The sequence below is a fragment of the Rhipicephalus sanguineus genome, chromosome 1 (assembly GCF_013339695.2).
Source record: "Rhipicephalus sanguineus isolate Rsan-2018 chromosome 1, BIME_Rsan_1.4, whole genome shotgun sequence".
Lineage (NCBI taxonomy): Eukaryota > Metazoa > Arthropoda > Arachnida > Ixodida > Ixodidae > Rhipicephalus > Rhipicephalus sanguineus.
In genome coordinates, this window is record NC_051176.1 from 44,537,139 (window position 1) to 44,681,317 (window position 144,179).

A 144,179-nucleotide genomic window follows, 5' to 3' on the forward strand; every position below is an offset into this window, starting at 1 on the left:
GACTCAGGCTCCCCAAATTTTGCTTTAGCGGACTCACTCGGACCAGACTCACAAAACTTTTCCTCTACTGAGCTCACTCGGACTCAGACTCGCGAAAACTTTCGGCAACCGGACTCACCCGAGTCCACACTCACAAAAATTTTCCTCAACCAGACTCACTCGGGGTTAGGCTCACCAAAATTCTGCTCAGGCGGACTCACTTGGACTCAGACTCAGCAAAATATAACTCAGCGGGACTCACTGGGACCCAGACACACCAAAATTTCCATCAACCGGACTAACTCGGACCCAGACTCACCACTGTTTTCCTTAAGCGTTCTTACTTTGACTCCGACTCACCAAACGTTTCTCAACCAGATGTACTCGGACAAAAAAAACAGCAATATTTGATTTGGCCGGGCTAAAACATTGAATATCAAAGGAACGCCATAAACAGCTGATCTATAGAATAACAAGCACCGGGCAATGCAGATTTCGAGATGCTACCGTTGCGCCAGAACATACAGCCTAGCAGTAGAGCGAGCAAGTTGGGCGCGGCAGTGCATTTTAACGCTATAGCGTTAAAGAGCTCGTTCCGCAGAAATTCAAGTGTCGGCGTCGCTGCTTGTGAGCAAAAAATCATCATCCTTGACCGAAGATTCTAGAAAGACGCAAATAAAAAAAATTCAAAAACCATAGGTTCGAATGAGAATCGAACCCAGGCCGTCTGCGTGGCAAGCAGGCGTTCTAACACTGACACAGAGCCACTGCATTTTTTTTTTCGAATGAGAATCGAACCAAGGCCATCTGCGTGGCAAGCAGGCGTTCTAACACAGAGCCACTCCATTTTTTACAGCGAAAGCTGTTATGAGATCACAACAAGGGCCCTTTTTGGCGCCGCCGCCGGTGTCCGTAACCACTCTCGCTCGAAATAAGAAAAAAAAAACGAAATAAGAAAAAACTTCCAGGATTGAACCAGGTTCGAACCTGGGCCCTCTGCGTGAGAGCCCAGTATTCTACCTCTGATCCATGCAGGTTTTTTTTTTATAACTCTCTGATCCATGCCGGTGCTTGAAACTGCTTTGCAAAAAGACACTATACAGGCTTCATGTCGGGAAGGAACCACATTTACATATGCAATGTAGCGTGGTAAAAGAGTAAAATAACAACCAAACGTCAAACATTGCGAATTCTGTAACCAGGCGTCACACAATGCGAACTGCGCAACGAGTGGGTTGTTGAATGCTTCCAACCCATTACAAAGGGCTCTGCCATAATTCTTCATCGTCATCAGCCACAGCATCAACAAAGTGCACATAATGCCTTACATGTGTTCAGCAGGTACCAGGGTTCTCCGCAGAATGACGAAAAATTGCATACTGGCTGCTTCCCTACTTCACAAAAATTATGATGATTTATAGCGTAGTGGGTTTCTCGCAAGTGCACTTCAATTGGTTCCCAAGGAACCCCATAAGGCTCCCATGATCCATTTCCTCAGGGTCTCATAAAGTTAATTCCCTCTCTCTATCTCTTTCTCACGGTAGCTTATGTTATAAAACGTGGGTGGGAGAGTGACATATCGACCGGGCGTCACGCAATGCGAATTAAGTAACTAGTGGGTCCTTTAAAGCTTCCAACCCATTACAAAAGGCCTAGTCATATATCTTTATCGTCATCAGCCGTCGCATCAAGAAACTGTTCATAACGCCTTACAGATGGTACCTCGCTTCTCCACAGAATGAGGAGTAATGTCGTGGTGGGTGCTTCCAGCGGCTACAGCGCGCGATGTAGCCTCTTTCCTGCTCTGCCGGTTCATGCTGGGCCGCAGTCCACCCCAGGAGCTGCTCAGCGATCGAGGCCGCGTCTTCCTGTCGGAAGTCGTCGAAGCCATCCTCAAAGAGTGCAACATGATTCACCGCAAAACTACTCCTTACCACCCGCAGACGAATTGGCTCACGGAACGCTTTAACCGCACGCTCGGTGAAGCTCTCGATGTACGTCGCCGCCGATCACACAAATTGGGATTCCATTCTACCTTTCGTCACCTACGCCTAAAATACCGCCCCTCAAAGCACCACTGGTTTCTCACCATTTTTCTTATTGTACGGCAGGCACCCGTCACACACAATCGACACAATCCTTCCATACAAGCCGGATCGATCTGAGTGTGCGCCTATTTCTGCCACAGCCAGACTTGCTGAGGAGTGTCGCGAGCTTGCCAAGGCCTTCACTACGCATGACCAAGAGCGGCAGAAGAGCATTCGCGGTGACACCAACACTTATGCACCCACATTCCTACCTGGAGCGCTCGTATGGCTCTCGGTCCCTACCACTGCAACTGGCCTCTCTTCCGAACTACTGCCCAAACACGAAGGCCCCTACCGTGTCGTGGAACGCACATCCCCGGTCAACTACCTGATTGAACCGTGGAGCGTCAACGTGGAGCGTCTCAAGCCCTACCATGACCCGCTCATAGTGACCAGCTGTTAGGTCGCCAGGCGGCTCCCTTTTCGTACCCGGGGTAATTGTAGAGAAGCATTGGAAAGTTGTAATGGACCGTCCTCTCGAGCGCCTTCTAGTAGGTCGCCTTCTTCGCTTCTTCTAGGATAGCACGCCCCTCGTGCTCGTGCTTGTGCGAGTCTGCGCTCCGTCGTGACTGTCGTCATTGTGCATCGTCGCCATCAATCCCGCCGTCAATAAACGCCTTTACTGTATATTGTTACGGACTCGTAAACGAGGTTAAATAGAGGTTTATTTACAGGGGATGGACGGCGAATGCGTGCCGGGACTGCGCGTCGTTCTTCTCTTCCTCACGCCTGTATTGTTGTCGCTGCTGCTGCTTCACTGGAGTGGACCCACTGTAACATTTTCCCTCTCGCAGACGAAGCCCTCCGGGCGAGTAGTCAGCGAGGTAGTCGCTGAGTGAACGGCTTTAGACGGGCTACATGCGTGACTTCGGTCTTTGATGACCGTCTTCCACTGGCATTGAGGCGTGCAATTCTATAATTCACTTCACTAAGACGCTCAGTCACGACAAACGGTCCAACATAGTCCGCGAGTAGTTTTGGCACATTCCACGTTTACGTACAGGAGTCCATAACCACACTAAGTCGCCAGGCTGGTAAGTTACTTCCCGGTGTCTGCTATCGTATCGCGATTTCGGCCGTTCTTGTGAAGCCAGAGTACGCAGTCGAGCGAGTCGCCAAGCCTCCTCCGCCCGGTAAAGGGTTTCCGCGATACAAGCGTCGTCATGACTACAGCAAGGAAATATAGTATCCAAGGTGTACCTCGCTGGACGAGCGTAAAGAAGGAAAAACGGGCTGCATCCAGTGGTCTCGTGTTGCGCGGTGTTATAGGCGTATGTGACGAACGGAAGCACTTCGTCCCAGTTCTTGTGGTCCGAGCGAACGTACATAGATATCATGTTCACAAGTGTTCTATTTGTACGCTCAGTCAAGCCATTGGTCTGGGGCGACAAGGCGTTGAATGTCGCAGGTTGGAGGCACACAGACGTAGAAGTTCTTCAACCACATCGGCCGTGAACTGACGGCCACGGTCACTAATTATAACACGAGGGGGGCCATGCCGAAGTAATATGCAATGCAGCATGAACTGCGACACTTCGCCAGCAGTTGCAGAGGGTAGTGCTGCCGTCTCGCAGAACCGAGTCAGGTAGTCGGCGCATACAATGATCCAGCGGTTGCCTTTGGATGAACGTGGAAACGGTCCGATCAGGTCGATGCCTACTTGTTCGAAAGGTGAGCTGGGAAGTGCTACGGGCTTTAGGCAACCGGAGGGAGCGCTGGTAGGTCTTTTGTGACTCTGACACTCAGCGCAACTGGCTACGTATGTCTCCGTTGTCTTGCGCATTTGAGGCCAGTAAAATCTTTCTTTGGCACGATGGAGTGTCCGCATGGATCCTAAATGACCTGCAGTTGGGTCATCGTGCACGACACGTAAGACAGAAGAGCGAAGGGCTTCTGGCACCACCAGAAGGTAGCGTGCACCTGTCGCGGAGAAATTCTTCTTATAAAGTACCCCATCCAAGACACAAAAACGACCTGCTGATGAGTCTTTCGCGGCATAGAAAAGAGGCTCTAGTGTCGGATCCTCACTTTGCTGTCTCGCGAAGGTTGCGACGTCTGGGAAATCTCGGCGTACGGTTGCGATAACGTGGTCGAAGCTATCTGCATCACATTCCATTGTAGGGAGAGGCATCGTGGAAAGACAGTCAGCGTCAGCATCTCGTCGCCCGCTCTTGTATGACACAGTGAAGTTGTACCCTTGCAGACGCAGAGCCCATCGTACAAGGCGTCCTGAAGGATCCCGAAGATTGATGAGCCAGCACAGAGAGTGATGGTCCGTGACGATCGTAAACTGACGCCCGTACAGATATGACCGAAACCGCTGAAGAGCGAAAATAACAGCGAGGCATTCTTGTTCAGTTACCGTGTAGTTGCGCTCGGGTTTGCTTAATGAACGACTTGCGTAGGCGATGACGTGTTCCCTATTATCCAAGCGTTGGACCAGCACAGCACCAAGACCGACGCCACTCGCACTGTGTGAACCTTTGTTGGCGCGGTAGGATTGAAGTGTCGGAGTATCGGCTGTGACGTCAGCAAGAACTTCAGCTGCCGAAGTGAAGCTGAACACTCGGGCGTCCACTCGAATGGGGCATTCTTGTGCAGGAGGCTTGTCAAGGAATACGCGACGTCAGCAAAACGAGGAATGAATCGCCTTAAGTAGAAGCATAGCCCCAAGAAGGTGCGGACTTCTTTGACAGACTGAGGTGGCTCAAATGCTTCAAAAGCCTCTGTGTTTACAGGGCCGGGCCTGACGCCGTCTTTGTCCACGAGATGTCCCAGCACCAAGGATTGCCGTCGCCCGCTGGCATTTCTTGGAGTTGGGCACAAGAGAAGCCTTTTGTATGCAGATGAGCACAATGCCTAGACGCTTGTTGTGCTCGTCAAATGTGCGTCCAAAGATAATAACATCATCGAGATAGCACATGCACATCTCCCATTTCAAACCCCGGAGAATGGCATCCATGAATCGTTCGAAGGTGGCGGGCGCGTTGCACAAGCGGAATGGCATAACGTTGAATTCAAAAAGCCCATCGGGTGTTACGAACGCCGTTTTCTCTTTATCCTCGGTATGCATCGGGATTTGCCAATAGCCAGATCTCAAGTCGACGGAAGAAAAGTAAGAAGCCGAATGAAGACAGTCCAACGCATCGTCTATACGCGGAAGCGGGTAGACATCTTTCTTATTAATGGCACTGAGCCAACGGTAATCGACACAAAATCGCCAACTTCCGTCCTTTTTGACGAGAATGACAGGTGCGGCCCAAGGGCTCGCAGACTCCTGAAGTACTCCTTTTTGCAGCATTTCTTCAACTTACTCGCTAATTATCTTGCGTACCGTCGGTGATACCCGGTACGCCTTCTGTCGTATAGGGTTCGTTGATCCGGTGTTGATACGATGGCGTATTCGAGACGCTGGAATAGAGGATGCCTTATCGTTTTGCGAGAAGTCGAAGACTTGCGAGTGCTTGGATAAAATGGCCAGTAACTTGTGGCGCTCACTCGTGCTAAGAGACTTGCTTACCATCTGTAGTAGTTTCGAATCCGAGGGGCCCGAATGGAAGGATTCGTCTTAGCAGCCTCGAGTACAGCCAGTAAAGCCGGTGTTTCTTCTGTGAAGAGTGCGAGCTTCATGCCAGAAGGTAGAAATATGGGCTGGGCCGTGTAATTCATCGTCCATAATCCAGAGCGTCCGTCAACTACCGACACCAAGCAATGTGGCACCAGCACGTTCTTTTCACAGGCTGAGTGGAGAGTTTCTGTTGCAGCGTCAAATGTAGTAGGAGCTGTACCGGAGCAAATTACCGGAACACACACGGTACACCACGCTGGAACAACGACATCCTGGGCAACACAAAAGACACTTTCTCGACGCGGCGAGTTCTCCACAAGTCCTGTCATAACCTCGGGATGTACCGAAAGCTCCCCACTTCAACAGTCAACAGTAGCACCACACTTCCGCAAGAAATCTATGCCTAAGATAACGTCGTGCGTAGATCGAGGAATTACGGTGAATTCAGTGGTAAATACTGTGCCACACAGACATACATCTGCAGTACAAACACCGACCGGGCACAGTGTGTCACCACTAACACTACAAAACCTCGACATCTTGTTCTACAAAAACATAACTTTTTTCCCAGTAAAGCTTTAAAACTAAGGCTCATCACGGAAATTGTTGCCCCAGTGTCTACGAGAGCCATAGTAGAAACATTGTCAACACACACGTGAACTTTGTTTTTCAGCATTAAGGCTGACGGAGGTATATCGGTTGGCAGCGCACAGTATCCAGCGACCTCACCCCCATCGGCCGCACTGCCTAGTTTTCCGGTGGTGGTGATGGAAGGCGACGCCGCGGCGATGGCGATCGCGGAGCACGTGAAGCAGGCGGTGGCGTTAATCTGCGGTCGGAAGCTGGTGACGAGTTCTGGAAGCTGCCTTGGCGAAGTCGACGACTGGAAGTTTGACGCGTTGGCCATGACGTTGAAAAGGGTCGATCGTTAGACTGGTAGGACACTGGTGAAGGCACTTCTCGGAATTGCCGCCGACGGTCACAAAATCTGGAGATGTGGCCTGGGACGCCGCAACTGTAGCACACACGAGGAGGCCGAAACGTGCGGTGCAGCTCGAACCTTTCATTTCCGTCAGCTGGCATGGGATATCTGTCCTGATCGTTGTAATATCTATATCCCATTGTCGTCGAGTAAGTAGTGTGGAACCGCTGCGTCGGATAGGTGTTCTCTCGCTGCTCCTCGTTGGTGAAGCGAGGTCGGTTTGCCGACTCGGGACGAATCACAGCTCGGTAATTGTCCATGTTCGCGGCTTTAATAGATGGTGGTGATGAGACTGGAGGTAGTCCGGGCTCGGTGCCTCGGGAGTCATCACGGCCGCAACGACCCATTTCGTGGCATTGGAGCAGCTCTTCCCGTACTATCTGTCGTATTGTCGACGACAGGTCGGACAGCGGGCTAGCATCGACGCTGGCTACTGTGGGCACATTAGCCAAACGGCCAAATTTCGGCGCTATACGACGCATTTTGAGTGCTTCGAACGTCCGGCAGTGCTTCATGACGTCGGTAACAGATGACAGGTGCTCTTTGGCAATCAAGAACTGGTACACATCTTCCGCTATGCCTTTAAGAAGATGACCGACTTTATCTTCTTCGGACATACTGGGGTTCACCAGTTTACAAAGCTTTAAAATCTCTTCAATGTACATAGTACAAGTCTCGCCAGGGAGCTGAGCCCTTCTTCGCTTCTTCTTCGTGATGGAGTCCCCGAAGCACTTCTTTAATTCCTCGACAAACGTTTCCCATGTCGTCAACGTATCCTCGTGGTTGTCGTACCACAGGAGGGCAGTGTTGGTGAGCGAAAGCACGACATGTGACAGCTGACCGGCGGAGTCCCAGCCGTTCAGTTTGTTCACCCGCTTGTACTGCTTCAGCCACTCGTCCACGTCCTCCTCGCCAGTCCCGCCAAAGCTGGCTGGCTCCTTGTAGAGATGAGAATAAGCCATCGTCCTCGGAACTTCGGTTTCACGAGGCATGTCTCCTGTTGAGGGTGGTGGTAGTCCCGCAAGGTGACGACTCCGACGAGGGCCAAGGTGTGGTAATTCCGTTGTTAGGTACTCAGGTTACCCCGCTCCTCCACCACTCTGTTACGGACTCGTAAACGAGGTTAAATAGAGGTTTATTTACAGGGGATGGACGGCGAATGCGTGCCGGTACTGCGCGTCGTTCTTCTCTTCCTCACGCCTCTATTGTTGTCGCTGCTGCTGCTTCACTGGATTGGACCCACTGTAACAATATATATATATATATATATATATATATATATATATATATATATATATATATATATATATATATATATATATATATATATATATATATATATAATCCTATTGAGTCCCGGCTATGGAGAATTGTCCAATATACTGGACAAATCGTTCTCGTCTGCTTCAGCAGACGAAAACGAGTACTCGTACTCCAGCACCCACTATTTGCCGTTGAAAACAATTTTTTTAGTTTTTTCAACGTCTACTAGCGCTCTCTCAACATCATCGAAAATAACCAACCGATCCAACTATGGTGGCTGTAAGCCTTGCAATAAACCCCGTTGCAAGGTCTGCCCACACATGACAAGTTCACATTCCGTAACTAGTAGCGCCGCAAACTTTTCTCTGAGAATCAACGGAGACTTTGCTTGCGACAGCGCAAATGCTATCTACGTGCTTGAGTGCTCCACGTGCCGCAAGCAATACATCGGTCAAACCGAAACGTCATTCAGATTACCTTTTAACAACCACAGAGCCCACGCTTCTAACCTACCTCATCTTCCTCTGTCAAAGCATGTCCAGACCCCAGGCCACTCCTTCGAAAAAATCAAGGCCACAATACTACAGTCTGGATTTGAAACTCATTGTAACCGAGAAGTTCGCGAATCTTATTAACAAATTCAACTGTCTTGACTCCGGCATACACGAAAGCATCGGACGCGTTGCCTTTCTTTCAGTGTAACAAAGTTAATCTTGCTGATGCGCTAACCTCACCCCCCAGCCAATACACACAAACACACACACACCTTTTTGTATATTTGTATTTGCAGAGCTTTTCTTTCACATACTGCATTGAAATTGTCTGCTCCATTCGTAGTATAGCGACCAAAGTGACTGTTTAAATGTTGTGTACTCATCTTTTAGTATCCTAATGTGTGCCAAACACGTGCGCATATTTGTTTCGCCACGCATATTGCCCTAATCTCTCGTGTTTTTCTGTCACAGCTTAATGAGTGTTGCTTTGCTTGTAATATTCCCCGTGCGATTGGGAATATTACAAGCTTGTTTGTACTTTGAGATACAGCACTATCTTGTCACTGGAGGTGGCATATCAAAATATATTGTCACTACGGTTTCTTTTGAGACTTCTGGCGTTTTTCTTGTAATCACCATTCTGACTGATACCGCGATTTCAATGGTTTCTCGTACGTGCATCCTCTTGTTTTCCTATACGTACCGGACCCACTGAACTTTCCCACTGAATATACACGACAGTGGGTTCTGGAAAGGTCACGACGAAGAGCATCACATGGAAGTTCCCCAAAAAACCCGTACCCGCTGTGTTATTGGGCGATTTCCAAATCAAATATCTTCACCAGTATTTTGACCCGCTCGTCGATGGGACACCGGCGTTCGTCACTCAGAGCGGCTCCCTGATCAACGGCATTCATTCGTTGCTGGACTTCGTCCCACAATCAACGGAAACCCTGATTCTTCATGTGGGCACAAATGATTTGACATCGTTCTCAGGAAGAGTTGCTTTCGAAAGATACAGGGGTGGGCTCGGTGTCATCGCCAGCAACCGTCCGGATATAAAGCGGATATATGCAAGCCTAATTTTGCCGAAAACCACGAATCGGCGTCGAGGCCACTGGAACCCACCATTGGTACGTCACTGCAACAAGGAAGCAGGGCACTTCAACCGCCTTCTTCGTGGTTTTTGCCGAAGATCGAGACTTGTATTCTATCTGGACCACCAGTTCGAATGGCTACCTCTCAGTCGTGTTCTAGCAGCCAAATTTTGAGGGTGTCGCGCTGCTAGCATGCCATATTAGACAACTATGCTTCCGCAACCCCAAACATATTGGGTCGTCTATATGACTGACGGTGCGCCTAGTGTGTTGTCTCATGGCACATCCACTACAAGCGGCCCTACCGGTAGAACTTCTATTGTACAGCCCCCAAAGGTGCCCCACTATGCAGCAATGCCGAACAGCCGAGCAAGCTTGAAGCCTTCATCCGACCAAGACACATCATCCGACCAGCCACGACGAACTGTGGCGGGCCATTCAGCTCCCGCATCAACCAATAGAAAGACCCCGACGCCTCACTCTAGGTACAACCTAGGAAGACACCGCAGTGCTCCTGCCAATTGAACGAACTGACTAGGAACCACTAGGTGCGGTAAGAGTGCCTACCTTAATGCATCTCACTATTTTATGAAAATCCGAAAAGTTTTCGAAAAGCGCACTCGCTCTGAATTGCACGCCTCTACTATGAAAAGGTATGTCGTTAATTCCACTGCGCCTAAAGGCAACCCCAAACATATGGCCTTGTCTTCAAACCTGCGGTATCTGAAATCTCGAGTGCATATTTGGCAAGGTGGAATGACACGCTAGCACGAGCTTCTGTTGAATTAACCAATATTGTTTCAAATCATTATGAATGGTCTGTGAAAGTTCTTGCTAACAAGTAAAAACAACTGCGTGCTACCCATGTCCTTAGCAGCGAATAAAGCAGCGAGCTTCATTTGTTCCAGCAGAAAAAGCTGAGTGAACTTAACTGTATCCAGCGGAGGAAAATGGCTCGGGATAACATACCAGTCGCTTTTCATTCCTAATTATACGGAAGCCTTGCTTCTGCATGTCCTCAAACGGAAACTCCTACCACACCAATAACGAATATAGTGAATTTATCAAGTTATCAATAACCCTTTGAAGAATCCAAGGTTTTGTCGCTAGGACTAAACTTTTGTTCCGCAACTGGAGGCTACAATGAATTTCAGCTCATTGCCGATGTTCATTACTTCGAAAGAAACATGCGATTGCGCGAGTACTTTTTCAACCGGTAATCAAGTGAACAATTCAGTTCCATGCTACGGACTGGTAAACACTGGATTCCGCCTACGCAACGGGATAAATGCCTTGACTTATACATACGAGATGTACAGCAGGATACACTCAAAGCGTATAAAACGCGTTCGCCATTCCGCCACAACCTCAGCTTCAAAGAGGCTCAGGCTACTGAAGCATTGGCAAGCCGCATCGACACAGTAACTAAGCCGGCAGATAAAGGTGGTGTAGTGATGGTAATGGATGCCTACAGCTACATTCATGAAGCTCAGAGGCGACTTGATGACACCACATACTACAGGCGCCTTAACAATGACCCGACAGAACACTTCAAATGTGTTGTCAGTGATGTGGCAGAGCTTGTGAAAGAAAACAAAATAGCTCAATCTGCATTACGTGCGCTGGTTCCCCTGAGCCCGGTGGCGGGTAGGTTCTATACCCCGCCTAAAATTGATAAAGAAAACAATCCCGGTAGACCGATTGTGTCTGGAATAGGTACGGTGACTGAGAACCTCTCATGCTACGTCGATTGCATTATATGTTCAATTCCCGGCACAGTTCTTTCGTACATTAAAGACACGAATCATTTTTTAAACGATATCAATGATTTAGATATTCCTGATGGGTCTTTTCTGGTGATACTTGATGTTTGCTCCCTCTACACTAATATTCCCGTTTTGATGGTATCCATGCTGTTGTGCACGCGTACAACGAGTCTGATCTCGACAAAACAATTGACTCCTCCACACTGGCTACGCTCCTCAAATTAATTCTTGAACTAAACAACTTCGAGTTCAACGGACAAAATTATGTTCAGGTTAGCGGCACTTCTATTGGTACCAGGATTGGCCCTAATTACGCAAATATCTTTATGGGCCTCCTAGAAAGCGAGTTTCTTGCGCGCCGCGATTTGAAGCCTTTTTACTACAAACGCTTTATCGACGATATATTTTCAATATGGCATCATGGCGAATCCCAGCTTCTTTCTTTCATCGAAGATTTTAATAATGCCCATTCAAATATATCGTTTTCGCATTCGTACTAGGCCATTAGTGTTAATTTTCTTGACTTCACAGTAACATTGGACGAACAGAAACTGACGGCCAAGCTGTACAGGACACCAATCGATAGACATCAGTATTTCATTTTCAAAGTAGTCACACAAAACACTGCAAAACGAGTATTCCATATACTCAGGCCATGCGCTTTAAACGCATCTGTTCTGACAGCAATGAATTCATTTGCAACTGCGAACACCTTCGAGGTGTACTAACCAGACAAAGATACCCCGCACGAATCATTGACGACGCCCTCAAAAATGCTGACAACATCGACCGCAAGGATTTGCTTACGAGTAACAAACAATCAGCAAGGTCTTCCCGTAACAATGCGAATCTCGTCCCAACGCACTCAGCATCGGCTCCTAAGGTGGCCAACATTATCAAGAAACACCACAATATCTTGATCCGAAGTGCCCGCCTGAAATACTTTTTTACGGAACCAGTGTATCGCCGAATCTACGTGATACCCTAACATCATCGAAAATAAATAACCGATCCAACTATGGCGGCTGCAAACATTGCAATAAACCCCGCTGCAAGGTCCGCCCACACATGACAAGCTCACATTCCGTAACTAGCAGCGCCTCAAACTTTTCTGTGAGAATCAACGGAGACTACAGCGCAAATGTTATCTACGTGCTTGAGTGCTCACCGAAACGTCATTCAGAACAACCACAGAGCCCACGCTTCTAACCTACCTCATCTTCCCCTGTCAAAGCATGTCCAGATGCCATGTCACTCCTTTGAAAAAATCAAGGCCACAATACTACAGTCTGGATTTAAACTCATCATGACCGAGAAGTTCGCGAATGTTACCTCATTAACAGATTCAACTGTCTTGACTCCGGCATACACGAAAGCATCGGACGCGTTGCCTTTCTTTCTGTGTAACAAAGTTAATCATGCTGATGCGCTAACATCACCCCCCCCCCCCCAGCCACTACACACACACACCTTTTTGTATATTTGTATTTGCAGCGCTTTTCTTTCACATACTGCATTGAAACTGTTTGCTCCATTGGTAGTATAGCGACCAAAGCGACTGTTTAAGTGTTGTGTACTCATCTTTTAGTATCTTAATGTGTGCGTAACACGTGCGCATGGTATTTCTTTCGCCACGCATATTGCCCTAATCTCTCGTGTTTCTCTGTCAGAGCTTAACCAGTGTTTCTTTGATTGTAATATTTCCCGTGCGATGGCTTCTTGTTTGTACTTTGAGTTACAGAACTTTCTTGTCACTCGAGGTGGCATGTCAAAATATATTTTCACTACGGTTTGTTTTGAGACGTCTGGCGTTTTTCTTGTAATCACCATTCCGACTGATACCGCGATTTCAATGGACCTTAAAAGCGGCATATGCCTTGTATATTTTTCATTCTCCGACGAAGGCCGTGCCACGGCCGAAACATAAGACAAATATTGCTTCTGTCGTACGCGCACCCTCTTGTTTGTATATATATATATATATATATATATATATATATATATATATATATATATATATATATATATATATATATATATATATATATATATATATATATACCAAGCCAGTGAGATGGCCATGAGAGCGCCCGGACGCTGGCGGCTAGAAAGATATAGAAACGGTCGGAGGTGTATTTGTCGGGGGCGCAAGGGGAGCGCTGGCCCCCCACTCTCCGAAGTCGGAGAGGGGAGGGGTTAAGCCCCCCCCCTCCCTAACTTTTGGGAGGGGTAACTGTGAGCAGCCCACTGGCAGACCAAAAACTGAGGCGAAGTTTTCTTTTGGCACAACTCCCACGTAATTGCATAATGGATTTTTATAACGTATACCCAGCTTCTGCAGTCCTCGGTTCCCCAACCAGGACGCGCGGTAGGTTCTTTGTGGCGCGAGCCGCCTATGCGACGCTTTCACGCCTTGCACTGTAGCAGTACGGAGGAGGCTACCGCTTACAAGATGCTCTGTGATGTCAGTCTATTCCGCCGTGTTCTCATACCATTCCGCCTGACGACAAATATTTTAAAAGCATATGAACGTGCGCTTGTTGGTACATGATCATAGTAGAAAACTGCGTAATACAACGATGACGAGTCCCCTTTGCCCTTCCTTGTCTTCGTTGTATTGCGCAGATTTCTACTATGGTCAAACTACATCACGGGCGACGCAAGCGCGGGCAGGAACGAGGAAGCTTTATGTTGATCGTAGCTCAATTCCTCTTACTCTTTACCGGAAATTCGTTTTTTTTTCTTTAAAAACATGCAGCATTTCCTGCTCTATCTCCTTAGCTGCCGGGAGTAGCTGAGCATGCAGAACTGTTAAGCGTTTTATTTAGGCCGAGCTAAATTGGAACACCGGGGATAAAATTTTGCCAGCAGCTCCCAAATCTCCTTCGCCTGACTTATGATGTTGTGGCTTGCAACGACCACGGCGGCTGCCGTCAAGGCGTTAAATAAACGCCTTTCGGGAAACACGAGTTCAAAGAACGATGTCACATGCGGGCACGAGCAGTGCAACATTGGTATAATAACCGAGAAAACATTTATTATGTTCAAATAAATGCGTTCGTCCCAGATACTGTGACTAGCCGTTGCCGAAATGATCGCCGGTAAGCCATCTTTCATTCGGAACGAGACGCTGTGCAACTAATCTGTCTTGGTGTTGGCCGGCATATTAGTTCGCTACTTACTGCCTACACGTAATTTTGGCGACGTGAATTTTCGCAGTTTTATGAAACCACGTGACAGGCACGCGATTTAAAGCAGAAAACAACATTTTCTGACCAATTGCAAAGGACTAATGGGAAAAAGATGCAGTATCAGAAACAACTCAATGTTGCACCATATAACTAATCTTATATCGGTATGCATTACTGATCTTGTATGTCATGGGGCGTTCTCGCGCCTTTCGCTGCATGGAATTATGCACAGGCGCTGCTTAGACGACCCAGAAGATTTCGGCCATTCATAAACAGTTAACGACCGATCCGAACAAAAACATTATTTTATTGTTATACCAGCCCGAATCTCGTCCAACCAAGTCTGAACTTCTGCCGCTCGCGCAGGCATACTTACCGAGAGGGGGAGGGGCAAGGGCACTCTTGCTCTCATTCGCCCCGTTGCGAAATATAGGTGGCCAAAGTATGACACCGAAAATATACACAGTTAAGCCTTGATATAACGAACTTCATTTTAACGAAGTTCTAGATATAACGAAGTATTTCGCCTGTCACAACTTCATATCTATAAAACACCGTGCATTTTGAAACTCAATGCAACAAAGCGTGTTTATCCGTAAATTGAATATATCGAAGTTTCAGTACTACCGCAGGGGAAAACCAAGGCGATAAATTGAAACTTCAGCTTGGGCCAACGGTAACATGGACTAATGATTCTGATTTCCCCCTTGCTTTTCTGCGATTTACGACCGCATCCCTTGTTTTCATGGCATGCGATGGCTTTCCTTCATCCATTCAGCTTTATATTATTAAGCGTTTCGCGTGAAATAATTTGGTTTATCTGAACACCATCCTCAGTAAAGGTGGGTGCCGACGGATGCGGACAATGTGCAATAAAACACCATGCTGGTACTTGTATCTTTATTCTTTTGCCGCCTGCAATAAACTGGCTTTGCATGATTGAGGTGAAACAATTCAAAATTCAGCTAATAGAACAACACACTTTCGTTAAAGGTAAGAAATGAAGAGAAGCTTTCGAATTCATCTCGGGTTTCAATACGATCAGCTTCTATTTACATGGGACACAAAATTTCCAGCTGGTTCTGGCGAAGCCGTAGACTGCAGAACCTGTCATACGCTGTCGCGTAAATTGTAGTTGGTGTGGTGCCCACGAAAAAGAGAATTCTGCACCTTTTGTCTACCGGCTTCTGAAAGCGCTGGGCTCAGCTGCCATGAGCCTAAGTGTGAGTGCCCTCAAGCGCCGAGCTTCATAGGCGACACTGCGGCTCCCAAGCCCAGCAGGAGTAGGCCTAATATCCGTGGCCGACGGCAGCGTGCGACCGTGCTGCTCGCATTGTGCAAGGAACCTTAGTAGGTCATAGAGGACAGCGTCCCTGACGAGAACCACCTGCTTGGCTAGGTTCTCGAGTAGAGCCAACAGGCAGCGCTTCGCATAGTACCACGTGTCGGCGCCGAGCTTGCTGGCGTGCGGCTCGAAGCTCTTGATGACTCGCGATATGCCGAAATCGTAGTTGCCCTTGGCGCAGTAAAGCGTGCCGATCACGAGGTTCACGATGCATAGATGAAACATCTTCTCGCCAGGCTGGTCGTAGGCGAGTTGCTCCTCGCGCTGCTCGACGCGTCGCATGAGCTGCTCTGCTTGCTCATTTTGGCCGGTCATAATGTACGCGACGCACAGGTTTGCGAGCAGGGCGGGGCTGAGTCGCAGGAGGTCGCGGTCCTGCTCGCGCTCCACCAAGGGCTCGTAGAACGCCACGGCCTCGTGGAATTTGCCTTCCTGGACGAACAGAACGTGGCCTACGTTCAGTCGCCAGCAGTCCTCTTCGCTGCAAAGCTCCACCGAGCGCCGGAAGAGACGCTCAACGAGAGGGTAATCGTGGGCCTCCCACGGGATGCGTGCCTGCAGAAAAAAAATTGGAGTGAGGCTGTAGAAGCGAGGAAGGAGAAAGGCACATGGATGGCGCTCATGTGCACGTCCAGCAAGAAAAAAAAATCACTAGAAAAACGGCCGGCGATGAGACTGGCCGAGAGATTTCTTTTATTGCCCTTTACGTGTCATATACACCACAATGTCCCTGCAAGCTTGAAAGTACGGAGATCCAGATCTTACTAAAGGCGTTGATACTGTGTCACATCTGAACATAATCGGTGGAATGTGGACAAGGTAATGTCATGTATACGACCGTTTTTCGTTGACACTTCGAATTCAGATATAAAATGATTAATTTTTTTTAGTGGCAAGAGCACCGAGTGACACTCTTGCTTCTCGTCCAAGCATATCCAGTCGAACACTTACTCACGCTTTATAGAAAATTCAAAAAAGTCTTCTAAGAAATAGAAATAGACGGTTCTGGTTCATGATAAGATTTATATTGGATACATATGAAATCGGAACATAACATTACTTGCAGAAAGCTTTAGTGCAGAAAGCTTTCGGGGGGATCGACTGAGAACAAAAGGAGATGGCTTTCGCCTTCGTTTCGCCTTAGGCAAACGCATGAGGGACCGTGGGACAGTAGTCGTTACGAATCACTTATTCCTGGAAAAGGCTCAAGGTGCTCTTTGCTCAGTTTTTCACAGATGTACAGACGTCGACCTAGTAAAAGGTAGATCTAGCGCAACAGAAATGTGCTCTAAATTTAGCTTGCTAACACTGGCGTAACGTATTGGAAAAAAAGCCGCACCTCCCCGAAGGGGATCGTGAGAAAATGCGAATGCGCTTGGGTGCACCCGATGAGTGTGCGATGAATTAATGAAGAGAGACGAGAGTGTGCACGTAGAGGCGTAATGCTCGAGTTGCATTGTGTTACACTTCGTCCTAGTGGTATCGTTGCCGCGAGAGATTCGACTTCACCGACTTCCATCGCTATCAAGACACCAAAGCGCGCGCTCCCTGCATGATATATATAGGTCCGAGCGCGGCGAGGAGGAGCGCCCGAGCTCTCTCTCCGCCGAGTGAGCTCCGCGATGCGAGCGCCCTCACCGGGTATACCCCTCCTCTCCCTTACCCTCCGCTGCTCCGCGATGCGAGCGCCACCACACGCCCGCGCACTCCTCCTCTCCTTAGCCTCCGCCGCTCACCACCTGCTCCGGTTGCTAGGCGCGGCGCAGCTGTTGCTAGCGGCGAGGAGGAACGCGCGCGGAGAAATAACACCTGTGCGCACGCCGGCCAGGGACGCAGGACAACCCCCGACTAAGAAATGCATTCGCATTTAAAAGCAAAAAGCTGTCTTGATATGTTTATTTTCTTGGGGAAAACCCACAAGAGTGATCTGCCGTCTCAGGTGCTGTAGGGCTTTGTGCAGAGGGATTCGTTTCAAAAGATGCTCGCTTTGTATGAGCACGATAAAATAAAACAGCTGTTTATTGACGACATGTTTTCGGCGAACAATTGCCTTGAAGTTAGCGATTTTTCAAAGACAGCTAATGTTTCGAATTTAAATCATTCTCGATTGACAATAAAGACTTGTATTATTTCCTGCCCCACAAAACATTGCTACAGTGCGTAATGACAAATATTGAAACTTTTGGAGAAATACAATTTTAAGGAAAAGCAATTATCAGTGCAAGAGCATTGTTTTACTGATTGCCTATGCCTCCCTTCCACGTTCGTTGAGTAGAACGCAGGGGTATTTTCGCAAAGGAAGGGAGTGTGCATGTAGCTCCCTGCATCGCACCCTTATAAAGAGACTTGTTTTTGGAAAGAACAGATAACATTTTTAATTAAAAGTAATCTGACACGCGTGTTCAAAGAACCTTCGGATATACTGATTAATCACGTCGTACTGGAAAGAACATGAGCTACCGCAAGCACACTAGCCACGTAAGCGCTTACCACCCTTGAGACCAGCCTTTCTGCTTTAACCCTGACTCGCGATATTGAAAAAAGCTCCCTCCGGGACCTGAATGTCTTGTGTTAGCTTGCCGGCCATGTATGTTCGCGGTAGAAATCCCACGCACACAAAACCCTGCTACCGTACGCGTCATCTCAAGATGGCTATCCTTCGCAAGTGTTTCTCGAAGGCCTTCAAAAATCATGTGCATGGTCGTACACCATGACTTGACACCAGCTTCAAGAATGAGGTAGCTCGCTGATGGCATCATCTGTTGGTGACCAAAAAAGCAGGCATGATTCATTGGCAAGCGCCTGCACCGCCGCAGAACGACGGCCATGCGATCGCGTGTGCCGCACCGTACAGATCTCCGCCTTTAGGGCTAGCGGAATCAACATGCAGCCGTCGCAAAGACGCCTAGGTCTGTCAAAGGATGCATATGCGCTTCAGCTGGCAAGTTGCGATTTCATGCGCAAGCTGTACAAGAGGCGCTGAAACACAAAATGTTGCTGTTGATAGTTGGCCACCAAACATAGCTGCTTGCTGTTTCCGATCAGCTTGGTGCAACTCGTCCGAAATTAATGTGCGGAAATTTTCCGCACGTTCATTTCGCAAGGACATTCCCAGCACATTTCGCAAGTGCGTTCCTAGCGTGATGCATTTCCGATGTTTGAGCGTTTCTAAGTCTTCACTGAAAGAACAGTTTGATCTGATTCGCAACACGACGCGGCAAGCCTGTAGGCAAATGATGGATCAATGTTCGCAAGATGGTATCACGTGATGTTTCGAGAGGAACATGATTGCTCTTGATCGGCGTAGGCCATAAAAACATTCTTCCTGCTCTTCCATAGTCGGCTTTGTTAGCAGATGGCCAGACAAGCACATTAATAATTGTGAAACATGAAACAAGGTGCTGCGCAAAGTAAACAAGGACAGGAAGTGAACGAAGACGGGAGTTTCTTCTACAGTACGTTTCTTCTACAGCGGGCCCTTCCTTTTGTGTTCAATCAACAAACTGTCAAGTGTCATCTATAGTGAGTGCGATTGTTGCTGCGACCTGCCGTGCAAGATTTTTTGGTTTTTGCATGAAAAGAAATCTACTGCCAACAGAGATCATCACTCTGTTTGGTCATGTTTTGCCTTCGGTTGGCCATGTGAAGCGCATCTGTAGAATCCTGAAATCTGAGCTTTGGCGACAAATTCGGCTGTTGAACGACTGGTTACGGGTGCTTGCCTACCAAACAGTCCCCGAGTGGATTGGTCAACAGAAGCTGCGGTCTCATCGGCAACAGATAGCCCAAACGGTGGAGTTCTGGTGGAAGTGTGTTCTACTACGCCTACCCAAAGATAAACGACGAGGGAGGCCTCATGGTGGTGGCCTTTTTGTTTTAGGCGACACTGAACTTCCAGCCAACATAAGTGACATCCTGAAGAAAGGCCCAAAGTATGCTTTGCAGCCTAAGGTAACGGCGCATGAATTGCTGTCGTTGAATCGACAAGTAGCGAGGAAGGCGAGTAACGACGACCGCGAAAGGTGTCTCCTGGATGGTGTCGACTGCTTGTTGCGAACTGCTAACCGGACCCAGGTTCGCGTAGGTGGGGGATCGGTGGGGTTGCAGAAGGACGTGAGAGCGGTTGTCTCGTACTTCAAACAGAATGAGCTCATGCTTTTGCAAGCGGACAAGGTGGGAGGCTTCGCCGTTCTTCCGGCTGGGATGTTTCACGAGAAGGCCACTCAAGCTGTCTCCAAGAACTTTGTACCGAGGAAAGTGAAAACTACCAAGGTAAAAACTCGAGCTCTAGAACTGTGCAAAGATTTGACATTAGAGAGACTGTCACGTGCTGTTAAGAACTGCAAGAGTAATAGCCTAGAACTGTTCTTTTCTGTTAAAACGCATAAAGTTGACAAGCCCTTAAGGTGCATAGTTAGCGAAAGGGGTACCGGGCAACGGGAAATCAGCACCTTCCTTATGAAGTGCTTGAAGTCATTAAGGATTGAAGATCCTTTCATGATTAAGAACTCGGGAGAAGTGGTCACGTTCTTAAAAGATTGGTCTTCTGTTGGTTACGCTGTCTCATTTGATATTCAGAACTTGTTCTTTTCTATTCCCCATCAAGCCCTGTTTTGTGCGCTTAGATCATGTATCGAAAGTAATGGTGTCGTACAGTTCCAGAACACCAGCGGTCTGACCCTGGATAATTTTTTGTTACTTCTGGAATTTTACCTTGATTCAACATATGTTACTTTTGGCAACCAGGTTTTTGTTCAACGGGATGGCATATGTATTGGGTCATGCGTGGCGCCTGTACTAGCTGATATTTTCTTGGCCAGTGTTGATCGTGATTTGGTGTGCTCTTCGGACCAGGGTATAGTGCTAAAAGTTTTTAGATATGTAGATGACTACCTGATACTTTTTAAAGAACAACTTGGTTTGACTCACGCTAATTCAGTGCAAGATATTTTAGCGATCTTTGAACGACACGGGAGAGGTTTAACCTTCACCTTCGAACTACCGGACGAGAATAGAATTCAGTTTTTAGATATTAACCTATCTGTGACACCAGATAACACATGCCGGATGTGCTCACCGTGAGCCAGAAAAGACCTGTTATTGTACGATTCTACGCATTCCAAGACAGTTAAACGGGTCATTGGCATGTTTTGTTTGAAGGGAGCCTTGGAAAAGTCATGTGTTCACCTGGTACATGACAGCCTTAACATTCAGATTGCCAGGTTGATGAATGCTGGTTACCCTACGGCAGTCGTGGTTGCTGTGGCGGAGAAGCTGCTCCAGAGGTACGAGGCTAGTGCGATTCAGGGTTGTCAAAGTCGTGAAAAAATGCGACCGGCAGTTGTCCCCTATATCCATATAGGGTGTCACATAACCTGAAGAATGTTGCCAATCGTCATGGTGTGCCGGTGGTGTTTTCTGCCCCATGCAAACTGGCGTCACTATGCCCCCGCATCGCCTCTGGAAATAGAAGCGTGCAAGCTTGCACTAAACTAAAAGCCACGCCACTCAGTTCGTCGAGTGCTCGACGGGGGTTGTATATGAAATCCCTCTGGCGTGCGGGAAAGTATACATCGGCCAAACGGGCCGGTGTATAAATGAACGACTAAGGGAGCACCAGCTTTCGATAAAGAACGAACAAGGCTCTAATTTGCCTATTCACTGCAGCGCATGCCCGTCGGCTGCCTGTGGCAAACCGTGCCAGCCTTTGCTGGCAACAACAAAAATCTTGAGGCGTAGTCAGAACCAGTTGGCACGTGAGCTTGCCGAGGCTTTCTTCATCAAGAAAAAAAGAGACATTTGCGTCAGTGATACCTCTATAACATTGTACGGTAATGAAAGCAGGTTCCTCGCATGCGCATAGATGATTTTGCGGTTTGTGTCGTATAAATGTGCGTTTTGTTGTTCAATAAAATTCAGTCGCGAGTCTGCGCCCGTCTTCGTTCACTTCCTTGTCCTTGTTTACTTTGCGCAGCACCTTGTTTCATGATGTACGATCGACTCGCCCAGCAACATGCATTATTGCATATTAATAATTGGCGGGGTTTAACGTCCCAAAACAACGATGTGATTATGAGAGGCGCCGTAGTGGAGGGCTCCGGAAATTTGGACCACCTGGGGTTCTTTAACGTGCACCTAAATCTAACACACGGGCCTGAAGCATTTTCGCCTCCGTCTAAAATGTGGCCGCCGTGGCCGCGATTACCGTTATTACCGCCATTGTTACCGTAATTACAGCCATCCTGTAATAACGGTAACAAAGGCCCATCACTCCCAGCCATCACACAATATTGGCACCGCCATCCTGTAAGGACGGTAACAAAGACCCATCACTCCCAGCCATCATACAATATTGGCACCGCCATCCCGTAAGGACGGTAACAAAGGACGGTAACAGCTTTATTAGCGGCGAGCACTCAAATCACTTCATGTGACTTCCGCCGCGCAGCGCATTTTCGTGTTTGCTAGACGAATGCTTGGATCGCAGCTTTTTTGTATTCGCGCTACAGCGATGAGCTGTGCAAGACTGCGGTATCGCCCGCGGAATCTCAAAATGAGCGATCAGTTATGTTTGCAGTCTGACCGCTTCACGCAACCAGACGCGTTCACTTCATATAAATGTTGTCGGTGTTCGGGAGGACGCAGATGCCGCGCGACGCCATGTTTTGTTCAGGAAGTTAACGTCCCTCTCTTCCCGAAAGTGGGGTAGCGGGGTAGCGGTTGGTCATAAAACACTTGTCACTTGACGGTTGCTACGCCCACGAGGGTTCAACAGCGGTGCCATACTTTCGAAGCGTTTAGGAAGTGGGGAGGAAGTGTGGGTGATGACGGGACCTCAAAAGCTGTGCACGTGTTTCGGCCTCTTCTGGCCGGCAACTATTCTTTGTTAGACGGCCGGCAGTTCCTTCGCCTCGTTCGGGCTCCCGGTATCGGCGGTCGCACGCCCTTGTGCTATCAGACGGGAACCATCGTTAAAAAACGGACTCGGCTACCGAGACAGGATGCGATTCAACAGCGAAGCCACTGAGAAAGCAGCTGCCCTGTGCTTCTTCGGACCTGAGTGTTTGACTCTTGACGAGCCATCTGCGGATGAACGCCGATATGTTCTCGCAACGCACAAAATTTTCGATTGATTTTTTTGTGTGTATCGCGCTCAGCAGGTCGTTTTTTACTTCATCGCATGTTACTTTCCGCATTCTCGTTTATTCGCATGCACAAACTCATGTTAGGTTACGCAGTCAATGGAAAACGGCGGTATGATATTGACATAGCCAACGAAAAGGCTAGCAAGAGCCGGAGTTACACGCTAGAAAAGGTAACGATGGCACAGCCAACGAAAATACGGGAAAATATTGGAGCTGCCAATACTTATACAATATACTAGATGACACGCACGACGCACAATATTGGCTAGACCCATGTTTGCAAACATTGACCCATCATTGATTTTTAATATCAGACCAAACCACATTTAGGTGTAGCAAAACGCCAAAAGCAAACATAAAACCAATACTTCTGCCAATGTTTGCCAACCTTAGGCCAATATCGGTCCGCGTTGACATTTAGTGCAAGAAGTCTCGCTAGCGTCTTCCGTGTTGCACCTGATGTATGAAACAGAGCTTTAGGCGCAGAGGGCCACCACTGGAGACATTCCCGTTTAGTGTTGCTTCCAAGGCATTAGACTCGTAAGACCCATAAAAAAGGAAGCTCATACAAAGATTCAATAAAATGAATCGAAGCCTAATTTCAATGTTTAGCGAATACGTATGCATGCTAGAGAGACTTATGCTATCTGTGTATTTCAGATACTTTACAAAATAAATGCGATAAAGAAAGTTGTCAAAGGAAACACTCTTCACCGACTCAAACATGCCACAGAGCCGAATCCGCAAGCGCTTTAGAGTTTCTCATGATTTTGAGCACTGTGTACAAAGAGCGTTGTCGTGCGGTACACTCACCTGAGCCATAAGGGCTGGCAGGAACCTCTCCCGTAGCACGGCCTCGCACTGTGCTTGTGGTGCGCCCTGTTGTCGCATCTGTCGTAGCCGGTCAGCCTGCCTGGCGGCCAAGGCCTCGAGCTTGGCGTACGCTTCCTCCGGCGCCGTCTGCTGGGCGAGAAGGGCCTCCAGAAACTCGTACAGGAATGGCGGCAGCAGTCTGCAAGACGAGGTGCCACGCGCCCGCTATGAAACAATACCACTGTTTCGTTTTGCAATATTAAAAAAATGTACATATTACCGAATATTACTATACTCCCTAATGCGAAATATCAGAGCAGCTGTACGCATCCTTTCATTTGGCATATATTGAGGCAAGGACTTTGATAATCGTAACAATCATTATTAAAGAATTTGAGAGAGGCACGTATGCACGTACACTTTGACCACACTTTATTTTTAGTTCTTGTTTTTGAAATGTTTCTTTTATTTTGTCCATATTTATTAATGTTTCGTTTTTGCCAATTTTATTATTATTATTTTATTTTTATTTCCTGCTTCAGCAATGCGTACTGTAGTTACATACAAAGCTTTATTTTTACTTTTAAATTTTTATTTCTTGTCTGTTTCTATTTCTTGTTTATTTTTATTTATTTATATTTTTTGTTTCGTCGGCGGCGTAGCTTTCAGAGCAATCTAGCCGCGCTTCGGCAAAATAAGAAAAGCATCGCGTGCGCGGCGAGAGCCAACAAAGGAGCACGCTCTTTGGTTGGCCTTCGCCGCCTAAGAGCCTAAAAGCTGCGCTCTAAAACCCTCGCGTTGAAGTACCCAAATCAAAACGTATGTGCACATAAGCATAAATGTAGCATGGAGCTTTAGAAGTTAATTATGAGCGTTCAAAGCAAGGAGCGAAACGTGATCGCGCGCACCCATTTCAGCTTACAGTCGCCGTGCCTCCTCCAGCTTTATTCATGAGCGCAGAAAACAAACAGAAAAATAAAGAAAATATTGTGATGTAAAAATACTGGTACATGGTACATAAACGGTGTCGGTATTGTCCTAGCATATCTGAAGTATTAAGATCAGTTGTGTTCGTATTTGACAGTGCAGTCAACAGTTCCGTATATGTCAGCTAGGGAGAATACCGAACAATTATGCTTTTACTGTATTTAACACCGACATCATTATTTTTCAGAACACTGCTTCGCAAATGCATGCAAGCATGTTTATTGTCAGAACCTTAAATGTGGCTATCGGGACACAGTGAATTTATCCGTATCGCATCAAACCAGCAAAATTTGTTCCTTTTTTTCTTGGTCATTTCCGTGTCTCAAGGTGCCACGAGAATCTCGGTAGTGGCATACACATCTATAGTGACATTTTTGATGACATCTCCTGCCATGACGTTTTAGAAAATGGAACCAATAAATAAAACAGATGCAGCGAAAGACTAACTGCGAGTCGGTGCACCGCAGCTTATTCTCCAGCACTCTTGAAGTGTAAGTTGCGCGTGTGCTTAGCGCTCGGTTCTCTGAAAGACGCCACCATCTGCGCAGCATTTTACTCGGGAAGTTTAGACACAATGTCGCCAAGTATGTATTGCAGCCACTATGTATGGCACAATGCGGGTCTTATAATATCGACAGTACTAACGATTACGTCGTTCCCCCCTTACGAGTTTGATAGTTAATAAACTATGAAAACGAGTTCAGTATGCGGCAGAACTTTTTATAGGGCTAAAAAATTCGCGTGCGTGCAAAGCACTGGTTTAGCGACCATCACGATCACGGCTAGAGGCGCGTGTGACGAAGCAACACGAGTAGAAGTTTTACCGTTCGCGAACATCACATCGTCTCCTGCTTGTCTTATTGTGTACTGCGGTTTCCTCACATACATATAGCGTGCCCAGCGCAAACGGTCCTGCAAGTGCAAGCTTAATTCCACATGAAAGCACTTGGAAAATATGTGGGAAAATGTTGGCATTCTTCTCCGCCTGCAGAGCGCACTTGTCCTTGGCTGCTGTATACGAAGTGAAAACGATGACAGCTAGTGACACTGAAAGACGCTGCAGCTTTTTTGTTGAGGCTTACGCTTCTCGGGATTTGATCAGTGCAAGTACTGTCGGCCGCGCGTGGCGGAGCGACGGAAAACTACATTCCTGCGCCACCTATTGCCCCACGGCATGGTGCTGAGGCTATCGGCCGTGGCCTTCGCGCTGAGCTCCGCCAACGCACGGTTGCCGGAACTAATAGCGGAGGCGCGGCCGATAGCCTCAACGCCAAGCTGTGTGACGGTAGGTGGCACAACAATGCAGTTTCCCGTCACTCCACCACGCTCTGCAGATCCCGCAAACTTTTACGACAGACAGTACATTAAAAAAACTTTAAGCAAACAAGAATTCCGAAAATATATCTTGTTTGCGTTTCCCGCTGCGCAAACCTAAACGGTCATAACTGAAGTGCGGATTCGTAAGCGCAAAAGATTATTCAGCCTTTTGACAGTTTCACGAGTGGTGTATACGCTCCTCTAAAACAGAAACGACAGCTCGTTCCTAGTTTCTTCCACTAATTTGAAACCAGTTCCCTTTACAAGTTCCTTTAATGGGAAGGGAACGTGCTTTCGTTACACCCAGAACAATGGAACCCGTCGTTACATTAACGTTACATTTCATTTTATTAAAATATAGTGTAGGATAATACTGAGGCGAAATGAAGCGAGCAAGCTAATGTTCACAGTGAACTCCGTATATTATACCACTATTAACATCGCCAGCATCAGAATATTTCGAGGTAAAGTGTCTAAAGAAACGCTCCTAGAAGAATTTTTTTTACAGAGCGCTGGACATACTTCAGACATTATTAACTGCGACTTTCGTGCTCGCCTATTACAACTGCAACACATGTGGATCTTTCGACATCGGTCTCGATATGCGCACTCGGGATGCTGTGCAGCTTATGTTCAAATAGAAAGTTCCTCACATGAACCAATATAATTGCATTTTTTGTACACGGAACCGCACTGAAAGGAACAAAACACATTCGTCTAATGAGTACTATTTGATATTGCATTAAGAGTGGAAGATAATGTAAGGTTACATATTCTAAACTTAGTAAAGTCCCTTGTTTGAACACATTAAGAGTTATATGTCGATGTTGGTGTCCTACATAGAAAACTGTTTTCCCGCCAGCACTTCGTTGGCACTCTTGAAGAACCGTTGCATGGAAGCGGTTGAGGGTACTACCGCTTTATACAAGAGTATATGTGGCCCAAGGTCGCCGGGCCGAAGGCAGGTTCAGCGGGCATAACAAGTATGCATCGCCGAATGTTTGCGTGCTGTTTATTGCATAACCGAGACGTTTCCAGTGCGACGGCTGTCGAACTGAAATGGGCCGCCAGCCGTGGACATAACTCGCATGTTTGCAATGTATAAAATACAAATCAGTGATAAATAGGCAGCATTAGACAAGTATACAAAGTTATAATGAACACCGTAATCACAACACATAAAACACTGTTAAAGAAAGGTACAGTGATTTTTTATGACACAAAATCTTGTCCGAGAGATTAACATAAAAGAAATTAAAAGTAAAGAAAGCATATAAATAAAGAAGCACATATGATGAGCATTTTACACAAGTACTGATAGTTGCTGGTAATCGTGTTTCTTTAAGGAATGTGATATGCTTCTCTGTTTCATGTGCAATGGTATGTTATTCCAAAATTTTATGTCACTGAATTCAATTAATATTTCGCCATATGCATTTCTTGTCGATGGCATAATAAACTTACCAAAGGTTTTGTTACGCGTTACTCAGGCTGCTCTACGTAATATATCAAATAGATGATTGTTACCTACTATACTATTTACATGTTTTACCATGTTTATTTCACGTAAAAAATCGAACGGAAGTATGCGTAATTTCAAAAAATTGGCTTCATAGCGCTTACTAGCGCTGTGAATCGCTCGAGTGCTACGCACACCATTCTGTGCATTGCAGGCGTCGCGAACCAAGCGAAATGCCAACAGCCCCGTTGCGACAAGCGAAGCCAGCCGCAGTGCACCTGCCAGCCCTGCATACGGAAAAGCTCCGACCGAGGGGCCAGCGCGCGTGACCGAGGCAGAAAGCGAGGCTGCAGGCCAGTGACTTGCGATATCGACAGACTCCGCGTTTGCTCTCTTTCGTCCTCTGTCGCTCTACTGGTTACGCCGTTGCCAGCCAATGGCGACGCCGCTCAACGCAGGAATGGGCGCCTAAGAGCTGCACTCTAAAATGCTGCTTTCTACTGTCTTCGAGTTCTGGACATTGTAACAGCATATGAAGAACCGTAAGTGGCTTACCCCATATATCACAGCTGGGTGCGTCAGCGCCGGTCAAGAGGTAATAATAATAATAATATCTGGGGTTTAACGTCCCAAAACCACGATATGATTATTAGAGACGCCGTAGCGGAGGGCTCCGGAAATTTCGACCACCTGGGGTTCTTTAACGTGCACCTAAATCTAAGTACACGGGCCTCAAACATTTTCGCCTCCATCGAAAATCCAGCCGCCGCGGCCGGGATTCGATCCCGCGACCTCGGTCAAGAGGTGTGCACGTGTACTGTGTGTGTGTCCTATTCGAAGTCGACAGAGTGTTACATCTGCACGACATATGTTTGATGTGGGTGGTCACTTACCGAGGTCTAGCTTGATCCCGTGTAATTTATTTTGTATGTGTCGGTCCCATAATGCCTGCCAGTAAGCCCTGAGCTTTTTCTCAAAAGGGGCCTGAAGTACATTGGAGACAGCTGTGCATGATGCGGCAGCATTTGCATGGGCCTATGCGGCAAGCACGCGAGCCAGTGCGTTGCCCTCGATATCACGATGCCCCGGCACCCAGCATTTTACAACATGCTATTTGACCGAGTATATGGTGCACAGGAGTGAGAACAGCGACACAATGACAGAACTTTTTTTTATTTTTTGAGGGTTTTTAAAGCTCTCACCACGCTTAAGGAATCCGCATATATCACTGCATTTCTTATTTTCATTTTGTTAATATGTTTTACTGCCACCAGAACTGGGTAGGCCTCTGCTGTTAGTATGCTTGTGTTAGGGTGCACAGTACCAGAGTGCTAATAGGATTGTCTGACGACTGCGTAGGACACGCCCGCATGGGATTTTGACGCACCCCTAAACAATTCTGCGCAAGAGCATTTTTGCTGCATTTCACGGAAGTACATCTGCGTGTGCAGGGAGGGGGGTCATGCTTTGTGACATGTACAAGAGGTGAAAAAATCCGTAAACAGGGGGTGGGTGCTCGAGCCAACGTTTCGACAAGTGGACTTGTCTTCTTCAAGGCTGAAACGTATAACCGTTCCAGCCATGTACAAGAGGTGTATCACAATCTATAACGTGCCATTCCCATGGCAGGGCCTGTAAATTAGGAGTCATTAAGCGGTGTTCGAGCAGAGGGCATCTGCTTCTTCAGCCAGTGCTCGTGCACGCAGCAAAAAGCGTTCTTTCATCGAGGGTCGGTGGTGAAAGAGCTGAGAACTGGACAGGTCATTTACGGCGCGACTTTCGGTATAATGAGTGCTTGCATACACTTTCAGGAAATACTTAAAATTAGGGGTGTGCGAATATTCGAAATTTCGAATATTTTTTTAATAGTGTTGCTATTCGATTCGATTCACACTGTAATTTTACTATTCGAACAGTTCGAACTTCAAAAAGACAAATACAGTCAACTTCCGATTGAAAGTTACCCCTTCAAATTTTTAATTTGCTTCACCTCGTTACATTCTCGTATTGTGGCAAAGCTGCCTTTCAAGTTCTGTTAAGGTCGAACTTAGCGAAGAGTCTACGTCCGACTGGAAGTGGTCCCTAGATTTTCAATATGCTTCATCTCATTACAACCCCGTATTGCGGCAAAGCTGCCTTTCAAGCTCCGCTATGGTAGCAAATGTATTAGCTCAAGAAAACGCTGGTTCCAACATGGAGATGAAAGATGTGGCAGAGGTGGGGGCTCAATTAATGCTGTTTTCAACCTAAAATTTGGGCAGGAAGTCCGAAAAATCGAACGCCGAAGCTTTTTAGCACCAAAATTTCAGATGTTCCTATATATCGACGTCTACGAGGCAGATTTGGAACTCCGGACATGAAGGGAGCACACTCTTTTCCGCCACATCAGTTGGGCTTCCACAGAAGTTGAAAGAGATGGAGAGGCTGAGGAAATGGCATCTTTGCTTATCACGTGTAAACTGCTGTCGGCAACACTTTCGTTGCGCCAAATCATCATCATCATCATCATCATCATCTGCTTCGTCATTCATCATCGTCATTCATCAACCTAGCGAAAAGAAACATTTTCATGTTGCTATCGCATAAGGATATGCCTAGGAATCCTCTCCAACTTTTTTTTCTGCAATTTCGCTTCGAACTATTGGAAAAATATTCTAGAAATATTCGAAAAATATTTCATTCGATTTGCACTCCCACTTCAATATTCGAATTCGCTTCGCACCCAAAATTTTGCTATTCGCACAGCTCTACTAAAAATATAAGTATGACCTCTGTAAATGTAGCGACCACTCGTCTGATTCCACGCAGAGCCTTTCTACAGGGCTCGTCTAGAAGGCGCCAGTGGCTAGGCGGATGCACAAATGGTGAATCGGATCAAGCATTTTCAGCGCACTGGGTGCGGCAGAGTGATGCACCACACTGTCATAGTCCAAACATGTCCTGAAAAGACTCTTGTACAGGTCCATTAAGCACTTCCTATCGCTACCCGTGTTGTGTGTGACAGTATCTTTAGGATATCTATTGTTTTTAGGCACTTAGCTTTAAGGTACTTGATATCGCGGGTGAAGCTCATTTTGTAAACAAGGATGATGCGTACACTTATATTCTTTGTTGATCTGTATGTGTTGTCCATCAAGTGTAAGCTCAGGACCTAGTACAAAGATTTTCTAATAAATAACAAACGAGCTTTTAAGGAGGTTTAAGGAGGTCGCTCACAGATTAATAGGTTGGCTGATTTAAATCTTATTGGAACGTCATCAACGTATACAGAGTAAAACATTGCGGGAGGAATCAACGTGCGAGAGTTGATTTTCACATTCAAGAGGGTGCAAATAAGCACGCCCCCTTGCGGCACACCAGTTTCTTGAGTGAACGGTTTTGACAAAGCATTTCCCAGCCTAATGCGAAACGTGCGATAGACAAATAACTTATCTATTGTTTTGAACATCCCACCATGTTCACCCAACGTGGACAAGTCTTTGAGGATTCCTAATGACCATGTTGTGTCATAGGTTTTCTCGAGGTCGTGAAATACGGAAAAACTGTTTATGGATAAAGGCATCATTCCCTCGACGCAAACAAGGGGGTCCAGTGTTGACCGACCCTCCATGAAACCACACTGAAGTGGGTCTAGGAGCTTGTTGCTTTCGCGAAAACAGAGCTTACAGAAGCAGCTTGTCAGTGCTATTGGCCTGACATGTATTAGAATGACATGACATGTATTAGAATGATAACGGCTTCTTTCCAAGACGTTGAAATGTACCCAGATGCCCACATGGTGCTGTGAAGGGACAGAAGTGCATTTAGTGCTTCAGGGTGTAGGTTCTTGAGCATCTCATACATGATGTGATCACCGCCGGGTGCTGAGTTGTTACAAGAACTCAGAGCGGCCTTGAGTTCTTCTACATTAAACGGACGGTTGTCAGGTCGATTTCTAATAAACTTTCGTTCAAAGCGTTCCCACTCTTCGCGTTTCTTAAACTTCAGGAAGTTGGCTTATAATGGGATGCGCTAGAAATATGTTGAACGTGTTCACCCGGAAAGTTTGCCTAGTCTTCCATGTTATTGCCTTCAGTATTTACTAAGAGCAGTGGTTGTGTTTCCTGGCCGTTTAATTTGTTCAGGCTACTCCACACCTTACTCTCATCCGTATAAGTGCTCATGTTAGATATATACTTTTCGACACGCTCGCCTGCCCTGCGACTTGGCTTTCTTGACATTAACAAGGTTCTCAGATGTTGGATGGTCACGAAGTAGTCCCCAAGCTTTATTCTGTTTTTTCCTTGCTTCCCTACATTCTTCATTCCACTAAGGTATACGGTGTTTTCTGACTTGTCCGTTATTTAGTTTAATATGTTTTTCAGCAACGTCAGTCATAAAATGTGTTGCTGCGTCTTCTATGCTAAAGGAAGCAATGTCATCCCACTGTAAATATGTATGTTATTGGAACAGCTCTCAGTTGGATAACTTGATTTTTCCAACGGACAAGCAGCGACCAATTGTCTCGTTTCGTTTAACCTATTACCACATGGAAGTGATCACATCCGTATGGGTTCTTAATAACCCACCAGTCAAGATACAAAACTAGAGTACTGCATGAGATGCTTTAGTGGATAGATGATCATGTTTGGTGCGTAGCATTGAAGTATGCTTGTTTGTTTTTGTTCAGCGGACATACACCAGTGGAGAATAGGAAATTCTCCACTGGAAATAGAGTGTTATGTGCATTTAGGTCTCTGACTAGTAAACAAGCTTTGGGAAGCTCATGAATTTGATTTTGGAATTCAGTTTTCACAAGTCTATAACCCGGAGGAACGTATACTAAAGTGACAGTGATTAGCTTCTTAAAAAGCACCGCTTGAACAGCAATAGCTTCCAGATGAGTTCTCAGATGGAGTTGCTTGCATGCAACACTATCAACTATAATTGCCACAACGCCGGACGAAGTGACTGTGCCGTCACGATCCCTGCAGAGTATACCATATTTTCTGAGGAAGTTAGTGTGTGTAGGTCAAAGGTGTGTTTCTTGAACACACATCACTTTTGGACTGGATTTATGCAGGAGCTCTGCAATCTCATCTGGACTGTGCAGAAGACCTCTGACGTTCCATTGTAATACCTGTGTATACATCTTGAGTGGTATGTTAGTGTTGTGTGTTTACAGAGACCTCATGTTGCGTAGCTCTTTCCAGGCTTCGTAACAGGAATTTTTTTTATTTCTGAAGCGGTCGACAGAGTCACGCCGCTCCTTTAGCGCGTTCTGCGCCACCTCTCTCAAACTTGTGTCAATCGCTTCTTGTGGGGCCCCGATGTACGTTCGTCAAAGAGGCTTCGCCTGAGGGGGCAGAGCCTTTGGACCCACCTGCCCAGAGGTTGGTGGGTCCTTCTTGAGAAATAGTGATGCAGCACTGTCTGCAGCCACTGAGGGGGCAGTTGGCTTCACTGCCAGTAATAATAATAATATCTGGGGTTTAACGTCCCAAAACCATGATATGATTATGAGAGACGCCGTAGTGGAGGGCTCCGGAAATTTCCACCACCTGGGGTTCATTAACGTGCACCTAAAGCTAAGTACACGGGCCTCAAACATTTACGCCTCCACCGAAAATGCAGCCGCCGCGGCCGGGATTCGATCCCGCGACCTTCGGGTCAGCAGTCAAGCGCCATAACCACTAGACCCGTGGCGGGGTTTCACTGCCAGCTTACTACGTGTGGGCTGGACAGCCGCCGGGAGCCGTTGTGACGAATTTGTAAGCATATACTCTCTACCGCTTTTATAGAGATGCTTTTATTGATGGGCTTTTATAGATGTGTCAAAGGACATCATATCTATGTTGATGTCGCCCATAATTAAAAGCTTATAGCTAGGGGAAAACTTGAAGAGTAGAGTCTCCAAGAAAGACAAAAAAAGTCACAGTTTCGCCGCAAGGGCGAAGCAATAAATGCGATAGCAAGAAACTAATGCTATACGAAGTGAGGCTCGCCAATGGATACTGTCAGTTTGAACAGCGCTCCTGTTGCAAAGGCGGCCGAAGCAGCGAAGGAAACTAGCGTGCTTCAAGTGTCGAGCTGTGACACTTGATAGTTCGCGCTCATCTTCTGTTTGTTCGTTTAGCGGCGTCCCTTGAGCTCGAGTGACTTTCGTACGCTCCGTAACATGAGCGCGGACATCGCGGTGAAACCTTGAAACATCCCTCTTCCCCTCACCACGAGAAAACCGCGCGAGCAGACAGCGGAAGGGCAAGGTTCTCCCTGCCCAAATATAAGAATAAGCGAGCGAGCGAGCCGACGACTTTTAAAAGCGCCCGTCGCGCTCCTAGCGCTATCTCGCTGGTAATGAAGAAACGCTTATAAGCTCCTGCCGTCTCTGAGTCCGTCCAGCGGTAAAGGGTGTGTATATAACGCTCGCCGTTAGCTACGTGCAGGACCTGCGTTTCGTGGCGTAGTGGTTAGCGCCACTCGCTGCGGAGCAAGGTCCCTGGTTCGATTCCGCGCTTCGGAAGCATTTTTCTGAATTATTTTTTGGGGCTTATATATATATATATATATATATATATATATATATATATATATATATATATATATATATATATATATACCTACTTATACATATACGGTGCATGACGGTAGCGACGGCAAAATCCAGCCGAGACTGTCCATATAATTGCTATCGCAATAATAAATGACTTTTACTTCCCATGGCTGGTCTATATATGAAAGCAGTAATTGTTTTTTCAATTACCAGTACTAGGCATTGAACATCATCGTTAATAACACAATACTCTTCTAGTACCGCGTGAGAAAATGTTTCCTTCAAATAAATAGCAACTTCGCCCCCTTCTTATTAACCCAACATAAATGTTCTGAATTATATCCTGGTAGGAGAGGCAATTTATCATTTTTAGTTATTCATGTCTCCGAGCATAACACCACATCGAAGTTAACAGATAATGACTCTAGAAACAGAGTAATGTCATCTACCTTCATTCTTATACTTCATGCATTCATATGTAACGCGGCAAATTATTTATCAGAACTGGAAAATCTCAAATTGAAATCAGTGGCGGTAGCTTAATTGGGATTGTTATTTGAAACGTGATGCATTATGACTAAACTGAGTCACTGAACATCCTGCTCTGATATGGTAAATATCTTTCTGATCTGAAATGCGGACTACAGGCGAGTCCTCATTCGTGCGTGCAAACACCCGTCCACTAAGTCTATATGTATTATGTATTTCCACGTAGCCTCTTTTTTTCGTTTACAGTGGCTGAGAGCAATGCCTTATTGCGCTTGGTAAGGTACCCGTTTACGTAGATTAGCCTTCGTTCCCGCTGAGCCACCATAGGGGTGTCTAGCCTTTTCCCCCTGTATTTTCGAACAAAGCCTTGCGCATGTCTCTTCTTACAAAATGAGCGATAATGTTCTGGATTCCAGGCTTCGGTGTGCGGACCCAGTGACATGCGTCAATATCAATTACATCCATCTTTTTGCCAACGCCTTCGCCTATCTTCTGTATGACTGTCACTGGATCAGCGCCGGCAGGTACTCCTTTACCCTCAAGCTGTTTAAGCGCATGTACTGCTCCATATCTTCGCACTTTTGCGACAGCATCCTATTTTCTTCCTTTAATTCCATGTTTCTTTGGGTTAGTTCCTCCATTTCTGCTCTCACTTGCTTGTTTCATCTGTCAATTCTTTCACTTCTTTACAGGCGTCAGTGCTAAAGGACACACTCTATTTCAGCTCACGACTTTCAGCCGGAAAGTCATGTTTACAGTTTTTAAAGGTCCTTATCAGCTCAAGCAGGTCACTTGCGCCGGTCGGTTCTTTTTCATAATGCTTACTGTCATCGTTCATATCTTTAGCAGCAGCATGCTTCCCCATTTCCAAAAAAAAGCTTTAAAATCGACACTTTGCTCTGTTCGGCAGCCGTGCGCCAGTTGAAATTTCAACGGGTTACTGTATAATTTCTTATCTGAAAACATTCAGTGCGTTAGATGCTTGCGAATAGTGCACAGCTGCCGACCTGAGCTAGGGTCCGATTGTGGTAGGATTTTATATCCCGCCGCAGGCCGTCATCATCCCGTTGCGCAGGCGCACCAGTGGTCCCACGCAGACAGTGATGCGCTGGAAAAGTACGGTTTCGACTACTGCTACACAATTTTATTTCACTTGAGTTTATTGTTATGTCAAGTCGATTAAATATATAATAATCTGGGCGAGCCTTCAGTATACAGTACCAAGCATTCTGCTCACTGTTTTGTAAAATGGCGAAATTGAGTTTTTTATTATTATAATGGAAATTATTAGGAGCCATCCTAAAGACGTTAGCAAGGGGATTCGAGTAACTTTGTTGTAAAGATTGCTCTGTTTTTGCCATTAATGTCCCCACGAGCCGTTTTATGCTATTTTCCACATTCACTTAATTTTCTTTTGTCTTAACCATTAAACGCCCATAAGGTATGTATTATAAACACTAATGCAAGATTCTTTGATTACACGGTTTATTGTCCAAAGAAGATAATGCAATGTCAAACGTTTCCTAATATGATGCAACATAAAAGTGTTAGGGTGGGAATATACTTGCCTATGGGCGTTTGTCAGAACCCTACTTGTGGTGGAATTCCTAAAAGCATGACGCGGTGCAAATATGAATATTGCACGTAGAGCAAACAATCGTCGATCACTTGTCATCTGCTCACTTAAGCAGCACCGGCAGCGTTTGTATAATGTGCGAAGGTTGACGTTCTTATAGGAAAAACCGGTACAGGTGAAAGCCGCACTTCAGCTGTTACACCGAATGTTTTTCCTGCTACCTTCGAAAGCCTTGGGCTGCGTGCGTGGCTGCCTTTATCTTCCAGTGTATCCGTCCAGTTCTGCGAGGAGCCAACGCCTTGCATTGCAGTCGTATACGGTCATTGTCTGCTGCATCACCATTCGAGCGAGTAATTATGGACAAAGGTTCGTCGACATCATCGTCTTCCTGGCTGTCTCAAGCATCCGTTTACATCACCACGTAAAGAAAAGTACGAATCCGGAGCCTCTTCAACAGCCAAGCGCGTTTCCATCTAGAGAAAGAGAACATCGCACCCCGAGGACTATCATCGCGGAAGGCCCGTAGGGAAGTGTATTCCCACTGCATAATTGCAATTCAAATGTCCAGAACTTTAGTTCCTCGTTACATTAGGCTGTCAAAGTGAACCAGATAATAGCCCTACACTTGAGCCACTCAATAAATACATTTGCTCAGCTTTCTCACTGCGGCAAATGCATTCATCCATAGAGTTATTGCAGCTGGTGAAAACGCGCGCGATGAACTGTCACGCGGAGAGAGAAGTGCCTGTGGCGCCAACGGGAACTCTGGGGCCGGGTATCTGGTTGCATCGGCGTCGCTAAATTATTTTTCGACATGATTCTCAAGAATTGCGCGAGATGTAGCAACTGAGGGTGCAGGAATGGGGCATCTTGGAGACAGTGGTGTTGAAACGAGGTGGGAAATACCTTCCCTACGGGCATTTAAAGGATAACAGGTGACATGACAATATTTCATGCTTAATTGTCATAGCAATTAGGGGTGCCACCTGTATTGTGTTTCTATACTATAAATGTTTGATACGGAACCACCTTTCTGTTTTACTTAGATTTGAATTCGTTTCTTTAGGCATTTCTACTGCTTTGTTTTTTACTTTTACTAATCACCAGATCATCGGAGCGATTAAATGCAATAGCCGGAATAGCGGCGGTGTACTGCGACGCTCTACACAACTTCACAATACTGCTGACACGTTTCTGGGCTGCACATGTTGTCTCGTAGAAGAAAAAATGCTAAAAGATTGCACGTTACTGACTATGTCGATAACGAAAGCTACACGCCAGCAAATAACTAGAATGTGAAAAGTCATTGCAGTTTTATGTCCTCTACATCTGCACGATGCGTCATAAGAAATGTTGCTACTAACCGTGTTGCTCCTCTACGCGTCTTCGGCAATACGTTTACAGACAAGGTAAAACTAAACAGCGGTATTTGCGCCATCGCGAGGAGGCTTCTTATTCATGTGCTTGTAGTTAGATGACAACCAGCTAGTTGGTCGCCATGCAGAGCACGACTAGCATGGATTACACCAGCGTCCAGTGCCATGTCTGATTATGGGCCCAGTGTCGCGCTGGATACTGGGGCGCTGGAGCGGCGTTTTACTTGGAGGCGCTGGGCACTTCAGTGCAAAACGGCTCTACAGCGTTAAAACGGCGGTGCCTATCCGCTATAAATAAATATATTTGTAAAGGCAGCAATGTAGAAATCATGAGTGCAATAAAAAAAAGCCGTGTAAAACAAAACAAAAAAAAAGTTCCGCACACCCTACGCCTTGTGGGTATCGGTTTCATGCGAAGCAATCAGCGAGTGGTTGTCCACATAGAGTTTCTGCAATACTTACTAGAGGGAACTCTGGCGCTAGTGTCTATGGGAGCTGCAACGCATGACGCTTCAGCCAGCATGGGAATGATGGGTAGTACACAAATTTGTCTAAACTTCGTACTTTCGGCTCCGTTTGGCTCCGCGTCGGCTGCATCCGCTTTGTCGCAATATGAAGTTCAGCAAAAGTCAGCAGTTCCACTTCACTACTTTAACTTTTTGAGGGTCACCAAATCAAACCGGGTCACGAAGTTCACAACGGTCTATTCTTTTATCCAAAACGAACCCAAAACACAGCAATAAACAAAGCCACAAGGACGTTTCAAGCCGCAAGCACGAAGACTAGGCAAATTTGTGTAGTACCCATCATTCCCATGGTAGCTGAGCGATCGCAGCGCCAGAGTCGCCTCTAGTTAATTTTAGGAAACTCTATGGTTGTCCATGCTGCATTTCTTGGCTTGTAGCTGAGGGCTACGAGGTCTATGTTACAAAATAAGCTAGCCAACATTGCAGCACAATTGACGCTGCACTGACATTGCACCTTCACAATTTATTTTTCGGAAGCAGTTTGAAGACGGGGTGTGGCTCTGTGGTAGAATATCTGAATGCCACGCAGAATGCCTGGGTGCGATTCCGGTTGTGATCTCGATTTTTATTCTTTGCATTCCTCGCATTACCGCGACCAATGTCGGCGTTTCTTTACGCTCTCGCATTTAAATTAACAATGTCTGTTCTCGCCATTCCTGGGCAGATATAAACTGTCAATCACCTGTGGCACATGCCCGCTTACCGTAGCCCGTGGTATACGGGTATGTGCCACACGTGTCTGGAGGAAAGGGTTTCATGACGTATGCGAGAGAATTTCCAGGTTCTATGGCGTAGACTCCAAACCCGCACTTTTCTTTCCCCTGCGTTACGCCACAAAATTTACCCCGGGATGTACCCTAATTCGCACTGCAAGTTTTGTTCTGTCAGGCGAGCGGACCTTAACCACATTATGTGGCAATGCAAAAGTCACTACCCTCCCCAGAGCCTTCGTAAACAATTAGGTAGTCAGGAGCTGTGGGAGGCTGCCATGCGCAGCTACAACCCCGCACTTCAGGAGGCTATACTGAGGTGGGCTGAGGTGGTAGAGGAGGCCTACCGCGAATAGGATCCCTCACCTTCATCTCGCAGCCCCTTTCCCTTAAGATGGGATAAATAAACTTATTTCTCTCTCTCTTCACGTTATTGATGCCATGACTAGACAGTCATATTCGTCAAACCTTCTTACCCTCCAATGCCAATATTAGTCTACACCAAGATAAGAAGGCGATCACGAGAGCACCCAGACGTAGGTGGATAGATAGATACGTAGATAGAAACGCTCAAAGTGCCAAAGGTTCGCTAAGAAATGCTTCGCATTTAATAGCGTAAGCCTTTGGTGCAACGCCTAAAATAGCTGATATTTCACGAGAGGCTGCCAGCATAATTTAGCGTGTGCCACAATTGAGGTGAGTCACCCCGTACCTGTAAGTGAGCGCCGCGTGTTCGGCCAGCAGGTCGGCGGCGAGGGAATGCTGTTCCAAGCGGCAGCACAAGAGAAGCAGGTTGCCAAATGCCTCAGGCGGTTCCTGCCATGAGGAAAATGAAACATATGCAAAAACATTAAACACGCAGAAAAGCAATACTCATTGGGCATGGTTGGCACAGGACTTCTTAGCCCCAATGGCTTACACCGTAAGAGACATAAATAAGAAATTCAGATCACGAAGCGTCATTATGATTTGCTACCTTTCGCTTGGGTAAGGAAGATAATGTTCCAGAAAGACAAGGAAGTGGCAGCACATTTGAGGCAGCGCGGTGTCCGCCGGATGTATTTCTTAAAACCACTCTTGGAATCGCAGCAGACCTCACGAACATATCGCGATGCTTGTTTAGCTTGCCTTCTCTTGAAATGCTTTCAGTTAAGCCACATGTGAAAGAACATGTAGTGCATGTGATTGTGTTTCATTTTCGCGCTGCGTAATTGTAAACACGTTTGCTTAAGCGGATACAAAGTTCAAACGATCTCTTAGCAGGAATAAAGGATACAGCGATGGCTTGCATGATGATGATATGTGGTTTTTATTTGGCGTAAGAACGAAGCATGGCTAAAGAGCGCCATGTGACTGATAGTGTCATCTTTACGATGATAAGATGTCATATGTAAAGTGCCTATATTCCGCCGACTCCGAAGCAGGATGGCGGGGGGAGGGGTTGCAGAATCACGACAGGAAGAGCATATCATATTGTTCAAAAACAAAATTCCAGTTTTCACAGCGGTGCTGTTTTAGGTTTAGAGTAGGTCCGCGTAGTGTACGCGAACACTTGGGTGGTTTTGCGCCAAAAAATTGTGGAAGCACCACTACCGAGTACAGCAGGTGCAAGGGAAAGTGAAGACATTCGAGGCAGAGAGCGGAGCGAACAAGAGTGCTGAAGGGCGGTGGGGAAGGAGGTTGAAGGCCCGCGGTGGGAGAGAGAGTGGTGCCTAGTTAAACGAGGAGTGCTGAGACAAGGCGGCGGGAAGGAGGATGAAGGCGAGCGTTAAGAGAAAACGCTGCTTGGCGAAGTGGAGAGAAGGAAGGAAAGGAGGCAGACAGGAGATGGGAAGTGGAGAAGGGGAGGAGGAGAACTATATTAAACACAATAGAACTTCGAGGTGAGATTCGAACTCGGGTACGCACGGTTCGAAGGCGAGCGTCGTAACCACTCGGCTATACAGGCGCGGTAGCTCAAAAAGCACTTATGGGAACCATGTGACTGCGTTGGTATGGGCGAGATAACGAGAACGAAATAACGAGAAAGCGAGAAAGAAAGAGTGAAAGAAAGAGAACCAGGGAGAGATAAAGAAAGAGAGAAAGAAAGAGAGAGAGAAAGAAAGATAATGACAGAAAAAGAAAGCCGATCATATCCATGTATAGTACAGTATGGCAAAGGGATGTGGTGTGTGGGCTGGCGGACTACGACTGCAAGCCGGCTTTCGGCCGGAAAGCGCGACAAAACGCCGTCTCTCAAGCAGGTTGGCGGGACAGCGGGACCCATCCGGAAAACCGGGAGGTGTCCCGCCTAAATCGGGACGTCTGTTCCCTTTAGTAATATGGCTGTAAATTGGCCTAAAAACACGCGCTGTATGGAAGCGTGTATATATATATATATATATATATATATATATATATATATATATATATATATATATATATATATATATATATTCATCCGTCATCCTTTCATCATCCTGTCCATCATCCTTTCAAAAGTCGCAGGCGCATTGCAAAGGCCGAAGGGTATTACATTAAATTCATATAAGCTGTCAGGGGCAACAAACGCCGTTTTTGGACGGTCTGGTTCAGCCATCGGCACTTGCCAATATCCAGAGCGCAAATCTAGGGAAGAGAAAAATTCCGCGCCTTGAAGGCAATCCAGGGCGTCATCAATGCGTGGCAGGGGATAGACATACTTGCATGTGATCTTGTTTAGTCGCCGAAAATCTACGCAAAATCTGATTCAGCCGTCCTTTTTCCTCACCAAGACGACTGGAGAAGCCCAATGACTGTGTGATTGCTGAATGACGCCACGTTGCAGCATGTCGTCGACGTGTTGAGTGATGACGTCGCGCTCAGCCTGGGAGACTCGGAGGGACGCTGGCGCAGCGGAGCATGATGACCAGTGTCAATATGGTGAACAACAACTGACGTGTGTCCCAAGGCAGATTGGCCGTGGTCGAAGGAGGCGCGGAAACGGTCAAGGAGTTGAGCGACCTCATTGCGCTGATATTGCGCAAGTGCAGTGTCCACGCTGCGCAACAGTACTTCTTCGTCAGCTAGTGAGGGTGCGGCAGCAGACGTGACGGGCATCAGCGTCGTGTTGGAAGGGGCATCGAAAGGGAAGATGGCATCATAATCGTCAAGACGCCCGATACATTCGCCTTGCAATAAAGTAGAAGGGCAGGGGCACAGATTGCACACGGAAACGGCACTGGAATCACCGGCAAACGTGAGGACGGCAAACGGGACGACAAGGTTCCGGCGACGAGTGCATTCTTTAGACGGCACAAAGAGGGCGGTCGAATCAGAAACAGAGGTACAAGAAATGGGCACCATGGCGACAGAGAAAGCAGAGATGGCGACGTCAGCAGCGACATCCACCTTTTCGGGCGAGCAAGCGAGATCTACATTTGTGGTACGGAACGGAGACAAGGCGAGTTGTGCACGAGCGCAGTCGACGGGACAACCGCATCATTAACGGAAAGGAAGCCCCATCCGAGGATAACTTCATGAGACGCATGTGAAAGGACGACAAATTCGACTATGTAAAGCACGCCTTGAATCACAACACGAACAGTGCATGTGGCCGAAGGTTTGACGTGCTGCGAACTCGCTGTGCGTAGGGAAATGTCAAACAGCGGAGTCGTCACTTTCTTCAGTTTGCGGCACAGTACTTCACTGATTGCACAAACAGCGGCGCCTGTGTCGACAAGAGCGTTTGTGGCGAAACCGTCGACAAACACCGCAATCTCGTCAGGGGGCGAAAGATGAGGCCTTGAAAATTTCGTCGGTGGCGCAGTTCTTGCCTCAGGAACTGCGACTGCTAGTTTTCCTCCTGGGCGTGGTTGGAACGGCGAAGCATGGGGGAAATAGACCGGCGGCGGGGCGAAGGAGATCGACGTGAGGTGAAGTCGGGTCGACGTGAGCGGGAGTCAGGCGCATCAGGTGTAGCATAGGGTTCTGGTTGCTGAGGGATGTAGCCGGAGGGCTGAGCATCACGAAAATAGAGTCCACGGCGGCGATAATAGCGAGCAACATGCCCCGGAATACCGCAGGCGAAGCAGACGGGCCAGTTATCCGGGGTACGCCTAGGGTTCACAGGTGCTCGGGGAGGCGAGAAGGGTACATTTACCGGGTGTACCGGAAGTGGCGACCTGTAGTAGTTGGTGGTTGGGCCGAATGAAGAGGGCGTCGGTAGGGCACGAGCTCGGGTGACGGCTTCGGCATAAGTAAGCGGCGCAGCAACTTGTGCTGGCGGCACCGGCGAAAGGAGAGCCTCGGCAACTTGTGTCTGGATAGCACGACGAAGTGAGTGGTCCAGTGCAGTGGGGGGCTCGTTGATGGTGGCCACAAGGGAGAGCTGACGAGCAACTTCCTCACGGATGTATTGCTGAATTTGTGGCAGCAATGCGGTGTAGTCAGCACCAATACTCCTGGACGCCAGAGCTGAAAGGTCCGCTGTTTGTGTGTTAGCGCGACGTGTAGAAATTCGCTGCGCAGCTCATCAAAACTTTGGCAGAGCTGAATTACATCGGTTACGGTCTGTGGATTTGCTACAAGCATATGAAAGGCGTCATCGTCAATGCCTTTTATTATATGTCGTATTCTGTCAGCCTCCGCTCGGTGAGAGCTCGTAATATTGGTGAGAGCTCGTAAAGCTCTCACCAATTTGTTGAGATCGTCGCCGCAGGCCGTGTTCAGCGCGAAGTTTCTGCATAGCTGGACGACCGAAAAACGACGTCACGGTCTCTTTAAAAGCCGACCAAGTGGGGATATCGGCTTGGTGGTTGATAAACCATAGGTTGGCCAAATCAGTCAAGTAGAAGATGACGTGAGTCAGCTTCGCAGGGTCATCCCACTTGTTAATCGCGCTGGCACGTTCGTAGTCTGCCAGCCAGTCCTCGACATCACGATCTTCAGTGCCGCTGTAGACTGGAGGGTCGCGCAGACGAAATACACCAGAGCACATGACAGACGGGGGGGTGGGGGTGGAAGAGGCTTGTGAGGGATCGACGCGCTCGGTCATTCTTGAATCGGATGGTAGCGTACGGGTGCGGAGCTCCAGGGCGCGGAAGGGTACTACCCAGCACCTCCACAAAATACAACAAGCGTGTTCTCCCACAAACACTTGTTATTATTATGTAGAAGGCGTGAGTCAACCAAGCTGGTTCAGGCAGAAACCCGGCGAGCACGAACACACGAACGTCAACGTCTTCTTTCACGCTGGCACAGAGCTGACACCGATATGCTCCGCTACAACTTAAATATATATATATATATATATATATATATATATATATATATATATATATATATATATATATACATATATATATATATATATATAGAGAGAGAGAGAGAGAGACTACTTGAAGGGAAGGCACGACAGGTCTGGGTATTTTCTATATTGAATAAACTTGCAGCTAGCACATTTTGAAAAGGCAAAATACCTTGACTAACGTTTCAGCCGTCGCACGGCCTTCGTCAGAGTAAGTAGGTCTGTTACAATGCAAAAGCTTTTATGGGCTCACGTGCCGAACTATCGCTACAGCAGCTAGAACAATCGAAATAAAAATAAAACAATTGGTAATCTGTCACAAAAGATTGCGTGAACATGACTGACATGCGATGGGTACATGAATATAAGTTTCGAATTTTCCTTGCTCATCAACACTCATCAACAGATGGCGTCACCATGCACCTAAGCCAACGGGAGAGGGGGGTTTCGACCCCCTCTGCCACGTCGCCGTATGTGGTTGTGCCGTGTGTGTGGAAAAGGGGCTACCCTGGGGGTTCAGCCGATGCCGGGTGTTTGGACCTTTAAGGCCCCACGGCAGAGGCAGCACACCCCTTTGGCCCAGGCTTCACGTAGACGGCACCCCTGCGCTGACCCACTAGGAGGAAATCGGCAGTCGCCCTTTCCTGTCTCTCTCTGCTTATATCATAGCATTTACATTGCAACGTCTGCGGGCAAGAATATAGTGGTTAAATGGACACGCCACTTCGACTGTGGTTCCCTACTCATCGGTGCCACGCCACTTCACTGCCCAACGTACCCTTATGAAGACACCTACGCCTGCCAAGCCACAAGTTCGAAAATATCAGCGAAACCCTTTCGGTTACAGTGGCCATGTACAGCTGGCGTCTGCGTTTTCTTCACGTCTCGTAGCCGCACCTTGTTGGGCTCCGTGTCGGGCGGCTGGCATGGCTACCGAAATACTCACGCACATATGGCCTCCAGTGCATACCCCAAGCTTCCCGATCGCCCTCTTGCAAAGAGATGGCGCACCGAAGAAACTCACAACCTCTTTGTCAAACCTGAAGAAAATTTCCCACGTTTTCCCGTGATCCGTGATCCACATTTGACGTGCAATCAGAGACCCTGAAAAGACAGTCAGAAACATTTCCCCTTTCACTGTAGCGAAGTGCCTCGCTGACAGAATAGGACCAGGTTATAAGGCCACCTAAAATCGTCAGTGGTGACCTGCTGCTTGAAGTACGCGGCCGTGCACAATGTGCAAGACTTTCAAACCTCGTGGTATTCGGTGGTGTTCAAGTTACTTTCACTCCGCATCGCTCGATGAACATAGTCAGAGGAGAGATTTCCGACGAAGGCCTGCTTAACCTGAGTGAAGAAGAGCTCCTAGAAGGGCGGATAGATCGCGAAGGCCTGCTTAACCTGAGTGAAGAAGAGCTCCTAGAAGGGCGGATAGATCAGGATGTGATTCAGTTTCGGTTTTTTCTTTCCGCTTACGGGGCTTCTGGCCTCCTCAGATTGCGCGTCATCATGTGCGTCTTGAAAGACATGCAGCACGGTGTCTGTGCAGTTGGTTTGCGGGTGTTTATTGCGTTGCGTGCGCGTGACTAGCAACCATGATCAGTGGCGAAGGGTCTTCGCTGTGCAGTGATGAGCCACACATAGAAGAAGTGCAACAAAGGCCCATACTGTACGACCCGCGTCTGGCGATGTTTTTCAGTTGCTTCATAAAGGCGGAACAGGTGTTCGTACAAGCTAAACTGGCCGTCCTAGCCACATCACGGCCGGACTAGATGGCAGACGCGACACGCGCTAACGAGAGCGAACGTCGCGTCTCCCCTCTAGCCCAGCAATCTTGAAAGATGCGAAACGCAGTTGCCTTTGGCCTGTCGTAAAAAAATTGCAGTGACTTAGCTCGGCTATGCCAGGGTATACGTAGCGTTAGCAAAGGTTCAGCTGATTATTCTTAGCTTTCCAGGTTGTCCAGGATTATCAGCCTTCTTCTGTTCATTCTTCGTACGCTGAACCGCTAATTGCCAAGCAACTACTTCGGGATCCGATGAGATAAGCCTCTCGGCCATTCTGCGCCGTTGAGCAGCATTTGCGCTCTCCTTCTCCATGGTGTACCCACCTGCAAACGCCAGTCAGAGGCGCTATCAATCGGCTCCAGCGCAGTGTCAGACGGCGACTGCACAGCGAAGGCGAATAGCTGCGCGCGCGCTCGCGCCAGTGTGTCTACCATGGCTACGACGTCACTCCTCTCGAATGCGCAGACCCTGACACATCTGCCCTAAACACAGATTCTGTTGCTATTTTACGGCATTTCTAATTGATGCCGCGTCTAAATGCATTCCTCAATCGAATGTTATGGTTCGCAAACGACGTGTTCCGTTGTGGAAAAATGATGGCCGGAAAGCGCGTAAGAAGCAAAACAGCAAAGCAAAGCGCGTAAGAAACAAAGCATGATTGCCGGAAAGCGCGTAAGAAGCATGGGGGTTGCTTCGCGACTCTCCTACAGCAAAGAACCTCGTTACCTTTAAGCGCATTAAATTCCATGGAAGACGAACACACTGAACAGCTCGACGAGAAAGTTGATAAAAGTTTATATCCAGCATCAACTCTTACACAGATGAGGCTGCAGTATGGAGCAGGGTGAAAAATCGCCAGGCCTGTGTGGAACACGCAGCACAGTCACAGCGAAAGCTGGAAGAGTGGCCTTTCTAGAGCCAGTTGTGGACTCCCTTGGGGCAACTAATAGAAGTAGAAATGCAAGGTACCCAGTACGCAATGAATCATCATAATTGTTTTGAAGTAGGGAAGCACCCACTATGCCACTATTCGTGATTCAGCGGAGAAGCGTGGTACCTGCTACACATCTGTAAGGCATTATGTGCACTTTGTTTGTGCTTTCGCTGATGAAGATGAAGAAATATGGCTAAGCCCTCTGTAATGGGTTGGAAGCACTCAACGACCCACGCGTTGCGCAATTCGCATTTTGTGACGCCTAGTTGTTATTTTACTCTCTACCATGCTATATTACGTATGTTAATGAGATTCCTATCCCGACATGACGCCTGTATAGGGTCTTTACACAGCGAAGCTGTTTACCAAATTCTTCCTTGTGAGTCGATCGCAGAAAACTATCATCATCTTAACAGGTATGTGCCACTGTACGATACCCGAAAACGAGTACAGAAGAGAGAGAAGGAAAGAAAGAGAAAAACATGCAGATGACGGAAAGATATATATATATATATAGAAAGAGAAAGAGAAAAAGTGTTGCCGAAAAAAATTCTTCAAGAGGCGGCATTCGAACCCTCGTGCCCTCGAACCGAAGGCGAGCGTCCTAATCACTCGGCTATCCAGGTACGCCAGGATAGCATAGCCTAGCCTTGTAGAGTATAGCGTAGCAAGGGGGGTGGGAAAGGGAAGTGAGCGTGAGAAGGGGAGATGTGATGGTGAGGAGGGAAAGGAGGGAGAGAGTAAAGCGTTGCACGAAAAGAATGAGATAGAGAAATGGATAAAAAGAAATGCAGAAAAAGAAAGACCGAGAGAATATCAACGATAAGAGAGATAAAAATGATAGAAAGAAAAAGCAAGCAAGCATCGCGTCATCTAGCGACCCCATACCTCACCGCCTGGCCAAGCCGCGCATGCGCAGTAGCCAAACCACGCCCACCGACGGAGACATCACGCGCAACCTCCGCTCTATAGTGCATAGCCTGGCTGCGTACTCCCTAGGAGGAAGCCGCGCATCTCGAAGCTAAACATGTCGGTTGATGGGGAGTACGAGCGGCGACGGGTCCGTGCTTTGCTGTGCCAAGCTTTGTGCAACTTAGTGCAAACTGCCCGCAATTTTTTGCGAAAGAGTTTCAAGACTGGTTTCTTGTGCTTGATTTGTGTTTAAATATGCTTGATTATTAAATTTGGTAATGTCAGTCAAAGTGCAACGGATTCTTTTCCTGTAATAAAGAAAAAAAACAGCACCAGCGTGGCTCTGTGGTAGAGTATTCGTCTGCCACGCAGAGGTCTCGGGTTCGAATCCTATCCGATCATAGCTATTTTTTTCTCATTCCACTTTTTCTTATTTTGCGCGATAGTGGTTACGGACACCGGTGGCAGCGGCGGAGAACTACAGCACCAAAATTGGCTGTTGTGATCTCATAACAGCTTTCGGTGTAAAACAAAAGCCAGAACAGAAGGAAGGAAACAGAAAAAGGAGATGGCAGGGAGGTTAACCAGAAACACTTCCGGTTGGCTACCCTAGACTGGGGGATAGGGGAAGGGGAATAGAAAGACGAGAAATAGAGAGGAGGGAAGAGAGAGAAGAGATGCAATGCATGCACTAGAGCGTGCGGGATTGCACCACAAGTCAGAGGCGTTCGCACAAGCCCGTAGTTCTGAAAAAAAACACAAGAGTGCTTTCACTGCCTTGTGGGCCGTCGAGAGATGTGGACGGTGCTGTAGTAGCACCTGCACGGAAATTGGCCGATCATCCAGTCGCCGCAGTGCATTGGACAGTACTTGTCTCTCCGAGGCAAAACGAGGGCAGTGGCACAGCAAGTGTTCGATGTTTTCTTCGGCGCCGCAGACATCACATGCCGCGCTGTCAGTCATTCCGATTAGCGTTGTATATGCCTTCGTAAAAGCAACTCCCAACCAAATGCGATAGAGAAGCGAAGCTTCGCGTCGATAAAGGCCGGATGGAGGTTGGAGTTGCAGTGAAGGGTTCAGTTGATGTAGTCTGCTGTGTCTTATGCTCGGTGCGTTCCACTCCGTCAGTGTGAGACTGCGGGCCAGTTGTCGAATTTGCCTTGCAGCGTCTGTCCTTGAAAGCGGAATTGGGACGATGTTTGCTTCCTGATGTGATGCGCGAGCAGCGTGATCGGCGGAATCATTTCCACTGATGCCACAGTGGCCAGGTAACCACTGGAAGTCAATATCGTGGCCTTTTTGAACTACGTGGTGGTGAAGTTTCACGGTTTCATATGTCAACTGTTCGTGGCATCCTCGTCGGAGAACTGACCGCAGGCACTGTAACGCCGGCTTTGAGTCAGAAAACACAGCCCATTTACTTGGGCTTTCAGTATCAATAAATTCTAGTGCGCTGCGCAGAGCCACGAGTTCTGCCGCCGTAGACGTCGTCGCATGTGAAGTTTTAATACGCAGAGTTATCCCTTGTGATGGTATAACCACCGCACCACCATAACTGGATGACGTAGTCGAGCCATCCGTATAGATGTGGACGTGGTTACTGTAGTTTTCGTGCAGAAGGAGTAGGCTCAATTGTTTCAGGGCATGTGTCGGTAGGTCTGACTTCTTCCGCACTCCCGGAACCGTTAAGTGAACTCGTGGGCGCCCCGCCACGGTGGTCTAGTGGTTATGGCGCTCGACTGCTGACCCGAAGGTCGCGGGATCGAATCCCGGCCGCGGCGGCTGCATTTTCGATGGAGGCGAAAATGTTTGAGGCCCGTGTACTTAGATTTAGGTGCACGTTAAAGAAACCCAGGTGGTCGAAATTTCCGGAGCCCTCCACTACGGCGTCTCTCATAATCATATCGTGGTTTTGGGACGTTAAACCCCAGATATTATTATTATGAACTCGTGGGCGGCTCAAGCACCACGGAGGGAACACTGGTTTTGACGCAGGTGCGTACCCCGCAGTAAATGATGAGCGATATTTGCCGATAGTGGCACTATATGTCTTACGGGGCCTTTCAGCAGCGAGGCTCGCCAGATGGTGGGAAGGGGTCCTGGCATAATGCCTGAGGTACGTACGCATTGTCTCGGTGATAATGTGTGTCGTGATTGAGTAGTCTTGCGCGATGGCAATGGTTTCAGCCGTTGGCGCGCTGCGGGGTAACCCAAGGCATATCTTAAGAGCTTGGGCTTGAACGCTCTGAATCGTGCGCAGGTTAGTCTTGCCGGTGTTCGATATTGCAGGTAAGCTGTACCGTAGGAATCCAATAAACAGAACCCTGTACAGTTGTAGCATAGATGGTATCGGCACTCCCCATTTCTTTCTTGCAAGTAATCTGAACATGTGACATATAGCAGTCAGCCGCTTCTTCACGTAGTTCACGTGTGGAGTCCAAGACAGGTTTCTGTCAATTATCACTCCCAAGAACCTGTGGCTTCTGCTGAATGATATAAGGTCTCCGTTAATTGATATACCATAGGCAGACATTGGCTTCCTTGTGAATGCTACCACTGCACATTTCCCGCAAGACACTTCGAAGCCTTGTTTACGAAGGTAGCAGGACGTCATTGTGGCTGCCTTCTGAAGGCGGGCGCGAAGCTGAAGCCGTGTCACACCTGAAGTCCAAATGCAGATGTCGTCAGCGTAGATGGAAAGCTTTACGGTGCTTGGTAAGCTTTCGACCAGTCCAATGAGGGTTATATTGAAAAGCGTAGGGCTTAGAACTCCTCCTTGAGGGACTCCTCGGCTACTGTAATACTCAGTTGTCGGGCCATTCTCCGTGGTCACGTAGAACGACCTTCTCTGCAAGTAGCTGCACACCCACATATATAACTTGCCACCAAGACCTACTGTTTCTAGTGCACTCAGGATGGCTTCATGGGAGACATTATCGTAAGCCCCCTTGACGTCTAGAAACAGAGCAGCACACAGTCTCTTACAGGCCTTATGGTGTTCGACATATGTCACCAGATCAACAACGTTGTCTGTTGCCGATCGGCCGCGCCTGAATCCGGCCATGGCATCTGGATAGGTTTCATAGTGCTCCAAGTACCATTCCAGTCGTGTTAGAATAATTCTTTCCATCGTTTTTCCCACGCAACTGGCAAGCGCGATAGGACGGTATGAGGAAATGTCCAGAGGCGACTTGCCAGCTTTGAGAAGCGGAATGAGGCGACTTGACTTCCATGCTTGGGGAACTGTACCAGTCTGCCAAGAGTCGTTGTATAGGTGCAGCAGTGCCTTCCAAGCTTCGCCTCCAAGGTGACAAAGAGCACGATATGTGATGCCGTCAGGTCCTGGCGCCGAAGAACGTCTGCACAATGCCAGTGCAGCTTCTAGCTAATCCATAGAAAACGGGCACTCCATGCGGTGATCACGTGAGAGAAATGGGGGGTCGAGCTCCACCGTCCTTGTATCTGTGAAATTTGAGTCGCTGGAAATCCTTCTACAGAAGGATTCTGCGACATCAATCTCGTTACACTGCAAGTGAAGTGCCAGAGATTTAAACGGGTGTCTCTGACCAAAGGATGTACGAAGACCACGGACAGTTCTCCATATAAGCGATAAAGGCTTTCGCGGATCCAACCACTCGCAGAAAGATGCCCATCTTCGCGAAGCCAGTTCATCCATGTGACGCTCTATTTTCTTCTCAGTGCGTCTAGCCAGTCTCAAATCATCCTTGCACTTTGTGCGTCTATATCTTCGTTCCGCGCGACGGCGCATTGCACGAAGCTTCTTAAGTTCGATGTCGAAATCGGTGCGTGTGTAACTCGTGTAACTCGTCAAAAGTGAATGCGTGGTGTTCTGCAGGGCATCCTTTATCGCGGCCTCTAGGTTATAGGGTGAGCCGTCACTACAACAGTCTTCCATTATCATCTTGAATTTCGGTCAATCGGTGCATTGGAGGGCTCTGGAGGACTTGGAGCTGGTAAAACCTTCTATCCTCAGATAAGTTCGAATGGGGTCACTACCCCGCGTTTCCAAATCTGAAAACCAGTGCACTTTTCTCGTGAACGAGTGTGAAACAAGAGTAACGTCCAGGAAGCTGCTGTAGGCTGGATCCACGTAGGTAGGTAGGGCTTCCATCATTTGAAACGCAGAGTTCGTGTTCCGAGGCAAAGGACACCAACTTTCTTCCTCTAGAGTTCACCTTGGAGCTTCCCCATAGGAAATGGTGGGCATTAAAATCACCAGTGATCACCCACGGGTGTGGAGTCGATGTCAAAATAACGCGTAAGCGCTCGCAATCTAGACGGCTTGATGGGGATACGTAAGCTCCGAGAATTGTGAAAGTGACCTTATTCTTCTTCACAGTAAGGCAAACATATTGGTTCTCTTCGTCAGGCGGGACAGGGTGACGGATATAAGTCAGGTCACGGCGCATGAACACAACAACCCTGCTGCACTCTCCGTGGGTGGAGGACATAAAGCACTCATAGCCTGACAGTCTGACGGAAGCAGACAGATTGGGCTCGCATATCACAATGATGGGGAATTGGTTCGTAAATACAAACTGTCTAAAGTCGGATATGCGCGACTTAAGACCTCTGGCGTTCCACTGAAAGACAGATGCATTCTTGACTTCCTCTCGAAACGATGGTACCTCGCGGGCCGTGGTTTTACCCTAAAGCTGCAAGCACCGGACTCAGGGTGTCCAGCACCTGCAGTGCGCTCTGCGCAGACGGGGTCTTCATGTTGCTCAGAAGAACGCGGATGGCGCTCATCAGCGACTGCAGCAAGGTTACGACCTGCCGATCTTCAGTCATCGCATCAGTGGTTCGTGAGGTCGTTGAGGCCGGTGGGATTCGATGTGACGCCGTAGCAGGTTGAGCTTGTGGAACCGAGGGCCACTCTGCGGAAGGTGCGACCGCTGTCCCTGCGTTTGATTTCGCAGTGTCCGTCTTCGAAGAGTTCGGTTTTCGTAAAGCAGCCGCTTTAATGGAGGACATGGAGGAAGGAAAACTAAGGAGAGGCCCTATCGTATTTCAATGCATTGCGAAAAGTGTGGCGGAAGTGACGTCAGATTTATGGGGCAAACAAACCGGTATGGGGCAAACAAAACAGCAGACGCCCCGCGGCGTGCCCTCCGCGGTGGTTAGGTTCTGCGCAGATTTGTAGTCCCGGCGTAAATTTAGCGCGTATTGTGCGGTTCGCACGCAGTAAAATGTTGCAAGCAGACGTTTACCAGGCTGTCCGTGCGTGGCAGGCCCGAGCGCTGCGTGCTGAAATTCTTCGTGGAGCGTTTTTGTGCAACAGTACAGAATACCGGTACGCACCGTGATCAAAAACGTTTAGCCCCTGCATCATCGTATTCGAACTCACCTAGCAGTGACTTATGCGTTCTGCTGGGCGTTAGGCCTTCCCTTTCTCGTAGCCCGATTTCCCGATCTGTTGCCGGATTAGCGGTTCTTTGTTCGTGTATATGGAGTGAGCGCATTCGCTATTCGGCGCAACGCCAACCTATAGTTGACGTAACTTCACGTCGAAAAGAGGACACCGCTCTATTGTACACGCGATCGTGCACATAAAGTTCGTAATTCGAGTACGCACACAACAACAAGCACGCAGCGAGCGCACACCGCACAATACATACATCACGTAGTCCGTTTACAACAACATAAGTGTATTGCTCTTTCGTTGAATGACACAGCCTCCAAAATCGTACGATGCCTTCGGCGCATGTCATGTACGGCGCGTCAGACGCCAAAAACAAAAGTTCACGTGTGTTCTGAGTTGACACAATGAGTAAGAAGCAACAGAGCGCACATCCGAGAGCTTCGCATGCAAATACCATGCATTAGTGATCAGCAATGAAGCGAACATGTACGTACACATGAAAAGTGACACCCGGTACTTTCCGCAGTGCACGCACTTTGCACCGGGTATACGCAACCGTACCCAACAGCTGGGCATTGCGTAGCTTTCCTAAAGAACACACACAAGGAGCAGCATGCGTGAATCGACTGCGCCGCGGCGCCGCTTTGCACGGCGAAAAAAAAAAAAAAAGGCTCGAATCGCGCATGCGCTTGCGAACGACACGACGGAAATCGCGAAATGTTTCACTACTGCTTCGCTAGGAGGCGATGAGGGTGTTTGCGATGTGGAGGCTTCACGAATGTGACGTCAGGGCCTCTCCTTAGTTTTCCTTCTTCCATGATGATGATGGAGGAAGGAAAACTGATGTTCTTCGGTGTCGACGCCGTCGTCGCCGAAGTGTAGCGGCCGCCTGTCTGTGCGTTGAATTGTCCCGCACCATACGCTTGAGTACCGCGTGCTCGTTCCTCAAGCGCGGGCAATCTTTGGATGAGGCTTCATGAGCGCCATGGCAGTTGGGACACCTTAACACAGTTGCACCACAGGCGTCTTTTGAATGAGATTCAGCGCACCGCGGGCACACAACATTGTTCCCACAGACACATTTGACGTGTCCTATCTTGAAGCACTTGTAGCATTGCAGTGGCTTCGGCACGTATGGACGGACTGAGTGGCGAACGTGGCCAACTTTGACGTGTGAGGGGAGGCTGTCTCCCTCAAACACAAGCCTCAAGCAACGTGAGTTGCCAAGTGTTGTGATGTGCGTGATGAGAGTGCCTTCTGTAGTTGGCTTTATTAATATTGGCAGGTCATCAGGTGGGATGGAAAGATCGACGTCATAAATGACGCCAACAGTGCCGTTACATCCTGTAGAGATCACTGATCGAACTTTCACTTTGTCGATTACCGTTATGTTCCGCAGGCTTTGCAGCGCACTACGGTGCAGAACGTCTACGGCAAGGGCATTCTTCCGTGCATTTATCCTCATGTCTTTGATCTCATTCGGCGCGGTTTCCTCGAGAAGCACAGAGAGAACTTGCCTATTGAGAAGTCGTAAGTATGACGTATGGTCTTCGGGCATGAACAGCATGGTGTGCGGCCAGCGTTGTGCTGCAGTCTTCACGGTAGAAACACTTGCCGACGATGTCGTCCGCAGGAGTCTTCTTGTTGCAGTTCGACTCATGACGACCTTGAAGTCATCGTCTGATGACTCCAAGCCCTCCGAGTACAAATCGGTTGCCTCGCTGTCTGTGTCGCTTGACGCGTTTCCACGTTTCCTGGACGTGGCCCGACGTGACGGTTGCGCGCCAGGCAGATCCTCAGGTGTGTCTTGAAGCATGGCCGCAAGGATGGAGCGGCAGCTCCGAGGATTTGCAGGGAAATAATCGAAAAAAAAACTGACACAAGGGTACAAGCGTTCTGTGAAAGAAACACTTCGTCGTCCCAGAAATGCCTAAGAAACGAGTCGTATAACCAACCATTTTGCTTAGAAGAGTTGCAGACTGCACTAAACTGTTGCAAGAAATCTGCCCACGGTTCTGATCGTATAATGTACGACATCTTAAAACACCTAGCCCTTGAAACACAAAAAACTTTCATTTCTCTCTGTAACGCTATATGGTCCTCTGGCGAGTTCCCATCTGCTTGGACAGAGGCAATGATAATTTCTATCCTGAAACAGGGAAAGGATCCGTCCTCTGTTTCAAGTTACAGGCCTCTAACATTACCAAGCTGCCTCTGTAAACTATTTAAAAATATGATAAACGTCGGCTACTACAATTCCTGGAGTCAAACAAACTCCTCAACCCATATCAGTGCGGGTTTCGAGAAGGCCGGTCTACGACTTACCACCTTGTATGTATGGAGGCACAGACCCCTGAAGCCATTATTCACAAACACTTTTTTTCTGTGTGTTCCTTGATATGGAAAAGGCCTATAAGGCAACCAGGCGGTTTGGAATTTTGAGAGACCTCTCGCATTAGGTATAAGTGGCATAATATTAAATATAATTGAGAGTTACTTGTCGACTAGGACATTCCGTGTTCGAGTGGGCAACGTTTTATCGTGACCATTTTTGCAGGAAACAAGAATACCACAGGGTGGGGTGCTTAGTTGTACGCGTTTTGTTATCAAAATGAATTCGTTACGTCTATGCTTCCCGCGCAACATGTTTTATTGCACGTATGTGGATGATGGGCAAATAGGTTTTCAGTCCTGCAACCTCGCAATTTGTGAGCGGCAGATACAGCTTCGTCTGAACAAGGTATCCAAATGGGCAGATGAGAACGGGTACAGGCTAAATCCACGAAAGAGCACCTGTGTTTTCTTTTTTACAAAGAGAGGCCTACACTATGATCCCGAAATTGACCTGCATGGGCAGCGGTTACCTGTAGAGGCGAAGCCTAAAATTCCTAGGCGTTATTCTTGACATGAAGCTCACCTTTGTACCACATATTAAATCTTTTAAGAAAGTGCATGCGAACAATGAAGATCTTAAAGGTACTGTACCGCACAACATGAAATAGCGACAAAAAGTGTCTGAGGAACTTGTACAAAAGCCTCCTACGCGCACGACTAGACTACGGGGCCATAGTTTATCAGTCTGCCACACCAAGTGTTTTGAAGGTATTCGCCTTTCTACAGGTGCCTTTTGAACGAGCCCTGTAGAAACCCTTTAAGTAGAGTCAAACGAATTGTCACTCCACCTTCAGAGGACGTAGTGAGCGTTTGTGTACTTTCTGGATGTGAGTTCAGACAATGCCCATCACAAATCACCAAACATAAACGATTTTTCCAGTTCCGGCCTGTTTCACAACCGTCCTGCAGTGAGACAGCCCCACTCACTTTGTGCAAGGCGCCTTTCTCACGCAACCGGCATCCCACTCCTTGAACATCACCTAATGACCCCTGTTAAACATCTACCGCCATGGCAATGCCAGCTCGTAGATCGTGATATGTCGTAACATAAGATGTTATGAAAAATGCTGCTCTTGCGCACATTCGCATTTATTTCCTCAGTTTCAGCATAAATAGGCTTGTTCAGAGTTCTGCAGTAACGCATCTAAGACTCATGCTGGTGTCTCTTACGCTGCGGTCGGCCCATCGTTCTTCAATGCTGACATTCTCGGGGCATTCAGACGAGGAACAAGCTTCATCTCATTAAGCCGTGCATAGTTTACCGGCCATCAGTTAGAAAATCGAGACGAAATGATGTCCTATTCTCTAGACTGAGAATAGGACATGCTTACGGCACCCATAATCATCTCTTGAATGGGCTGAACCTCCAGCGTGCAGTAGGTGCGGAGATGCACCCAGTGTGTTTCATTTTTTATTAATATGCAAAGAATGAGAAAATATGAGGAACAACTCCTTCTTTCATGCTTATCGTGATCACATTCCATACCATTCCATCTATGCTTTTACGCAATGACCCAACTTTTGAACCATCAAACAGTTTAAACGTTTTCAAAGACTCCAGAGCATTACAAGTTACTAATGCTAGAGACCCATAGCACGCCCTCTTCAAGAGTAGGTTGCCACGCGATTACTGCTTGAATGCACCCACCACGACACCCTTGCTTGAAAGGGTCCTTGAGGCTGGTGTACTTTCGAATAATCCACGTTCCGAGTATTGCTTTTCAAAAGATATTTCATATTCGCTGCGCAGCTTGAATATCATTGTCATAATTATATTATCCATATCTATTTTACTCACGAGTAGTGCGCAGGACCTTTAGTCCCCTTTACGTCCACTGAAGCCTACGCATTGTCATTCACCACACCACTGCTTACACATTATATTTCGTGCTGGTGCTCTTTGGCTGTAACCGGCCCTTGCGCCACAAAACAACAGGCATCATCATCATCAAAATGATCATTGTTTTGATGCGTTTGTTTTTAAGATATTTAATGTGTGCTACAAAGGTTAGCTTTTTGTCCAAGATTACACCAAGCAATTTGTATTCCGTTTTGAAGGCTAGCCGCTGACTATTCAGGTCAATGTTGCGACGACGGTGCAGGTATCTGTTTCTAGAGACCATGACACAGGTGCTGTTTCGTGGGTTGAGGCAGAATCCATTCTCGTCTGCCCATTAGGCCACCTTGTTCAAACCAAGCTGCACCCGTTTCTTCTCACACATTGCAAGATTGCACTATTGGAAAACGTATTTGTAGATAACCATTCTATGTGCAATAAAATATCCTGCGTGGGATGTACAGACGCAAGGAATTCATTTTTATAATAACTCTGCTTGCTCTCTAGGTTGGTTGAAGTCTAGCCTTTATTTTATCTCGATTGAAATAAATTTCCTAAATATTTTCTCTCATGCTGAAAGTAACCTGATTGGTCTGTCATTCTTCAAGTTTTTACCATCTCCCTTGTGTAATAATTACGTATCTTGTATAAGTCCCTTCTTGGGTACTCAGCACACTGGCACATTTGAAACTTCAAGACATTGGGTGTAGATTGTCACAAGTTTCTGTAATAATAAATTCTCTTCATCTTTGAATAATTCCACTGTTATGCCGCCTTTTGCGTGTTTTACATGGGCATGCCTCGTATGGCTTTTCTAACCGAATCTGTCGCTACATATAAAACTTCAGTGCAGTTTTCTAATTCAGTTTCATTTGAGGATGGACGGCCTGTGGGCAACTGTACAGTTTCGTGTAACCATTTCCTGCTACCTCCATTATTTGCTACTAACTTTCCCCGGCTTATCTTTTAGTAGGTGCATTTAGGCTTTTTCTATACGCACAGTTTACTTTTAGCTGTTTTATGCGGGTTCCTTTGTTTTCCTGCTGCCTCTATCCCTTTTACGTTATACTTCCTTATGTCATAGACTTTCCCTTGTTTATCAGCTTTTTTATCTCAGCGAATTCTGTTTCTGATCGCCAGTTGGCCGTTTTACTCTTCAGTACTTTCTTAAGTATTTCGCGTGTGAGAGACTTTTGTTTACTTCTTGGTGATTTATCTTGAGCGCAGCTGTGGTTTCGTTCATTCTCTGCACGTCGGTGTTTTCTTCTTGTTTTAAAGCTTCGTAGTTGGTAACGAGGGTTTTCCAAGCTCATCTGTTTTAGGTGCGAAGCAGCCTATGGTGAAGGCACCCCCCACTGCGCATGCGCGTCCCCCCCTCTTTCTCTCCTCCTACGCTCCCCCCCTGTCTTATCTAAGAATCCTCTACTCTACGGAGCGGCGCGCACGACAGGTGGTGCAGCAGCTGCATACTCCGCTGGGGGCGCCACGGTAGTTCCGCGGTATAAAATGACGGAGCGCGCACGCCTCATTCTCATCTGCGCAAGTCCGCGATGAGCGCCAGCGTAAACGCCGCCGCCAGTGTCAGAGTTAGCGCCAGCAAAAGCGCAAGCGTCAGCGCCAGTGTCAACGTCAGCACTGACACTGGCTCCCCGCTGCTTCGCATCCACAGATGGTTCCCTTTAGCGGGAGATGGTGTAATTTTTTTATTGCGACTACTTCTAGGTTGGCCTGTATTTTAGTAGTTAATCTAGCTATTGTTCTCCACAGGTTGAGGGCTATTCTTGCCTTTACTAACCTATGATGAGTGCATTTTAGTTTGCATACCACGTCTCTGTCCTGTACTTTGCCCTCGTCTCTGCATTATATTGAATCTTTTTTTTTGCATTACGGATTTCATATACACTTCCTATACCTGCGCGTTGGCAAGGTGTTCATTATGCGATTCTGTGACATTATGTGGAGTTCATTATGTAAGGCGAACGCGCCTGTCACTCCTCTATTGTTCCTAGAATCGACGCAGCAGTTACCGGTTGTATCGTCGCCCTTCTGCTTTTTTGCTACTTTCGCATTCAAGTCTTCCATGACTATGATGTACTCGGTGCGCACCCTGTGAATTGCTGATTCAACATCCTCATAGAATCATTTTACTACGTCGTCATGGCTGGATGTTGGAGTGTAACCGTAAGCTACTTTCATTTGATAGCGCCAATTTCATTTTATCACAATACTTGCCACCTTTAAAAGTAATGGGGAACTCTTGAATATTGCCTACCATGTCTTTGCGACTTAGAAACCCCACGCTTTTTTTCTTTTTAGGGAGCTCCTTGTAAAAGAGGTCAAACCCGTTATCAACTCTTAAATTAACTTTTAACTCTTAAATCAGAACATGCGCAAATATTTCGCAAAATCATTAATGCGGTATACATGATTCCATGCATAAGTAAAATGTCTGTCAGTCGTGCTGTTGTTTACAATTTGTTTTATATACCCTTCTAATCTAGCCGCAAATTTTTCAAAACTTTAACGCGAATTGTTAGCTCGTTGAAAGGTTTTAGCACCTGGAGCAAAAATTGAAGCTTGGCGAGCGCGGCAGCTGGTTGCTGGTCAGCCTCCAGGAGCGCCTGGTTGTGTAGCGTCACAGCGTCCAGCTCGTGTTCGGCGCGCGGAGGCATGTCCGTGAGTGCCTCGCGTGCCGCTGCCGGGTTGGCCAGTCGCAGCTCGATGGCTGCCTTCAGGTTGAACGCTTCAACCAGCGCCGACAAGTGCAGCGCTGGAGTGTTGCCCACGCTGCGGACCTGCGCGCATTCATTCTCTTGCCTTAGGTTGACTTCCGTATTTTGTTAAGAGACAACTTCGTGTTAAGGTATTCATCTCAAGTGAAGGTTACAGAACGATGCTTCAACATGAAAGAACATGTCGCAGCAGACGTGTGCATGCAGATTCAGTTGCTAGTGCCATACTCGGCGCACATGTTTCAATGCGTGACTCGTCGATGCATTTATATCGATGTCTAAATAACATCAGTAGATATCAGGAATCCACAGCTGTTGTCTGTACTTTAGATCAAACCTTTCAGATTCAGACTACTTGCAATAATTATGCGAGTTATCTGCGAGCACTGCTTTTTTGTAGGGTCTCAGAACACCTTCGAAGTAAATTTTGCCGGTCTGTTGACGACGCTTCTGTCCACATGTACGCCAAGTACTCCACTTCATACAGCAGAAAATTTGCATTCTCATGAAGACGCTTCCAAAGCAAGAGAAGCAGGAGGGCAGGTGGGAACTAGGGAGGGGGCTTCAGTTCACTGGTCCCCGGGAAACAGGGTAGTGGCGGAGCGCACTTTTCTCCAAACTTCAAGTAGCCGTATCCTTATGCAGGACGCTCCCAATACATGCGGCGCTGCCTCCTTATATGTATGCCTACCGCATGTGAGCAGTGAACACGCATCTGTTCTTATCGTCAATAGAACTATATTTACAGAAATAACGCTCGCATAAAAGACGATGTCCACATCTGGGCAATTGTTTATTATTTTCGTTCAAAGTCATCCAAGTTACATGCAACAGTAAGACCACGCTGTCTTTTCAGTTCTAGTGACTGTGTAACACTAATATGCATATCGCCTCGCTGTTTGTAGGCATAAGCAATATTAATAACTGGTCAATTAGAAGTCAACTTGCACGTTGAGGGAAGGAAATTCCAACTCTTGTAAATGTTTCTACCTCTTCCCTTTACGACCAGTTCAATGTTTCTACCCATTTACTGTTTCTACCTCTTTACGACCAGTTCAATCGAGCGCTCCCTACGTTATCAAATTAACGGCTGTTCCTTATGTTCCGGGTTCCACTGAAGTGCTCGCCCGAAATCAACCATGTTATGATACACAGGTGTAACATGTCCCTTTACCAAAATTCGCTAGCAGCCTCACGAATGGGATGACACGCTAGAATGGGAGAATATACGTGGAGGCATCTACGAATCACCATTCCCGACGGCGATTGTGGCTACCTAGGAGGAACCGGGAATTTCGAGATGATATTACAATGAACATTATGACGTCAGTACAATAATATATAACGATTTTGGGTGTTTTAAGTCCCAAAATCACGATGTTTGTCAAAGACGCTGTAGCGGAGAGCTCCGAAAATTTCGACCACCTAGGTTCATGAAAGTGCACCCAAATCTAAGTGCACGGGCATTTAGCGATTCGCTACAAAGGCAATGCGGCCGCCGCGCTCGATCCCGGAAACTTTGGGTCAGAAGTCGAGCACCACAACCACTAGAGATTCACGGCGGCTATTACTGACTTCGGAAAAAAGAAAGGTGACGTTCAATGCCCTCCAAGATCATAATGTGCCCAGTGGCCATGTGACGAGCTGGCAGGAGGCTTCCTTCACCTTCACGCAAAAGAAACTTTGGCCACGTCTTCATTTGTAATCTTCGATGACTAAGACTACTGCGTACACGCTAGGCAGGCGTACCGGTATCATTTGCACCTGTATGCGCACTGCACGAAAGAAGTGATACAACGACCACATAAATGAGTGAAGCCGACATTCCTGCTATGTTTATGAACGTGTTTCCCTGAGGTAAAGTAACGTGGTCTTGTCTTGGACAGACGGCACCTCTTTAAGGTTCTTTTTTTTGCATTTCTTTTGCATTTGTCTGAGAGAGCATACGACGCAATGCATGTGTGCACCTTCTTAAAACTGCGTGCCTGATTCGGTCACTTGTGTCGTATACTGGGCCCGCCGCTGCAGTACTCGCTAATCCATCTCGTTCCCACCACCCGCTTGCAGCCACGGCTACAAATAAATGCGTAGTTTCTTGCGGTGTATCGCCGTTTTCCCTTGCAAACATTCCTTTCCGTCACCCTCCCGGCGACTTGCGGGATTTCATAGAACTAGTATGCCATGGCGCATGTTGTCGGCTTCGAAATGACCTGATCGCTTGCCTGCCGTGCGCGCGCTAGCTCTCTTCTATGTGCCTTTCGAGCAATGCGTCTCGGTAGAAACCGCTTCGTACCTCGCTGATTGAAAACACTTCAAATTGTGCAATCTGGATTTGGCTACTATACGTCGACTGAGCTTGCGCAGAACAAAGCCACTCCTCATCAAATACTCATGTAGCTAAGCTAGACCGCATCGCGCGAGCTTAATTTTCAGCACGACAGTGGTGCGTCGCCTCACCTAGTAGAACAGAGTACCGCAGAGTCGACCATTGTGGTAGTGAGGACAAAAGAAGAGAGGAAGCGCTTAATGAGTGCAACAACAATAACATGTGTATCTGTAACTCTGACAATACTTGCCCGGTTCGAATAATATTTGTGGCAGTAAATCTGAAACACAACGTAGTGAAAAAGCGAGAGAATTACATCATCAAAAAAAAAAGTAGGAGGACGCTTGAGGTTCGCGTCAAGAGCAGAACGCGATAGCTTAATCCGGCCCTGTTCGCATCGCCTTCTTAATCGGTAGCCTCACTTCGCTTCTCGGCGAACATCTCAACCAGGCCGCAAGGAAAGGAACGTCTATGCGAGTAACCTTGGCCGTTTAAAACTATCCTAGAATGCCTACTGCAAGTACAGTTGCGAAGTGCCCCCTACGCCATAATTCTTCCTTTTGCGAATCAGTGAAGTGCCCACTATGCGTCCTTAAGGCAACACGCAAACTTACTAGCTGCTCACTTCGTTCATGCTTTTGCTGCTGATGATGATCAAATATGTCTGAGTGCATCGTAATGGGTGAGCCTTTAAACCCTTCACTCTTTGGGCAATTCCCATGTCTTGACGCCTGGCGCGATTCTACGCTTCTCCCATGCAACATTGCATGCGTTTAAGGAGACCCCTCGCATTACATGAAATTCGTACAGGTTGTTTTTCGGAAGCAGTTCCAAGCAATAGTGTGGCTCTGTGGTAGAAAAGACGACTTAGGTTCGATGCCGACTCGAACCGAAGTTTTATTATCATATATTTATTTATTTGCATCCATCTCGAATTTTTGGTCACGATCAACGCTCATTTTTCGCTCTCAACCAACGACGCCGACGCCAACACCAGAATTTCTGCGAAACGAGCCTTGTAACGTTATCGCGTTAATAAGTGTTGCAAAGCCCCTTTATGTAAAAGCTAGAAGCAATATTTCTGGCGCAATTTCTGCTGCCGCCAACGTTTTTGTCATGCAGTAACAAATACGTATCAATAACAATTCTCTCCGGCTTCGCCGAACTCATAAAAAGGGAACTGATTCATAGCGGGTACCTCCAGTCCTTCGGTGGCCATGCCGACGCTCAGCTCTGGACGGTCTCGAATGCCCCTCTCGATTATGTGAGCCAGCTGCTGCAGGGCCGGCGCGTAGTCCCGTCGGGCGTAATGGCACAGCGCCACGGCGTACCACAGCTGAGGAGGTGCGTCCGCTTGCGACTGTTTGTACACGGGGCGAGAACATGTAATGAAGCGCTCTTGCCGTGAAAAGACCAGTTGAAAAACGGAGTTCGGCCGCTATATCATAGTGAAAATACTACTGCCGTCGTTACAGTATTCAGTCAGAATCAGGACCAGACAGTCTGTACACTAATTGACTGTTTCTACTATGAGTGTTGCTCAATTTTCCGGGCTCACGTTCGACGACCAAAACGCTGGATTTTTTATTTAAATGTTGCTTACTGGTTACTTCTTCACGTAAGATATAACGTGACCATATGCAGCTCTACTCAGACAGACTAGTGTGTGTTTCCCACGTAGCAATGCTCCTGTACGTGAATCAGACCGAGTAGGGTCAACGCACACTTAAAACACGTACACAAATTTCCTTCTCCCTAATTAAGCAGTAGCATTTTACTTGATTATCTGTGTCCATTGGTCGCCCTCAGAAAAATATGCGTACTCGAGCGATGACCAACAAAAGCTAACAATCCCTGACTAAGGTTATACGTGTAAGAATAGATTTTCTTTGTCGTATACAGGAAAATGTGCTCCCCAAAGTGAACACGAATAATGAGTTTGTATTATCTTGAGTGGCGGCAACACATGCAGGAAACAAGTTCATTTTCTAATACAACGTTCGTGCTTGCCTAGCCCTATCCTCGCGCGGTATGAATTACTGACCCAACAAAGAGTCATGCCGCGGAAGCACTTTCCTGGCTTATGCATGAACTATGTTGGCGAGGGCGCAACATGGCCCTTCAATTCAACTGCAGCCACGAACAATCCTTGTTGTTTGTGTCGAGCATTTATGCCCTGATTTATTTTATTGCACAATAACTGGAGCGAAACGGACAGCACTTGTAACTGGGTCAAGCTCGAGCCTGCCGTAGTATGCACACACCCCTCGTGATGAGAAAGGTGTTATTCTCGAATTTCGTTCTCACACTAGAAAATATGACATTGTGTTGCTCTCGCAGCAGCGCAGCCGCTACTCTCTATTAGCTGGCAAACTCATAGCTAAATATCGAGGCGTTCTGCCCTAAACCTACTTTCGATTATATAGATAGCTTGATCCCAGCTTTTGCGCGGGTCTAAATTGTTCACTCGCTCCCTTGGTCTCTCACCTGGAGGGCCTTGTTAAACAGCGTCAAAGCCTCGTCGGGTCTTCCTTCCTTGTAAGCGAGGCAGCCAAGATTCACCTGTGTGTCTGCATTGTCATCCTCAGACGGGCCGCCTTGCAAAAGCAGCGCACGGGCTCCTGCGAGGTCATCCTGTGTAGTTCAAAGAATTTCGTTATTTAATGGTATTCCTTAGCTAAACATGGGGTGCTCGTGCAATCGGTTGCAGTGCTATTTTGTAGATTGGCCACATGTAGGACGTCATCGAACATTGGCGCATCAATTACGCAGAACAGTACGCAGCGGCATAATATGAAAGCAACGTAGAACTGGCGTGTTTGGAAGATGCGATAGCATGGGAGTCGGCACGAGGGTGCAAAAGGGGTACTTGCCCCCGCAAACTACACGAACACTTGGTGCCCACAAAAGCCACACCAGCGCTCGCCCCTCCCTCCCCCACCGAGATGCGACACTGTTTCCACCCCCAAGACAGAATCCTGGCCACGCCCATGCACGATTGTTTGCTGAATAAAAGTGGTGCGTTTCTTTTGGGATTGCAGTGTATTGAGGATGTAAAAGATATCGACTGGGCCTTGGGAAGCTTGTAACTTCTGGAAAACAGCTTCGTTATCAGGAGGTACGTGTAAAGCCGGATATTGTAAGTGATGTACAGTACTCACGGATTTAAACGCGACATCAACTTTTTTAGTATAACGGCTTGTATGCGCAATTGCTCGAGATAACCACGTCATGTCTCGACGAATCTGGTCTCTGAAGTAATGTTGGCTCTGATCTACGCATTAGAGTCGAAATTACGCCGATATGATCCGAACTAGAGATGGTAGAAACGAAAACATGTGCCATGCGTAACCCTAATTTGTCCTATTTCAACCCGTGAGTACTGTACGCGCATTTGGACGAGCCTGTGTGCGCCAGCGTCTGATATTTTTGCTTTCGCTCCTTCCAAAATTTCAATTTGCCGTATGACAGGGCTGGGCTACATAAGAGGTTAGGTCGAAGTTCATACGCCTGGTTAGCAATAAAAATTTTCAAACCTCATTAATTCACGGATAAGAGACGATAACGGCGGCTTTTACTGACAGTCCTTCTGGGGCTGTAGTCACAAATCTTTTACTTTTTAAGTGATATTAAATGCCACGCAGTCCCCTTGAGTAGCGCTACATCAATCTTCAAGATTATATTAAACTTTTCCCGGAAAAAAATTGTAGCAAAAACGCTCTTGTGAGTATGTGAGACCTCAACTCTAAAGAAGGAAAGTGGAAATTTTAAGGAATCGTTTTTCTTTGTTGCACACAATATTAATGAGAACTAAGACAATAATGCCAAGGAAAGTATAGGGGATGTTATTAGCAGTAAATGTAATGTAAATGTGAAGAAAGAAAAGTGGACGAAGAGATAACTTGCCGCGGGCAGGTACCAAACCCGCGACCTTCGAATAACGCGTCCGATGCTCTACCAACTGAGCTACCGCGGCGGCCATCCCCCCGTCCACTTTATGGGGTATATCATCATCATCATCATCATCATCATCATCAGCCTGTCTACGCGCACTGCAGGGCGAATGCCTCTCCCATGTTCCGCCAATCAACCCGGTCCTGTGCTTTCTGCTGCCACGTTATATCTACATACTACCCACCTAATTTTCTGTCTCCCCCTCACGCGTTTCCCATCTGTTGGAATCCAGTCAGTTACCCTTAATGACCACCGGTTATCCTGTCGACGTGCTACGTGCCCGGCCCATATCCATTTCTTCTTCTTGATTTCAACTATGATATCCTTAACCCCCCTTTGTCCCCTGACCCACCCACTATCCCTCAAGAGGAAGGTATATAACAGCTGCATCTTACCGGTACTCACCTACGGAGCAGAAACCTGGAGACTTACAAAGAGGGTTCAACTTAAATTGAGAACGACGCAGCGAGCGATGGAAAGGAAAATGGGGTATATATGTGCATTTTAAAAGAAAGAAAAGTGGACGAAAAGATAACCTGCCGCGGGCAGGGACCGAACCTGCGACCTTCGATAACGCGTCCGATGCTCTACCAACTGAGCTACCGCGGCGGCCATCCCCCCGTCCACTCGTCCACTTTTCTTTCTTCACATTTACATTACATTTACTACTAACAACATCCCCTATACTTTCCTTGGTATTCATCATCATCATCAGCCTGTCTACGCCCACTGCAGGGCAAAGGCCTCTCCCATGTTCCGCCAATCAACCCGGTCCTGTGCTTTCTGCTGCCACGTTATACCTTGACATTATTGTCTGTTAGTTCTCGTTAATATTCTGAACTCTAAAGAGTGTCCTGAGCACCAGACGGGATTCACCAAATCAGCAGGTACGTGGAGACTTGAGTAATGAATAAAGAAAATGAACCGCTCCATTCTGAAATAAAAAAGAATAAGAAGTCACAGTTTCACCGCAAAGGTGAAGCAATGAATGCGATAGCAACAAATTGTACTGTTATATGAAGTGAGGCTGGCAGCTGTTTTGTATCCGATCTCGCGTAACTACAAAACGCTGGTGTAAGAGAACATGGTTGCTCCTGGAAGTGACTATGCGCTCCGGCCGCCGCATAGTCACTTCGCGTTGAGAGCGAGCACGTAGAAGGGTACACGAGCCGCCCGCCGTGATGGCTGTCGAGATAGCGCGCGCGCCAGCGATCGCGACCGCGCCCTCAGATTCGAAGTGCAAAGTTGCTGCTCACGCGACACCCCCCTCCTCGTGTTTACTCATGCTCGTTAAAGAAGGGCGAGGCGTTTGCTGTCTGCTTCGACGGTAGGCCTCGCGAGCGGGGTGATGTCATCGCATGCACGCTCCGAGCGACGGAAATGGGCAGGCTCGTTTGTTCTCTGCTTCGGCCGCGTTAGTCACCCCCGCTCGCGCGCTTTTACCTCTCAGTAGAACATACGATGCGCGGGAAGATCTTATCAATTTGGACTTTGTAGGGGACATGACGGCGACGGCAAAAACGCGTCAATACTGTCCATATTATTGCTATCGCAATAAAATTCATAAACGCATGTATCTGACAAGCTCAGCTGACATTGTAGGTGCACAAGCTGTTATTTCATTACCCCGGTTAGCATTTCCCCTGTATATTGTTACTTCTGCAATCTGTTCATCGTTCTAAGCGTCGACAAACCCTTAGCGTAAAATAAATTTTAAAATTTCCAGATTCGACGCAAGGGCGGATCAATGAATGCGATTCCTACAAATTGGAAAGCCATACGATGAAGAGGTCACTCATTTAGCAAACACGGCCGCTGTAGCAAGCGAAGTGACCTTCGTGCAGTCTATGGCTTGAACAAAAACATTACGGTGAAAGAGGTAAGCGCGTGAGCACGAGCACAGGCGAGCACGTCCTGCAGGGCAAAGCATGGAGTCGAAGGCGCAGCCACACTCCGGCGGCGAAAGCCGGGCGGGGCAACGCCCTAAGCGCGCCCTTTGGCTCTTTGCGCCATCTCGCGGGTGATAGTGACCACGCCTGTGTCATGCTGAAGCACCTCAGTGAAGTGCGCACGACCAGTCGTAAATGGTGTATATAAATAGTTCGCCGTCAGTATGCTGATCGAGGGTAATGTCGCAACCGAATTTTATTCCAGCATGCGCACTGCGGCTGAAGCTCTTCACTTTCAACAGCTTCCACTGCGTTCCAGTTCCGTGACATTGCGGGCGCATTGCCGGAAGTCAAAACGAAGCTACTGAGTGCCGCATCCGCTGAGGACGAAAGCGTGGTCGCTAAATTAAGACACGATCATAGCGTCCACGGAGTTCCGAAGGCGCGCGCGCGGCCTGTGGCCACTGTCGAAACGAAACTGCCCAGCACAGCATCTGCTGCTGAATAAACCTAGCTCGCTGATGTACAATAATGGATGGCGACAATGCAGCTCTGAAGGGACGTGGCGAAAACGAAACTACTGCTTGTCGCAGCTTTGACCCGCAGCCGCCGCAGTCGCTATCGACGCGATCTAAGATATATCGCCCACTCAGTTCGCGTGCGCTGGGTGAAATCGAAGAGGAAGCAAGTGGGCCGCAGCCGTTCAAGTCTTGGTCGCCAACAACGCGATTATGGCTAGATCGTGAATGGCGACCACGCCTTTATGAAGGCCCGCGGCCGTTTGAGTTTTTCGCGAAAGCCGTTTTTCCTCCTTTGAGTCTAACATTTGTGGCGCTTCGTGCTTGGCGCGCTCCGAGGATTGTCCGAATTGACCGGGTTGCGTCAAGTATGACCGATATAACGAGAACTCGATACCATTAAACAAATCATATGCTTTCCGGGACCAGAGATCACGTCCGAATTATCAGATTTTCCGAATTAAAGGGGAGCGAATTAACGATCTTTTACCGTATAACCTTCCATTTTCGTCGACTGACGAAACAGCAAATGCATGGCGCTCTTATTTGCTAACTCCACACTCACTGTTTATGCCAGGGGTCTCAAGCTCACCTCAGTTAACGGGCCGCAGTCACGAAAATTTACTCCCGCTAGGGCCAGGCCACAGTGACACAGTGACGAAGGTAAGAGCGGGGGGTGGGTAGGAATAGTTTGTACGAAATGTCAGCTAGCGTTGCCACATGAAAAACATTTCCTTTATTTCAAGTCATGCCTGCGTTGCTCATGAACATACTTTAAGGAAAAAAATGTGACGAAGGCAGTCACGTACGGCCGCCAGGCCAGAATTTGATGCAGCGACCAGCGGGTCAGCAGTCACGCACCATAACCATTACCACTAGACCACCGCGGCGGTTCACCAATACTTCTAGGAGCTCCTCATTACTAAAGTCTAGCAGTCATATTCTAATCTTATTCCACGGCTTGTCTTCATAGACCGACGCGCAAAGAATAACTGCCACATTACTAATGCGCTCAAGTTCACCAATTTTCCTGTGGAATAAAATTCCACGTCAAACGAACGTCAGTTAAACAAACCATTCAGTTGTACGAACTTTTTATTGCGATAGCAAATATATGGACACCCTCGGCTGGTTTTTGCCGTCGCCCTCAGGGCCCGTATATATATATATATATATATATATATATATATATATATATATATATGTAAGCCACAAAGAAAAATAGTTCAGAAGTTTTTCCGAAGCGGGGAATTGTACGGGCGACCCCTCGCTCCGCAAAGCGCGGCATTAGAGGGCTAGGCCACAAGAAATACGTCTTTCAGTATTGTAATGGCGAGCTGTTTATATGCACCATTTACTTCAGCACGCTTTCTTGATCACCAGCGAGATGGCACGAAGTGCGCGCGGGGCGCGCTTTAAAGGTCGTCCTGCCACGCCGATGCTCTTCGCCCTACAAGGCGCCTCGCCACGGTGGTCTATTGGTTACGGCGCTCGACTGCTGACTCGAAGGCCGCGAGGTCGAATCCCGGCTGCGGCGGCTGCAGTTTCGATGGAGGCGAAAATGTTTGAGCCCGTGGCCCCAGATTTAGGTGCACGTTAGAGAACCCCAGGTGGTCGAAATTTCCGGAGCCCTCCACTACGGCTTCTCTCATAATCATATCGTGGTTTTGGGACGTTAAACACCAGATAATATTATTATTATTATTATCGCCCTACAGGGCGTGGTCGCCTGCGCGTGCGCTTATTTCGAGGAATTGGGGGGGGGGGGGTATGTCTTGTGCTTCCCCGCGATGTCCGCGCTGAAGTTACAGAGCGTACGAAGGTCACTTCGCTCTGCAGCGGCCGCGTTTGCAAAAGGAGCGCGCTGTTCAAACAAAAATAAGTAAGAACTGTGACAGCTAGTTCGCGCTCGTGCTGTGTGTACCTGTGCGTTCGTTTCGTGCGTCATTTGTGCTTGAGCGACGCGCTGGCAATTTCGAGCTGCTTTCTGTTCTTCGCGTTACATTCCAATTCGTTGCTATGCTATCGCATTCATTACTTCGCCATTGCGGCGAAACTGTGACTTTTTCTTTCTCTACCTGCATTTATTTTTCTGCAGTCTTTTATACCTCGACCTTTTTTTTGCCTTTTATTTTAAATCCCCCGCCGAAGCGCCATTGGACCCGATGCTAACGCGTTTCAGTTTAACGAAATTAGCGCACAGCGCATTTCAGTTCTACGAACATAATTTGTGACACCATTCAATGCCTCTCAGGTCATATTGATCAGAAATTGTCTGAAAGACTGAGTATAGACAGCGTTTCCATTTCGAGGACCATGTCACCTGTGACTCTCGCGTTGAGACATGCGCCACTCTGTCTACAGAAGAGATTGTAGCTAACGTCCTACCCCAGGAAGAAGAAGAAGAGGAGAAAGAAGTAACCCTTGTAGAGCAAGCATCATGAATTTCAGCTAAAGAAGCATTTATGTACTTGGCAAAAGTGAAGTCCTTCGCTGCGCAGCATAGAGTTGTGCCGGAGAAGGTTTATGAGAGAGATAGGTACGTAGATAGAAACGCTCAAAGTGCCTAGGGTTCGCTAAGGAATGCTTCGCATTTAAAAGGCGCACGATGCTACAAGTTTCAGTTCCTTGTCGCTATTCTGTGGGGAAATGCGCAATGTGTTCCTATTCAACATGCCTTGACAAGTGAGTGGCTTCGATGACTTGATTTTATCGATTGCCTGAATAGATAGAAAAAAAGTTAGTAGCAATTTGCTTATTATTTTTATTGTGCAGGGTCATTTTGCGCATAATTTCTGCCCCCCACAGCTCGCTATTGTAGGACGAATATATAATTTTTCTGTTTTGCCAAAGAGAACCAAATTTGACAAGGACCCAAACAAACCGCCGGATACAAAAAGACTAGACATGTGCGAACAGAGTAATGAAATAATTAGCCCAGTACATTTCAATCGATGCAACACTGTGGGACCATTCGAAGAAGTAAATTTTCGAAAATTAGCCCCCATGCAGTCTTTCATAATTCTGGCTTTTCTCTAGATATTTGTCAGTCTAGAGGAATATTCTTGACAATCACTACATTGCAGTGCACGCACCGGACCTCCAATGTTCATGATAATTCAAAACAGCACAGTTGTTCATTTATCGCACATGACGATGTGTGATTTGTAGCTCCTCTGGCAATCAAGCGCGTGTGTCAGAATGATGCATGTCATCTAGTATTATCTACAATCTCGGTGTACTCTAGTTGTTACATAAACAAGCCCGTTGGCTTGCCATACTTTGAGGCAACGGCATAATACGCTCCTGACTCTTGTGTGTCATGTACACTTACCATGGAGGAGGTACGGCTTTCGTAACACATCCTGGCAATGAACTGCCTACCTGCGCGTAGCGGATGGCCGCCTGAAGCTGCCTCGCAGCCGGGGCCATCTCGGGCTTGTCTTCGGCCAGAGCAGCGGCAACCTGGAGGGCCTCCTCGTAGGCTTGGCCACTCTGGTAGAGCGCTTGTGCGCGGCTCAACGCGTAACGTGGCTCTTCTGGACACAGGGTGCACAGTTGCTCGTAACATGAGGCAGCCTGCTCGAACTCCTGCAGTGAGACCACAAAGCGCGGGACCAGCGTTCTCGTAAGTGCGTCATTCTACTGTCCAACAAGATGTAACTATTCTTCAGAGAACGGGCTTTTGTTTTGTTCCACTACACTACGTTATTTCTTCGGTGTTCTCATGGAATTGTCAGGTGCCTACTGTTACCATAACAATTAGATGGGCACTCCAGTCGCATTCATGCTGCATTTATATATATATATATAAGGACGAGCAACACACGCAGTGCACCGATAGCGGCGATCACAGCGTCGGCCGTCGGTAATCTCATCAGCGGCAAGGCGTGTTGTCATTTATACATGTGACAACGAAGGCCTTGGCCGCGATATTTCCAAAATATGCTGCACTGTTCGCATTGTGCGCTCAAGCTTATCAGAACAATCTACAACAATTAGGAATGTTCCTAGACACTCCGGTGCGGAGTGCGGAAGGCAGTGTTTACATGTGTAAAGCGTCGCTTACATAAAAAAATCGCGCCATATCCACGAAGTGAATGATGATTGAGGAGCTGGCTCGGAGATAATCGGGTAAACCGTGAATGCTCCGTACAATTCCTCTACTAGTCATATAAAGACGTCACAGGTTGTTATAGTAGCGATTGTGGTGAGGTTGTTGTCGAACCAAAAGCGGTCGCAGACCTTCCAGTTGTGGCCGAACGTATAGTCGAGGAAATCGCGCTGGAAGCGCGCGTCGGCGCCACCACCTTCAGGTAGCGACCGCTTTCGGCGCTTGGCCGCTGCATCCCGCGCCCGTACCTCTTCGAGGTTCTCTTGCCGCCGCTTCCGCGCTGCTTTGGCTTCGCGGGCTTGTATCTCGGGGTGCGCACGACGCTGACGTCTGTCTGCGGCCTCGCGAGCTCTCACCGCAGGGTACCCGCTCCGCCGCCTTGTCTTCTTCATGTTATTAGTATCGACGCGCACTGACGGAGTGAAGCGAGCGCCGCATGCTACAGTTGGCTATGCTATATGTGGTTTTGCCTGCGTTATTGTCATCATCAAGGCTCTCGAAGAACAAGAGGAAGAAGACTTCTCTTTCGCGTGAGCGTGCGCATGCTACAGTTGGCTATGCTGTATGTGGTTTTGCCTGCGTTAATATCATCATCAAGGCGCACGAAGAACAAGAGGAAGAATACTTCTCTTTTGCGCGAGCTGCGCCTGTAGCGGTCGCCTTTGGAACTAAGGTTACGCGTACGGCGCGGTACTTTCTCCAGCTTAAGAACCTGGCGAGCCAGCTCCTAAGAAGCGTCGCTTACATAAAAATAGAAAAATAAGCTCTCTTGGCATTGCCCGCCTGTGAAAAAGCTTCCTCCTGATTCTTAGAACAGAACATGGAACAGCGTCAAGGATGTCTTCGATGTACCTCGTGAAAGATTGACTGCCTGCTGAGCTCGTTCACTAAAACGTTGTTCGACTTGCAGCTTACGAACGGCAGGGCGGCCAAACACGTCGATAATGGCGGTCTTGAAATCGGACCACGTCGTAAAATCTGATGCATGGCTGTTGTACCACAGGCTGGCCACACCCGCGAGGTAGAAAACCAAGTTGCTCAGTTTTCATGCCTCGTCCGATATATTGGGGACGCTCACGCGCTCGTAAATCGCGAGCCAGTCCTCCACGTCGGCGCCATCCGCACCGGTGAAGACAGAAGGGTCGCGGATACTGGGTACACCGGTACATGAGGTCGGCGCGGAAGGTGGAGTTTGCTGGGCGGCATCTTGAAGCATAGTAGATGGCATAGAGATGAAGCATAGTAGATGAAGCATAGTAAATGCGGTATAGGCTATATTTGCTCTCGAAACTATGCAGATGATGTATGTGTGTCTAGAGAACTCTATGTTGCAAATTGTGTCGCCTTCAAAATTTTGTGGGACCGTTAGGTTAAGCAAATTCAGAGTTTCTTGATTAGCATTATCCTCATGTCCATTTCGGCAACGCCAAGTGGGGCCAAAATTTGTGCCAATGGCACTGGTTATATTTCATCAATCCTAGTGAAAATATCTATATACCTGAGAATGGTGGTATTGGGACTGAAAAGTAAAAGGATCACTTATGCAAACTTTCTTTTTAACACGAAAGTGTTTTATGCCGGGGTCTACCAAGATTTTTATGACGTATTTCCGTCACGGAAATACGACAGCAAAATGAACGCCATCACATGCCAAAGAAAAAAAAACTACAAGAAAAAGGTTCGTTGACAGGGGTCGAACCCGTGACCTCTCGGCCCGCTACGAGCGCTGGCGGGCGTTTAGCTCGCTGAGCTACCGCCCAATTTTTTTTTTATTGAGCTACCGCCCAACACATAACGGAGGCTACATGAACGCGCCTTTTATCTTTCACACATTCCTCTCATAGTGCTCTTGCATGGATGGATGGATGCTATGAGCGTCCCCTTTATAACGGGGTGGTGACATGTGTGCCACCAGGCTCGAAAAACAAATAAAAAAAGACGCGCCGTTGCTGCGGCCGTCCCATTCGGCGCGTTTCCAATAGAAGTGTAATTTCGTTTAATACACCGCGAGGTGGTGGCTTCAGCCCAAACCTCGCTCATAGCGTCCATTCATATCGAAAAATAGCTCTCCGACGCTCGCCAGGCTGTCGCACCGCGTTCCCCGCTCGTCCTGTGAGATTTAACTGCCAGGCTACAGGGAAGGCACAACGCGCGTAGCGTTTCTCTTCGCGTTTCACGACGCTTTGGAGGAGTGCATACCGAGTATCAGTGTTTATTACGTGCTTGTTTATGCCTTATTTGCGCGGGATTCACCAGATGAGGTGTCCACGTATATGTTAAGAACTTCAGCTACCGCAAGGGTTAAATCATAATCATGGGCGTTAGTCGTCGGTACGGAGATGTGCCACTAGGCGTCAACGTGAGTGCGTCCACATCAGGTGGTGCTACATCTGCCAAACAACAATAGACGTTATACAAGCTCTCATATACCAATGCACTTAATCCATCAACTACTTCTGTGACGACACGTTTCACTTTCGTGTTATACTGATTCTTATTACAGAGGGAGCAACCATCTTTTTCTTTTTTTGCAGGAAACAGGAGATGCACTGACATCCTTTTGGAATCTTCGTGGCCCGTTGAAGAATTTAGAGCAGACGATGGGTGGAAAGGCCGCAACCTGCAGAAGAACTGGTGAAAGCCCTCTGTGTGGTACACAATTTCTTGACGCATAATTTCTTAACTACATAATTTCTTAACAGTATGCACACAGGAGATGACGCATACTGTGGACTAGCTTTGCCGACTCCGTAAATAGACTTGGGTAGTGGCCGTCTGGTCAGTGGCGTGAGCTTTTTGAACAGCCACCAATGCAAGTGGCTCGAACCCAGCACGCCACTTTGCCCAAGCAGCTCGGGAAGTCAGGAATCTTTATCCTACGTACTTTAGCAGTGCTGTGGCCGAGTGTCTTGGCATGACCAAATCTGGTGTCCTACAAAAACCTGACCCTGCACAGGGCAACCTGCTGCACAGTGAAGACAATTTTTACGCCCGAAGGGTATTGTTGTATGAGGGACGTAACAATGAGAAAAACGGCAATAATGGTTGGCAAGTTAACAAACAAGAGAAAACATGTAAAAAATAATCAGAATAAGAGTGTAGTTAAAGCAAAGGAGTATAAATGCTAGACGCTATCACAAACATGCCGTCTTAGCAAACTCAGATTAGGTAGTTTGTTCCATTCTTTAATGGTGCGAGGTGAGTGCGGATTTCTAGATTGTGTAGTTTTTCTCATGTAATTACTGATTGCCAATACTGACAGGTATGTAGATAAACGAAGCCGTTATATTCAGTTATATTCATCTTACACTTTAGTTAAGACTCACTGGTATCAGACGTACGAACTCAGCGCCTGTGCTAGGCCTTACCACGGCTAAATGCGCTGGAAAGCCGCTCAAACTATTGCGTATGCGGTTGAGAAGTGATGTACATGCAGCCAGGTATGAAGCATAAATTGCTGCTCATCACTTTACGCAACGCAAATTCTGTCAACAGAAACGTTTAGTGTGGCACACTAGCTCACGAACATCGGGCTCCTATGTCTACATTCGCTGTACTTTTCGTCCTCAGCATACTTTGCGTGAGCGTGCATAGACGTCACACACACACACACACTGCGGCCATTAATTGTGGGAAGCCAACTAAGCAATCCTAGGTAATCAACGAAATTCGCTTGTTACAAACCTGTACATCTGTCGAGCTGGCAGTTTTGCATAAAATGTGGAAATGTGCAGCTGAACATACTGTAGTGTTTGCGATGGAAAGGCACCGAGCACCTGTGGTGCTCCGAAAAGGAACGACACATACCACGCCCAACTTACCCTCGGCTGTAGCGAGGGTGTTTATATCAAATGGCGGCGCCCCCTGGCGCCATACAACAGAACAAAGTATATTACAATATACAACACATACCTTGTCAATTTCGGTGACATCGAATGACCTCGGGAAATCGCCGGAGTTGGGCTTTAGAACAGATGTATATGGATTGTTCCTTAGGCAACAATGTGTGTATACTGTGTGTTTGAGTAGTAGAACCTGCATCGTGTTATTCCTTTACACTCCATATTCGTAATAACTCTACTAAATTGCGAAGCTTGTCATTATAACTTCTGTTTACAAATAATTTAGAAAAAAATTCTACGCAATTATCGCATTTTTTTATTCGACTGAAGCAGCTTCTCCACAATTCTAGCTTCACTGTGTGGTGTCCTTAGTAAGTCTTTCTTGGGTGTTCACACTTGTGATATCGTCTGTGACAATAAATCGTGTGCCACTGTGCCACTGTACGTTTTATTAAAAAAAGGTACTTTTCATTGCGTTAATTTTGCTTTATTAAATTCAGTCAAACAGTTCTATCTCGTATTGATTGCAGTGCGCGGCCTGCCCATAAACAATGCGTTTCTTCCAAAACCCACCTCCATTCCAATAATGGCAACGTAAAGTAGAGTGAATATGAAAACCTGCAATAACGCTGAACAGTGGCCAACACAGATGACACGTGAACCAGGCGCTAGTGTTGGCGCGCTTCAGTACAACTTGACCATCATATCTCTACTATGACTATTAGTAGTCCCCTTCTCTACTCCTATAAAAGTTACTCCATCTCCCACTAAAGGGAACCATGTGGGGATGCCACGCAGCGCATGGGTCGACGTAAAGTTCCGTTCATCACGGGCACCTTGCGCGCTGTTAACGCGTCCTTGCAAGTGGAGCACACTATGAATTCACCGTAGTTCCTGTTGCTGTTACTCGTCCCGAACTCTTGTTGGAGCACGGCACGCGGGTTCATAGCCACGCCATGCGGGAGCAAGTGGGTTCATCGCGCGTCTGCAGTATATCGTTCCCCGGCGCCATCACGTGATTGCTGAGAGAGTAAGGGGGAAAGGCCACAGCGTCTTACCCAGCCCCTTACACAGGCCCGAACGCGCTAGCGCGTGCCAGCGCGTTCTGACTAGGATACAACGCGTTGGTTCATCACGCGTCTGCAGAATCTCGTTCCCCGACGCCATCACATGATTGCTGAGAGAGTGTAAGGGGCAGAGGGCACAGCGTCTTACCCAGCCCCTTACACAGGCCCGAACGCGCTAACGCGTGCCAGCGCACATGGTTCCCGAGCGGACGGTCGCCAGTGGAAGGACGGACACAGCCCCGTGCAAAAGCTACTTCGCATCTAAAATGCAGTACTTTTATTCACTACGCTGAGCACTATATAGGTCCACTGTACTAAACATTTCGTTCCACAGACTATTATCTCAATATGCCAGTTTCTCATTTTTTCGAAGCTTCAAACTATAACTACTGTACGGTTTGTTATATGACGGCACGGCATTGGTAAATGTATACTCGACAACAAAGATGATATAAAAGCTCTTGACTTCAGAAATTTGCAGATTATGCAGCTTAGTGTCATCGATATGAAGGGGGAACACTTTAGGTGGAATCACAAATGCAGCGGATGTGACAGCACATGCAGTAGAAAATGTTCTTGTTTTTCATCAATGGCACGAAATCTGCTTATTTTCGAAACTTACAATTAAGGTGGTAATTACTGAACACCCCATATTTCAACATTAGGCTGTCATTGGCCATGCATAGAAAAGTTTGAACTCCACATGCTAGGTGCCACGCTTTGTAGCAATTCAATGAAGAAATTGTACATTGTGCCTTGGTTTTGTTGCAAAAATTGCTTTACTATACTGTTCTTTACGAAGTTATTGTACTTTTGTAAGTATCATTTACTTTGCCCCTGATTACTGCTTTTGTATTCAGCTAGCACAGGTGGTCACGCATTGCGCGTTTTGCATTGTATTATTGTCCACTGTGTAGGTCGCAGAACCGAAGTTATGCTTCGTGCTCCACATTGCCATAAAGTTTGCATGAAAGCAATGGTAATTCGTGCCCACGTAAAAATTTCTGATAACAGTCAATTTTCATTGGCTCTGAACTATTATACGAAGAATACTGCCTCCCCAAATTGTGGAAAAAAAAAAGAAGCGTTGTCACAGTCACAACAGCCCTGCCTTCACTGGCCAATTGGTCTGGTCAACGGTCCCCGCCTAGACGATAATATGGTTGGCAGCTCTTGTTTTTTCATCTTAAAAGTACAAATAGTGCATCACCCCTTGAGCCCCAAATTACCAACTGCGCATGGAAGCTAGCGTAGAACATCCGCACCAAAGAATTCCATACCTGTGCTTGGTAGTGACAAAAAGCAAGCAGTGAGAGCGCAGCGCGGCTTCCCAATGCCCCTTGTCGGCGACTGCAGTCAGCCAACGCGGAGGCAGCTTCGGTGAATCGACCTTCGCGGATGAGGCCGTAGATGACGCTGGTGTATTCGCCGTCCCGTATGGGACGCATCCACGATGCCATGTCTGCACGAGAAGTACACAAGCAAGCTAAAATTAATCTAGTGAGGAAATACTATGCCCAACATTTTCATTGAAATGAATAGCGGTCGCTTTACATTGGCGCTAACGCCACTGCCGTACTACACCAAGAAAGAGCTAGAACGGAATTTCTGTCAGGTGAGACACAGAAATTTGCATTTTTTCGAGGCTGTGCGCAGGGCCGAGAAGACTGCTTGATATCAGAGTAGAAGTGGACGCGTATTACGAAGACAACTTTCCTGACTCCCCCCAGCGATATTTTCTGGACCACCAAATTGGTATTGTGACGGTAGCAGGACTGCTCGTCTAGAATAGCCCACACAAAGGAGTTTATAGTGCGTAAGTCAGGGCGTTTTTGTGCACCATTAGGTGAAAATAAAGTCAAGGCGTATGCACGTCAGCTTCTTCGCATTTTACCACAAGTGGGAAAAATTCGCAGGGCTGCTTCAAACAAAAGAGATGCTGGGCACTTTTGCGCTAATAAAAATCATGTTTCTGACTAAATGAGTGTCAGACACCGCTTTCTAACGAAAAAAAAAAGTGGGGCATGCACGCTTCCGCCGCACTGTTAAAGTGGACGCATCGGGACAATGTCGAAATGTGCAAAAAAAGTAAATTGCAAAAAAAATGCGAATTTACACTAAGCCGCGCAAGGCTTGAAACAGCAAAACTGGACCATTCTGAAAACTAATCTGGTTGCTTCAAGGCTGTCTGTAGGCTTTAGCTAGGTGATGCAGGTTCTAGGTTGTTGTTAGGCTTTAGCTAGGTAATGCTAGGTTGTTTCTACGTTGACTGTCAGAGCAGAGAGCTTCGAACCATAGAAAGTCAAAGACAAGGCCCGGTTGTCCAAACTCTAGTGACAGAAACACGCGCTGAAACCAGGCGTTCGCACCTCTCATAGATCTACGGGCACATCATCGTTGGCGTAGGCCTTCCATCGCTTCGGGGTCTTCTCGCAGCCGCCGCTGCCTTTCCCATTTCCTAGTATTCTCTCAATGTACGTACTCGGGGTCCTCGGCTCGCCACCGTCGCTTCGTAGCAATTTTGGGCTAACTGTTGCGTTCTTCATTTTTAGTGAACCAGTGGTGATTTACCCAATATCTGTGCCACGTGCCCGTTTCTTTGCAGCCATTTGTTGGGCTAACTGTTGCCTTCTTCTTTTTTAGGATACCAGTGGTGAGTAGTGGGATTAATCCAATTTCTGTGTAACACAGCAGTTTACGATGATGGTAGTTTTCTGGATCGACTCACAAGGAACTATTTGCTAAACAGCTTCGGTGTTAAAATGCGGCAAAAACAACCCAGGTAAATGTGCGATCATGCTTGGAAGCCAGTTGGTACCACAGCACAACAATTTCGCTCAGCGAGAGGCAAAAAGAATGACAAAATTTTGGGGACTCTTGAGCTGCACCTTCAAGAGTAGACCGCGATAGCGTAATCGAGCCCCTCTCGCATAGCCTTCCCAATAGCTAGCCAGGCTTCGCTTCTCGGTGGACACCTCAGCCGTGCCGTAAGGAAGGAACGTCTGTGCACATAACATAAGCCCTCTACAAAGTACCCATACGCATCCGTAAGGCAACTCGCGCACCTGAGCATCTGGCCACTTCGTTGATGCTGCTGCTGAAGATGATAATTATTTAGGCCTCAGCGCTTTGTTATGGGTAGATCTTCAAACCACCCACTCCTTGCGCAACTCATGTGTTTTGACGCCTGGAGAAATTTTACGCTTCTGCCACGAAATATTAGACGTATTAATCATGCTCCTTGCACTACTTTACATTCATAGAGTGTTATTTCCCAGGATATGTCGCGCACGGGCATGGCTCTGTGGTAGAACACCTACTTGCCCCGCAGAACGCGTGGGTTCGATTCGCGCTTGGGCTGATGATATTTATTTATTTGGATCTATTTCAATTTTATGGTCACGTACACTGATTTCTCGCTCACAACCAATGACGCTGGTACCGACGCTGGAATTTCTGCGATACAAGCTCTTTAACGTTATCGCTTCAAAACGACTACGGCGCTTATTGATACAGCTCGGATATGGGTAGATTATAATGAGCGAAGAGTCCTTACTCATGATCTTTTGACGGTATAAGTCAACAAATCATAGTGACAAAAAAGCTTTCATGTCAGCTGAAATTCGAGGTACTGGACGAAGGAGGTGTTACCATCTATCCCTTTCGTGAAGCAGACAGTATCAGCAAGAAAAAGCACACGCGAATGCGAATTTCGTTGAGGGGCCAGTGTAGCAGAAAGATCATTGTCTGGAGCCGTTGCAGATATCACAGATTCGGAAGAGGTTTCCTTTCTCGGTAATATGGTAGGGGATGTCAAAGAACACGGATGGCCTGGACATTACCCTGCCGCCCGCACAATTAACACTATATGGCATCAGTATTCATGTCGGCGCGGAATAATATTAGAGTCTAGTGACCCGCTATGAAGAGAACTTCAAGGCGGCCGAGTCGCAATTAGGACACAGTTCGGTTGTATAGACTGCAGGAGCAAGGCACGGCCGCAACCCCAGTTCAACGATAGCTGTCCTTCGAGCTAATATATGTGGAAAGAAAGGCTCACTGACCACTCAGTTTAAATCTTTCTGTGAGCTCCAAAGAATGTCTATTGTAGACCCACATTTACATAATCAAGAGCACGACTATGTTGCTAAGGTTTTTGAGTCCTCCATTAAGCTCACTGATGGGAAGTACGAAGTAGCTCTTCCAGGCACGCCAGTGGATTTTCATCTTATCGAGAAAATGCTTGGGAAAAGTCACAAAGAAGCTGAAACTAAATACAACGAAGCCATATGTAAGTATCTCAAACAATCATCCGTGGACGGGCTTGCTAAAAACAAAGCCACCAAAACTGAGAACGGATTATGTAGTATGCCTAACCAAGCTGTGCTACCGACAGCCTTTCAACTCGCGTCAGAGAGGTGTTTGACGTGCCCTCGAGCGATGCATGCTGCGTGGCACTCCGCAAACACTTGGTTGAGGACCGAACATAAACCTGGATCTATGGTAGATAATGCTAAATTTCAGAACGCACCACATAGGACTCAATGCAGACATCGAAAAGCTTTTTTTAACTGTCTGCGAGCTGGCCACGCAAAAAAAAAAAAATCCTACCTGAAGATCCAAGTGCAGACGAAGAGAGGAAGTAGGTTCTTGCTCACAGTGCGACACAAACGCTGTAAAATCAGTTTTGCTTTGAAATTTTATAGCTCCTTTAGAAAGCTCGTCGCAGGTGTCACGTGGGTGTCGCGATTTGTACGCATCTTTAGACATCCCTCCGAGAAACAGAACGGATCTCTTAGAGTACATGAAATGGGCAAGGCTCAGGTATGCCCCATTGAAGATGTGTAACGGGAGGCTTTTCTAGAGGAAGTCCCGAACGTTTGCGCGACCACGGATCCTAGTTCACCGCAGGGACACTTAGTGAATGTTGGTGTTGGAGCTTGGCTGCACCACGAACCTTGAGCGCCCACACTAAAGCTGTAGCCAACGGAGGTTAAAGGTTGAAAGGTGCAGGGGAAAAACCGCGTACGATGGCAGTCAAGACCTTGGTCGAGTCATGGCTGATGGGCCTGATGAACCTCGAGGCTGGTAGGTTCAGCAGACCCTGCCACACGTATCTGGATGCAACATAGTTAACTTCAAGAATCTCGAGTCATTACATATCGCATTTTCATGCCCACGGAAGTATTACAACCACTGTCCTCCAGCGCTGGTATCTTCTCAAACTTTTTCATCATACACTCTCTTGACAAAAAAAGGAAGTCATTGCAGTGAAGAAGATTTTACAGTCAGCTATACGACCTGAATACTACCAAAACTCCCGGCCTCAGAAGATGTGCTGGTGGGAGGTATCTGAAGGAACCAGAGTGAAACTGTATAAACCTACAGACCTCAACGTATCAATAGAGAGTTTTAGTTTAGCGCGCGCAACGGCCTTGCGCACGCAACGGGTGAGAGAGAGCAAGACTGCGCATGCGCTGAACCTAAGAGAGATGCGTGCGTTTGCGCGCGCAAGAGATGCGCACGCTAGATCTCGGCGCTTACGTTGCGCCCGCTACGGCCGTTGCGTACCTTACGGGCGCTTCTCTCGCGAGATCTCGACCGGTCGAGACAACCAAAATGGCTGCGTCCGACAGCAGCACAAGCGGCACGGCGGTCACCGCAGCGAATAAATCCCGCGTCCATTTCGGAATTGCCCTCGATTTGGAGCTCCTTGCCTACGTGAGTAGCTTGAATCCGTTCGCGGACCCAGTGCAGTGGACAGTGATCGCTGCAAAGATGTAGGAGATATTCGATGTCGTCGAGACTGCAGTCGCCCTTCAAAAGCCACCGCTCTCGGAAGGAATTTTTCCTCCCTCGCTGCTGCTCGCCTCGTAGAAGTCGTACCAACCGTCACCGTTCACTACAGATCACCTCAACAAAATTTGCCTTTTCTCGTGCCTTGACTTGTGTCAACTATGATCGGATATTGTAGTTTATTTCTTAGCCACTAGATGGCGCAGAAAAACACGCCGAGACGAAGGCGCTGACGCCTAGACGCAGTCCACGTTTCGGTTGTTGCGTACGGTAAACTAAAAATGTGGGAGACAGCCTCAACTCTAACGTACGCAGCGCGCAGGCCGTTGCGTACGTACAGGCTTGCGCGCGCTAAACTAAAACTCTCTAATAACATCACATTACACCTTAAAATAATACCAAGTGTGATTTCAGAGCGTGATTTGCTCAAGGAAACAGAAGCTCCTCTCCTTGGAACCCTCTGAAGTCAAGGTTTGGCCGTTGTTAGGCGTCTCAGAACACTACGCAACGATGAGGAGATTCACACTAAGCACCTGGCGGTAACATGCACTTGCATAGACCTTCCGCAATCTGTGAGATTAATTTCTGTCTTGCACTGTTCGACCCTAGATTCCCAATACACGCAGGTGCTCTATTTGTCATAGGTACAGCTACTGCACTCTATCCTGTCGCGTTAAGACAACATGTGCCTTTTGTGCAGAACATGACAACCGCAGAAAAAACGTTGACAAAAAGGAGGAAAGTGCGCCAACTATGACGGCCCCACGTAGCGTTTCACATTCATGCATTTCCAAAAAAAGGAAGTAATGAAGCCGAAGCACATCAGAAATTACGTTTCATTAGGCGCGTCGAAGACACGCAACGTTTCAAGAAAAGACGTACGACAGTGTTGTTCCTCGCCTAGGAGCAGCACTGTCGCAGGAAAATCTGCCCCATACATTGACCTAATAGGGGGGGAGACGCTGCGATGAACCTTCGTCCCCTCTAATGGGGAACCCTGCGCACGCCTTTGCCCACAGGGACCCGAGCCAGTTATTTAGGTGGTGTTGCCCAACATGGAATCAACAGTAACGCGTTTTAAGTAGCAAATACTCACGTTTTATTGGCGCATCCTTCGCTAACAAGTAAACTTTAACCTAAAGTAATTCCTTCTACAAAAGGGTTCACGGTGGAAGGAGGTGAGTGGATATACAGGTAGATGAACGTTCGTTCGGCAGCGGCATACTGTACCCATTTTTTTCTGCAAATACAGAGGGGAATCGTCGAGAGCGTTTTGTAGCAAATACTGTAGCAGGGAAAGTGATATGTAGCATGACTTCAGTTTCTCTAGGCAGCGCAGTAAAAACAGAGGCGAAAGAGATTAGAACGCCCTATTCCCCTTCTGTTTGTATTGCGCTCTCTACTGAAATTTAGAGCATGCTCTACCAACAAACGCAGTGGCACACCATGCGATGAAAAGTTATAGGCATAAACTTATTATATTACATTTATTACTGCGGTTACAAAATAGCATTTGCGATATAACATAAAAACGACAGCAAATAAAGCACAGAATACTGAGCTGTTAACTCTATATATCCAAATCTAAGACTAGACAAACATCCACACAAAAATCCAGTTGCATTACAGGAATACAACTTTACACCAACTGCTTTAGAAATTCTTTCTTCCCGCAGGCTATTAGAGAATGGAATAGATAACCCGGATGTGTAACTAGTAGAAATGATCTGAAAAATTTTTAACCTGACTTGATGACCACATTCGTACCACCCACGGTTACATTTGGTGTACTTTTCTTAAGTACTAGTGTCACTCCGGTGTGCTTACTGAGTATGTTGATTTATATCAGTGTCATGCACAGTCAGTGTTGTTTGTATTTGTAACATATATTAGTAACTCTCTTGTGTCTGTTACTAAACATAGCCATTATTTTTTATTTAACTGATGTTAATGTTTATTACCATGTAATGTATGCTCCTATTAACTACAATTAATATTCTGTAAGAATTGTACGCATGCATTCTGACTTTCTTTTCGGTAAGTGTATCTTTTCATCTTGTTTGATTGCCCTCCTGAAATAGTCCCCAGCGGGAGTGGCAGCACGTACAAATTAAATAAAAAATTGAAATCAATACAAGCGTCTGGTCTATTTATTTTTCGCTTGCCTTTTTCATATAAGCCAAGTAGACCATAAGTTCAGTAACTGGCCATCATAAAACTTCATATCGCTTGCCGTCATGAAAGAGCATTTTATCGAGAAGAAATATGTGGGACATGTGTATGCAAAATGCCTATGTAATAGTCTTAAAGGAACCCAGCAACACTTTTTCAGCATGGTCAGTAAACGCTGCCGATCAGTAGTCGAGGCTCCTGAGAACACGTCAGCCAAACATTAAAGCACTGGACGCGGCCAGGAATTTACCATGATTTCTTAAAGTCAGCTACAAATTCTGTTCTCTCTACCATTGATGCCATAACCCAAATCACTGCGCCACATACCCAAGTCCACAGCCGTTGGTTGATTTCAGCATGGCGAGCTGCATAGTTACCGTGGCCGCTGCGGGATCACATTGAAAGCAAACCGCGCGTTCGAAGATAAATTAAAGCAAAATGCTATGGCCGTGACGCGCTCAAGAAGGGACGCATCTTCTTGCCCCTTTGTCGTTCCCCTCCCAGCGTAGCTTTCAGCGCTGTCGCTGGTACGAAAAGAGAGAGCAAGCGCTTAAAGCATGCGGCGAATCCCTGTAACTCCGTTCGTACTTCACGGATTCTAAAAATTCTTGCGGCAGTCGATTCGCGAGACAGTAAGCTCTTTTAATAAAGCCATTACACGATTACTTGAAGAAGTGTTGCAGGGCCCCTTTAAGAACTCAGCAAATACCAAGCCCGACCCGAGCCGAGCAACTCACACCCGGGCCCGACCCTATACCCGGAGCTTCAGACCCGTGCCCGCCCCGAGCCCACTGTGAAAACTGATTTACCCGGCCCGAGCCCGTGCAGCGCTCTAGGGCATACAACCTATCGTTCGGCCATTACATTAATGATACTGTAGCGACAGAGAAGAGACCGACACCCGTGTTGCCCTGGTTCAACACTTCTTCTTTTCCCTTTATTGCGTGCTCACGAGCAGCCCCGCCTTACGCCCGCTTCTTCGCGCGTCTTGTGCGCGGCATGGCGTTTTCTGCCAATGTTTTCCCGCGGTAGATTCAACATCCTCCCGGGGCCGAGCTGTGGTCGTTGCATCCAGTAGGTACAGCCGCTGAGCCGTGCGCCGGACTTGACGGTCGTTTCGGTAGGCGAGCTTGAAGTATCTCGCTATGCCGTCCTTGCCTGGATACGCCTTGACCACTCTAGTGACTTTTACTGCAGTACCGGCACGTTGTCATTCTGGATAACCATAATGTCGCCAACGTGCAGTCGGAACCAAGATGGATGGCACTGATGAGCGGAGCGCAGGCGAAGCAAATATTCTTTCTTCCTGCTTTTCCACAACCGTTGCAGAAGCTCGTGCTCGCACTTCGCACGCCTTCGCAGGTCATGCGCGGTGGAACCAGACAAACACCCTGCAGTTCTTGCTGGTAGCCGCACGACGTGCTTGCCGCTTAGGAGGTGCGAGGGTGTCAGCGCCCGTTCAACCTTGGTTTCCTCGCAGAGTTGCGTTAGAGGGCGGTCATGTACTGTCGCGCCTCTGTGGTCTTCAGATGTCAATGACGGCTAACGTGAAAAGCGATGGTCAGAAAGAACAGGAAGTTCCGATGCCCACTTCCGCAAGTCCTCGACGTCAAGTGGAAGAGGCTCCTCCCAATCGATGCCGTGCCTCCGTAGCCGTCCACGCTTTTCCTCATCTGATGGTGTGGCTCGGCAATCACACGTCACGCCTCCTGGAATGCTGCAGCGAAGACATACGGTCTGTCTTGGCCTTGAAGTAACTCCTGGTGATGATGACCGCGCTGTCACTGCTATGGTGGTCGGTAGATGAGGCGATGTCGAGGTGTCCGCTGCCTCACGGTTTTGTGACACTTTCCCTGAGGTGGTTTTCTCACGTGAGATTCGCCTCTGTTCGCGGCTTTCCCCTTCAGTTTCAATGAACTTCAGGTTTTCCTTCACTTTCTCTTCTCTCGATTGCCCTGCAGAGTCCGCGATGTCTGTTTCGGTCTTTGTGCGCTTACGGTACAGGATAGCCAGGTCTTCTGGCAATGAGCGCAACAGTACTCGGTGTGGAACAGCCGCGTTCTCTGCAAACGGCGTGCCAAGGCTGACCAAACAGCTGGTCCTGAACTCGATTTTGTCGTGCACGTCCTGCAGCCTTGATACTTGGGACGAAGTCTCGATCGGCTCAATGGCAAGCAGGCTGTCTGTGTGATCATCGACGAGATCTTTTCGGCCATACCCTTCGGTGGAGACCTTGACGGCAACGTTGTAATTCTTCTCAGTCAGGCGTGTTCCTTCGGTGGCTCGCCTCGTAGCGCCGGCCAAGTTAGGCTTCAAGCACTTAAACGTTTCGATGTCTGTGAGCTTGGGGTGCGTGTGAGTGGTCGCCTCGTAGTGCTCCCAGAAACCCGGTAACTCACGGTTCTCGCTGCTGAAGGTGGGTACTTGAAGTTTCGGCAAGGCGACTCGGAAGCCCGGTGCTCGTGGCCTACTGTTCCCGGCGAGGCTTTGGCCGATGGTGTCCGAGTGGGCAGCTTCCATGGAGCTGCTGGATCCGTCAATTGTATCCGTATGCCTCGGCTGGTTGGCTTCGATGACGGTAGGACCAACCGATGCATGCGAGTTCAGCGCGGACCGAAGTCTGCTGACGGCTTTCACGATCCTCTCGTGGTACTCAATAGCGCCCGTAATTTCCTCGTCAAACTCCTCACCGTCAAGGGCATAGGCGATCTGTTTGTCCAGGTCGGCGAGAGCGGAGTCCTTGTCGCGAAGCTCGTCGATGAGTTCCTGCAAGTCGGCGGAAGACGGTACTGTGCCTTGCAGGAGGATCTCGCTGGCCTGGGACAGGAATCGGGTAGTGGCACCGCGAAGGACGCCTCGATCTCTGCGTAACTTGTTCATCCTCGGTACGGCATCGGTGCGGAGGATGTCGGCCTTCTCCCGGGTTTCGGCACCAATAATGTAGCGACAGAGAAGAGACCGACACCCGTGTTGCCCTGGTTCAACACTTCTTCTTTTCCCTTTATTGCGTGCTCACGAGCAGCCCCGCCTTACGCCCGCTTCTTCGCGCGTCTTGTGCGCGGCATGGCCTTTTCCGCCAACGTTCTCCCGCGGTGGATTCAACAGATACTATGGACGTTGTCCAGAGCACGTGTGGCTTGGGTACTAAACCCTCAGCATCTCGTGAAACAAGGCCAGAAAATCAAGCTTCGCCATCTGGGGAACGTGTGCCCAATACCTTTTCGTAAGTTTGAACCCAACACTACGCACCTCCGAGTCGGTAACGCTAAGGGATCGGCACGACTCGTATGAACTTGCCGTTAAGAAAGACAAACCCGCGCGCATAACAGCGCCCAGTAAAGGCGTCATTTAAGATGCAAATGTACTGTTCACAAAGAATATGCCTCCACATGATTTAGCCATGATCACACTAATTAACAGTGGAACGTCAGGGGACTCTTCAATAACCTGTAGCGGGCGTTGATGCCGGTGACCGTGATCATTTTTATTTGTGTGCGCATACCAATTCTTACAGAGGCGCACGGCGCGTACGCGGTCAACATGCCTCACGTTATTTCCGGCGTGCCGCGGGAGATAAGCAGCCACGCCCCCTTTGTGTTGGCGTTTTAGAAGCCTGTTTTTCGTGGAAAATAAAACTAGTTCTTGCCCAGACTTCAAGGAGTGCAGTACTTTGCTTTTCGCTCCTCCTTGGGGCGAGTACGCTACAAAGTGGTGACCCGGACGTTTGGAAAAGCAGCAGCCATGTCAGACGAGGAAGGCACTTCAAGCTCAACCACAACCAACGCCTCCGAGTTAAAGCTCCCTCATTTCTGGCCCAAAAACCCCAGGGTGTGGTTCAGCCAAGTCGAGGCCCGCTTCCAGCTTCGACGCATCACATCGCAGGAGTCGAAATACCTCCACGTCGTTGCAGCACTGCCACCTGACATCGCTGACGCCGTAGGCGATGTGCTCGCCTCCACTCCATCGGAGAAGGCCTACGACGAACTAAAAAGCACCGCCCTGAAACGTCTTGAGGTGTCCGAACAGAGCAGGCTGCAACAACTCCTGTCCCATGAAGAGCTCGGCGACCAGCGTCCCTCGCAACTACTCCACCGAATGCGCCAGCTGCTGGGACAACAGGCGTCAGAGGAGCATCAACAGCCATTGCTTCGCGAGTTGTTTTTGCAGAGACTGCCACAGTCAACACGGATGATACTCGCGGGCTCGGACGACGTGACTCTCGAGCATCTGGCTCAACTCGCCGACCGCATCACCGACTGCACCGAGCCATCAAAAATGTCTATCGCTGCAGCGGGAAGGTCCGAACATACAAGCCGGTTAGGTCGCTTAGAGGACAGAGTTGACCGACTGGCTGCAGCAGTGGAAAACTTCGCTTTATCCAACAGACACAGTCCTGCACGGCATCGTTCGTCGTCCCGTGCTCGAAGCCCGCACCACCGCGGCCAATCAAGCGAGGCAGAGCAGAGCGTCTGCTGGTACCACCGCCGCTTCAGAGAGCAAGCCACTCGCTGCACCCAACCATGCTCGTGAACGGAAAAAGCACCGGCCAGTCGCTAACGGCGGAATGCGACACGGGCCAGCGCTCGAGCCGCCTCTTCTTCGTTGTCGACCGCATCACCGGCACACGCCTCCTTGTCGATACCGGAGCTGAGCTATCTATCCTACCAGCAACAGCTCAACATCGCCGACGCGGCAAGTCCATTTCCAGCCTAATTGCAGTCAACAATACTGCTATTGCATCATATGGAGTGCAGTCAATGACGATAGACATCGGACTCAGGGGCACATATCGATGGCTCTTCGTTGTGGCCGACGTCAGAATGGCCATCCTGGGAGCGGACTTTCTGAGCCACTTCAATCTTGACGTTAGCGTTCGCGATCGTCGTCTCAAGGACAACGTCACTTCGCTCGCTGTTGTCGGACTGAAGTCTGACCTGTCCTCATGCGGCATTTGCACTTTCCACCCAGAGTCAAACTTTCAAAAGATTCTGGCTGAATTCCTTGAAATCACCAAACCTCGGAACACCGAACTGCCAATCAAGCACAAGGTGACGCATCACATTGTCACCACCGGACCGCCCGTCACCGCTAGACCTAGAAGGCTCGCTGGACAAAGACACGAAATCGCCCGTCGTGAGTTCGACCACATGCTCCAGCTCGGCATTATTCGACCTTCTTCCAGCAACTGGTCTTCTGCGCTGCACATGGTGCCAAAACAAGAGCCTGGTGACTGGCGGCCTTGCGATGATTATCGGGCACTCAATGCTGCGACAACGGCAGACCAATATCCTCTCCCTCACATCCATGATTTCGGCGCTCGCCTCGCGGGAACGACCATCTTCACTAAGCTGGATCTGATGGCCGCTTATCACCAGATTCCAGTAGAACCAAGCGACATCCCTATGACGGCCGTGACAACACCGTTCGGCCTCTTTGAATTTGTTCGTATGCCGTACGGACTGAAGAACGCGGCACAAACATTCCAGCGTTTCATGAATGAGGTCACTCGCGGACTGCTCTTTGTCTTCGTCTACTTAGACGACATTTTGGTCGCCAGCAAAACGCCGGAAGAGCACGAAAATCACCTGCGGCTCCTCTTCAAGCGTCTTGACGAGCACGGTCTGGTTTTGAAGCCCCAAAAGCGCATATTTGATGTTCAAGCACTAGATTTCCTAGGCCATCGAATCACCCCGCAAGGCATCTTGCCGCTCGAATCACGGGTACAAGCCGTTAGGGAATTTCCCACGCCTACCTCTTTCCGCAAGTTGCGCGAGTTTCTCGGGCTGATCAACTTCCATAGGCGCTTCATCCCATCCTGGGATGAAGCACATATTGCTTAAGTTTACCTATCGTTACTGAAATTACTCCTGACGCTAAATTATTTTGAATTTGATTCGTCCTACTACCTGCAAACTATCGGCACTAGTATGGGAACCCCTTTTGCGCCAACATACGCCAACATTTTTATGGAACAGTTAGAATCAGAGCTGTTGGAATCATGTCCAGTGAAACCTTCCACCTATATCCGTTACATAGACGACATATTTATCATATGGGAACATGGCGTAAGCACACTAAACGCATTCATTGACCACTGTAACAAGTTTCACCCTAGTATTAATTCACCATGCACCATTCTTCCAGTGAAATTAACTTCCTAAACACGACGGTATCTATTGAAGCAGGAAAATTAAAGACGACGCTTTACAGAAAACCAACAGACAGCCAGCAATACCTAGATTATACTAGTCATCACCCGCGGCACTGCAAACAAGGGATATTTGTAGGACAGGCGAGGCGTATAAGAAGGATCTGTAGCGCTGACAGTGACTACGTTCACCACTTAAGCAACCTAAAGGAAACATTAGTTAAAAGAAATTACCCGCAAGATGCTCTAAACAAGGTCTTCAACGAAGCATGTCAACTAGATAAGAAATCAGCACTAGCTCAAAGGGCCCCCGTAGCACAGCCTAACCAGCCGCCAGCATTTATAACCAAGTACTCAAATGCGCTATCAAACATCAATAATATCCTCCGTAAGTATTACCCAATACTGGCAAGCAACGAGCGCCTTAGAAAAGCGTTTCCCGGAGTACCAAAGGTCGTGTATCGCCGTAATAGGAATTTTAAGGACATGTTAGTGCATGCAAAAGTAAACCCTCATTCTACTGCCCGCATAACACCTTGTTCTCGTCCAAGATGTAAGACTTGTAAGCACCTTCAAGATGACATTATAGTTAAAAGCACCGGAAGTGATTACGTCCACCATATAAAATCTAGTTTTACCTGCACTAGTTCAAAAGTTATCGACATGATCGAATGTTCATATTGTCAAAAACGGTACATTGGCGAAACGGGACAACCTGTTAATGTTAGATTAAACGGGCATCGCGCGGACACAGCGAAGAAGTTACCCAAAGCAGTGGCACAGCAGTTTAATGTAGCAGGTCACAACTTCGAAGATCTCAAACTTTGCATACTTCAGTCAAACTTCCGGTCCCCAAGAGACAGAAAATATACAGAGTCATACCTTATTCACAAGTTCAATACACTCCAGCCAGCAGGTATCAACGTTTCTAAGGGGGCTCTTGAATCTATTCGGTATGGTACGTACATACACAACGAAAACCAAGGAGAGTTAAGTCCTTCTTCTAGGAATTTCGAACCTACTATTGTTAAACTGCCACGTGCTTTCGCTGACAATCATTCAGCGAAACGTATACCCTCCCGTCTCCCGCCCCCCCCCCCCCTCGCCCCCCGCTTTTTATTCCTTCTTATTTTTTTTTTTTTCGCGTTCCTTATGATTCACCCAGTCATCACGGTGGCCTATCCCCCGCCCCTTCTCCCTTCTGGTGGAGAGGGCACGAAGCATATATACACGATAGTTAAGGAAATCAGTTCCAGCTTTGGAGAAGACAAGTCCACTTGTCGAAACGTCGGCTCTAGCACCCACCCCCTGTTTACGGAATTTTCAATAGTATAGCATGGTAACAGGAAAGGACATTGAAGGTGAAGATGAGAAATGTGAGGGAGAGGAGGATCGATTTCTTTCTATGCTTAGCATAGAAAGAAATCGTTCTCATTCTTTCTATGCTTAGCATAGAAAGAATGAGAAAGAGAGAAATATATCTGGATAAAGAAAGGAAGCAAACAGATTGGATTAGATTAGATTAGAAATGGTTTTCAAAATCTTTCACGGCTTGGTTAAAATAGATAAAGAATCTTACATTTTACCTCCCCATTTCTGGTCTCACAGAAGTGACCACTCTCTAAATTAAGAGAAAGTTTTTGCAGAACAAGCGTATGCCTGCACTCGTTTTTTCCACACACAATCTCCCAGTGGAATCACCTTCCACAGGAGATTGTTTACTGTCGCACTGAGACATCCTTCAGAGACACACTGTTACACTCATAGCTACATCTCTCTTTTTTCTGTTTTGTGTTAATCCTGTTTTCATATTTATCCCTGTATGTATGCATATGTTACCCTGTGTATTCCCCCCTGCAATATTGCCTTCGGGCGCTGCAGGTACTTTAAATATACATAAATAAATAAAAAGAAGGAGAAAGTAGCAGAGAGAAAGAAATAAAGAGAGAAAGAGATAGAAAGAAAGAAGCGAGAAATAGAGAGAGGGAATGGCAAGAAACAGACAGATAGAGCGAGAAAGACAAAGAAATACATAGAGAGAGGAGGAAGAAATAGAAATAAACAAAACAGAAAAAACAGAGAGATCAGAGAAAAATAAAGAAACACATGGAGAAAGCAAGAGAAACAAAAGAGGGCGCCCACTTTCGCACTTCCTTGAGGCTTGGCACCACTAGTGCCAAGCTGCCTTATATTTTTTTCATCTTCGTAAGGCATACGACACTGCTTGGCGTTGCGGCATACTTGAGGATTTGCCATTTTATGGGATATGTAACATAATAATGTTGGGACACCATAGTGGATGGGCACCATAGTAGATGGTTGCTGAAATTTACACCATCTGGTGTTCTTTAAAGGGCACCTAATAAGTACACGGTCCTCTAGCACTTCGCCTTCATCGAAATGCGGGCGCCGCGGCCGCGTTTCACTCCAGCGACCTTCGTGTGGGCAGTCGAGCGCCATAACCACTAGGCCACCGTAGCGGGTCGTTTGATATACGTGGCAACATTTTCGACATAGTTGATTACTATTTATCATAAAGAAAATTTCGCGTCAGAGTATGCAATAAAAATATAGAGAACATTCCTGCTGGAAAACCGTGTCTCGCAAGCAGGAGTACTAGGCAGCACTACAATTTAAGTGAAAATTAACTATCCACTGCGCATCACAATCCCACCAACCACCTTCTATGCAATTTATGAAGACGACATTGAGATAAATTTTAGGCGATGTTATCTTAGCATATCCCAGCGCCAAGTACAGTTACGAGTAAATCGTCATTTCAGACGGGCCGATGGGAACCATTTTAGGGGTCCTGAAGCACTTTTCCTACTACACTACAATTTACCACAGTATCGCGGTTTTTTGCCTCGCGAATCGATTGCCGCGAAAAAATTTTCGAATCCGTGAAGAACGAGCGGAGTTACAGAGATTTGTCCTTGTAGAAATTGTGATATAAATGTGACGAAAGTGAAGTGGACGAAAACACAACTTGCCGCCGGCAGGGACCGAACCTGCAACTTTCGGAGAACGCGCCCGATGCTCTGCCGATTGAGCTACGGCGCCTGTCATCCTCTCGTCCACTTTATCGGATATTTATGCGCATGCATACCCCGGGAGTGTTAGTCAGCGGCGCTCGTAGCCATGACGGCGAGTGTGGAAGGCTCGCCGTTATGGCTACGAAAATGCCCTTCTTTCATTCAGCTCTGAGAAAAGCATGACGGGCCTCTCTGTGAAAAGAGAGCGCCTGAGAAAGTGTCAACTTGGCGCTCCGCTTGTGAACTCACTGCAAGATTTGGCTGAGCTGTTCATAGCACCGTCCGCTTTGAGCTGTGTTTTTTCACCAAGCATGAGGGGTGGTTCAGGACCCCGTTAACTTTTAATAATGAACATAAAAGCACATGCGTTTTTTTTTTGGTGCCATTGCTAACCCATACTGACTGTAGAAAGTCACTATGAGTTCTTAGGCGTTATAAAGAGCTAAAAAGAATGTGTCAGGGAAAAACACTCCTAAAGTTTTACCTCACAGTTCATGCGGAACAGAAACTAAATTTGTTATGTTTCTTTTCAACTGTCTTGTAAGAGTCCGTTCAGAATACGGATGTGTCATATGGCTATCAGCGTCAAAAAGGGATCTAATGATGATCGACCCTGCCCAAATTCTAGTATTCTACTTGGCATATGAGCCTTTTGCACAAGCACGATAGCAAGCCGTTTCGTTGAGCCAAACCAGTGGCCTCTCCTGTACCAACGCTTGTATGTCAGTCTCGTGTACGCAGTAAAGGTTATCTGTTTCCATGATGATCCGTGCAGAAAAATAATGAATGATGCATCTTCTCAGCGTGTTTTTGACCAACGCCCGTCAATTCACACTTTTTTCAAAGAGCTATCGCGATAGCTGAGCAACTTTACATAACTTTTGCACAAGTCCAACAAGTTCAAATGAATGAAGCCGCGTGGTAGCGCACAAAAATAAAATGTGACACCTCATTTGAGAAGATTCACAAACGCAAGGTCACACAAGATGCCATTAGACAGCATTTTTGTTGCCCCTGGTTGATAACTATCATTGCGATGAATTCTACAATGTCTCAAAATTCCAATATTCTGTCTTTGCTTCGGTCTCAGGGTCTCCTTTCGGTAACAAAAAGAATGAATCAACATGCAAGTATTTTAAAAGGAAAAGCACGCGCAAAAACATGGCGGTTCATCATATTAGAATAAAAAAAAGCCAATACAAAAAGGTAATCTTCACAGACAATTTGAGCGTAATATGAGTACTGCGATCAGGAAAGCCACACGATAAAGCTGTTCTTACTACACATGTAAAAAATATGCGCAACACAACGACATCAAAACGTCACGGTATGCTGGGCTCCCGGATATTGTGGAATACCGGAAATGAGAGCTACAATGAGCTGGAAACGAATTCTGCGTGTAAACTGCAAAGTGATATAACAAAAGTACCATACCGCGACACTAAACGTTATGAGCGCTACCGACTTCGCCAGCTTTGACAAAATGGACTGGCGTAGAGAAACTGAAAACAAACTGCACATTACAAACTAAGGTTTAGGTAGAACATCTTCCCAGTCGTGAAAGAGACAATGAAGTCATCATTTCCCGATTACGAATAGAACACACGTATGGTACGCATTGTCGTATCTTGAGTAGCAGAGGGCCAGCAACGTGTGTGAGGCGCAGAGAGGCTTTTTCTGTCATGCATCCAATGTTAACTTGCCCACGTACAGAAAGCCAGCGAAAGGAACACTTTCGACAAGCTTTTATCCGCAACGCACCCTTTCACACTGCGTTGTTGCTTTCAGAAGGCGCTATGTTTTCACAGAAAGCTGTTCTATTTTTCTTTTCTTATAGACACTGATGTTTTAAAGTACACATTTTTTTTCAACGTCACCTGCAGCCTTGTCTTTCTCGTGGAGTCACTGGTCAGCAGAAATTGAGTTGTGGTCATTGCAGCCTCGCAACACTTGTCAGGCAGGTGTAAATGTATGAAGCTGCGTGACATGGTTCAGTTTTGTTTTTATACCACGTAGGTCCTTAGATGTTATATTTTAACATGGTCACCGAGGCACTATACACCTAATTTACGCTTTTATAACCCTGTTCAAGCACATATACAAAATTCATGACAGTCTGGTCTAAAAGCCCTTTCCAATTATACATTATCAATCATCATCATCCGGTGGCTTTGTCGTTCAACACGAATACCGAAAGGCTCTCCAGTAGGTTATCTGACTGTCTTCTTGGACAATCATGGAATATTGAAACTAGGGGACGTCTCAGGCATGCCGATACATCCTGCGATACCAGGCATATACTGTTACTCCCCCAACAAACCATCATTTTATCCAGTTGACAGTTGAGTAAACGCACAGTTGCCTTTTACATTGTGAGCCACTTGCAGCGCGCACACAGGCAAGGAAATATTTATGCATAATTAAGGGAGGCAGGTTGTAAAGAAAGCGCTAAATTGATTCGTGACTCGCAACCGCTTCAACTCCAGAGACGGCAATGAAATGTTGGCTACTTTACTACCTGTAAGACTGACAAACGCAGTGCCTTTGGAGTGAACGGCATATACTTTGCCAAAGCACTCAACAGCAAACCTCGAGGCAGAAATTAGGTCTTTCATTCTCTTCTTCACACGTGCTCTTACAAGAGAGATAGACCTCGAACTGGTGACAGATATATCGACCCCCCGCTTCCTCAAGACGCTTAGAAAATTTCTGGCAAGAAGAGGAGTGTGTCGAGTGATATTATCAGATAACGCAAAAACATTTGAATGTGCGTTACGGTATCTACGTAAATGGTGGAAAAGCACATGTAAGAAGAAGCTCTAAACACGTTTTGCGCTGACCATCGGATACAGTGAAACTTCATCGCCGATGGAGCTTCGTGGTAGGGCAGCATTCGGAATAGATCCGTACAATCTGTGAAGTCGTCTCTCAACAAAGTATTGGGAAAGAGTTACTGCAATTTTGAAGAGAATGGAAAGATCCTGGTCGAAATTGAGGGGTTCATAAATTTCGGATTTCTGACACATGTGCATGCAAAGGATGCATGCAAAGGATACCACAAACTCCGTCTCACTTTCTTCTTGGCAAGCGTTTAAAGTCCTTGCCCACCACAACCTGTTCGGCATATGCGCTGCCCCGGTCGAACAACCTTAACAGGAATTTTGACATACCATCAAAATATGACCGTTCACTTCTGCCGAAGAAGGCAGAAAGAATACTTGAGCAGTATGCGAAGCGCATATTTCTACGTCGCCAGCTCTCGAACGCACCAATAAAGGAACGTTGCTAGTCTACGAGAAGCTATTACCACGGACGCCATAGCGGAAAGGAGTAGTCGTCCAAGTGTTAATCCAGCATTGTGGGCCTGCATGATGCGCCTACTCTGTGGAACTGTGGTTCAAAGACCAGTGCAACTGTAGTACCCTAGGGAATATTTGTAAGAATGAGATAAAGCTTATCGGGGGCGGGGTGTAAAATTACTTAGCGTTTTTACATCGCAAGCTTTTTGACCTCACAACTGCTGGTTCTGGTGGCGTAGTTGTCTGCCACCGCCGTTGTCCGTTGCAGCTACCGCGCACATTGAGAAAAAACTAGACACACGTTCCGAGGCGGATTCGAACCCAGACTTTATAAGGGGTAATCAAGTGCTCTGCCAGAGAGCGACGCCAGTGCTTGAATATTTTTTCCGAAAAAGACCCTATACAAGCGTCATTTATGGCGAGGAAACGGGCTAAAAGATTTATTATTCGTGGCAAAAGAGTAGAATCGCACCAGGCGTCGCATCATCTGATTTGCGTAACGAGTGGGTGGGTTAAAGTTTCCCATACATTAAAAGGGCTCAGCAGTAATTACTTATCGTCCTCGTAATCACCAACTACAGTAAGAACAAAGTGTGCTGCAGTGGTGGTTTGTTGCGTCGCGATCATCTACCGAGTCTATCTGTGCAGTGTATGTACCGGACGATGACGCATGTAGCAAACAATAAGCAGGACAGAATTTTAATTAAAGAGTGATGGTGCTAAATGGCTTCTACTGTGAACTGTACAGTTCAAATATACATCGGCAAGCCGAGAGTGAAATCAAAGCAGAACAAGACGCCAAATTTGCATGCCTAACTATCAATGAGGTTAAAAGGTCCCTAGAAGGCATGTGCTGTGGAAAAGCAGCCGGGGAAGACGGCATAAAAGCTGGTTGAGTAAATAACGGAAGAGACATTGTATTTATAAGGTGCTTATGATACCCCACACACTATCGTACGACATTCTGCCGCTAGTAAAGACACCACACACAAGAAAGGCACGAACACGACGACATGCCGCTCATGTCGTCGTGATCGTGCCTTTCTTGTATGTGTTGTCTTTACTAGCAGCAAAATGTCGTATAGTAAGCAATACCATCTAGGGAAAGAAGAAGCTCTCCTCATCTATACAGTATGCCTTAAAGAAACCCTGACAGCGGAATTTTAGTTTCTGACCTTTTTGCTGCAGTTTTTTAGCTTCGTGTCTGGTAATGCCAAAACTCAATCGCAAATGCTCTAACGCATCATATAATTAATACTAGCGTCGTAAATTGCGGCCAATTTCAGCGTCACTTCAAAACGCCCGCCTAAAATCATAAGAAACTAGCATCCAACTGCGGGGTAGCGCCTGAGACCACGTGCACTCAAGCTTTCGTGACGCTGACAGCGCAGTTTTCAAATCGGGGCCGGTAAAGAATGAAACGATGTGGATGCTTCGGTATGAGTTAAACCAGTCTAGGTGGTGTTGGTTAAACCTGCTAAGAGCGTGTCCCCTCAGGAAAAAGAAAAGCATTCCTGGCATAAGCAGCTAAAACCACCTTGACAGCAGCCCGACAACAGAGCGAGAGGGGCGAGGAGCAATAGCGCTCGTCCGGTGCCAGTCGCGGTATTGTGTGCGCCCCGCGAATGTTCTGCGACGTCGAGAATGCTCGCTTTTCTTGTGGAACGTCACACGGGGCCTTCAGCTACGTCATAACATTGGCGATTGTCGTGAGGTGCTGTCAACTCGGATGAGCCCACACGTTTACTTTAAAACCGAATTAAAATGTCTTGGAGGCAAGGTTCGCCAATAATAAGCCACAAGTGCGCACGTATACAAGACAAGCAAGCAAAACAAACTTCTCGAAGTTTCGATTGTGATGTCAGGGGCCGTTTAAAACTCTAAATTTTCAATCGAGTTAAACAAAAACGCCAATATTTCGATAATATATAGAAGGGTACATAAAAGACTTGAGAAACCACACACCGATCATCGTGCTTTCAGTATTGTACAAAATATTAATAAAGGTAGTCTCGAACTGAATAAAACAAACACTTGACTTTAGTCAATCTGAAAAGCTGGCCTTAGGAAATGGTACACTAAGATGGTTCACCTTGACATGATCAATCAAATAATTAAGAAATATGTGCCGCTTGACCGACACCCCAATAATGGCAAGATCTTTTTTCATTGATGAAAGCTAGGAGGACCAGTACTTTCGAGCTGGCCCGTAGCCAGTGGAGGAAGAGGGGGGCTAGGCGCCCGCCCCCTTCTTGCCCTCCAGAAATTTCTACGGAGGGTTTTTTTTTACTGAAAATAAATAATATAAATAGGTGTTTTTCTCAAATAGTCAAGCTTTTCAGCGTCTAGACCCCCCCCCCTTCCCCGTAAAAAAAATACTGGATACGGGCCTGAGCTCGAGTATAAAATGCTTCTTACCTTCTCCGCTGAACGACGCCTTCAAAGGTATAGTCCGCGCTCGAATGAAGCTGCGCACTTGCGGTTATAATTCATAGATATTTACGAAATTTGTATGCATGGTAAATGAAAACTCCAGAACAATGATCCAGTGTAGGTAGCTGCAACTTGAAATTTGGAAGCTGAGCAAACAGCAGCTATTTAGCACAAGAGCAGGCAAATAGTCGTCTCTGGCGTGACCGGTGCGGTTAGCCACGCGCGTCCTTCGGCCAGTCGGTTGCGATGGTAACGAGCGCGCATCAAACAATCGCGAACAGCGACCGCACAGGGGCGCGTGGCGCTGGCCTCCGAAGCTGCGTGTTGAGGAGGAAAGCAAAGCGGAACGGGCGGCGCTCTCGCCTCCCTCGCTGTGATCGCTTCGGCTGCGGTCAGTAAACCCCCTTCCGCCGAAGCTTGACGTCTCACCCCCGTATTCACAAACGCTCCTCGACTCGACCCTTCACTCGAAACGCTCCTTGAGGGCCGTTTTCCGATTCACAAATCGCCCTTCACTCGAAACGCACCTCGACTTGACGAAATCCCGAGTGTTTCACTTGAGATTGTCAAGGTAGCGCGGGAGCTACCTTCAATCGTTCCTTGAGTGAAGTTTCGGCGTCAGCGCGTGGCCTCCGAGATAGCGGGCCGCGCGCTCGCCATTTCGGAGGCCACGGTCAGCGTTGCATCCATGCGGTGCGTCGCTCACTTGTTCGGCATTTCCCGATGGATCAAGCTGCCGCCCTGCCGCTGCCTTTTTGCTTTCGACAGTGAAGGTGCGCATTTACTATGGCGCTGTCTTCGAGTAGTTCGGCAACGACTCAGGTATACTGTGGCTGCTGTGGCTCCGAGAGAGGCGGGCATGATGTCAAGAGGACCGCGCTCTTGTGCCGTGATGTGTTGCATTCCGTGCATGAGATGGATTACCCGCTTTCGGATAGTCATCGTGCGAGTGTTCCAAGTCTTACTATGGTCGCCAGTGCTTTCATGTGTATTTCGTTGAAGACCTTACGCCGTATCAGTTCAAGCCCGGTGCGATAGACTGCGCGATAGCGAAAGGAAAGTGAAAGAGCGAACTTTTCTCCAATTAATGGGTGAATTATTCATGCTAGCTTCATGGGTGCGTACCTGACTATTCATGCGCCGGCATTCACCGCACACCTGAGCGGCTTTCGCTCATGTAATTCTTCACTACCCTAACCGAAATACGTAGAAGCATACCTCTGCAAGGAGATCTTCTGTATCAACGTGAAGGTGCGTTCTTCTATTTTGTTTTTCACATTTTCCCTGTGTTTGATCAGATCCATATCTGGGATGGTTTACGGAAAACAAGACAATGTAATGGGGTACAACGAGTGTGCAGTTGCTAGTATTGAAAGTTATAACTAGGTAATTCGTAGCTTCGTTATACAGTATTTATGTAGCGCACAATATCTATCGACGTCCAAGCCTAGCTGTATTAAATTAACCAGGTGGTGGTGCAGTATGAAACCCGCATGTATGCAAAAATACGTGAAACGTATCAAAACACAAAAGATACAGCAGAGAAATGAATGAGTGTTTTATTTTCAAGCTTAATAACACTGCTTCTAATTAAGCAATGACGGCAAATTTTAAGAAAACAATAGCACACGCAGTGTAATTGTAGACGTTTGAGCCATTATATAATGAAGCTAATGGGCGTTGGATAGCCATACGTCTGTTCAGATGCACAAGTGCCTGGACCAAACATGTATCAAAATAGTGAAAGCTCATTAAGTCAACAAAAGACATGCCTGTTCTTCAAGGCGAGAAGTACTGAAGAATGTGTGTAGAACGAGAAGTAAAGAAAAATGCAGCTTTGATGTACCACTATGTTCATTATTTATAACCCCTTTCTTTTGTGCAGGAACCTGGTTGCTGAGACTAGAAGATACACCAACACTCTTTACAAATGTGCAGTATTTGCAGCGTTTGCATGACTGTATACAAAGGAAGAAAAGCTGCAGTTAATAGCTGCACTGCATGGATTAGTAACTAGTGTGGATGCCACCTGTATCTTCTTTATGATGTCCTACAAGCTCGAATTTCATGACAGTATGTAGGCTGCATATGCTTTATTGACGGACGCCTTGCAGCTTTACACACTTGTAATTTTTCACCTACGTTATTCTTCATCAAGCACATATAATAAAAATTCATTTACCCTTTGCAATTGATTTAGAGTTATCTCTGTGCTTTCGTGTTCGGGCAGGATCGCAATAACCTCATCTGCTCTTATTACATAGAAAAAGCAGTTCTACAACAATCAAACACGTTCTATAGAATGCAGCACTGTTCCTCTTCCATGGAAGGGAGGTGGCGTGGTTCCAACAAGTAGGCAAGCTGATTTTACTTGATAGCGTATATTTACAAATATTTACACGGTTCTTGTGACCAGAAGTAGCTGCGATGACTGCAAGGCCCTTGAGAATCTTTCACCATTTCGGTGCTGTCGTCTTCGTTGAATCAGTAGAGTAGTTTACTCTGCTTCTTTGCAACACATCCGCCCAGGTTGAGTGCGCCCACACGGTCGTCGTTAAGGCAGAACAGCAGTAAAAGGCAGAAACGGCTTCAGCCTCGTGATGTGCAGAATAACAAAAGATGCTCTGGAATGCCAAAGCGTCCCTATACAGCACAGACGCCGATGCCCTCCTCAGCAGGTATTCCCAGGGGTCACACACTGCAAATGAATGCCAAAACATCAGTACACAGGGCAGTCGTGCACTAATTGCAGGCTGCCTGCGCTTCCAAAATATAAAGACAGGACAAACATTTTAAAATATGGCCGTTGCGTCCATTAGAATTAGTCACGTTAGGTACATCGACAAATGCACGGCGAATAGAAAAACGTTTATGGAAGTAATGAACTGCTAACTTATGCATCATCCGAATATTAAAACTTTGCATAAAGTATACCTGATGTCAAGAAACGCTGTTGAAGAAACCAAACACACATCAGTCCAAGTTAACCGACAACATACGCTGCCAATTAAAAAAAAAACGACTTTAAAACACTGCTTCCGTCGATAGTGGAGAAAACACAAGCGAATGCTTTCCTCAACCTGCGTTACAGTCTAATTTGAACGTTCTACCACATGCATAGCAGACGTACTCCATAACGCGACACTGGGATAACTATGAGTAGCAGCTGCGAGCAGTCTCTACCGCATTTGTAAAATAAACGAAGCGGAACCACTACCAGTGTCGCGTTAAATGTCTCAGGAAATGAAATGAGAAAATAACAATTGCACAGGCTCCTGTAATTATGAACTATCCGCATCGAGAGCAAATTTACCTACGATAAGTAATTCTTGCACACAGCGCGGTGGCGAATTCACCAAGCACATCAGTATAATGTGATCGTAAGTAAAAATGACTCACCCGCATTATCCGTTCTGCAGCTGCATCAATGAACAGAAGGCTCTTAGCAGCAGGAAGCTAAACAAAACGACAAATCGTCCGTGCGATGGGCCCTGCTTTTCGCTATCACTCAAGTAGTTCGTTAGTCACCATGGCGAAAGCTGGGTCACGAACAATACACAAGTAGACACTGCCGTAATCATATACAGCGATTAACAGACGCATGCGGCATAAAAGAAGTTAAGCGCGTGGAAACGATCAGCAGCAGACACATCGGAATCAGCTGTTCTTTCAGCAGCCGGGATGCGACTGTTGCCAGATTTCAAGCGAGGGTTTCGCTTACTCTATCGGCTCAAGGCTTACGGAAGCTACACTACAGATTTAAAGGCGTGTATTTTGCCGTAACGTCGACTGATAAGGAAGATTAACTAAGAAAAGCACATAAATATTGAGCAGAAACAGCTATTTCCTAACCACATTAGGAATATTCTCGTTATCAGACGCCACTCGAGTCAAGGGAGCGTTGGCAAAGTGTCCCTTGGCGAAGGAAAGGCCGAGGAGCGTTCTTGAAACCCAGCGGCTCCTTGAGTGGAGGAGGGCGCTTCGCCTTGACTTGGTCAAGTCGAGGCGAAGCCTCGAGTGAAGGTGCGTTTAAGAATACGGGGGTCAGACACGTTTCGGCCTACGTTGCGTGGTAATATTGTTGATTCTTACCGGCGAGTGTTCCGGCGCTGTTCTCGAAAACTGCTGAATGGGCAAGACATTCGGCGTGGCTGTGTGCTGCACCAATTCAGGGATGTAAGTGCAGGGGGGCTACGTTATTGCGTTTCCCGAAGAACGACACGTGAGCACACTGTTCGCTCAGCTTTTAGGAAGCGAGGAGCCGCTAGCCCTTTGAAACGCGTACGGCGTCTTCAGACCGTGGTACATTTGTCGTCCGTGCATGGTGTGCCCGGTTAATGATAAAGCGTTACTGCCGACGGAGCTCTTCAGTGTGGGTTGGCGACTGCGGTCTTCTTTCCTTGGGTAAAAATAAAATGTACAGTTGGTCTCAACATAATACGGACCACGCGAGCACGGTGCGAAACTGCTGCTACGCCGTCTGGTGGTGAAGCGCCTGCAGTCGAGAGGATTGCTTTGGCGACGCAATCGCCGGAGCATTGCTCTCGACAGCAAACAGCTCGCCACTAGACGGCGCAGACGGTTATTTGGCCACGCGCTCGCGTGGTTCGTATTATTTTGCGGCCGACTGTACCAATGCGCTCTTCCACGGACGGAGTTGTTTTAGCAGTGGTTTTAGGTAGTGCCGTGCTGGTCGGACGTGCATGCAATATTGCACGGTCACGCATTGAGTAATAGAGCAAGCATAAAGAGCGGGCACTCTCACTGAAACATGCGGCCCACGCGACTGCTAGCACTCGTAGCGGCCGGCAATAGCCGTGCATCAACTTCATTTTTAAATGCGAAGCATTTCTTAGCGAACTTCTGCGACTTCGAGCGTATCTATCTATCTATCTATCTATCTATCTATCTATCTATCTATCTATCTATCTATCTATCTATCTATCTATCTATCTATCTATCTATCTATCTATCTATCTATCTATCTATCTAGCCGCCTACGACTTTGTGCTCTCCTGGCCGTTTCGTTAATCGGATGTATACCAAAATTGGTGTGTCATAACATGGCCTTATTACGAACATAAATGACAGGTCATATCATGAAAATCATGACAGGCATGTCATGAACAGCATGATTTACATTCAACGACCTTAGCCTCTTGCGGCCGTTCAGCTAACTTCATATACACCAAAATTGGTACGGCGTGACAAGAATTCAAGACGAACATAATGACTGGTCCTAATATGCAAATCATGACGCGCATGTCATGTGCAGCATGATTTACATGACATGGTCTCTGGGCGCTCGCGGCCGTTTAAATGAAGGGATATATACGAAAACTGGTATGCCGAGACATTTCTGTATGGCGAACATAAATGACACGTGGTAACATGAAAATCATGACATGCATGTCATGTATGACATCATTTACATGCCACCCTCATGGCGCACTCGCGGTCGTTTCGCTAGATTGATATACACCAAAATTGGTATTGTGCTATGTGACTGTATGAAGAACATGAATAACAGGTGCTGGCATGAAAACCATGACATCTATGACATCTATTTCATGATTTACATGCCTCGCTCATGGTGCACTTGCGGCCGTTTCGCTTGCATGATATACACCAAAATTGGTATTGCGCGACACGACCGTATGAAGAACGTAAGTGAGAGGTTGTAACATGAAAATCATGACATGCAAGCCATGTACAACCTGATTTACATGCCAGGCTCATGGTGCGCTAGCGGCCATTTCAGTAGATTGATATACACCAAAATTGGTATTGCGCGAAGTGACTGTATAAAGAACATGAATAACAGTTGGTTAGATGAAAACCATGACATGCATGTCATGTATATCATGATTTACATGCCACGCTCATGATGCATTCGCGGCCGCTTCGCCAGCTTGATGTACACCAAAATTGGTATTGCGCGCAGCGACTGTATGACGAACGTAAATGAGACATGGTAACATGAAAATCATGACATGCATGACACGTACGACATGATTTACATGTCATGGTCATGGCGTATTCGTGGCCGTTTCGCCTGCATGGTATACACCAAAATTGGTATTGCGCGACGCGACTGCATGACGAACGTAAATGAGAGGTGGTAAGATGGAAACATGACATGCAGGTCATGTACTACATGATTTGCAAGCCACACTCATGATACATTCACGGCCGTTTTCCTAGCTTGATATAAAACCAAAATTGGTATTGCGCGACGCCACTGTATGACGAACATGAATAACAGGTGGTAACATGAAAACCGTGACATGATGTCATGTAGGTCATGATTTACATGCCGCGCTTATGGTGCATTCGCGGCCGTTTCGCTAGCTTGATATACATCAAAATTGGTATTGCGCGAAGCGACTGTTTGGCGAACGTAAATGAAAGGTGTTAACATGAAAATCATGACATGCATGTCATGTATGGCATGATTTACATGCTATACTCGTGGTGCACTCGCCGCCATTTCGCTCGTTTGATATACACCAAAATTGATATTGCGCGATGTGACTGTATGACGAACATAAATGAGAGGTCTTAACATGCGAATCGTGTTATGCATGTCATGTACGGTATGATTTACATGCCACTGTCATGGTGTGCTTCCGGCCGTTTTGTTAAGTAGATATATACTAAAATTGGTATGGCACGACACAAGTGCGTGATGAACATAAGCGACAGGTCATGCATTGTACATACCAGAATATGCGTTTCATTGGCATGGTGTATACTAGATTGTGCATGCATGCGTGCGTGCATGGCAAACATGCGATATATGGTGGACTAGATGCCATGGCATGAATGATTTCATTTGGCTCAAAGACAAACAAGGCGATGTATGTAGCTCTTTGCTGGCTGCTTCGCATTACATCGATTCCCACAGTGCGTGGGATCTGCCGATTTTTTTTTTTATAGTGCGGTCGTGCCACGATGGTCTCAGTTTCTGCATGTAACGGTTGTGCGAATTTCGGGTGTCTTCTTCTTGATTCGTGAAATTGCATTCGTTAGCCGTTTTTTAGAGGCGATATACGTTCGCAAATACATGTGCCTTTTGACACTTTTCGCCTAAAAAAAGACAGGAACATTTTATAAATGTGTCGTGTTTATTCAGATACTTGCACCTAAAAACAGTACAGATCTGCTAAATAGATGTCTTCCAACTAATGCCTTACCTGACTATGGACACTTTCAGGGATGCAGACATAACAATGCATATAATTTCAATATGAATTATAATAAGTTGATAGGATAATACCATTGCTCTCTCGCATTGTGCATGCTGTAAAAGGAGTACACCTTTGCAATTTAACAGTATCGCGTGAGCGCGCTAAGCGCGGTATATGATAGCGTATAATCTTTAAAGGTAACAAGATCCGCCGACGATGCGCAAACCCACAAAGCACACTGTACTGTGAGCGCGGTCTGCTACGCTGTTTACGTGATCATATCTTTAAGTAATCTGTAAGTAAACAGCGCCGCAGAACGGAGCACGTGGGAGAAATGGTCAAGAGTATGCGCATGCGCGCCATGCGCAGCCAAGTGCAAGTGTCCTCGGCTGTGCCAGGCGGATTCAGCTTCCGCAGTGCTATCTGTTCTGTTTTTATTTTTGATTTCTTATGAACGCATTTCACAGATAATTGCCCAAAGCCATGACCAGCCTCGAGGTGTCGGCAGGCGCCCACAGCTACATAGGAGCTTTGCGCAAAATGGCTGACTTTGCTAGTTGGTGATTCATTCTGCTTGCTTGAAATGCGAGCGCTTAACGTAGACAAGGACAAGGAATAAGCGCCTGTCCGCGTGTTATTTTTATTAAGTCCTTGTCTACGTTAAGCGCTCGCATTTCAAGCAAGCAGAGAGCTTTCTGCGCTTCGATCGTCAGCAGATCTCGTTACCTTTCGAGAATATTAGACTCTACCATATCCAGCGCTCGCGCGATACTGTTAAAGAATTCCAAGGGTGTACACAATATCCGCAAGAAGATAAATGAACCAGGTGACACAAAACAGGAGCAAGGATTATGTTGCAGAATGGTGCGATGTCAGATTCATTGTCGACAGGAACGTTTCAACACATGAGTAAACATTAGCGAACGTCTTTAAAAAAATTATCATAATAAAATTACTGGTAACGTAAGAATCACCGCCAACAATGAAACACGCAGACTATGACGCAGACTATGAGTATTGTTCTGAAAAACCATGCTGTCCTGGCTTTCCACGACAACTATGGCATAGGGATATTTAGTGGTGTAGGCGGCGGCGCCCACGTAATAGACACCTGCTCCTTGGCCATGGCTGCGCTGTAGCTGCTTGACTCGATGTTTGCGGCGGTTGATAATATACTGAATAGTAATTGTCAGGGTTTAACGCCCCAAAAACCACGATATGACTATGAGGGAGGCGGTAGTGGAGGGCTCCGGAAATTTCGACCACCGGGGGTTCTTTAACATGCACCTGAATCTAAGCACACGGGCCGCAAGCATTTTCGCCTCCATCGAAAATGCGGCCGCCGAGTCCGGGATTCAATCTCGGCGGTTGACGTGAAATTCAGGGTGCATGTTTCTCGGTTGTGGTTGAATGATGTATTAGTCCTGCATGTTCGGAGGTAGTTGACGTCGCTTGTTCTCGTTGAACTGTGGAGCGTAGTGGAGTTCTCTCATGGTACCACGGCCAGCTTCAGGGGTGGCGAGCCTGTGGTATTGGGATGATAAATGTGCCTCAGTTCATTTACATAAACATGCTTCGTTCGCACGGCTGCAAAGGGACATTGAAGTAAAACAATGAATCGGTTTAGATATGCTAATTTTTACTCTGAGAACTCTAATGTCGTTAACTTTACCATCATAGGTCAAGAAATAGAGGAGAAGATCAATGCCAGTTTCATTTTTAAATTTCGCTCCGAAGCATCCGCGCGTAAAGTCAGAGATTTCAAAGTGTATTTTTAGTATTTTGGCGTCATAGGCTAAACGAAATTTCCTGAAACTTGATATGTTAAGTCTACGGCACCCTCAGAGGACAATGCACTTCATTGTTACTGATTAGAAACGACCTAGAACTTAGTAAACGCCATGAAAATCTATGACGTCACGGCGTTTGGTGCGCGAACTTCAAAATGGCGTCGCCACCTTGAAGGTGGCGTGGCGTATACGCGTTTTCACGCTTACCAAGCGTCTTCTCCCGGAAAACGTGGTAATTTTGGAATTGTGAAAGAGTAATTTACTAATATGAGACGTTTTCCTTTTTAGTGTCTATTTAAGACGAAACCAGTCTGCTTAGAAACACTACCTTCAGCATTCTGGGCGCTGTTATCATCATTTTTCAGTTTTCTACACCGGTAGGGCACACAGCTGACACAGAATAACTAAAGAAAAAGTCACAGTTTTCCCGCGAGGGCGAGGCAATGAATGCGCTAGCAGTAAATTGGAATGTCACACGAAGAACGGCAAGCAGCTCGAAATTTACATCGCGCTGCTCAAGCGCAAATGACGCTCGAAAAGAAGGCACACAGGACGAACGCAAGCTAACAACTGCCACAGCTCGACACTGGCAGCGCGCTGATGAAACAAAATGTAGGACGCATGGAAAGAACGCACAGGTGTATGCACGACGAGCGCGAACTAACAACTCAGGATTTCGGTACATGCACATGTCGCGCCATCTCTCGGCGGCGGCCGGGCTCCCCGCCGTAACTGAATGGGAAGCACACGAAAGCAAGTCATGTCTCACGAACGAGTCATGATATTGAAAACTACTCATGGTTTAAGATACTAGGGAACCACTAGAGTAATTTGGGCGTCATTCTAGTAACGTGACACAAGGCGCGTTCCTTCCCAGGCCATTTGAATATACATCCACATAGCCTATGAGAGCCGCCTCAATTTAGACCTACTTTGGCCTGTTTCGACTTCGATCACGAAGCTTAGAGAAAAGGTTTCAAAAACGACTCCCGGTTTTAGATTGGCCGAGAATCGCTCTTTCAATTCATATGCTACTTTATTGTTTAGCTAAAGCCATGCAGCTTCCTCGGTCGTTTTTGTCGACCTAATAGGCCCTTTCCATACGTGTAAAGCTGGCTTTTCTGTCATACAAGTTGCATGGCAGAAAAGCCAGCTAACACACTGTAAACAGCGTGTTGCACTGTTTGCTTACGCTCTGACGAGGAAAACGCATACTCAGCCCAACAAGCACCTGAGTCCACTTGAGGGACGACAGGTGCCGCCATTAGTAGGGTGAATATGCTGTGCAGGGAAGCGCACTTGCGGATTACGAAAAAAGTCTATTTGTTGTCTGCAAAGCCATGCCTGCTCCTACATTGTGTCGGGGTGTGTCGGAACTGCTCGTGGGGCTGTCAAAGTTTTTGCATGCATGACTTTTGTTTCACGTTTACTTTTCGACTGATTTGTCACGTATCAACCGCATTAAAAATTCGCGAGGTTCAAACTGCGCTCCGTAGAACACATAGAGGACTAAGGATTGCTGCAGTGACAATGGGTCGTGAGTAAGAACAATTGACGACACCGTATTGTGCAAGAATATTTTTATACATGTCCCAAATCGCGTTCTTTTGGTCGATTTCTCTTTGCTTACCCGTACTGAATGCATACGCCGATAAAAAGATACGGTGCGAAGCCCTGAGTAATTATGGCAATTTGTGCGTGTGTGCCCCGAAGGTCGCGGGATCGAATTCCGGCCGCGGCGGCTACATTTTCGATGGAGGCAGAAATGTTTGAGGCCCTTGTATTTAGGTTTAGGTGCATGCATGTTGAAGAACCGGAGCCCTCCACTACGGCGTCCCTCATAGTCATGTCGTGGTTTTGGGACGGTAAACCCCAGATATTATTATTATTATTATTATTATTATTATTATTATGTGTGTGCATGCGTCAGCATGAGTGTTCTCATGCTTGCGAGTGTGCAAGCGCGCTTATTTATTTATTTATTTACTTATTTATGCCATTCCCACAGCGCCACGTGACATTATCCCCCCCCCCACCACCACCACCACCACACACTGCCACTGGCGTAGCCGTGGGGGTGGGGGGATGGAGGGCGATAGAGGTCGGTGGGGTTCAAACACCCTTTTCCCAGAAATGTTTTTATTATGCGTGTCTGTATATCCACGCACACATATAAACACACGGACGAACATACAAAAAGTAAGTATGGTTGAACCCCCCCCCCCTTGCAGAAAAAAATTTCTGGCTACGCCACATGAGCACCCACACAAGTGCGTACACTCAAATGTGCGGGCGCTCATGCTTAATCATATATTGTCACGGGGTCGTGACGTGGACGAAGACCGCAGGCGACGTGTGCGAGATGAAAGTCTTTATTTGGCCGAACTTGTGGCCGAGAAACGGAAAGGTAATTTACAGCAATACACACTGTATGCACTGATAGCGGCGAACAGCGCGTCGACCGTCGATCAACTGACAAGCGGTGAAGCGCGTCGGCATTTAAACATGTGCCGTCGAATATTCCAGCGTTATCGCTGGCTGTCGTGCAAATTCTCGAATAAGCTCGAGTGTGCGCGTCTTGCGCGCAGTCTTAACAAAACGATCCACAATGATCGCAAAGCTTCTCGAACAATGAGGCGCGGTTCGCGCTGAGCGTTGCTGACAGTCTTTGTGGCCGAAAACCGAATACAGCAAAAGTGATAAAGAAACGCACGTGGCAATGCCCCCCTCTGAAAAAGCATCGTCCCGATGCTTAAAACAGAAAACGGGGAGGGGGGCGGTGGCCATTACGTGCAACAATAAATAACAAGAATAAAGCAAGAAAGTACAATAAAGAATAAGCAAAAGTACAGTCCTCAGATTCATTAACGCGCGTAATATGGCTTGAGGCACACGATATGGACGACTTCAGGTCGCGCACGGCGCTGCTGAGAGTTCGTAATGCCGTCAGGGACAACCTCGTAGTCGAGTGCGCAGAGGCGTCGAAGTACCCTGTACGGTCCGAAGTATCGTCGAAGAAGCTTCTCACTAAGTCCCCGTCGGCGTATTGGCGTCCATACCCATACACGGTCACCGGGTTGGTATTCCATGTAGCGTCGTCGAAGGTTGTAGCGGCAGCTGTCAGTCGTCTGCTGGTTCTTGATCCGTAGGCGGACGAGCTGTCGTGCTTCTTCGGCGCGCTGTAGGTAGGTGGTCACGTCGATGTTGTCCTCATCGGTCACCTTTGGTAACATGGCGTCGAGCGTCGTTGCCGGGCTCCGTCCGTAGACCAACTTGTATGGGGTCATCTGTGTCGTTTCTTGTACGGCCGTGTTGTACGCGAAGGTCATGTACGGAAGGATGGCGTCCCATGTCTTGTGTTCGACGTCGACGTACATGGTCAGCATGTCGGCGATGGTCTTATTTAGACGCTCGGTGAGGCCATTGGCCTGCGGGTGGTAGGCGGTGGTGCGGCGGTGGCTCGTCTCGCTGTATTTGAGGATCGCCTGAGTTAGATCCGCAGTAAAGGCGGTACCTCTGTCTGTGATGAGGACCTCTGGGGCGCCATGACGCAAGACGATGTGCTCCACGAAGAACTTGGCTACCTCGGCGGCACTGCCTTTGGGCAAGGCATTTGTCTCGGCGTAGCGGGTGAGGTAGTCAGTTGCCACGACGATCCACTTGTTTCCGGTATTGGACGTCGGGAACGGCCCCAGTAAGTCCATCCCGATTTGCTGGAACGGCCGTTGAGGTGGCTCGGTAGGCTGCAAAAGTCCGGCTGGCCTAGTGGGCGGTGTCTTGCGTCGCTGACAGTCGCGGCAAGTCTTTACGTAACGGGTGACGTCGGCGGAAAGGCGCGGCGAGTAGTACTTCTCCTGTATTCTTGCTAGCGTGCGAGAAACACCCAGGTGTCCAGACGTCGGGTCGTCGTGGAGAGCCTGGAGGACCTCTGGCCGCAATGTCGAGGGTACCACGAGAAGGCAATCGGCTCGAAGCGGTGAGAAGTTCTTCTTAAGGAGAACACCGTTGCGCAAGAAAAACGACGTCACCAAACGACGTCACCAACCATCAAGTGGCGCGAGCCGTCGCCGCTGCGCGTGGAAACAACGAAGTATGCAGGGACGAAGACCTTCTTAAAAGGCTTCGACACGGCTCGAACATCATCATTGCTAGCACGCCCAAGGAGGAAGCTGCTAATCTCTTACGAAGAGTCACTAAGCTCACCCTTGACAGCAAGTCGTACGAGGTGAACGCGTACGTGGCGACCCCGGACGGAGTGGTTCGCGGAGTCGTCCACGGCATCGACGCGGGCACACCACCTGAGGAGCTCATGGCGCATCTTCGAGTCCGCACGCAAGGGGTCAAGATTTTACAAGCCAGAATGCTTGGAAAATCCAAGACCACGGTGATCACTTTCGACGGGTAGGTGGTACCGAGGTTCGTGAATTACTACGGAGGTGAGGAACACTGTCACCTCTACCACCCCACAAGGCAGGTCTGCTACATTTGCCTCAAACTGGGGCACCGTTCGGACGTTTGCCCGACGCCAGAACTGAGTGTGTGCCGACAGTGCGGACTGTGCAACCCTGAAACGGGACATACTTGTGTGCCCAAGTGCGTGCTGTGTAGTGAAGCGCATCTCACTGGTGCTCGCGAGTGCAAAGATCGCCTGAAAAGGGCAAGACGGCCGCCCAGTCACAACCAAGAAAAAGACGACGGGAGGAATACTCGGCGTAGCCGCAAAGACAGCAGTGATGGGAAAAACAAGAGACGATGGTTCAGCTCTGAGGGGGACACCTCCGCGAGCCGCAGCCGGTCCGGGTCCCGTTCGACGTCGACAACGAGGCAGCAGCAGGACGAAAGGAACCCAAGCCAGGGGAAGAAAAAGAACAAGAAAACCAGAAAGGTAGGCTGGGCAGAAATAGCTGCCGATTCCAATGCTCCAGCGAACACACACACAACAGAAGCCATAAACAAATGTAACGAATGCGCAAGCATCAGGCGGGAACTCGAAGTTACGCGCGCCAAATGCAACGAACTCACCCGCAAGGTAGATAATTTAATGAAAGCTATCAAAGACAGGGATATCAACGTGGGTGGCTAGGGCGGAATGCGCGCCGCAGCAGGGAAGGAGAACTCTGGAAAGGACATGCACGTGCCACAGGCGACAGCCACGAGGGTCGACCAGACCGCTTTCATGAAAAACACGCAAACACAACTGCCGTTGGAAAAACAGCTACAGCGACTGCAGCAGCAGATACAGCTGCAACAAGAACAAACGCAGGGTCAGCTGACGCAGCAGATTCAGCAATTTCAAAATCAACTTTCCGAGGTGAAGAGTGCGCTCAGGAAGAAACTTCACACCGACAAAATCAAGAAAAAGGCATACAATAGGCCTTCGTTCCCATCCGGAAGCGACAGCGAGTCTAATCATGCATAATGGCCAGAATCACTAAGGGAAACACAGAAAGACTAGAAATTTGGCAGTGGAACTGCCGCGGTTTCCGTAAAAGCAAATCACCCTTAGGCAGTACATGCAGACGACCCCTGTCAGGCCCGATATCGTAGCGCTGCAAGAAACTGGTTGCTCTCACAGTCTAACAGGGCACGACGCATACTTGAGCCAGACAGAGGGAAAAGCGACGACCCTGGTATCCAAAGCAATAACGGCAATCCAACCCCCGGCATTAGACACTGACATCGAGCACGTGTTAACCGAGATCATACCGCACAAGAGAGGTAAGGGGAGCGTGTTCATTCTCAACGTGTGCAGCCCACCTAAACAAAGGAACCCTGATTTCAAGCCACTAATCAAAGCAGCGAGCAAGACAGCCAAGAACAACGGCTTGGTGATATTAGGAGACTTCAATGCGCAACACAAGAGTTGGGGATATGTAAAAGAAACAAGCAAAGGGAACAACCTGGCTCAAGTGTTAGCACATGCAGGCCTCGAATTGGTCACGGACTTCACGAAGCATGGGGAACAGTGTCAGCAGAGATACGTGTCCAGACCTCACATTTGTAAAAAACACCCATGACGTATATTGGGAAAACACTGAAGAGAACCTCAGCAGCGACCACTTTATCCTTTGGATGTCAGTCGCCACCGCGAAGGTGCGAAGAAGACTCGGACAGGTGAAAATAACAAACTGGAATGCCTTTAGACAAGACTTCGAAGAAGAACCGATTCAAACGATCGCGGAATGGAGCAAAGGGATCCGCGAGGCGTACGAAAGGGCAACAAAGGCAGTGGAAAGGACGGACATTACCCCTGAAATCGATAATTACCTTCTACGCCTGTGGGAACCTCGTAGAAGCATGACCAAGAGATGGAGGAGACAGAAAGGCAACAGAAAATTGAAACGAAAAATCGCTGCGTTAACGATCGAAGCAGAGCAATACGCGCAAGATCTCTCGAAGCAAAACTGGAACGAATTCTGTGACTCGCTCAAGGGCACGCTAGGGACTGCCAAAACTTGGGCGCTGCTGAGAAACATGATCGATCCAAACAAGTCCGAAACAGAAAACAACAAGACGCTACACAGAATCGCCCACAACTTCCAAGGTAATGATGCGGAGCTACTAGGCAAGATCAGGGAACGATACATTGGGTCTGTGAACATCGCTGCCTGCACGGACCCCTATCGAGGTGCCGAAAACGGTAAACTCGACCGCCCCATTACGCAAGAAGAGGTGTACGCGGCAGTCAGAATGGCTGTCAACAACGCAGCATCCGGAGCAGACAGGATCGGCAATGCAATAATAAGAAACCTGGGGCCGGAACATATCAAATCACGGAATTCCTGAACAAGCATTGGGAAGCGGAGACCGTTCCAGTGGAGTGGCGACACGCGCAGATCATCACCATCCCAAAGCCAGGCAAAAAGCCGAGCTTAGAAAACCTACGACCTATATCACTGACTTCGTGCTTAGGGAAACTATATGAACAAATAATTACGATCAGGCTGCAAAATTACCTGAAAGATAACGACCTCATGCCTCATACCATGTTTGGGTTCCGTCCCAAGCTATCAACGCAAGATGTCTTACTTGTCATCAAAGAAGAAGTTCTCAGCAACGTTCCTAAGTATGGAGAACACGTATTACTGGCTCTTGACCTCAAAGGTGCCTTTGACAACGTTAGCCATATCGCCATACTATCGGCTATAACCAACTTGAATTGCGGGAAAAAAAATTCACGGCTACGTCAAGGTCTTCCTCACAGATAGGACTGCGACCATAGGGATGGGCGACCTGCGGTCAGACACGTTCAGGCTACCCAACAAGGGCACGCCGCAAGGGTCCGTGATTTCACCTCTTCTCTTCAACATTGCAATGGCTGAGCTGGCGGAGAAACTGAACGCTGTAGAAGGCATCCGGCATGCAATGTACGCCGATGACATCACGATATGGACGACGGAGGGCTCGCTGGGACTCAAAGAAGAGAGACTCCAGGTGGCTGCTAATTGTGTGGAAGAGTACGCAAAAGCAAGAGGACTGTCATGTTCACCTGAAAAGTCGGAAATAGGGTGCGCAGACCCAGACAGGGCAACGAAGTCGACCAAACAGTCACACTAGCCGGGGTCCGCATACCGGAAGTACAGACGTTAAGGCTTCTGGGAATGTGGATTCAAACTAACCAGAGGGCGGACCACACAATCAGACTGCTGTCTGGGTCGGCGGCCCAGATAACGAGAATGGTTACGCGCATAACCAACAGAAGAAACGGCCTCAAGGAAGATGACACCCTCAAGCTTGTAAGAGCACTTGTGGTGAGTAGAAGCACCTACAGCCTCCCCTACCAGCATTTAAACCAAAGAGAAAGGGAGCAAGGGGAGGCGATCCTCAGGAAGTCTTATAAGACAGCCTTAGGTCTGCCAACAAGCACGGCAATCACAAAAGTAATAGACCTCGGCATAACAAATACCTATGACGAACACAGGGAGGCGCAGCTTGCCTCTCAGAAGACAAGACTACAGCGCACTACGACAGGACAAGCTCTCCTCCGGAGATTAGGCTACCAAGATAGCATACGAGAGTTGGACCGCACGGTAGACATACCGGACGAGATCAGATCTACATTCAAGGTCGCACCCTACTGATCACCAGGGCAGGCGCAGAGCATTACCAAGACCTATCAGAACAGAAAAAACGCCGCCTATGTTGACGTTGCTACATACGAGAACGGGAAAGACGCTGTGGTGACGATGATCGACGCTCAATTAAAAGAGAAGGTCAGCGCATCGCTGAAGAATTGGAACGTGTCAGATGCCGAGGAGGCCGCCGTTGCACTAGCGGTCGCCGAAGGCAAAAGGTCAGGGCAGTCGCTAATAATAATCACGGACTCTCAGGACGCCTGCCGGGGATATACCAATGGTAGGGTAGGCCGGAAAGCCGCCGTCTTAAACACCGGCGGCGCGAGCAACGAAAAACACCAAATAATTTGGGCCCCAGGGCATGAGGGTGTTGCCGGGAATGGTCAGGCCGATCTCGTATCTCGAGGATGCGCTAGCCGAGAGAGATCAGTGGCCGGGAGTATCGAGGCGGTGGCCTGCACTTACAGGGACATTCTGGAGCATTTCGGAGAAACAAGAAGGCGATATCCCCCGCCCCACAAGAAACTGGACAAGGAGCAGTCGATATCCTGGCGGCAGCTGCAAACAAATTCGTACCCATGCTTGCACATTTACAATAAAATACACCAAACGCAATACAGAGACACGTGTCCTTGGTGTGGAGAGAAACCCACAGTTTACCACAAAACATGGGGATGCCAGAATATAACGGCAGTATCCATCATACACAGCACCACGCCGGAGCAGTGGGAGGCTGCGCTGTCCAGCCGGGAAGCGGACGAGCAGATCTGGCTGGCTGAACGCGCCAGACGGGCAGCAAAGGCTGCGGGAGTCCTGGACTGAGGACCCATCCACAGGCGTTCTGCAGAACAGCGCTCTACAGAACAGCTCCAGAGCCAAGTTTATTCTCTCATACTGCCCGGCCTCTGCTGACACCCTGATTGATTGATTGATTTGATTGATTAGTGGGGTTTTATGGCGCAAGGGCCATGGGTGGCCAAAGAGCGCCATGTCTTCTGTGTGGTGTTGGCAATGACCAATGATTTCGATGACAGGGTGTATTATGGCTGTATAGAGGCCTAAAATCACGCGCTATAAAGAAGCGTAAAAGGGGTGTATAGCGTATAAAATTATTGCAATGACAAGTGGTGTGATCTATGGGTGTGGGATGAATGACGAGTGAGTATGGTATTTACAAGTCAGAGGCGGGAAAACAGCACGAATGCCTCCTCAAGGCCTTTGAGTCCAAAGGCCGGGAGGCAGGTGCTTGCTTTGAAAGAATTACCACAGCAGCAGCCTCAATGATGAGACCGCGCTACGGAGCGTCTGGAAAAATAACATTGAAATTTACATCCTTTAGATATTCACAGAGGGACTGATACTTAAAGAGAGGTTCTTTGCCAATGAACATATCGGGATGGAGTGCGAACTGAAGGTATATTGATGAGAAATGCTTTTTCCTGAGAGCGTCTAGTTCCCTGCATTGCAGTAGGATGTGGAGTACAGTGAGCGGGTCACCACAGTGGTCACACAACGGTGGGTCGCCTCCGGACAAAAGGTATGTATGTGTACTATATGTGTGTCCTACTCGGAGTCTGCAGAGTGTTACTTGTGTACGACGTGTCTTGGATATCGGCGCCAATTACCAAGGTACGGTTTTATAAGATGTAATTTATTTTGCTTTTCCTTATTCCATAAGTGCTGCCAATGAGCCCTAAGCTTTAGTTTTAGGAAGGGCTTCAGGTCCAGTGCAGGGACAGTCATGGGGGTATCGGCAGCGTTTCCGAGAACGGATGCCGCGAGCCGGTCCGCCAACACGTTCCCTTCGATCTCGCGATGCCTGTCTGAACGTGCAGATGGTGCATATGAGTGAGTAAAGAGAAACAAGGACAGGATTTCTATGTTTTTTCAAACTTTTTAAAGCTTTTACAACACTTAGGGAATCTGTATTTATAACTGCACTGTCTATTTTTAATTGTTTAATGTGTTTACCGGCCACCAATATTGCATATGCCTCTGCTGTGAAAATGCTTTTGTTGGGATGCAGAACGCCGGCATCCGAAAAGGATGGACCGACTGCGGCGTAGGACACAAAAGTGTGAGACTTAGAAGCATCGGTAAAGAATTCTGGAAAAGTGTACTTGTGCTGGAGTTCGAGGAAGTGTGTACGGATATGTGCAGCAGGCGCGTGCTTAGTAACTTCTACGAAGGATACCTCGCAATCTATGAGTTTCCACTGCCACGGCGGGGGATATGCGGCGGGAGCCAGCATACGGTGTTCAAGTGGCACACCCATTTCTTCAGCTAGGCCCCTCACACGAAGTGCGTAGGGCTTTCTCATGGCAGGACGGTTTTCGAACAGGATTGAACCGGACAGATCATTGATAGTAGAGTGTAAGGGGTGTTCTCCATTCGCGTTCACCTTTAGGAAATATACAAAAGAGAGGTAGCAATTCTGGAGGTGTAACGACCACTCGTTGGATTCGACATAAAGGCTTTCCACGGGGCTAGTACGAAAAGCACCTGTAGAAAGTCGAATGCCTAGATGATGGACAGGGTCAAGCATCTTCAAGGCGCTTGGTGTCGCAGACTGATAGGTTATCGCCCCGTAATCTAGGCGCGTGCGTATGAGGCTTCTGTATAAATTCATCAGACACTTTGTGTCACTACCCCAAGTAGTGCGTGACAACACTTTCAGAACATTCATTGTTTTTATGCACTTGTTTTTTATATACTTCATGTGTGATATGAAGGTTAGTTTCGTGTCTAGAATTACACCTAGGAATTTCTGTTCCGTTTTCACAGGTATTCGCTGGCCGTGGAGGTGAATGTCCGGATCGGGATGGAGGCCTCTCTTTCTTGAGAATAATACGCAAGTGCTTTTTTGCGGGTTAAGGCTGAACCCGTTCTCGTCTGCCCATTTAGTTACCTTGTTCAAACCAAGTTGTACCTGCCGCTTGCACATTGCGAGATTGCAAGATGTAAAGCCGATTTGTACGTCATCGACATATGTGCAATGATGATGATGATAGATTCTTTTATTAGGCAAAGGGAGGACCGAAGGCCACTGATCAGGAGGTTGGGGGTGGGGGAGGGTTGGTAGGCACACACTAAATCACGCGCGCCAAGCCGCTACTAACTCCGAAGTGGGCTAATGTGATAAGCTGGTGAGGGTGTTCGAGTATGTCCTTTTGTACTGCTTCCAAATCGGGATGCATAAAAATGGCGCTGTTCCTTCGATGAGGATGTAGGGCAGGACAACGTAAAATAAGATGCTCCATGTTGGCTATGCATGGAGAGTGGCAAAAGGTACATATGCAGGGGGCATATGTGCAATAAAACATGCTACGTGGGATGGACTGGTGCAAAGAATTCATTTTGATATTGAAAAGTGTACAACTTAATACACCACCCTGCGGAACTCCTGTTTCTTGGACAAATATTCGAGACGAAACAACGCGAACACAGAATGTTCGATTTGACAAGTAACTATCGATTAGATGATGATGGTAGGTTTTAGTGGCGCAAGGGCAACTCAGGCCAAAGAGCGCCAAACACAGGGTTACGATCGACTCAGGTTAAAAACGTGGTACTCAAGGTGATGAATAAAATAAAACCGTGGTGTAGAGGGCCTAAAATAATTAAAGGAAAAGATTGTGTGCGATGAGTTTAAAAGCGGGCACAAGCTATGGGCTTTACGAAGTCACGCAGCCTCGGCAGCAGTCCTTGTCAAGACAAGGAGTGCGTGCTGCATGACGTCTGAACTAGAAATCTCAGTGATTCCCTCAAGATTGAGAGAAGGCTGAGATTAGCGAGAGTATGAAACGGAACGTAAGAAGCCTACGCTAGCTAAGAAGCTTAAAACATTTTTTCGGGGGAACATGGGCTCGTCACCAAGAAAAAAGGATGGGTGTGACGGTATGTGGGATTTGTACAGTTCTGGGAAGTGACGTCTCCTTTCTGGTTCGAGGCACCGACACATGATTAAAACATGAACGACGGACAGCGGATCACCACATTTTGCACAGTTCGGTGCTGGAGATTTATTTAAAAGATGTGAGTGTGTCGCGTGTGTGTGGCCGATCCTAAGTCTGCACAGAACAACCTCCTGGTGTCTGTTACGTCTTTCGGTAGCGTATCGTCCGACAATCGGCTTTATTGTGTGCAGTTTGTTTTCGCTTGCCACGTTCCATTCTTCTTGCCATTGCCTACGAATTTTCTTTCTGATGTGTGGCCTAAGGTCCTCATACGGGAATACATCTATGTCTACTGAACTGCAGAGTGCAGCTGACTTCGCAAGTTGGTCCGCTGCCTCATTTCCAGCTATGTTGCAGTGTCCCGGTATCCAGCAGAGCGTAATTTTAAGCTTGGATTTGTGAGCAGTCATGATGCATTTTAGAAGAGAGTTCATAACTGGATTTTTGCTTATCTGACCGGAGGACAACGCAGTAACTGCACTGAGGGAATCTGTGTATATGACGGAGGCTGGTTCTTTCTTCTTTAGGATGTGCCTTACAGCTAGTAGTATGCCATAGCATTCCGCTGTAAATATGCTGGTATGTTCATTCATTGTTTCAGATTGGGAGAACTCAGGACCATGTGCTGCGCATGCGACTGCAGAGGACTTAGAAGCATCTGTGTAGTACTCAGCACACCTGTATTTTGCCTGTAAGTACATGAAGTGCTGGCTTATTGCAACCTTGGGGCCATGCTTCCCTACCTCTAAGAATGACATGTCACAGTTGACAGCCTGTATTTCCCACGGGGCCACAGTATCCTTATGAGAGCTTAGTTGGAGATTGGCAACTGGTATGTTCAGGCTTTCAAGGTGTGAAGCTACTCTGATAGGATACGGTGGCATAGCTGATGGTCGCCTCGAATACAGGTGGGCATTTGATGTGTGCTGCAATAGCTCGCGACATGGGTGGTCAGCATGGGAGAGCACCTTAGTGGCGTAAGTGATGCTTGTATACTGTCTTCGTCGTTCTAATGACCATCGGTCCGCCTCAACATAGAGGCTAGCTACCGGGCTGGTTCTGAAGGCGCCAGTGGCCAGACGAAGCGCAAGGTGGTGCACTGGGTCAAGCATCTTTAGTGCAGATCTCGACGCTGATTCGTACACCACCGAACCGTAATCAATACGTGATTGCACTACACTGCTCAGTAGGTTCAGCAGACAGTCACGATCTGTACCCCATGACTGATGCGAAAGAATCTTGAGTAAGTTTAAAGCTTTCAAGCATTTTAATCGTAGCTGCTTGATATGTGTGACAAAGGTCAACTTCTCATCAACCACAACACCTAGGAATTTGTGGTCTTCCTTAACGGCTATGGTTTGTCCATTTATTGAAATGTTGGGGGCTGGCCTAATGCCACGCAGTTTAGAAAAAAGTAAGCAGACAGTTTTCGCACAGTTAAATTTAAAACCATTTCTGTCTGCCCAGCTTGAGAGTTTATTTACTGCCAACTGAATTTGACGTTCACAGATGGCCAGGTTGCACGATTTGAAGCTGATCTGAACGTCATCCACATATACAGAGTAAGAGATTGTTTTGGGCATTCATTTTAACAATGAAAAGCGTGCAACTAAGAACACCGCCTTGGGGCACACCATTTTCCTGCGTAAATCGCTTTGATAAGGCGTTTCCAACACGAACCACGAAAGTACGTTCAGAGAGGTAACTTTCAATAGTATTGAGCATGTTTCCTGACACTCCAAGAGAATGCAGATCACGGAGAATCCCGTAACGCCATGTGGTGTCGTAAGCTTTCTCCAGGTCAAAGAATACAGAAAGGCAGTGTTGCTTATGAATGAAGGCGTCCCTGACATAAGACTCGAAGGCTACGAGCTGATCGGTTGTCGACCGGCCAGACCTGAATCCAGCTTGATGTTGGTCAAGAAGGCCATTAAATTTTAAGTAATGCACAAGGCGGCGATTAATCATTTTTTCAAATACCTTGCACAAGCAGCTAGTTAACGCAATAGGCCTGTAACTGGCAGCAAGTGTGGCTTCTTTTCCTTGTTTAAGGATGGGTATGATAACGGTCTCTTTCCAGGCTTTGGGTAGACGCCCAGAGGACCATACATTGTTGAACAGAAAGAGAATGGTGTCAAGCGTGTCTTCATGTATGTGTTTCAGCATGCCATACGTAATCCTGTCTGGACCTGCTGCTGAGTTTCCACATGTTCTCAGTGCCGCCTTTAATTCCTCTATAGTAAATGGGCTATTGTACCCTCCTGCGGTTGGCCTTCTATCACGGATAGGTTTACGTTCCTCAGCAAGCTTGCGTCGCTTAAATGTGTCTGTATAATGTGCTGAGCTGAAGATATACTCAAAATGTTGACCTATGGCTTCTGCTTGGTGTTCCAGTGTATCACCAGCGGTACTCACATGAGGCACTGGATGGGTACTCTGTCCTTGAAGAGCCCTAACTCTGTTGTACACTTTATGCGTATCAGTGTAGGAGTTAACCGAGGAGAGAAATGACTGCCAGCTCTGCCGTTTAGATTCACGTCGGATACACCTGCCGTTTGCTTTGGCACACTTGAAATCAAATAAGTTGTCAGCTGTAGGATACCTGCGGAATTTCGACCATGCTTTGTTTTGATTATCACGGGCACTTTGGCATTCCGCATTCCACCATGGTCTTCGTTTGTTTCGTGTCTTGTTAGATGTCTGTGGCAAGGATTGCTCTGCAGCCTGTATAATATGTAGTGTGATCAAGGCTTGGCATGCATCAATATCTAGGTTTTCAATTGATGAGCGCGACAATTTTAAAAGTTCTCGGAATTTCATCCAGTCAGCACCCTGCTCTCTAAACCTGTTGGCGTTTACTATCGGATTTGTGTTTCCTGTGTGTTTTAAACAAACAGGAAAATGATCACTTCCATAGAGGTTTCGAATAGCAGCCCACTCGGTGGTTGCCAAGAGTGAGGGAGAGCCGATTGCAAGATCTATTGCTGTGTATGAGTTGTGCGCTACATTAAAGTACGTTGGCTCTTTTTTATTAAATATACAGGAGCCAGAGGACAGGAGGTAGTTTTCTATTAACGAACCTCGGTAATCGGTTCGTCTACATCCCCATAGAGGATGGTGCGCATTAAAATCTCCAACCAACAGGAATGGATGCGGGAGCTGGTCGATGAGTTTTTCAAATTCCTCAACAGAGAGGTGGTAGTCCGGGGGGATATATAGCGAGCACACAGTTATTATTCGACCGAAAATTAGGGTTCGTATTGCAACTGCCTCTAAATCAGTAAGTATATTGAGGCTTTGACACGGCACTGCTTTCTGCACCACGATAGCGACACCGCCAGATGAATGGGCAGTGCCTTGCCTGTCCTTTCGGTATACCACATATCTTTTCAAAAAGTTTGTGTGTGTTGGGTTTAAGTGCGTTTCCTGCAAGCAGAGTATGTTGGGTTGATGTTCTGCAAGTATTTCATAGATGTCATCTAGGTTCTTAAGTAGTCCTCGGCAGTTCCAGAGAATGATAGTCTCGGCAGCCATTTTTTTTGGTGAGGAGAGGAGAGCGACTTATTCAGACCTCACCGCCTTTGTGAGGCGGCTGGACTGGAGGATGTTTCTTTCCTTTGAGGCGGTCTAATGAGCTCCGCCTCACTTTGGGGGATTCCAACAGCGTCAGAGACGCTGAGGATCCAGGTGTCACCTCCATTGTTTCCGGTGGGGACGCGGAGGCTGATGGAGGTTTGTCAAGAGGGACAGGATCCCTTTCATTTGTGGGTGTCGTCCCTGAGGTCTGTGAGAAATTGACCTCCGGGACTTTTAAGGTTTGTGCAGCCGGGGGCTGCTTGGTGGGGGGGCTGTGGTGGGCACGCATCAGCAAAGCTGTACTGTGTGGCCACCGTAACTATAGTCGGGTACAACTTTAGAAAAAAGGAGAGGCCCCGCCCATATGACCGAAGCGCGGCAGCCGATTGCCTCCGCGGCAAAGAAATAGTCCCGCTTAAAAAAAATTGTGGTTCTAAATCGCGTAATTCCCGGTACGTATAATACTTTCGTACCTTGATGACTGGTTTGATAGAGCTGTCGTGATGGGAATGCAACAGCACATGCCGGATCGCGAGAGAAAAATAACCCCGTGCCTTCTACAACACTGCGCGTCGTCTGCTCTCTAAATTCGTTGCAAGGGACAAAAGTAGAAAGGGCAGCGCTGCATGGTTTTTGCGCTTGTTTACATGTACACGGATAATTTACTACTCATTTCCCGAGCCTAAAATTAATCAGTTGCTGTTTAACAAATACTTAAAGGCACATTGCACTTATCGAAACCATTACAAACCTGGGGCGAGAAGACGACCGAGGCAGGAAAGGTAAAAGAAAGCTTCGTTCATCGTTTTAAATAAATACATGGATGCTTGTCTCCTGGTTTTAAATAGCAAAATATTTCTGCTTTTTTTTAGTTTTATGCTCTCACAAACTTATTTTCAAGAATGTGATGCATCTTATTTTCTTTTTCTTTCACGTTTTTTTTCTTTTTGCAAACCTGCGATCTCGCAAGATTTCGCACGGCGTTCAGCGCGAGTTTTCCGCCATGGAGCCCAGCGAGGTGACATCGGAAAGCGATTCTTTGTTGCCGAACGAGCCTTGTGTTGCCTCGATGTCCACACCACCAAGGAGCGTCGGCAAGAACAAGAGCGGCCACATCCTCAACAGCGATTCACGGAACATGATCTTCCACTGCTACACGTACTGGCGCAACAGGGAGCCCGAACGCACTGTGGAGGACACGAGCAAGTTTGTCGCCGAGATGCTCGGTGTCAGCGAAAGCACAGTCTTCAAGGTGAGGAGAGAGGCCAAGGCTTCGTCTTCTTCGGGCGGCAATCTCTCGACGCCCTCGCGAAAGCGCCCACGAAATGCGGAGAAGAGAAGACGCAGCGCGAAATATGACAGCTTCACGTTGTGCGCGCTGAGGTCATGTGTGCACGATTTCTTTCGCCGCAACGAGATACCAACGGTCGAGAAGATAACCAACGAGTTCTCGAACCGTATGGATCTCCCGTCACTGAAGCGCTGTACTGTGCGGCGCCTGCTTGCCGAGATCGGCTTCAAGTACGAGAAGAGGTGCCGCAACTCGCTGCTTATCGACCGCGACGACATCGTCGAGTGGCGGAGTCGCTACCTTCGTGACGTGGAGCGCTACCGGGCGGAAGGCCGAAAGATCTTCCTGGACGTGACATGGGTGACGGCGGGACACACTCAGTTGACCGTATGGACAGACACCGTGGTGCAGAAGCGCGGACGCCTGTACGCTCGCGCAAATGGCCTTTCAACGGGTCTGAAACAACCCTCTGGGAAAGGCCAGCGCCTGATCGTCACGCACATCGGCAGTGAAGATGGGTTCGTAGACGGCTGCTTGGATGTATTCCGAGGGCGAAAAACAGGTGATTACCACGAAGGAATGGACGGCAATCGCTTCGAGGGATGGTTCGGCGACGTGCTGCAGAAGTTGCCAGCTGGTAGTGTCATTGTTTTGGACAATGCACCTTACCACTCCCGGCGAGAAGAGAAATTGCCGACGACGTCCTGGAAGAAGGAAAACATACAAGAGTGGCTGAATAGCAAGGACATCGCCTATAGCGCGACGTTAATGAAGAGGCAGCTGCTTGAGTTGGTGGCATCTGTGAAGCCACGCTTTCTCAGCTACATCATAGACAACGCAGCTGCAAGGGCCGGTTGCGTTGTGCTCAGGCTCCCGCCGTACCACTGCGAATTCAATCCCATTGAGCTCGTGTGGGCAAAGGTGAAAAATGCTATCGCTGCGGACAACCGAGACTTTAAGCTGTGCACTGTTGAAGACATCTTGAGGGAAAAAATCAAGAACGTAACGGCGGAAGACTGGAGGAAGAACATCCGGCATGTGATGGAACTGGAGGCTAAGTTCCGAGTTGACACGTCTGGAAGTGACCATGTCCAGCCCATCGTCATCCAACTGGGGGAAGATGACACTGAAGAAAGCGACTCTGACTGCGAGCTGTCCGGCATTGAGCCCCTCGAGGAAGCTTAACGGCTACCTATTAATTAAATAACAGCCCTTATCAGGGCTACCTAAATGTTGCCGGTGGGGATGTTGTGTTCAGTCATCCACCCCGTGACCCCTCAAATAAGTAGGCAGTTCATTTGATGGCGTATTCCTTTTAATGGAAGTTCAATTCTGAAAGAGCAACGTCCTGCACACATTTTGCTCAATTTAACTACTGGCATGGAAACATGCTGAAATGCTGGCAAATCGAAATGCAAACATAATTATTAACCCTGAAAAACCATGTGGCGCCCAAGATCCTCATCCAGGCAGCCACTGTCCAGCTTGACAGGCCCGTCGATGAGATAGCTGCAGTCAACGCGAAATTGACAACCACTGTTAACAGCTTGCACGCCACAGCACATTAATGTGGTTTCATTGTTTGGGTATCTAGCTCATGCAAGTAAGGAACAATTATAAAACATTATTACTTTAGTGAAGCCCAAACTGCTCATTCGTGCAGCCATTGCCATGTTGTGGTGCCCTATGGTGAAGTAGCAGCAGCCGAGGCGAAGTTGACTGCCAATGTTGGCAGCGCGTATGTTGAAACGAAAACAAAAGTGGCTACGTTGGAACCACCGAGAAGCTTTACATGCCCCTAAAGGCCAATCAATGCTGCCAAGCAATAACAGGGACACACCGTCGGCCCAGTTTACTCCATAGCATAGTCACTGTTAATTTCACTAAGCCGCTTCAAAAAATAATATCAAAGCAAGCCCAGTGCCGTGCCCCTGTTGCCCATTTCCAGGTAGTTGTGCCACCCTTAGTGTTCTTTATAGCCTGTTCAGATGAATAATGCCAATGCAAGCACTGCGAGAAGCAATTGTAAGCTTCAGGTCTGCCGAGGCAGTCATGTTGGAGCCATCGACAAGCTTTACATGCCCCTAAAGGCCAATAAATGCAGCCAAGCAATAACAGGAACACACCGTCCGCTCAGTTTACACTACAGCACAGTCACTGTTAATTTCATTAAGCCACTTTAACACACAATAGCAATGCAAGCCCAGTGGAGTGCTCCTGTTGCCCGTTTCCAGGTAGTTGTTACGCTCCTATTGTTGTTGACAGCCTGTTGAGATGAATAATGCCAGTGTGAGAAGGCCCAAGGTAATCATTGAGGCAGCAGCCACCGTCGAGCTTGAGGGGCCGAGTGGTCAAATAACGATAGTCAGGGCACGCTTGAAAGACACCGTTAGCAGTCTTGCACTACAAACCACAGCCACGTCATAGCCATTGTTGGTAAAATAGCAGTAGTCAACTCCAAATTGAGAGCAACTGTTAGCAGCTCGCATGCCAAAGCACAGTCATGTGGTTGCACTGTTTATTTTGGTTATCTGGCTGAGGCAAGTAATGAAAATAAGAACAATTATAAAACATAATTTGCTTAGTGACGTCCATAATACTCATTTCGGCAGGCACCGTTGATCTTTACGGGCCCCATGGTACTTAATTGCAGTAATCGGGCGTACGCTTGAAAGGCACTGTTAGCATTCTGCACTTCAAATCATATAAATGTAGTAGCCATTGTTTAATTTGTTTATCTGACTGGACAAGTAATGCAAACACAAGCACAATTATTGACCCTGAATAACTCTGCTAGCATTTTCTGCTTTTTTTTTGGTACTGAAAAATGCCGAGTAAAGTTAGATGTTTTACTGAGGTACTTTGGCCGTCGAACAAGCCCTAGGCAAAGTGACAGTCAGATTCAGACAATGAAAATTGGTGAAGTAATAAATGGTGAAAGTTGCAAAAGCTCTCGGTACACTACTTTACTGTGCTCCATTCACTGAAAAATGCCTTTATAACGATGATAGCGTCAGACAGGAAATGACAGCCCACTGCACAATGTTATTCGTATTGAAAATGTGTACCACCATATGTGATGGGCAGTGAAACCTGTTTACGAAGACTGGAAGCATGAAAAAATGCAACAACATAGCAAGGTGCCGTTTCACAATATGGCACCCTTTCATGTGCACTTCTGAAGAGCTGCCGCATGCACTGATGCATAAACACATGAACAAGGGTAAGAAGTGAAATTAGTGGGCAATCCACGGGATTCTTTTAAGATAATGTAGCTCTGTAAGCTTCTTTGTTGTCACAGCTGATAGACCTATCTTTTTTTGCAAGTTGGTTAGTCACATTGTGGCAACAACACAAGAAGCAAGGACAGAAAAATAGGAGAAAACAAAGCAAATAGGCAGACTGACAAGACAAGGTGGACGAGAGAGAAAGGCTTTAGTGAAGTCGAAGAGGTCAGTCGCGCTATTCAGAGGACTTGGTGCTTTGAATGAGATGACTATGAGTTTAGGAAATTCTGAAAAAAAAAAAGACGCAGCTGAAAGACAATTTACAAAAACAAACGCTAACATAAAATAAAAAGACAGAAAAAGGAATGAACACAAGCACGCACAGAAGCACGCACATATTTACACATGCGCACAAACGTAAGCGCGAGAACTAAGAAAATCTCAAATATAAAGGAATGGGGGAGATAAAAAATATAAACAAACGCCAGAAAAAACGCACACACATTTACAGACAGGTGTGCGTAGAGGTATCATGAGTCGGTTCACAAGCTGATATATGTCCACGTTGTCAAATGTTTTTTTTTTTCGTTTTTTGCACCGTTGCCTGAGCGGTCATAGGAATTTTTAGTGGCAACATATCACGAGAATGGAAAAGCAGCTCAGAGCTTTGTCATGGGAAAGCATAGCGAGCTCTGGCAGCACACCTTATACGTGATTGTGTCACAGCTGGCATTCTACAGCTGGCGCGCGGTGAGCAATGAGAACCACAGAACGACGCGAATTTACGCCAAGTTCCCTTTTGAAGGCAGCGGTTTAACGGTCATAATTGTTCGACTTGGTTCTGGGGCGAACAAACATCTGACCGTTGCTAATTCAGCCACATTCCCTCAAGCAGCGCGTGTTAGGAGAGCAATCAATCGACGTTGCTACACAACACAGGAACAACGCAGCCATACCCTCGGCTATCTTATAACACTGCTGCTAACAATCGTTCGCGCTGAGCTGGCAGAAACGAATTTTTGCGTGGGAGGTCGCTTCCACAAATGTATTCCGTTGATGAACTCGTAGGTTTGTTCCATCCGCGTATTTTTTTCTCATTTCTCCTGAGAATGCTTCTGCTCGATCACCTCACCACGTCCGACGGAAAACACAGCGACACGGTACACGAGCACACCCACCGCTCACAGTAGGCACCACACAGCGCACTTTGGCAAACTTCTCTCGTCATAACTTCATTTCGGAGCAAAACAAAACACCATGGAACGAACACACACTATGTTTGCTTGCAGCGGTGTGTCGCCGCCGCGTCCCGTTTTTCAGACGAAGCGAAGCGCAGCGTCACCGATGCTTGGTGCAGTCTTCCTTCGCCGGATAATGGCTCAGAACAAACACACGCAGTACAAATGGTGCATCGTAAGCTCGCAATAATATTTCCGGCATGACAGGCCACCAAAAACAGCTTAGGAATTCACTTTGACGAGGCATGCTCACAGCTGACGCGACTCGGCCGAGTTCGAAGCGCGGGCGGCCATCTTCTCCTTGAGCGGAGTCACCGGCCGTCCGGCTCGTGACGTCAGTCTAGAGCGCGCGCCCATTGGTGGAAGCGCGTGTGCATCCGCCTTTGGGGTGTAAATGCCGCTTTTTTCTAAAGTTGTACCCGACTATAGACGCCGCCCGGCCCCCCGGCGCGCTGCGTCAGCGTACGATCTTCCGGAGAGAAGAGAGAGCTTCTTCCGGGCTTCAGAAAATGTGATGTTTTCTGTCACTTTCAACTGTATTATTTGCTTTTCTCGTTTGAACATCTCACATGCGCGAGAATACGCGGCATGGGACCCGTGACAGTTAGGGCACTCAGCTTGTGTAGTGGTGCAGTTCTCGGTAGGGTGCTCGTGGGCACCACACTTCGCGCATGTGAGTTTTCCACGACATGTGTTAGAACCGTGTCCATACTTCTGGCACTTGAAGCACCTTCTAGGGTTCGGTATATAGGGGCGGACTTTACAGTGAATGAACGCCGCTTTCACTGATTCGCGAAGGGTTGAGCGATTAAACGTCAAGATGATGTGTGGCGTCACCACCTCTTCACCATTCCGCCTGATAGTGATCCGACGGATGGCGACTACACCTTGCTCTCGAAAGCCTTCGATGAGGTCAGTTTCGGTCTCCCGCATTAGGTCACGTTGTGAAATGACGCCTTGGACAGTGTTCAGGCTGCGGTGAGGAGTGATGGACACTTTTAAGTGAGCAAACTGCTTCTGTTCCAGGAGGGTGTCGGAGTGCTCTTTCTCGGTCACTTCAACCAGAAGATCACCAGATGAGAGTTTCTTAGCGTCATACTTTTTGCCTACCAGGTTTTCAAGGGTTCTCGCGATCAGGAAAACGGATAGTGCTGCAACCGAGTCCTTATCTGCAAGAGAGTGTATGATCAGAAAGCGGGGAAAGTGGTCACTGTCAGTTCGGGTTATTTTGGAGCTTTCATCGGTGCGGTACCTTTTCAGGGACCGATCGTTGGGAGGGGAAAAAGATTTTGCCATGTGGAGCGTCAGAAGTTCGGCGGCGATGGTGGCCACCCACCACCGAGCCCAACAAGGGGACGCTACAAGGTAAAACACTTGGAGTCGCCAGCCATACATCGCCGCTATAACCAAATATAACTACCCAAGGTTGGGCAACTACACAAGGTTAACCCTTGCCGCCATGAAGAACGGAAGTAAAAAGAAGTGAGGAGGAGACAGGAAAGGCTAAAAGTGGGAGAGAAAGACGAAGACGTGGGAGAGAGAGAGATAGGAAGAGGCGACTGCCGATTTCCCCTGGGTGGGTCAGCCCAGGGGTGCCGTCTACGTGAAGCCGAGGCCAAAGGGGTGTGTTGCCTCAGCCGGGGGGCCTTAAAGGTCCAATCACCCGGCGTCGGCTCAACCCCCAGGATCCCCTTTTCCCCGGACACGGCAATGCCACGCACGGCTAGGCGTGGGAGGGCTGGAAAACCCCCGTTAGCTCGGGTCCGTGGTGTCGCTACACACCAAACGCCTGCTTGCGCAGACGCCCCTGCGGGGAAACTATCGATTATGGTGAACATCCTACCCCGTACACCTAAATGTGAGATGTCTCGAAGTATGCCAAATCGCCATGTGGTATCATAGGCCTTCTGCATATCGAGGAACACAGACAGAATTGTTTATGGACGAAAGCGTCACGAATTTGTGCCTCGATACGTAGCAGGTGGTACGTTGTGGATCTACCTTCTCGAAACCCGCATTCGTATGGGTCAAGTAGACAGTTTATTTCAAGGAAGTGTAGGAGTCGCCTGTTTATCATCTTTTCGAAAACCTTGCATAGACAGCTTGTTAGGGCTATCGGCCTGTAATTGGAAACTGAGGATGGGTCCTTGCCCTGCTTTAAAATGGGAATAATAATGGCTTCTTTCCAGGCCGAGGGGATCTCGCCGGAAAACCAAACAGCATTATACAGCGAAAGGAGGGCAGGTGTTTTAACATTTCATATACAGCACGGTCGGAGCCTGGGGCGGAATTATTGCAGCATTTAAGCGATGCTTGTAGCTCAGCTATACAGAAAGGTTCATTGTATGCTTCGTGTTTTGTGGATTTTCGCTCTAGTTTCTGTTTTTCGATTCGTGTTTTGATGATGATGATTAGTGGGGTTTTGTGGCGCAAGGGCCATGGGTGGCCAAAGAGCGCCATGTCTATCATGTGGTGTTAGCGATGACCAATGATTACGATGACCGGGTGTATTGTGGCTGTATAGAGGCCTAAAATCACGTGCTTTAAAGAAGCGTAAAAGATGTGTATACAGTATAAAATTATGACAGTGATAAGTGGTGTGATCTATGGGTGTGGGATAAATGACGAGTGAGCATGACAAGTGAGAGGCGGGATAACTGCACGAATGCCTCCTCAAGTCCTTTGAGCCCAAAGGCCGGGAGGCAGGTGCTTCCTTTGATAGAGTTACCGCAGCAACAGCCTCAATCATGAGGCCGCGCTACGAGCGCCTGGAAAAATAACGTTGAAGTTATGGACATCTTTTAGAAATTCGAAGAGAGACTGATATTTAAAAAGTGGTTATCTGCCAATAAACATACCGGGATGGAGTGGGAACTGCTGGTAGATTGATGAAAAATGCTTTTTTCTGAGATCGTCAAGTTCCGTGCATTGCAGTAGGGTGTGGAGTACAGTTAGTGGATCACCACAGTGATCACACAGAGGTGGATCGCCTCCGGACAAAAGATATGAATGTGTACTATGTGTGTGGCCTATCCTCAGTCTGCAAAGTGTAACTTCTGTGTAGCGTGACTTCGATACCGGTGGCCAATTGCCGAGATGCGGTTTGACAACGTGTAGCTTACGCGTATTTCTTGTCTGCATAGCCCATGTTCTCTGCCAAAAGGCCCTGAGCTTTCTTTTGAGGAAGGGTTTTAAGTCTAATGGGGGAATAGCTACGAGTGTATGGGGGCTGTTTTCGTGGGCGGATACTGCTAGGTGATCCGCCAACACGTTGCCTGGAATCTTGCGGTGCCCTGGCACCCAGCACACTACAACATGTTGTTCGAGTGTGTATATCGCGCATAAAAGAGAGTACAGCGAGACAACGGTGAACAAGGGCCGACAAGTGGACAACGCGCCAGCGCATCACTACCTGGGTTCTTGCACGTGCCGACTGCTCATACCACGTGGTGTCGGCTACAGCACCGCGGGGCGCATGGTGACGCCTTCGTCGGCTATATAAGCAAGCGAGCACCGACTGTCATCACTCAGAGCAGATCGGGCAGCCGCCTTTGGACGACAGTCTAACCGATTATTCTGCACACTGCAGGCATAAGAACGGCAGCGATTACCTGGCTCATCGTATTTACGGTGAACAAGGGCCGACAAGTGGACAACGCGCCGGCGCATCACTACCTGGGTTCTTGCACGTGCCGACTGCTCATACCACGTGGTGTCGGCTACAGCACCGCGGGGCGCATGGTGACGCCTTCGTCGGCTATATAAGCAAGCGATTGATTGATTAGTGGGGTTTTTGGCGCAAGGGCCATGGGTGGCCAAAGAGCGCCATGTCTGTTATGTGGTGTTAGCGATGACCCATGATTACGATGACAGAGTGTATTGTGGCTGTATAGAGGCCTAAAATCACGCGCTACAAAGAAGCGTAAAAAATGTGTATACAGTATAAAATTATGGCAGTGACAAGTGGTGTGATCTATGGTTGTGGGATAAATGACGAGTGATCATGGTATTTACAAGTGGGAGGCGGGATAGCAGCACGAGTGCCTCCTCAAGGCCTTTGATCCCAAAGGCTGGGAGGCAGGTGCTTCCTTTGATAGAAACCGCAGCAGCAGCCTCAATCATGAGGTCGCGCTACGGAGCGCCTGGGAAAATAACGTTAAAATTGTGTACATCTTTTAGAAATTCACAGAGGGACTGATACTTAAAGAGAGGTTCTTTGCCAATGAACATATCGGGATGGAGTGGGAACTGAAAGTATATTGATGAGAAATGCTTTTTCCTGGGAGCGTCTAGTTCCCTGCATTGCAGCAGGATGTGGAGTACAGTGAGGGGGTCGCCACAGTGGTCACACAACGGTGGGTCGCCTCCGGACAGAAGGTATGAATGTGTACTGTATGTGTGGCCAATCCTAAGTCTTCAGAGTGTAACTTCTGTGTGGCGTGACTTTGATACTGGTGTCCAATTACCTAGTTGCGGCTTGATAACATGCAGTTTATTTTGTGTGCTCCTATCCCATGTGCTCTGCCAAAAGGCCCTGATCTTTCTTTTGAGGAATGGTTTTAAGTCTGGTGGAGGGATAGCTACAGACGTATTGGGACTGTTTTCGTGGGCGGATGCTGCTAGCTGATCCGCCAACACGTTGCCTTGTATCTCGCGGTGCCCTGGCACCCAGCACACTACGACATGTTGTTTAAGAGAGTAGATCGTGCATAAAATAGAATAGAGCGAGACAAGGACCGGATGTGTGTGTTTTGTCATAGTTTTTAAAGCTTTCACTACGCTTAATGAATCCGTGTATATCACTGCCTTTTGTAGTTTTAATTGCTTTATGTGTTTAACTGCCGCAAGTATCGCGTAAGCCTCTGCCGTGAAGATACTGGACTCAGGGTGCAGAATACCGGAATCGGAAAAGGATGGACCAACGGCTGCGTATGACACAGAAGTGTTAGACTTTGAGGCATCTGTAAAGAATTCAGGGTGTGGGTACTTGTATTGTAATTCGAGGAAGTGTGTACGGATATGTGCAAGTGGCGCATGCTTGGTAACTCCACGAAAGAAACATCGCAATCTATAAGCTGCCACTGCCACGGCGGGAGATAGACAGTGGGAGCCATTAGACAGTGTTCGAGAAGTGGCACACCCATTTCTTCAGCTAGTCCCCTCACACGAAGTGAGTACGGCTGTCTCATCGAGGGACGGTTGTGAAAAAGTTCAGAAGCAGACAACTCATTGATTGTAGTGTGTGAGGGGTGTTCGTTGTTTGCGTTCACTTTGAGGAAATATACAAAAGATAGGTAAGATCTCTGAAGGTGTAGCGACCATTCGTCCGATTCGACGTAGAGGCTTTCCACGGGGCTGGTGCGAAAGGCGCCCGTAGAAAGACGAATGCCCAAATGGTGGACTGGGTCAAGCATCTTCAAGGCACTTGGTGTCGCAGAGTGATAGATTATCGCCCCGTAATCTAGGCGCGTGCGTACAAGGCTTTTATAAAGCTTCATCAGGCACTTCCTGTCACTACCCCACATAGTGCGTGACAACACTTTTAGAATATTCATAGTTTTAATGCACTTGTTTTTTATGTACTTAATGTGCGGTATGAACGTAAGTTTTGTACTTGGAAGGGTAGCGCTAGTAGACACGGACTAGAGGAAGGCACACGGACACACAGACGGAAGCGCTCTAGCAACTAGTTTTTTATTGAAAATCTGCCCTACATATATACATCGCTTTTATGGCCACGTGACAATTTCAGCGCACTGACGAATTGAGGAACATAATTTCTTTTTCTGATAACACTATCGACGGTGTGCTGACACATTTCGCCCCTTCTTTGATTATGGTCTTTGCTTCGATGATTTCTCGAGTGCACTTATCATTGTGGCGGCTGATTATGAGACAATTTGAATAAACAGGTGAACAACCACAATCATTGCAATGTGTGGACAGGTGCCCATCCCTGTATCGAGCAACGTTTTGTTTGTGCTCCCGTAGCCGATCATCGATACAACGGCCCGTTTGGCCGATGTATTTCCCGCCACATGTCAGTGGTAAACTGTATACCACGCCTGCTGCGCATGGCACGAAAGGACTTTGGTGCTTTTTCTGGCACCCTTTCGGCTTTTCAGTGGCAGGATCGGTGAGCCTACACAGGCGGCTTAGCTTATCGGGTGCTGAAAAAACCACCTTAACGCCCACCTGACTCGCTACTTTTTTCAGCCTGTGCGAGATCTTGTGTATGTAGGGGATCACTGCCACCTTCTCCTTTTTCCTGGATGCGGAGGCAGGTTCACCATCCGGGTGGCGAACTTTTGTGAGCAGGTGCTCGTCTCCGTTGCGAGCAAAGTGCTCACAAAAGTTCGCCACCCGGATGGTGAACCTGCCTCCGCATCCAGGAAAAAGGAGAAGGTGGCAGTGATCCCCTACATACACAAGATCTCGCACAGGCTGAAAAAAGTAGCGAGTCAGGTGGGCGTAAAGGTGGTTTTTTCAGCACCCGATAAGCTAAGCCGCCTGTGTAGGCTCACCGATCCTGCCACTGAAAAGCCGAAAGGGTGCCAGAAAAAGCACCAAAGTCCTTTCGTGCCATGCGCAGCAGGCGTGGTATACAGTTTACCACTGACATGTGGCGGGAAATACATCGGCCAAACGGGCCGTTGTATCAATGATCGGCTACGGGAGCACAAACAAAACGTTGCTCGATACAGGGATGGGCACCTGTCCACACATTGCAATGATTGTGGTTGTTCACCTGTTTATTCAAATTGTCTCATAATCAGCCGCCACAATGATAAGTGCACTCGAGAAATCATCGAAGCAAAGACCATAATCAAAGAAGGGGCGAAATGTGTCAGCACACCGTCGATAGTGTTATCAGAAAAAGAAATTATGTTCCTCAATTCGTCAGTGCGCTGAAATTGTCACGTGGCCATAAAAGCGATGTATATATGTAGGGCAGATTTTCAATAAAAAACTAGTTGCTAGAGCGCTTCCGTCTGTGTGTCCGTGTGCCTTCCTCTAGTCCGTGTCTACTAGCGCTACCCTTCCAAGTATGAATTTCCAACTCGCCCAAGAAACAGCACTCCTAAAAGTAAGTTTTGTGTCTAGAATTAGCCCTAGGAACTTGTGCTCTGTTTTTACCAACAGACGCTGACCATGTAGGTCAATGTCTGGATCGGGAGAAAAGCCTCTTTTTCTGGAGAATAAGACGCAAGTGCTTTTTTGTGCATTCAGCGTAAACCCGTTCTCGTCTGCCCATTTAGAGACCTTGTTCAAGCCCAGCTGGACCTGCCGCTCACACATTGAAAGGTTGCACGACTTATAACCGATCTGCACGTCGTCCACATATGTGCAATAAAACATGTTCCGTGGAATGTACAGACGTAGCGAATTCATTTTTATAATAAAAAGTGTGCAACTCAGGACACCACCTTGCGGCACTCCAGTTTCCTGGACAAATATTCTGGACAAGACATTACCCACTCGAACACGGAACGTGCGATTGGACAAATAGCTTTCGATTATGGTCAGCATCTTTCCTCGGACACCTAAGTGTGAGAGGTCTCGCAGTATGCCAAACCGCCATGTGGTGTCGTAAGCCTTTTACATATCGAGGAACACCGAAAGAAAGAATTGCTTGTGGACAAAAGCGTCGCGAATTTGTGCCTCGATACGGATAAGGTGGTCAGAGGTAGATCTACCCTCTCGAAAACCGCACTGGTATGGGTCGAGTGATTTGTTTGCTTCGAGGAAATGTATAAGTCGGCGGTTTATCATCTTTTCAAAAAGTTTACACAGGCAGCTTGTTAGTGCAATGGGCCTGTAGCTCGTAACGGAGGATGGGTCCTTGCCCTGTTTTAAAATCGGAATAATAATGGCTTCCTTCCAGGCCGAGGGGATCTCGCCGGAAGACCAAACAGCATTATACAGTGAGAGGAGGGTTTTTTGAGTTTCAGATGGCAGGTGTTTCAACATTTCATATACAACACGGTCGGAGCCTGGGGCGGAATTATTGCAGCAGTTAAGCGATGCTTGTAGCTCAGCTATGCAGAAAGGTTCATTGTATGCTTCGTGTTTTGTGGATTTACGCTCTAATTTCTGTTTTTCGATTCTTGTTTTGTATCTTTGGAAAGCTTCACTATAGTGCGACGAGCTCGACACCTGTTCGAAGTGTGCACCTAGGAAGTTCGCCTGGTCTTCCAAGCTGTCGCCTTGTGTGTTTACTAGAGGAAGTGAATGTGCTTGTCGGCCTGCTACCCTGCTAACCATGTTCCAGACTTTGGCCTCCTGTGTATATGAATTAATGCCCGATAAAAACTTCTGCCAACTTTCCCTTCTGGCCTGTCGGCGCGTTCTCCTGCCTTGGGACTTTATGTTCTTAAAACTGTCCAGATTCTCAGCTGTCGGGGAGTCCCGAAGCAGCTTCCATGCCTTGTTTTGTTTTTTGCGCGCGTTTCGGCACTCAGTGTTCCACCACGGCACACGTCTTTTGCCGGGCAGTCCACTTGTTTGTGGTATACACTTAGTTGCAGCATCAATCAAAAAAGCAGTAAAATATTCTACAGCTTCATCCATGCTTAAAGCACACATGTCGTTCCAACTTAGGAGAGCCACTTTACGAAAATGTTCCCAATCTGCTTTGTCAATTTGCCATTTGGGAACCTGTGGAGGACATTCATTTACTATTGGTGTGCTGCGAACTACAGGAAAGTGATCACTTCCGTAAGGGTTATTAATGACTTTCCATTTGAGTAGGTGTAGAAGTGATGGAGATGTGATGCTGAGGTCTATGGCCGAGTAGGTATTGTTGGCGAGGCTATAATATGTTGGCTCTTTTTGATTCAAAAGACATGCGTCGGAAGACAAAAGGAAATGTTCAATAAGACGACCTCGCGCATCGCAGCGAGAATCACCCCATAGACAGCTATGTGCATTAAAGTCCCCAAGTACCAGATAGGGTTCTGGAAGTTCATCTATTAATGATTGGAATTCATGTTTCTGAAGGTGGTAGTGTGGAGGTATGTAGATAGAGCATGATTAGTGGGGCTTTTTTGGCGCAAGGGCCATGGGTGGCCAAAAGAGCGCCATGTCTGTTATGTGGTGTTGGCGATGACCAATGATTACGATGACAGGGTGTATTCGCAATGCCCACGAACTATAGGTGGCGCGCCGTGATTTTCAAGATGGCGCCAGGAGGAGGGTCAACCCGTTTGTTAGCATAGGAACAGATAGGACGTGCGGACGTACGGCCCGTGCCACTTTCACCGGATGAAGTCATGAGACGCGCTGAATTGGATATGAGACTAAAATACTTTCCCAAACCATGGAAAGTGCAAAGTACCCCCCACCCAATTATTTGCTGCGGTGTGAAAGGTTATATTTCAGATCCGTTACCGTGCATAACGATGCTTTGCGAAATCCTGTGCGTGCTACATAAAACTACATGAACTAAAATTGACGTATGAGCTGAACGGCACACCGCGGTAGTACGTACCGAGCCTGCCTGACGGATTTGCCGCAGTAGTAGGCCGCCAGCGAGTAGCGTCATCGCTGCAGAACGGGACCGCACGTTTAACGTGGTTATGGTTTGCAAACATAATACGCCGTCGTCATTACTTGCGCAGTCGGGAACGCGGTATTACGTCTTCAACGGAACACGAGCATTTAACATCCTATTCAGTAGCGCTTGTGTCACAGCCATGCTGAGACTCTAGCCGCGTGCAATTCACTTCACTCGCATGTTGCAGATTTGATCAGCCCGATCCAAACATGAATATCGAAAAGAATGCACACGTATGCTTTTCGCAACGTCGAAGAAGTTAGCCGAGAGGCGTGGATTGTGGTCGTGACTGCACGTTCCATCGCTCTAACCATTTCGCTTCGCTGGTCGAGCTCGAGCGTGTTGGCGATGCGGCGCTCCATAATATCCACAATAATTGTGATACATGCGAAGTACAAGAGGAACTATGCTTTTATTCTGATCTCACTCACGGATATTATACGTTAAATACAATCAAAGTGACTTACGAGCGTGAAAGAACATAACGCACGAGGGGACGTGAAGTGCAACTCGCTCCTCGTGAGTTCAGCTGATCGTTCATCGTCGCTGTCACAGCTGTCACTCTCGGTGCTTTCACAGTCTTCAATGTCCAGTAAACAATCCTCGTCGTCAAGGTGGTTTCTTTCAACATCACTGCTGAAAGCAATCCGAAGAAATTCCTCCGCCGAACGACTGCGACCACTCCGCGTCACCACGTTTACAATTAGAGAGACGTCTGGGCGCGAAGAACATTATGCTCTCGGATCGGTCAACGAGCAAATCGCTTGCAGTGTGCTGCCACCTATCAACAAACGTACAAAAACAAACGGCGCAGAGCTGGCTATGAAACCAACACCAACACACTGGCGAAGGACGGTGTGGAAAGCGTTCGCTGCACGAAAGGCGTGGGAGCAGACGCGTCCTCGAATGATTGAAACGTCGCTCGCACGATTAGTAACAGCGCTTTGCTTGCAAAGGATAGAGGTCCTATTTTAATGTATCGACAACTTTAGATCGCTGAGTTTTACAAGAGCACATCGCGAGCCCGCGCGACCTCCCGCGTACAGTGTTATGGGATTCATGCTCTACAAGAAACACTGACCAATGCTATATGCAAGTAAAACAGGGTGAGATTCAACTGAACATGTCAGACGATAACATTTAACTAACCTACGTGGCTACAGAAAGCCTCGCGAAGCTGATAGTATGCGTACGCGGTGGGCTAGCATTGAAAGCGCGAGTTGCCACGTATTTTCACGAAAACTTCGCGTCTCGCAAGAACGAATCAGATTTCTCATGTCACGGAGGGCCCGGTTTGTTCACTGATGCAGGGAACATGCAAAGTCGTAGTGTTCCTTCCTTGTCAATGCGTTAACGCTGAGGTTAGCACAGCCGAACAAGGGAGCGACTGCGTAGTGCTGCTATTTTATCGTCTACTAACCCTCCTCGAGAGGACGCTCGTGAATTCCGCTTGGCGGCGCGACAGTCTATGGGCATTGCGAATTGTGGCTGTATAGAGGCCTAAAATCATGCGCTATAAAGAAGCGTAAAAAATGTGTATACAGTATAAAATTATGGCAGTGACAAGTGGTGTGATCTATGGGTGTGGGATAAATGACGAGTGAGCATGGTATTTACATGTGAGAGGCGGGATAACAGCACGAGTGCCTCCTCAAGGCCTTTGATCCCAAAGGCCGAGAGGCAGGTGCTTCCTTTGATGGAAACCGTAGCAGCAGCCTCAATCATGAGGCCGCGCTACGGAGCGCCTGGAAAAATAACGTTAAAATTGTGTACATCTTTAGGAATGCAAACAGGGACTGATATTTAAAATGGGGTTCTCTGCCAATGAACATAAAAGGATGGAGTGGGTACTGTAGGTATATGGGTGAAAAATGCTTTTTTCTGAGAGCGTCCAGTTCCGTGCATTGCAGTAAGGTGTGGAGTACAGTTAGTGGATCGCCACAGTGATCACACAGAGGTGGATCGCCTCCGGATATAAGATATGAGTGGGTACTATGTGTGTGGCCAATCCTCAGTCTGCAAAGTGTAACTTCTGTGTAGCGTGACTTCGATACCGGCGGCCAATTACCTAGATGTGGTTTGATAACGTGTAGCTTATTTCTTGTCTGCATATCCCATGTGGTCTGCCAAAAGGCCCTGAGCTTTCTTTTGAGGAAGGGTTTTAAGTCTAGTGGGGGAATAGCTATGAGTGTATTGGGACTGTTTTCGTGAGCGGATACTGCTAGGTGATCCGCCAACACGTTGCCTGCAATCTCGCGGTGCCCTGGCACCCAGCACACTACGACACGTTGTTCGAGTGTGTAGATCGTGCATAAAAGAGAGTATAGCGAGACAAGGACAGGGTTTTTGTGTTTTTTCAGAGTTTTTAAAGCTTTTACCACGCTTAGGGAATCCGTGTAAATAACTGCCTTTTGTAGTTTTGAGTGTCTTATGTGTTTAACAGCCGCAAGTATCGCGTAAGCTTCCGCTGTGAAGATACTTGAGTTTGGGTGCAGAATACCGGAATCGGAAAAGGATGGACCAACCGCTGCGTACGACACAGAAGTATTGGACTTTGAGGCATCTGTGAAGAATTCTGGACACGTGTATTTGTGCTGGAGTTCGAGGAAGTGTGTGCGGATATGTGCAAGTGGCGCGTGCTTGGTAACTTCCACGAAAGAAACATCACAATCTATAAGCTGCCACTGCCACGGCGGGAGACGTGGAGCGGGAGCCATTAGACAGTGTTCGAGAATTGGCACACCCATTTCTTCAGCTAGAGCCCTCACACGAAGTGAGTACGGCTGTCTCACCGAAGAACGGTTGTCGAAAAGGGCAGAACTGGACAAATCATTGATTGTGGAGTGTGAGGGGTGTTCCTTGTTTGCGTTCACCTTCAGAAAATATACAAAAGATAGGTAAGATCTCTGTAGGTGTAGCGAACACTCGTCCGATTCGACGTAGAGGCTTTCCACGGGGCTGGTGCGAAAGGCGCCCGTCGAAAGGCGAATGCCTAGATGGTGGACAGGGTCAAGCATCTTCAAGGCGCTTGCTGTCGCCGACTGATAGATTATTGCACCGTAGTCTAGGCGAGTGCGTATGAGGCTTTTGTACAGATTCAACAGACACTTTTTGTCACTACCCCACGTAGTGTGTGACAACACTTTTAGAACATTCATTGTTTTTAGGCATTTGTTTTTTAAATATTTAATGTGTGATACGAACGTAAGCTTACTATCCAGAATTAGGCCTAAGAATTTGTGCTCCGTCTTCACGGAGAGATGTTGACCATGCAGGTCAATATCTGGATCAGGATGAAGGCCTCTCTTTCGAGAGAACAGGACACAGGTGCTTTTTTGAGGATTAAGGCTGAAACCATTCTCGTCCGCCCATTTGGAGATCTTGTTCAGCCCTAGCTGGACCTGACGCTCACAGATCGAAAGGTTGCACGACTTAAAACCGACCTGTACATCGTCGACATATGTGCAATAAAACATATTTCGTGGTATGCAGAGGCGCAAGGAATTCATTTTGATAATAAAGAGTGTGCAACTAAGTACACCACCCTGTGGCACTCCCGTTTCTTGAAGCAAATGGTCTTGATAGAACATTTCCTACCCGGACTCGAAACGTGCGATCTGACAAGTAGCTCTCTATTATATCTAGCATTCTACCACGCACACCAAGGTGGGACAGGTCTCTTAGTATTCCAAAGCGCCATGTTGTGTCGTAAGCCTTTTCCATATCGAGGAACACAGAC

At 47.6% G+C, this 144,179-nt stretch overlaps 4 protein-coding genes and 1 non-coding gene across 5 annotated transcripts; 2 read left to right on the top strand and 3 right to left on the bottom strand.

The window, feature by feature from the left end:
- Positions 1–15,408: 15,408 nt before the first annotated feature.
- LOC119390841 (tetratricopeptide repeat protein 30B) lies at positions 15,409–79,118 on the bottom strand. The gene is made up of 8 exons (XM_037658557.2): positions 78,939–79,118; positions 72,020–72,226; positions 64,762–64,908; positions 63,473–63,634; positions 59,775–60,011; positions 39,416–39,519; positions 23,731–23,929; positions 15,409–16,327 (listed from the first exon to the last, which is right to left on the bottom strand). The coding sequence occupies exons 1-8, from the start codon at positions 79,116–79,118 to the stop codon at positions 15,605–15,607; spliced, it is 1,959 nt and encodes a 652-aa protein (XP_037514485.1). The 3' UTR covers positions 15,409–15,604.
- Trnar-gcg (transfer RNA arginine (anticodon GCG)) lies at positions 66,766–66,837 on the bottom strand. The gene has a single exon. It is a non-coding gene; the product is annotated as a tRNA-Arg (tRNA).
- A 3,533-nt stretch (positions 79,119–82,651) lies between the features above and the next one.
- LOC119383405 (uncharacterized) lies at positions 82,652–89,168 on the bottom strand. Its single transcript, XM_037651556.1, has 3 exons — positions 89,139–89,168; positions 87,218–88,392; positions 82,652–82,775 (listed from the first exon to the last, which is right to left on the bottom strand). Exons 1-3 carry the CDS (start codon positions 89,166–89,168, stop codon positions 82,652–82,654), a joined length of 1,329 nt encoding a protein of 442 aa, XP_037507484.1.
- A 199-nt stretch (positions 89,169–89,367) lies between these two features.
- LOC119383480 (uncharacterized) lies at positions 89,368–90,156 on the top strand. Its single transcript, XM_037651673.1, has one exon. The coding sequence runs from the start codon at positions 89,368–89,370 to the stop codon at positions 90,154–90,156; it is 789 nt and encodes a 262-aa protein (XP_037507601.1).
- Positions 90,157–126,131: 35,975 nt separating this feature from the next.
- LOC119383617 (uncharacterized) lies at positions 126,132–127,604 on the top strand. Its single transcript, XM_037651914.1, has one exon. The coding sequence runs from the start codon at positions 126,132–126,134 to the stop codon at positions 127,602–127,604; it is 1,473 nt and encodes a 490-aa protein (XP_037507842.1).
- The last annotated feature ends 16,575 nt before the right edge of the window (positions 127,605–144,179 follow it).

Bases quoted from the DNA above. Each gene is read 5' to 3' on its own strand.
- LOC119390841 (XM_037658557.2), bottom strand. From the start codon at position 79,118: ATGGCATCGTGGATGCGTCCCATACGGGACGGCGAATACACCAGCGTC. The intron at 64,909-72,019 runs GTAGGCAGTTCA...TGAACTACACAG, and splicing joins CGGCCATCCGCTACGCGCAG to GATGACCTCGCAGGAGCCCG. The intron at 63,635-64,761 runs GTGAGAGACCAA...GTGTACAAACAG, and splicing joins TGTTTAACAAGGCCCTCCAG to TCGCAAGCGGACGCACCTCC.
- LOC119383405 (XM_037651556.1), bottom strand. From the start codon at position 89,168: ATGTTGACCGCGTACGCGCCGTGCGCCTCT. The intron at 88,393-89,138 runs GTAAGAATTGGT...GCCGACTTGCAG, and splicing joins CGTACGCGCCGTGCGCCTCT to GAACTCATCGACGAGCTTCG. The intron at 82,776-87,217 runs GTGGGCATCGGA...TGTTGCATCCAG, and splicing joins GACGTCGAGGACTTGCGGAA to ATACGTGTGGCAGGGTCTGC.
- LOC119383480 (XM_037651673.1), top strand. From the start codon at position 89,368: ATGTCAGACGAGGAAGGCACTTCAAGCTCAACCACAACCAACGCCTCC.
- LOC119383617 (XM_037651914.1), top strand. From the start codon at position 126,132: ATGGAGCCCAGCGAGGTGACATCGGAAAGCGATTCTTTGTTGCCGAAC.